Source organism: Ictidomys tridecemlineatus, chromosome X (genome assembly GCF_052094955.1).
Source record: "Ictidomys tridecemlineatus isolate mIctTri1 chromosome X, mIctTri1.hap1, whole genome shotgun sequence".
Classification (NCBI taxonomy): Eukaryota; Metazoa; Chordata; class Mammalia; order Rodentia; family Sciuridae; genus Ictidomys; species Ictidomys tridecemlineatus.
The window spans coordinates 40,870,790-41,014,968 of NC_135493.1; the positions used below are offsets into that span (position 1 = coordinate 40,870,790).

The 144,179-nt window shown below is 35.0% G+C and overlaps 1 protein-coding gene across 3 annotated transcripts; it reads left to right on the top strand.

Moving 5' to 3' along the window:
* The first annotated feature begins 5,033 nt into the window (after positions 1–5,033).
* On the top strand, positions 5,034–79,168 carry Rbm41 (RNA binding motif protein 41). 3 transcript variants are annotated; one of them, XM_078034436.1, is made up of 8 exons: positions 5,034–5,161; positions 9,944–10,060; positions 10,719–10,911; positions 11,210–11,414; positions 13,228–13,299; positions 46,787–47,190; positions 71,887–72,034; positions 73,883–79,168. In XM_078034436.1, exons 1-8 carry the CDS (start codon positions 5,103–5,105, stop codon positions 74,047–74,049), a joined length of 1,365 nt encoding a protein of 454 aa, XP_077890562.1. In that variant the 5' UTR covers positions 5,034–5,102; the 3' UTR covers positions 74,050–79,168. The 3 variants fall into 3 exon arrangements, with proteins under 3 accessions (XP_077890562.1, XP_040139899.2, XP_040139897.2); XM_040283963.2 differs by lacking the exon at positions 5,034–5,161 and adding an exon at positions 5,207–5,387; XM_040283965.2 differs by lacking the exons at positions 5,034–5,161; positions 13,228–13,299 and adding an exon at positions 5,204–5,387.
* Positions 79,169–144,179: the final 65,011 nt, after the last annotated feature.

A 144,179-nucleotide genomic window follows, 5' to 3' on the forward strand; every position in this document is an offset into this window, starting at 1 on the left:
CACTTCTTACCCAGGTAAGTTTTTGTACCACTCAGAATTATAAGTGTAAAAGTAATCCAGAAACTGTTTATTTTGTGAATGATTTATGTAGGTAAATATAACTTTTGAGTAGAATCTTGAATAATATCTAATTTTTGAGTTCATATTATTACTACTATTATCTCCTACATAAAAGACATTTACCACTTGTTTATGGAGATTCAATTCTTATACAGTAACCACAATATAAGTTCTATCAGTAAAGAAAAGATAATGTTTTGAGAAGAAAAATGGTTTTAGTCTTCTCTTTACCCTATTAACTGGACAAATAATTTTTTGTGGGCATTATATTTTGTCTAAAAATGCATTGTCTCATATTGTAATTTTTCCAACTGTTTTTTGAAAATAAAATAGTTTTCAATTCTCCAATGTCTCAACATTCTTTTATGTTTTTTCTCTGCTAGCAGAGTACTTACTGTAAATTTAAGTAAGATAAAATGGAGGCTAAAGTACTGCTTTCACTATCTTGTTACTCTATTTTCTTGGGGAAGTCTAATATTTTTTTCTAGTACATGGAATATGCTGGAGAATGGCAAGTGGCTTCCAGAACAATCCAATAATGCTGTTAAGACTTGCTGGGGAATCTCAATGTACTGTCTGAAATCTAGTTCCTTGGACTAAATCATTTCTAAGGTTCCTTCTGATTCTGGTTCTAACATGTCATTGTTGAATAAATATTAATTTAAAAGATAAGCAATAACTCATTTTCACAGTAATGTTAAAGCAACATTTTTGTTAGGCACAGAAATTGTGAGCCCCTGCTAGCCATTGTTAACCAGCTAAGAGATTAGCTAAACAAGAATTTTAAAATTTGTTATGTTGACACATTCTCAGTCGACATACATTTTTGTCCTTTAAAAAGATTCTATGTTTATTCTTCCTAACAGCATTTATGCTATCTCATTTAGGAAAGTTGAAAGACATGCTCAGTTGTTGGCTCCTTATATTAGATGATAAGTAGATTCAAGAGAAGATTTTTTAGTTTTAACATCTTTCATATTTTGGAGTTATAATTTATGTTTCCCAATGTATTCATCAGAGGTGTGCTGGAAACAAAGCCCTTAAAAACCCTGAAAACATGTCTACATTAAGGAGGAGCTTAATTAAACTAACCTTGTTAAATTGTCAGAAAGACAAATGAGGCATATTTTTCAGTTTGTCATAAATTGTTCTGGGAGGGAATTTGTGAAAATGCTTCATGGTAAGCTCCCTGACCACATATAACATCTGGAGATTTCAAAGCTTTTTATACTTTATCTACTATCCTTTGAAGGTGGGGAGACAGATGCTGTGAGAAACAGAGTAGCTATTATTACATAGTTAAGTTTGGTAGAGGTAGAAATGGCCTGATTTTCCTTCTAGTGCAATTTTCTGAATGTCCCTTGGTACCTACATTTGGTACTGGCTACAGTTATATACAGGTACATAAAGTATTTCTCATGACCATGCTTTCTAGTTGCAATTCCACAGCTCTGTAAGTATGTCTTTTAGCCATTCATTCTCCACTCATCCCACCTAGTGGATTTGCAGTGTATTGTATATCACTTTCGTACCAATGGATTGTATTTTTAATTTTTTTTTAGTTGTTGATAGACATTTATTTTTTTATACACAGGGCTGAGAATTGAACCCACTACCTTTTACATGGCCAGGCAAGTGCGCTACTGCGGAGCCACAGCCTCAGCCTCTAGACTGTATATTTTTATCAGAAGTATACAAGTTTGATGTGATGTTTGTTCTACTTTTTGTCATCTTCCCAGAAGGCCAACACAGTAGCAAGCTTGGCACATTTTCCCATTTCCTCATGGAAAAAGTTGCCAATTGAACAGTTTGGTTGAGCAGCAGAATTCAATTCTACCACCTGACAGGATTTACCTGATGCAGGCTTATGCTGCTACCCACATTTTTTATGCTTACAATCAGCCTCTGATCTGTCTCTAAGCTGCAAAGTGGTACATGGTATGTATACTTGTGTACTCCAAGAGCACAGTCATTTGCATATAATAGAGGTTGGATAAAAGGCACCATACTTTCAGTCTGCTGGAAGTTATCTGGATAGCAAATATAATGGGATGGGGAGTTGTTTCGTTTTGTAGCTTCTCTTTGGTTTTTCTCTTGAGTGTGGCAATGCAAAGGAGTTTGAATAAGTATGAACCTACTGGATAAACTTGGAATATTTACTCATAAATAACCACCCCATCATGGCATGACTTTAAAAGCATACTTTGTGTAATGCTTCACAGTTGCCCTATTATTCTGAGGTATTATCCCTGTTTTACTAAGGAAGCTGTCATTGATCTGTTGAAGAAACTTAGTGAAATTCACATACTTAACAAAGCAAAATTTTAAATCCAGATTGCTTCCAAAACCCTGCTGTACTATTTTGTCAAAAACTGAGAACTGAGATTAAAGCCCAGGAAGTGCAATCCCCCAAGTACACAATGTTTTTTCTTCTTTGATTCCTTATAAAATAAGGAAGCTGCTCTTTAATTGAAAAATATTGACTAGGTAATATAGTCATTGAAAGGAAAGTGAGAAAACCAGAGACAGGCAAGCGAGAAATGAAGGATGGAGACCAGGCAGAGATCCACATGAAAGTTTGTCAAAGCTGACAAAGGTCATCTCACAATAAAGAGAGAGGCCCCAAGATGTTCGGGTGTTCAGCTTTTGTGGGGTAGGTTCTAGAGTTGTAGTTGTGGCGCTATGGGATAGGCTGTGTGTGTGTGTGTGGGGGGGGTTGTGTCAGAGCTAGGTGGCATGAAATAGCATAGAATTTGCTTAGGGTTATGGTACCATGGAATAGGTCACTAATCAGGGTGGGGGGAGTTCCAGTAAGAGGAAGTACAGGAAAGAGAAACTTATAAGATGGCAGTTGACATTTAAGGTGGCTGCTCAGATGTTAAATCAAGACCCTATAGTCATGCGGTTCAAAATTCAAAGGACATGAAAATCCAGACAATGAAGAGTTTTTCCTGCCCTTGTCCTTCAGACATCTAGTTCCTATACCTGTGGGCATTCACTACTACTATGTGTTCTTCCAGAGATGCTTTGTGCATATGAAAGCAAACACATCCACCCTTTTTAAGCAAATAGAAACACACTATGTATTATGCTTAACCTTGCTATTGCACTAAATATATTTTGGAGATTGTTTAGTAGTCCATTAAGGACCTTGCTTCCTTTTATTTTTTGCATAGTTTGATGTTGAATAAATATCATTTCATGGATATCTGTTTCCAGTATTTTGCTATAAACTGTCAGAAAAATAATGCATATGTTTGAAGACATAATATGTTGATATTATAAGTACTGAATTACTGCTTTAAAGGAAATGTGCAAACGTGGAATATATCTTTAAAACATAAAGGGAATGTGCAGTTGAATTTCACTAGTATTATTCAAAGAGGTTTTTACCTACCAGCAATGTATTAGAGTATCTATTTCCCATCAGTCTCAACAAAACGAATATGTTGTCAAAGTTTTGTATCCTTCCCAATCTGGTATGTGCAATACATTATTTTTAATTTACTTTCAAAACATAAACTTTAAGTTTTTAGGACAGTTTTAAATTTGCATAAAAGACACATATTACAGTGTTCCATATGCCTCCACTCAGTTGCCCTTAATGTTAACATCTTACATAACTTTGGTACATTTGTCACTACTACAGAAACTTATTGTTAATAGAGTGCATAGTTTATTTACATCAACTTAGTTTTTATCTAGTGTTCTCTTTTTTAATATTTACTTTTTAGTTGTACACAATACCTTTATTTTGTTTATTTACTTTTATGTGATGCTGAGGATCGAACCCAGGGCCTCGCACGTACTAGGCGAGCACTCTACCGCTAAGCCACAACCCCAGCCCTCTAGTATTATTTCTTTGTTCCAGGATCTTATCCAGGACACCACATTACATTTAGTTAATCATGTCTCCCTGGGTTTCTCGTGGCTGTGACAGACTCAGACTTTCCTTGTTTTTGATGATGACCTTGATGGTTTGGGGATTACTAGTAGTATAGTTTGAAATTTCCATCTCACTTGTAAGTAAATATCTTTTTTTTTTACGTACATGATAATAATGGAATGCCTTACACTCGTTATTACCCATTTACAGCACAATTTTTCGTAACTCTGTATATAAAGTATGTTTACGCCAAAATTATGCCATTATATATGTATTCTTTTTTTGCATTGCAATTCTTAATACACATATATACCACAATTTTTCATATCTCTTTGTATATAAGGTATGTTGACACCAAATTCAAATCTTCATACATATATTTTGTATAATGATGACCATCACGTTCCCCAATCCTTGCTTTTCACATACTTAAGGATGTACATTTCCTTGTGGGGGACTAAGAGTCCATGCTTTTAACCACCATATTATACCTCTTTCTTGATTCATCATAATTACCAATAAAACATTCAAGAGCTTGAATACACAATTTCTGACTTCAAATTGAGAGAACTTAGAATTCCCTCTTACAAATACAAGAGGACAATTAATGCAAGCAATTTTTTCATACTTTACCTTCATGGTTACAATACAGAGGATTGACTAGAGGGTTTGTTGGAAACAGAGGTAGGCCATATAAAACCTTGAAAGGGAAGCATGTTGCCAGCCATGGTGGTGGAAGCCTATGAACCCAGTGGCTTGAGAGGTTGAGGCAGGAGGATGACAAATTCAAAGCCAGCGTCAGCAATTTTGCGAGGCCCTAATCAATTTAGAGAGACCCTGTCTCAAAACAAAAGGGCTGGGGATGTGGCTCAGTGGTTAAACACCCCTGGGTTCAATCCCCTGTACAAAAAAAAAAAAAAGTAATGTTGATAGGGGTTACAGTATCAGTACCACTGGATGAAAGAGTCAAGAAATCCTAGCTGACTCCCACGTTTATGAGATGTATATTTGGGGTGTTATCTTTAACTTAAAATAGACCGGTCACTGGAAACCTACTTTCTGTCTCCATTTCTATAAGGCTCTGTGCTACTACAACTCCCAGAGGCCCACGCTCCACCACAATCCCCTTCGAGTCTGCCGCGCAGAGTTCTGGGACATGAGGTCCCTGACCTATTTGCCCAAGTTAGTAATAAAGGCCTGTGGAAACATGAAGAGGTAAGGGCTTGTCGGAGTTGCCAGAGACAAGCGGAGCTCTTTTCTTTCTTTCTTTCTTTTTTTTTTTTTAAACATTTGCTTTGAAAATGGCTTTTGTTACTTTGTGTCACAATTTTGGGAAGCGGTTTCTTGTGAACGGGAAGACAAAGGTGAAGGGAGGAAGGAAGAAGGGCTGGTTGGGTCAGCTGTGCGAAGTTCGGGAAGGTCCGCGACCACGGCGGTTTCGGTAGGAATGCCTTCCCGGCTTAGGCCCCAGGAGCTGGCTGGGTGCTGCGGAGACTTTCTGTTTCAGACAGACCCACCCAGGCAAAAGGGTGCTGGCTGACAATTCTCAGCGCCAGGGATACCCAAGGCGGCTCCTTCCTGGCCCGCCATACCTCCGCCTCATGAGCCCAGGGGTGCTCAGGGTGGATGCATTTATTTGCACTGTCTGGGTGTTGAAGGATACTTGCTGGAACCACGAAACCATGTAGCATTTTCAAAGGTTACAGTAAGAGATTGATACTTTCTTTCTCCAAATTTGAAAGGAAAGCCAAATGGGCTGGATATGTTACAGGATAAGAAAGTCATTGCTCCTCTCAGTTCCCCCTACTGGTTCTTCAGTAAATGAACCTTGGTGGTCATTGTTGAGAACCTGTGCCTCATTATTTTGACAGAACAAAGACTTTAAAAAGGATCCTTATTAAATTACTTTGATATTGACTGCAAGAGTGATCATGCAGGAACAGTTCTTCTGCACCCTCGGTTTCTTTTTCTTTTTTAAAAATATTTATTTTATTATTATTATTATTATTGTGTGTGTGTGTGTGTGTGTGTGTGTGTTTTACTGGGGTTTGAAGCTAGGGCCTTGAGCATGCTAGGCAAGCACTCTGTCACTGAGCTACATCCCCAGCCCTTCTAATTTTATTCCCAGACATGGTCTGGCTAAATTGCTGAGGCTGGACTGGAACTTGGAATCATTCTGCCTCAGCCTCCCCAAATAGCTGGAATTTCCTTGCATCTTTGAAGAAACTGGTTCTCATTTTCCCTGTCTTTTAAATTATTCAATGATGTATCTCATACGTGCAAAATAATGTTTATTTATTTAAAGAATAACCATAAAGGCTTGTATCAACTATCAGTCTAAGAAATAGGATATTGTTAGTACCTTTGTGTCCCCTTCCTGATTTTTTCTGCCCTCATTCTTTCGTCTCCCATGAGATGACTGATATCCAGAATGTTATATTGATTTATTCCCTTGTTGTTTTTTTAAAGATTTTTCACATATGAATTTAGCCCTAAACAGTTTGTACATAGTACCAGGGGCAAAGCTCTCTTTCTTAGAGACACATCTTCAAAACAAGAAAAAAAGGGAGTAAGATCATCTTCAGGCTACCACAATTCACAGGAATTGTACCATTATAAGAGGCACAATAAAAGTCATTGGCAATTTCTCACATTTTGTTACTAGCCTGAAGCACAACTGCAATTTTCATAGTTTTTGCCCATTTTCAACTTTATACAAATGGAGACATATTGTATTAATTTTTCTGTGACTTGTTTATTTTAACTCAACATTTCTTTTTGAGATTCATGTGTGTTGATGTATTTAGCTATGATTTATTCATTTGAAAAAAAGACCTTTAAACTTAGCAAGAACTTTGGGAATTCTAAATAATCAACAAAAATTGTGATTTTTAAATTGATTTTATTTTTTAAATACAAAACAGTGGAATGCATTACAATTATTATTACACATATAGAGCAAAATATTTCTTATCTCTGTATATAAAGGATGTTCACACAAATTCATGTCTTCATACATGTACTTTGGATAATGATGTCCATCACATTCCACCATCATTGCTAACCCCCTGTCCCCTCTCTTCCCCTCCCACCCCTCTGCCCTGTCTAGAGTTCATCTGTTCCTCCAATGCTACCCCTCCTTCCCCTACTATGAGTCAATCACCTTATATCAGGGAAAAATTCAGCATTTGTTTTTTTGGAATTGGCTAACTTCATTTAGCATTATCTTCTCCAGCTCCATCCATTTACCTGCAAATGCCATGATTTTATTCTCTTTTATTGCTGAGTACTATTCCATTGTGTATATATGCCACTTTTTTTTTTTATTCATTCATCTACTGGAGGGCATCTAGGTTGGTTCCACAGTTTAGCTACTGTGAATTGTGCTGCTATAAACATTGACGTGGCTGTGACAATGTAGTATGCTGTTTTTAAGCCCTTTGGGTATAGACCGAGGAGAGGGATAGCTGTGTCAAAAGGTGATTCCATTCCCAGTTTTCCAAGGAATCGGCATACTTCTCTCCATATTGGCTGCACCAATTTGCAGTCCCACCAGCAATGTATGAGTGTGCCTTTTCCCCCACATCCTCGCCAACACTTATTGTTGTTTATCTTCTTAATAGCTGCCGTTCTGACTGGAGTGAGATGAAGTCTTGGAATAGTTTTGATTTGCATTTCTCTAATTACTAGAGATGATGAGCATTTTTTTCATGTATTTGTTGATTGATTGTAAATCCTCTTCTGAAAAGTGTCTGTTCAGGTCCTTGGCCCATTTAGTGATTGGGTTATTGGTTTTTTGGTGTTTAGTTTTTTGAGTTCTTTATATACCCTAAAGATTAGTGTTCTATCTGATGTGTGAGGAGTAAAAATTTGCTCCCCAGATGTAGGCTCTCTATTCACCTCACAGTTTTTTTTTTTTCTGAGAAGAAACTTTTTAGTTTGAGTCCATCCCATTTATTGATTCTTGGTTTTAATTCTTGCGCTATAAGAGTCTTATTAAGGAAGTTGGGGCCTAATCCCACATGTTGAAGATTAGGACCTAGTTTTTCTTCTATTAGATGAAGAGTCTCTGGTTTTATTCCTAGGTCCTTGATCCACTTTGAGTTGAGTTTTGTGCATGGTAAGAGATAGAGGTTTAATTTCATTTTGTTGCATATAGATTTCCAGTTTTCCCAGCACCATTTGTTGAAGAGACTCTCTTTTCTCCAATGCATGTTTTTGGCTCCTTTGTCTAATATAAGATAATTGTAATTTTGTGGGTTAGTCTCTGGGTCCTCTATTTTGAACCATTGGTCTACCAGTCTGTTTTGGTGCCAATACCATGCTGTTTTTGTTACTGTTGCTCTGTAGTATAGTTTAAGGTCTGATATAGTGATGCCACTTGCTTCACTTTTCCTGCTAAGGATTGCTTTACCTATTCTAGGTCTCTTATTTTTCCAGAAGAATTTCATGATTGCTTTTTCTATTTCTATGTGATTTTTAAAGGATTTTTTAAAAAAGTGTTATATCTAAAAATATTTTAGAATTTTCCAAGATAGGGCCAAGTCTTTCTTGAGCAAGGGATTTTGCTTATAATTATAGGGTTTTCCCCTAGATATTATTATATCTTAACTAGGAAAGGGCAATTTTATAAGAAAGACACTTAAAATTTAAAAATTTATTTTCCTCATGGAGTTAACTCACTTTCTGTGTTCAGTTTTTTATAATCAATTGTTGCATGCTTAAATAGTTCTATTATTTTTTTTTACATTCTAATAAGAGCTTTCACATATTTAAGGTTAGTTAGCTCATGTTAGTCATTATCTAGATGTCTGCATAGTGATGCCTAGGCTATAAAATGTTATGATCCTCTTTGTATTTCTTTTTAAACTTTCTCCTTTAGACATCTTCTCTCATAGCTCATCTTATCCACACAGATGACTCCAGATTTCCATGTTCAACCTTAGAATCTCCTCTATGAAACTTTTCTTTCAGCCAATCACTTATGCTGTTACCTCTACTTCAATGTATTCAGAGCATTCCTGATACTTCATGCTGGTGTTTGAATTATAATAGATAGTTGACTCAACATGATTGCAATAATACTTATTTCCCCAAGTCATTGACTCCATCTGGACCTTCTTTTCTTCATTGATACCATCATTGTGTTTGTTACATGGTTTGAATTTTGGGGATTATCTTTGACATCCTTACCCTTCCCTGCTTCAAAGGCCTCTCTCATCTAACCATTCTATTTCATTTCTACTATTATCACTTTGTTTTGGGTCTTCATCACCTCATACTTCAATGGTTAATTATTTCTTCAGGTTTCTTTCCTTCTAATGTATATGGCATATTATAACCACATTCATATTCCTAAACCATTGCTTGTACTATGTCACCTAATTGCCTAATAAATTACTTTTTAATGCCTACACATTAATGTCCAGGCCATTTAGTTGGTTTTTGTAAGGTCATTCACCGTACAAATTGAAATTGAAATTGAAATTCCAGTTATCCTCCAGTATGCATTTCTGTCTCTTCACACTTGTTTTCTAGTTATCCTTTTCATTACAACCAGTATTTCAAATGCCACTTTAAAAATACCTTTCTGAAGATTTCACTTACCACCCTAGCTTCCAACTAATCTTCTATGATCTCTTAACAATTTGACATACTGTGCTGTATATCATTATTAATTCATATTTTTTTTCTGTTCCCTCAAGCACATGCACACAACACAAACATATATTTCTTCTTCCTAACTAGATTATAAGCTTCTTGATGCTAGATACTGTTATCAATATCTTTGAGTTACATCAATACCTAGCACAATGCCTTCTGTGTGAGTAGGTATTTAGTAAATGTTTGTAGAATGAATGATGAAGTACAATGGTTGATTAAAGAAGTTTCTGAACAAATGGGGTCACTAATTAATGATAGATAATATAGGTATGGAATATATATTCAATTCCCTATCTCTTCTTTTTTCTGTATGTATTGGTATGTCTCCTCCAGGGTAAACAGCTGTGTGAAGAGTGATGAGCATGTCCTGGAGGAACTGGAAACAGAAGGGGAGAGGCAGCTGAAAAGCCTCCTTCAACATCAACTTGATACTTCTGTCTCCATTGAAGAGTAAGTATTGATTTTCCAAACAGGTAGAGTATCCTAGATGCTCACTTCAAAGTGACAGGCCCCTCTTAAAGCCTGAAAGGAACACTGCACTTTCTCTCTCCCACTTTCTTTAGCAGACTTCTATGCATCAATAAATGTTTATATATATATATATTTATATATTCTGATTTATATATATATATATATATATATATAAATCAGAATTAATCTTTTTCTTCCTGAGGGAAGCTTCCATATCCACCAAGTCTGAGCCAGTACCTTTTCTATGCCCTCCTACACCCTGTATTTCTTCCACCATAGCATTTATAACTCGATACTGTCATTGCCTCTTTATTTTCCTATCAGTATTCTTTCACAAAACAGGAGCTATTTTCATGTCTCTCTCTCTCTCTCTCTCTCTCTCGCTATTAAATCCTCAGTACACAGCACACATCTGATGCATAGAAGGACTCAGTAAATGTTCATTAATTTAGTCATTGATTAGTTCTGGATGAAGGGACTATTGATGGAGTTCCATTTTGTTGCAGTTGGGCTTCAGGCTAGTAACAGAATGTGAGAAATTGCCAATGACTTTTATTGTGCCTCTTACAATGGTACAATTCCTGTGAATTGTGGTAGCCTGAAGATGATCTCACTCCCTTTTTTTCTTGTTTTGCAGATGTGTCTCTAAGAAAGAGAGCTTTGCCCCTGGTACTATGTACAAACCTTTTGGAAAGGAAGCAGCTGGAACTATGACTTTGTCCCAGTTTCAGACACTACATGAAAAGGACCAAGAAACTGCTTCTCTCAGGGAACTAGGACTCAATGAAACAGAAATCTTAATCTGGAAGAGCCATGTTTCAGGTGAAAAGGTAAGTGGGTTATTGTTTTTCAGGAGAATAAAAAGCAGGATCAGTTCATTTTGGCATTGGGGAGTTTTGCATTTTTAGTTCCACAAAATTGAGCTTTGTGTCTGAATCTTCTTTGTTTTTTAGGATAGGGACATTGGTGAAAGAGGACCTTTTTTTTTTTTTTTTAACTTCTTAGCTAACACTTTAAATAAACACTTTCAATTTATGTGACCTGATCATCTTTTTCTTACTTGAAGCACCAGATCATCACTTTCAGGTGTGTCCTCTATGATTTGTCATTTCATTTCCCTGGTTTCAGAGGACAAGGCTGAGGGCAACTCCTGAAGCAATACAGAACCGTCTTCAAGATATTGAAGAAAGAATCTCTGAGCGTCAGCGTATTCTTCGCCTGCCACAGAGATTTTCAAAGAGCAAACAGCTGACCCGACGAGAAATGGAAATAGAAAAGTCTTTATTTCAGGGAGCTGATCGTCACTCCTTTCTTAAGGCTCTTTATTATCAAGGTATGTGAGCTTCACTGACTTATGTATAGTCTTTCACTGACAGAAAGATTTAACATCAGTCATTAGATATAAAGAATTAGTGAAGAGAGTAGGGGAAAGGCAGGCTATTACTACTCTTGAATGTATAGTCCCATGAAAGAGACAAATATCTGCAGTTAGTTGCATGACAACATGGAAATTAGGAAATTATTATATAGACTTGAATCAAATTCTGAGGAAACATAGAAAATAGAGCACCTAAGTCCAGGTGGGGGAGTCAGAAGTTGGCACTTGTACTGTCTTGATGGATCAACAGGCATTTTTTAGGTAAAGGGGAAAGAGCGTTATAAGATAGTGAATAGGAACAGGATTGTTGAAGGGACCTGGTATGTCTGGGGAACAATGAAAAGTTCAGTGTGGCAGGGGTACAGGAAGTGGCAGGGAATGACAAGGGATGACACAGAAAAGTGAGGCAAGGCTAGGTAGGGTAGTTAGGCTGAAATATAAATTAATATTATACATATATATGTGTGTGTATTAATCAGAATTAGTTTAATGGATTGATTTTACTAGGCACTGTGGGAGGTGCAGAGAAACTTAAGAAATAATTCTTGACCTTGTGCCAAGTACAATGTGGTTGGAAATATAAATGTATACCATTTAGTAAAAATGCAAGATACAGTTGCTAAGTGCTATGGGAGTTCAGAGTTTTATTGCTGTGAATGAAGAATGCCTTTCAGAGGAGGTAAGATTTAATTTTTTTAATACTACCTATTTAGAAAGGAGAAGGAATGACATTTGATTTGCATGAGTTGATGTGAGCACTATTGACTGGGAGAGTTATAAGAGGCAAAATTGGAAATATAATTAATAATTTTGGGCTTTATTTGGTTGGTAGTTTATAGCTATATAGATTTAATTTTTAGCTAATCTGAATATAGTTAGAAGTTTTCAAGTCAGGAGTAAAATGTTAAAAGCCATGTGGTATCCAGTAATTAGAACTTGATAAGGAAGTACTAGAAGCAGAGAGAATGGTTGGGAGGGATTGTAGTCTTTGAAACATGAAGATTTGGACTAGATTGGTGAGAGCGGAATTGGAAAGACAGGTAGATTTAATTATAAGATACATTACAAAGGGAGAATTCATAGACCTTATTGTCTGAAGATGAAGGAAGAAGGTCAATGGAAGGGAATATGTCAAAGATAACCCAGATGTTTCAAGGCTGTGTGACTTAACAATTGGCAAAACCAAGAATGCTTTTATGGGGAAATTTTGAGGAAAGATGATGAATTTGACTTAAACATGTTGAAATTTTGAGAATGGCAGGATCATTGCTTGCAGATATCAAGGAGACAGAAATAAAGCAGTAAAACTCAGGAAAGAGGTCAGAAGTAGATATGTAGAATTGGGAATCGTTTCTGCTTCAGTCATGTTAAAATCATGAGAATGATTAAATGCTATGTTAGATAGACAGTAGACATGGCAGAGCAGTGAAGAAGGAAGGAATGAAAAATGAACAGTTGCCTTTTGTGGAGAGAGATTATGGCATAATGATTATAAACATAGGCTCTGGAGGCAAACTGCCTGGGAAAATCCTGGCTCCCCCACTTATTAGCTATGAGATGCTAGGCAAGTTACTTCTGTAGGTTTCAGTTTCTTCATCAGTAAAGTGAGAATATTAATAGTAGTTATATTACAGGGTTGTTAGGATTAAGTGAGGTAATACATGTAAATCACTTAGAGTAGTACCTGGATTTGGGTGGGGGTTGGAGGGGAATTTATGAATCTGTTCTGTTTTCTATCTTTGAAACTCCTTGCTTTAAACCTTCACAGCATACCACAAAAAGCCAAGTGCAGACAAGTACATGACCTCAATGAAGAGGAAGATAAAATTAGGCACAAAAGGCAAGTCGAGAGTTTTCTTATAGTGTTAGATTTAGGAATGTAACCTAGGGTCCCAGACTTCTAAGTTGAACACCTATTTAATTCCATATTCAGTATATAACAATGATCAGCATGTAACAATGATCCAGAGAGAACATATTATCCTTATATGAAATATTAAAGAGAAGAATTAGTAGAAGTTGTAAAACTTTTACATGTAGTGCTGTTTTAATCTCTATACCTTTAAGTTATTATAGAAGACATAAATTGACCGTATTACTGATTTTTAGATCCCATTTCACAAATAATTTTGAATATTTTATTAATTAGTAAAGTATGGATATTGATGATGATGATGATGATATAATATTTAATATTTTGTTTTTAAAATGAATTTGCAATAAAATTGCATGGGGCTTTTTTGGTGTATAGTTCTATGAATTGTTAATCATGTAGATTCATGTAACCACCACCACAGTTAGCAGAGAGAACAGCTCCATCACAATGAAAAACTACCTCATACTATTTCTTTCTAGTCACTCCCAACCCCCACCCATAATTCCTGGCAATCACTGATCTGTTCTCCATCACTTTAGGTGTATCTTTTAGAGAGTGTCACATAAATGAAATCATGTAATGTGTAACTGTGAGACTGGCTTCTTTCACTAAGCATAATATCTTTGAGACTCATTCAAGTTGTTGTATGTATTAACAGTTTATTCATTTTGTGGAATCATATTTCACTGTCTGAATATTCCAAAGTTTGTTTGTCCATTCACCCATTGAAGTGAGTTTGGGTTGTTTCCAGGTATGCTGGTTATGAATAATACTGATATAAACACTTTTGTACAGGTTTTTGTGTGAACATAAGTTTTTATTTCTCTAAGGTAAATATCTAGAAGTGGGATTACTGGGTCATATGGTAAGTGTACATTTAACTTTATATGAAATTGCCAAACCATTCTCTAGAGTGGCTATATCATTTTGCATTCCCACCAACAATGTATGAGAGTTCTGGTTGCTCTACATCTTTGTCAGCACTTGGTATTGTCAGTATTTATTTTAGTTGTTCTGAGAGGTGTGAAGTGGTACCTCATTGTTGTTTTAAGTTGCATCTTCTTAATGGCTAATGTTGTTGAACATCTTTTCATGTGCTTATTTGCCATATTTATATCCCATTTGCTAATGTATCTGTTTGAATCTTTGGCCATTTTGTCATTAGGTTGTTTATTTTCTTCCTCATGACTTTTGAGCGTTCTTTGTATATTCTAAGCAATCTTCTATTGGATATGTGATTTATATTTTCTCCCAGTCTATAGCTTGCTTTTTCATTCTCTTAGCAGTGTCTTTTATAGAATGAATTTTTTTTCTTACTGTGATAAAAATATATGTAACAAAGTTTACAATTTTAACCATTTTAAGTGTATAGTTCTGTGGTATTAAATATATTCCCATTTTTCTGTAACTATCACTACCATTTATCTCCAGAACTTTTTAACTCTGTACCCATTAAATACTACCTTCCTTATTTTCCCCTTCCCAGTTTCAGGCAACCTCTATTCTACTTTCTGTCGCTATGAATTTGACTAATTTTGCTACCTCATATAAGTAGAAGCACATAGTATTTGTCCTTTGTGACTGGGTTATTTTACTTAGAATAAGTCTTCAAGTTTTTGTTTTTTTTTATGTTGTAGCATGTGTCAGAATCTCCTTCCTTTTTAAGGCTGAAGAAAATTCCATTGTATGTATGTACCACTTTTTAGAAATCTCTTTAATTGTGAGTGACACTTAGGTTACTTCCATGTTTTAGCTATTGTGAATAATGCTTCTATGAACATGATTATACATGTTTGAGTATTTACTTTTTTTTTTTGTACCTGGGGATGAGCCACATCCACAGCTCTTTTTATTTATTTTTTTATTTTGACAAGGACCTCACCAAATTGCTGAGGCTGACTCTGAATTTGGGATCCTCTGGCCTCAGCCTCCCAAGTTGCTGGGATTACAGGCATGTACCATCATGACTGGCTTCCTTTCTTTTTTATATATACTCAGAAGTGTAATTACAGGATTATATGGTAATTCTACATTTATTTTTTGAGGGAGCATCATATCATTTTCAGTAGACATTGTGACACTTTACATTACTACCAGCAATGCACAAGGGTTTCCATTTCTCTTCACCGTCACTAATATGACTTGTTATTTTCTGTTTTCCTTTTTGGATAATAGTTAATGGGCATGAAGTGGTATCTCATTGTGGTTTTGGTTTTCACTTTCCTAATGATTCATACTGTTGAGCATCTTTTCATATACTCTTTAGCCAACTGTGTATCTTCTTTGAATAAATGTATGTTCAAGTCTCTTGGTTGATTTTAAATGAATTACTTCTTCATTTGTGGATGAAGTTATAGGAGTTCTATGTATATTCTAGTTACTAATTCTTTATCAGATATATGATTTGCAAATATTTTTCCCTGCTTCTTGGGTTGCCTTTTTACTCTATCAATGGTATTCCTTGATGCACAAAGTTTTAAATTTTGATGAAGTCCAATTCATCTATTTTTCTTTCGTTGTCTGTGCTTTTGGTGTTACATATAAGAAATTATTAGCAAATCCAATATCATGAAACTTTCCCTATGTGTTATTTTCTGAGCTTCCACACTTTTAGCTATTTTACTTAGGTCTTTGATTCATTTCAAGGTTTTTTGTTCTTTGGGTATAATGTAAGTATCCAACTTAATTTTTTCTTATCCATATCCTGTTTTCACAGTAACATTTTTTGAAAAGACTATTCTTTTCACACTGAATGAACTTGACACCCTGTTCAAAAATCATTTGACTATATGGATGAGAGTTTATATCTGAGATCTCTATTCCACTGGAATATATTTCTTTGTTATGCCAGTACCACACTATTTTAATTACTGTTGCTTAGTAGTAAGTTTTGAAATCAGGAAGAATGTAACTGCCAATTTTGTTTTTTCTTTTTCAACATTATTTTGGCTTTTTGATAAGATTCCATAAGAACTTTAGGGTAGATTTTATATTATTGCAACAAAAAAAGGGTCATTGAAATTTTGGTAGGAGGTATGAAAGTGTGAATAATTTGGGTTAGTATAAACGTCTTAACTGTATTAAGTCTTCAATAGATTAACATGAGATGTTTTTCTATTATTTGCATCTTCTAATTTCTTTCAGCAACATTTTAGTTTTCAGTGTATAAGTCTTGTACCTCAGAGTAAATTTTTTTAACTCTTATAAAATCTAGTTTGTAGTTTCTTTCATGGATCATGCTGTATGGGTGGATGGGTACGGATGTGTGTGCATGTTAAGAACTCTGCCTCATACCTGTTTATGAAACAGAACTTTTTCTATGTTTTCTTCTAACATTTTTATAGTTCTACATTTTACATTTAGATGTATAGTCCATTTTGATTTAATATTTTAGATGTGAGGTTTTTATAAAATTCACTTATTTGCCTATCATTGTCCATTTGTTTGAGTACCAATTGTTAAAAAGAGTATTCTTTCTCTATTTACCTATCTTTGCATTTTTTCAGAAATTAATTGGTCATATTTGTGTGTTAATATTTAATATAAATACAGGTGAAAAATAATTCCCCTCTGAAGAGCAGAAATGAGACAAGGATGTCTGCTCTTCCACTTTTCTTATTAAAGTTGGTTCTGACAGGTTTTGCCAGTTTTCTGATTGCTTTTTTGTAGGAAATTGTCATGGTCCCTATTCCATCCTCTATTTTCAGTGATATTATCTCTCTTACTGGCATCTGAAGTTGTGATTTGAATGTAGCCTAACTTATTAATTTTTTATGGCTTCTGTTTTGGTTTTGTAATGAAGATTCTTTCTATCCCAGTATCACACAGATGTTTTTCATGTGTTCTGAAAGATTATAGTTTTAACTCATACATTTATGTCTGTGAACCATTTAAAAAATTTTTTAGTTGTAGATGGACACAATAACTTTATTTTATTTATGTGGTACTGAGGATCAATCCCTAGTGCCTCACACATGCTAGGGAAGCCCTCTACCACTGAGCCACAACCCCAGCCCTAATGAACCATTTTAAATTAATTTTTTGCATATAATGTAGGTTAGAGTTACATAAAGTTCTCTCTACATATAATTTTTCTGTGTATAAAATTATGTTGGGGCTGAGGCAATGGCTCAGCAGTAGTGCACTTGCCTGGCATTTGTGAGGCACTGGGTTTGATTCTTATCACAGGGTATAAACAAATAAAGGTCTATCAACAACTAAAAAAAAATTTATGTGTGTAATACATATGTGTGTATAGAGTATATATATACACATACATATATATTATACATGTATGCATATATATGTATAAAATTGTCCTAGTACTTTTATATGAAAAGACTATCCTTTTCCTTTGAATTGTCTTGACACCTTCATGTAAAATCAATTAACCAAGAGTATAAGGCTTTTAAGTTGTTTTTCTTTTTCTTTATTTTCAGCAATTTGATTGTGCCTTGTCTGGATGTAAGTTCTTTATTTCAAAGTTTGGACTTTTATTCTTTCTGCCTGCTACTTTTTAACTTTTCACAGTCTTCAAACATATCAAACATTCTCTTCAAGTTTTATTAGTCTATTCAGTGGGAGAGATAGGGTGAAGTATTTATATTTTATCATACCCAGAAACAGCAGTCATAATAGCTAATATTCATGCCAGTCCTTATTCTAAGCATAACTCCAAATTAATGTGTTTAACTTTACAACAACCCCATGAGATACTGGCAGTATTATACCCATTTTATAGACTAAGAATTTGAACTTCAAAGGAGGATAAGTGACTTTTCAACATCAGTTATTAAGTGACCATGCCGAGAGAAATCCATGACCTTATTACATCTTGACCACAGCACTTGCATATGTAATTTGAAAAGATTTATTGGTTTATTAAATTTGGCTTTAATATATCTTAAAACAGATTTTTTTCAAATTATAGTGTCCCATTTTCTAACTTCAACTCAGTAGAAAAACAAGATATATTTCTCTAGAAATATACTTCTGAAATAAATTCTAGCATATACTTTCAGACCACATTATTTTTCTTATCCTTCTGGGTCTCTGAATTCTCTTACCCCCGTATACCCTCTATTAAATGCTGTTAAAGTCTCCAGTTCCTTGACTCTTTTTATTTTCTCCCAATCTGTCAACCCCAACTTGCTTCCTCTTCCTTTCTAATCTTTCTTAGATTCCATTGTCCATGATTTAACCACATTCTTGGCAATGAATCATTGTCCTTCCTTGACTGTATCATCACCTAGAAAAACTTCAGCCCTGAATCAATGTAACTAATTACCTTCTTTGTTGGTGCACCATACCTTCTGAGCTCTACTAGAGAAAAATCATATAACTTTGTTCTTCAGTGCCTTTACAAGTTCCTCATCTCTGATATTGTCTAGAAATTTCTCTCGTGTTTGGCAGGCTAACTTCTAGACCCTGTCAGCTCTCTTTCATTCCTTATCAATACAGTACTATTTTAGATCTTCATTATTCTTTTTTAAATTTTTTAAAAATTTTTATTTTTTTTATTGGTTGTTCAAAACATTACAAAGCTCATGACATATCATCTTTCATACATTTGATTCAAGTGGGTTATGAACTCCCATTTTTACCCCAAATACAAATTGCAGAATCACATCGGTTACACATCCACATTTTTACATAATGCCATATTAGTGACAGTTGTATTCTGCTACCTTTCCTATCCCTTACTATCCCTCCTCCCCTCCCCTTCCATCTTTCCTCTCTACCCCATCTACTGTTGTTCAATTCTCTCCCTTGTTTTTTATTCCCCCCTTTCCCCTCACAACCTCTTATATGTAATTTTGCGTAACAATGAGGGTCTCCTTCCATTTCCATACAATTTCCCTTTTCTCTCCCTTTCCCTCCCATCTCATGACTCTGTTTAATATTAATCTTTTCTTCCTGCTCTTCCTCCCTGCTCTGTTCATAGTTGCTCTCATTATATCAAAGAAGACATTTGGTATTTGTTTTTTAGGGATTGGCTAGCTTCACTAAGCATAATCTGCTCTAGTGCCATCCATTTCCCTGCAAATTCCATGATTTTGTCATTTTTTAATGCTGCGTAATATTCCATGGTGTATAAATGCCACATTTTTTTTTATCCATTCATCTATTGAAGGGCATCTGGGTTGGTTCCACAGTCTAGCTATTGTGAATTGTGCTGCTATGATCATTGATGTGGCAGTATCCCTATAGTATGCTCTTTTAAGGTCCTCAGGGAATAGTCTGAGAAGGGTGATTGCTGGGTCAAATGGTGGTTCCATTCCCAGCTTTCCCAGGAATCTCCATACTGCTTTCCAAATTGGCCGCACCAATTTGCAGTCCCACCAACAATGTACAAGTGTACACTTTTCCCCACATCCTCGCCAGCACTTATTGTTGTTTGACTTCATAATGGCTGCCAATCTTACTGGAGTGAGATAATATCTTAGGGTGGTTTTGATTTGCATTTCTCTGACTGCTAGAGATGGTGAGCATTTTTTCATGTACTTGTTGATTGATTGTATGTCCTCCTCTGAAAAGTGTCTGTTCAGGTCCTTGGCCCATTTGTTGATTGGGTTATTTGTTATCTTATTGTTTAATTTTTTGAGTTCTTTGTATATTCTGGATATTAGGGCTCTATCTGAAGTGTGAGGAGTAAAAATTTGTTCCCAGGATGTAGGCTCCCTATTTACCTCTCTTATTGTTTCTCTTGCTGAGAAAAAACTTTTTAGTTTGAGTAAGTCTCATTTGTTGATTCTTGTTATTAACTCTTGGGCTATGGGTGTCTTATTAAGGAATTTGGAGCCCGACCCCACAATATGTAGATCGGAGCCAACTTTTTCTTCTATTAGATGCAGAGTCTCTGATTTGATATCAAGCTCTTTGATCCATTTTCAGTTAACTTTTGTGCATGGCGAGAGAAAGGGGTTCAACTTCATTTTGTTGCATATGGATTTCCAGTTTTCCCAGCACCATTTGTTGAAGATGCTATCCTTCCTCTATTGCATGTTTTTAGCCCCTTTATCAAATATAAGAAAGTTGTAATTTTGTGGATTGGTTTCTGTGTCCTCTATTCTGTTCCATTGGTCCACCCACCTGTTTTGGTACCAGTACCATTCTGTTTTCGTTACTATTGCTCTGTAATACAGTTTGAAATCTGGTATCGCTATACCTCCAGATTCACACTTCCTGCTTAGAATTGCTTTTGCTATTCTGGGTCTTTTGTTTTTCCATCTGAATTTCATAATTACTTTATCTATTTCTACAAGAAATGCCATTGGGATTTTGATTGGCATTGCATTAAACCTGTAGAGAACTTTGGGTAATATTGACATTTTGATTATGTTAGTTCTGCCTATCCATGAACAGGGTATATTTTTTCCCTCTTCTAAGATCTTCTTCTATTTCTCTCTTTAGGGTTCTGTAGTTTTCATTGTATAAATCTTTCACCTCTTTTGTTTGGTTGAATCCCAAGTATTTTATTTTTTTTTTAGGATATTGTGAATGGAGTGGTTTTCCTCATTTCTATTTCAGAAGTTTTGTTGCTGATATACAGGAATGCCTTTGATTTATGCGTGTTGATTTTATATCCTGCCACTTTGCTGAATTCATTTATTAGTTCTAGTAGTTTCTTTGTAGACCCTTTTGGGTCTTCTAGGTATAGAATCATATCACCCACAAATAGTGATAATTTAAGTTCTTCTTTTCCTAATTTTATGCCTTTAATTTCTTTTGTCTGTCTAATTGCTCTGGCTAGTATTTCAAGAACTAAATTGAATAGAAGTGGTGAGAGAGGGCATCCCTGTCTTGTTCCAGATTTTAGAGGGAATGCCTTCAGTGTTTCTCCATTTAGAATGATGCTAGCCTGAGGCTTAGCATATATAGTTTTTACAATGTTGAGGTAAGTTCCTGTTATCCCTAGTTTTTCTAGTATTTTGAACATAAAGGGATGCTATACTTTGTCGAATGCTTTTTCTGCATCTATCGAGATGATCATATGGTTCTTATCTTTAAATCTATTGATGTGGTGAATAACATTTATTGATTTCTGTATATTGAACCAGCCTTGCATCCCAGGGATGTATCCTAATTGATCATGGTGCACAATTTTTTTGATATGCTTTTGTATTCGATTCGCCAGGATTTTATTGAGGATTTTTGCATCTAAGTTCATTAGAGATATTGGTCTGTAGTTTTCTTCCTTTGAAGTGTCTTTGTCTGGTTTCGGGATCAGGGTGATGTTGGCCTCATAGAATGAATTTGGAAGAGCTCCTTCTTTTTCTATTTCTTGAAATAGCTTGAAAAGTATTGGTATTAATTCTTCTTTAAAGGTTTTGTAAAACTCCACTGTATACCCATCCGTTCCAGGGCTTTTCTTGGCTGGTAGTCTTTTGATGGCTTCTTCTATTTTTTCCTTTGTTATTGGTCTGTTTATATTGTGTGTGTCTTCCTGACTCAATCTGGGCAGATCATATGACTTAAGAAATTTATCGATATCTTCACTATCTTCTATTTTACTGGAATATAGGGTTTCAAAATACTTTCTAATTATCTTCTGTATTTCTGTAGTGTCCGTTGTGATATTGCCTTTTTCATCCCATATGTTAATAATTTGAGTTTTCTCTCTTCTCTTCGTTAGCATGGCTAAGGGTCTGTCGATCTTATTTATTTTTTCGAAGAACCAACTTTTAGTTTTATCAATTTTTCAATGTTTTTTTTTGTTTCAATTTCGTTGATTTCTGCTCTGATTTTAATTATTTCTTGTCTTCTACTACATTTGCTGTTGTTTTGCTCTTCCTTTTCTAGGGTTTTGAGATGAAGTGTGAGTTCATTTATTTGTTGGTTTTTTCTTTTTTTGAGGAATGAACTCCAGGAAATGAATTTCCCTCTTAAAACTGCTTTCATTGTGTCACATAGATTCTGGTATGTTGTGTCTGTGTTGTCGTTTATCTCTAAGAATTTTTTGATTTCCTCCTTTACGTCTTCTGTAACCGATTGATCATTCAGTAACATATTGTTCATTTTCCAGGTGTTGCAGGATTTTTCCTTCCTTCTTTTATCATTGATTTCCAGTTTCATTCCATTATGATCAGATAAGGTGCATGGTATTATCTCCACACCTTTATATTAACTAAGATTTGCCCTAGGCAAAATGTATGGTCTATCTTTGAGTAAGATCCATGTGCTGCTGAGAAGAACGTGTATCCACTTGATGATGGTTGATATATTCTATATATGTCGGTTGAGTCTAGGTTATTGATTGTGTTATTGAGTTCTATAGTTTCTTTATTCAGCTTTTGTCTGGAGGATCTGTCTAATGGAGAGAGCAGTGTGTTGGAGTCACCCATAATTATTGTGTTGTGGTCTATTTGACTCTTGAACTTGAGGAGAGTTTGTTTTATGAATGTTGCAGCACCATTGTTTGGTACATACATATTGATAATTGTTATATCGTGTTGGTGGATGATTCCTTTTTACAGTATATAGTGGCCTTCTTTATCCCTTTTGATTAACTTAGGTTTGAAGTTGATTTTATTCGATATGAGTATGGCCATTCCTGCTTGCTTCTGAGGGCCATGTGAGTGGTATGATTTTTCCCAACCTTTAACCCTCAGCCTGTGTATGTCTTTTCCTATCATATGAGTCTCCTGAAGGCAGCATATTGTTGGATCTGTTTTTTTTAATCCAGGTTACTAGCCTATGTCACTTGATTGGTGAATTTAACATTTAAGGTTATTATAGAAATATGGTTTGTACTTCCAGTCATGTTTATTTATTTATTTATTTTAGTTTGGCTAGTTTTTCCTCTTTGGTTATTTTTCTCCCCCTTTACTGAGATACCTCCCACTGTTAGTTTTGGGTGATATTTTTCAATTCCTCTTCTTATAGAATTTTGCTCTAAATGCTGTGCAGTGATGGTTTTCTGCCTGTGAATTCTTTTAACTTTTGTTTATTGTGAAATATTTTAATTTCATTGTCAAATCTGAAGCTTAATTTTGCTGGATATAGTATTCTTGATTGGAATCCATTATTTTTCAGCGTTTGAAATACGTTGTTCCAGGATCTTCTCGCTTTCAAAGTCTGTGATGAAAAATCAGCCGTTAACCTAATTGGTTTACCCCTGAATGTAATCTGCCTCCTTTCTCTCATAGCTTTTAATATTCTCTCCTTGTTCTGTATGTTGGATATCTTCATAATTATGTGTCCTGGAGTTGGTCTTTTACAGTTTTGTATGTTTTTGGTCCTGTAGGCTTCCAGGATTTGGCAATCCATTCCATCTTTCATATCTGGGAAGTTTTCTAAGATTATTTCATTCAATAGATTGTTTATTCCTTTGGTTTGATCCTCTATACCTTCTTCCATCCCAACGACTCTCAAGTTTGGTTTTTTTTATGACATCCCATATCTCTTGCATGGATTACTCATGATTTTTTAACATCTTTTCTGCCTTGACTATATTCTTTTCGAGTTGATAAACTTTGTCCTCATTATCTGATGTTCTGACTTCTATTTTATCTAGTCTATTTGTAATATTCTTGTTTGAGTTTTTAATTTGGTTTATGGTTTCCTGCATTTCTAGGATTACTGTTTGATTTTTTTTTTTTTAGTATCTCTATCTCCTGGTAGAGTTCCTTCTTGGCAATTTGAATTTGCTTATGCAATTCGTTTTCAAAGTATTCTTTCATTGTTTCAACTTGCTGTCTCATGACTTCTCTAAGATTCCATTCCATCTGAGTCAGGTATGCCTTGAGTTCTTTCTCTGTCCATTTTTTGATGCCTCTAGGTTCTCCTGTAGATTCAAGTTGTCCTGCATTGTTTGTAATTCTTTTTTCCCTTGTTTTTTCATGTTGTTCACGTTACTTTCCAACTCTGTTTAACTGCTGTGTTTCTGTTTTCTCCTATAAATTTGTTTTGGTTTTGTATATCTCTGTGGTCTTTCCTTTGTGGTGGGATACTATGCCTAGAAATGTTGGGCTTTATTGTACTTTAAAGCTGATTCATTCAATTCATAAAAGGCTTCCAGATTCTGTATATATACAGTGATTTGTTGTTTGTTCTTAGGACTTTATGTTTAGGTTAGTTGCTATGATGGTATGAGGGTTAGTATGTCTTGGCTACTTTGGAAGATTGCTCTACTGAAGGGGGATATTAACAGGAGATTGGATCAGGGTTTTTGGTAGTAGATAGGTATTTAGGAGTCCTATAGACAGCCTCGAAACATTCACCTATTTGCATTTAGACAATTACATGTAATGGAAGACTTAATGCTTGGGATGAAAGTTGGGGGGCAAGGGAAGGAAGGTGCTCTTAAAAAGAAAGAAGGAGAGAGAGATAGATAAATTAGAGGAGAATGGAAAGAACAATAAAACTTGAAATGGGAAAGAAAGAAAGAAGGAAAAGGGAGAAAAGAAAAAAAAGAGAAAAAAGAAAAAAAAAAGAAATTGAAGTCTTAGAGATCCATTTTCTTCTCTTCCAGTAGGCGGAGCTGTGCCCTCCAAGCCGAGCTTCTGCCCTCTATGTGCCTACAGCAATCCTTGTAACGCGGCTCCTGGGAGTCTCTCAATCCTGTTAGTCCAGTGCCGTTTCACTTCTCCGGCCCCTTGCCCCCTTCCTCCTGCCAGCCAGCCAGGTCTTGTTCACTGGAGGCGGTTCCCCAAGGATCTGGTTACACTTGCAGTCCCACCGCGTGCCCTATTTCCTGAACGACTGAGCACTCTCTCTGTCATTCATCTAAGCCCCAGTGCTCTGGAGCGGTGATCTGGGAACCAACAATTTAATTTTTCCGGACCCCTTTGGTGGGCACGCCCCCGGAAACTGGTGGCTAGGACCTTGGGTGTCGCCGCTGGTGGTAAGGGGAGTTGGGGATCGGGAATCCCCTCTGCTTCCCTCAGCCCCTACCTTTACGTTCACTCCGCTGGCGGTAGGAGGAGTTGGGGGTCAGGAGTGCCCTCTGCTTCCCTTGGCCTCTATAGTCACGCCCACTCTGTTGGCCGTCGGGGGAGTTGGGGATCAGGAGTCCCTCGGCCCCTACATTCACACCCCCGGAGAGATTCCTGAGGTTTCCCGGCTGTTTGTATCTGGTGGGGGTGGGAGTCACACACCTGCTAAAGTGGATTCCACTGGGAAGGAATTCCATCGGCCGAACTCTGGTGATGTCACCTCTCTGCTATGGCGGGCCCCAGGCTCCTTGCCGGAGTGTCTGAAGGGAGGGGTGGAACTGGTCTCTCTCTGGTCTGACCCAATCTCGGTTGGTTTCAGTTCCCGTTCACTATTTCATGAATGCTTGGCTAGAGACCTCTTCCTAGAGTCCCTGCGTTGCTCCTGCTGAGCTGCGCCTCGGAGGCTGGTCGCTGGGTCACGCGGGCCGGGGCCGCCCCCTTCATTATTCTTTATTATCCTATTTCATTATTTTTAAACTGTAGCATTCTGTCCAGTTTCTGCTTTGAAAATTTCATCCAGTCCCTGCTCAGTTCTCTGATAACTTCTGCATCCTATCTCTCCCTTTCTTCCCACATATCTCAGAGCTAGGGAAGTCCTCACTGCTTCAAGCTAATTTTTATACTTATTGCTGAATCTTATCCCTCTTATCACCAAGGAACCTCAGTCAGTCCTGCTTCTTTTCCTTCAAGACTTTAACATGATCATTGTATAATTTGCCAGTTTCTGTGGAATATATACTCCTACCATAAGCTATCTAAACATGATAAAAAATGAAAAATATCCTTCAATTGCTTAGGTGCTTGAGCAAACCATATATGTAGATTTTTTTCTTCATACTATATACCATAATAAATAGCAGTTTGTTTAAAAAATGAAGTGTAAAAGGTCAAGTCATAAGAAAGATAGACTTAAGTACATGTTTATATGTAAATTTTAAAATGAAAATTTTAAAACATATGAAAAAGTTGAAATAATTTTATCACCAACACCCATTATATTACCATCTATATTCTACCATCAATATTATTTCTCCTATGACATATCTAATCCATACCTCTATCCATCTATAAATCAAATTTTACTTCATAAATGTAGTTTTTAAAATTTGCTGATGTCGGCACACATCTGAAATTCCAGCTTTTTGGGAGGCTGACGCAGGAAGCTTGCAAATTAAAGCCAAGGCTCAGAATTTTGAGACCCTGTCTCAAATTTTTAAAAAATTTATAAAGGCCTGGTATATACCCAGTGGTAGAGTTTCCTTGTGTTCAGTCTCCAGTATTGCAAAAAAAGTGCATATAATTTCATGGCCCACAAATACTTCAGTATGTATAATGTTACCTAAATATTTATTTATAATTTTCTTATGTTATGAAATTTGCATGTAATTAAATGGACAAATCTTAAGTCTTCATTTGATGACTAGTGATCAGCATATAAATCTGTATGTGATATGTTGGTAAATGTTTAACAACTAGCTCTCCAGCAAAAAAAAAAAAAAAAAAAAAAGACCCTAATATGTTTTGTTTGCCAATTTCCTTTGGTGTAGATATTCCTGCCACAGTACATTTCAAGCTGATAGTTAGTATGTGTCATCACTGAACATGGAATTGAAAACACATGTATACCACTATCAGACCATCTTAACAAACTGATGCATGTGTGTACCCTAATTTCTGTCAACATATGAAAGATTTTGATTGCCCCAGAAAGTTTTCCCATTCTGTCCTCCTAGAAGCAGCTAGTGTTTTGGTATTTTTCCACTATAGTTAGTTTTACCTATTCTAGAACTTCTTATAACTGGAACAATACAGTATGTATTCTTTTTAGAAGCTTTACTTCAACTTAATGTTTTTAGGACTCATTCATATTGTTATATATATCAATAATTTGTCCTCTATAACACAATTTTTGGAAGATTTTTGCATAATCACTGTATTTAATTCTCAGGGCTGCTATAATAAATTACCACAAATCAGGTAGCTTAGAATAATAATAAAAAAAGTTCTCTCTGAAATTCTGAGTGCTAGAAGTCTGAAATAAAGGTGTTAACAGGCCTGTGTTTTCTCTACAGATTCTAGGAGTGTATTCTTCCTTGCCTCTTCTAGCTTTTGGTACTTGCCAGCAATCCTTGGTGTTCTTTGGAATGTAGATGCATTCTAATCTCTGCCTCAGTCATCAAATGACATTCTCCTTGTGTGTCTGCCTTTGTCTTCACATGGCCTTTTATAAAGACATAGTCATTGAATTTAGAGCCTACCTTTATCCAGTATTACCTCATCTTAATTTAACTACATGTGCAAAGAACCTATTTCCAAATAAAGTCACAGACTAAGGCTCCAGGTGGACATGAATTTTGGAGATATACTATTCAACCCAGATCAGTCTGCCAGCTGGACTCAAACAATTGATATCCATCTGGACACATGCAAAATGTATTCACCCTTTTATAACATCCCCCATTAACCCATTCTAGCATCAAGTCTAAGTGCTAGATCTCATTTAAATATCAAGTCAAAAAGCCCCAAGTCTAATTACCTAAATCACCTAAATTAAGTATTTGTGAGGCTGTGGATATGATTGTTTCTACCCAGCCACCAGTGAAACTAGAAAGCAAGTTTTCTGCTTCTAATATATAATGGTGGGACAAGCGTAGGATGGACATCCCCATTCTGAAAGGTTAAGAGGGAAGGAATAAAGGGGTTATTGAGCAAGTTTGTAGTCCAGAAATACAAATTCCATTAGTTTTCAAGATCCAAATGTTATACTCTAAGCTCAATGCTCTATCCTCTGGGCCTGCCCTCTTAGCCCAGTAGTGTAGCCACAATCCCACCTTCTCCAGCCTCTGCATCTGTAGCTTTACATTTGGAGTTATCCTTTATTTTGTTCTATATCTCTCTTTTTCACACCAGGCTGGCACTAAATTATCTAAAATTATCAAAATATTTGTTAATTTCATGCATGTCAAGACATCTACAACATTACATGAAGGTTCTTTATAGATCCTTCCTGTATAATCTTTTCTCTGTTCCTGGCTTCTGCTGTGATAATTGATTGGATCCATAAACCATATTCCTAATCTCTTCAGTGAAAGTTTGTCCAGCCACAACCTTGGCTCCTTTTTCAGAACATGTTTTCTGGGTAGTCTTAGGATTTTTCAGATCGTCAAGTGCTATTTTTTTTTTCCTTTAATAGTTCCTTTTTCAATTTACCTCTTTCTCTTATAATTTTAAGCATCAAGGAGAAACCAACCTGCATTTTCCATGCTTTCCTTAAGAAATATCCTTGACAAAATATCCAAGTCTATCACTTAAAAGTTAGATTTTTTAACCCAACAGCAAAAATTAGTTCAGCCGAGTTTCTACCACTGTATAATAAAAATTGACTTTCATCCAGTGTCTTAACATGTTATCATTTCCTTCTAAGATCTCACCAGAAACACCTTTAATATTCATATTTCTTGCAATATTTTATTCATGATTACACACACATGCACACATGGAAAGATGCTTTCTGTCCTATGCTGTTCATTTCCTTCTTGATCCCTACCAGAATTGCCTTTAAATGTGGACTTTTACTTTCACGAACCTCATAATTTTTCTAGCCTTACCCAGTACTCAATTCCAAAGCCAATTCCACATTTTTATGTTGCAGCAGCATCCCATTTCCCAGTACCAAACAACATATTAGATTTCTAGGGCTGCCATAACAAAACACCACAAACTGGGTGGCATAAAACAACAGAAATTTTTTCTCTCATACTTACGGAAACTAGAAGTATAAAATTAAGATGTTGGCAAGGTTAGTTCCTTCTGGAGGCTATAAAGGAGAATCTGTTCCATGCCTCTTTCCTAACTTCTGGTGTTTGCTGGCAATACTTGTCTTGTAGGTGCATCACGCTAAGCACTGCTTCCATCACACATGCCATTTTCTCTGTGTGATTATGTTTCTGTGTCTTTACATGGCTCTTTTATAAGAATGCCAGTCATTGGACACAGGGCCCACTCTAATCTACTGTGACTTTATCTGTTTGTTTGTTTGTTGTACTAGAGATTGAATTCAGGGATGCTTTACCACTGAGCTATATCTCCAACCCTTTTTATTTTTTATTTTGAGCAGAGTCTTGCTAAGTTGCTTAGGGCCTCCCTAAGTTGCCAAGGCTGTCCTCAAACTTGTACCTTCCAGATCACTGGGATTATAGGTTTGCACCAATGTGCCTAGCCAGTGACTTTATCTTAACTAATTATATCTCATTTCCAAGTAAGGTCTAATTCTGAGGTTCTGGGTAGACAAGAATTTGGGGAGGATGCTAGTCATCCAAGTACATTAATTTATTGCCACTTTATCACCTCTTGTTCACTTTTTTACAAACCATATTTTTAAAAAATAATGATAGGGATCATACTAAAGTGTGATTAAAACATATGTTCAGTTAGATCAAGAAATAGGATATTACTGATATTCTAAAGGGCCCTATGTGCCCCTCCATAATCACAGCCCTCTTCCCATTGGATATAACTAATCTTCTGACTTATGATAATAATTTCCCTACCTTTTCAGGTTTTTATGACCTACATATCCAGCACTAGGCAATATTTAGTTTTGCCTGTGTTTAAGCATTATATCAGCATATTCTATTGGGTCTTCCTTGTCTAATTGTGAGATTCATCTATATTGCTATGTGTTGCTATAGTTCATTTTTATTGAAGTTTGGTATTATAATTATATAATATATATATTATAATTTATTTTTCTATTGTAGTTGAATATTTGGGTTGTTCCCATTTGGGGCATACTATAATTATCAGTCCTGTTACTATGATCCTACTTGTACAGGAATTCTAGGACTTGTATGCAGACGCTTCTCAGGGTATATATAATTTTGCACATCTTCAGCTTCATTCGATATTAACTACTTTCTGAAGGGATTTCCCCAAGTTAACATCCCATCAATCATGCAGAAAGGTTCGGGTTACCCAATAACTTTGTCTACACTGGGTACTTTCAGATTCCAGTTTGATCAGTATTTCCTTATATTTCATTGTGTTCTTTATTCCCTTTATTAATAGTTAATATTTGTTTGTTACTTCTGTTTTTTGTCCTTAATCAAGCATTATTTTCCTCAACCTTTCATTTTGAAAAGTTTAAAATGTGGAGAAATATTAAGAGAACCTTTGTTCACCAGCTGTTGACATTTTGCAATATATGCTTTGCCACTCTTCCTCTACATTGAATATGTGTGTATGTAACTTTTTAATTGTTAAAAGCATTTGAAATACGGTCAGATGTAATTAGGTTTTATTTCTAAATTCTTCCATTATATATTTCTAAGAACAAGCACATTCTCTTATACAATCACAGTATTATGATCACTCTTAAGAAATTTAATGCTATTATTCTAGTTTTAGCTAATAATATGGTTTATAATCAGATTTCTTGCTTTTATCCAGGTTACAATGAGGGATCATACATTGCATTTAGTTTGCTTTAGAACAGTTTTCCTGTGTTGTGTGTGTTTTGCTGTGTTTTAAGGCATTTATGTCTTTCAGAAATCCAAGCCTATATTGTTAGTTTCTTTGTGGTTTTAATTTCATTTTCTTGAAAACTAATGATGTTGGATACTTTCTCATGCATTTATTGACTATTTGGATAGCCTGCTTTGTGAAATGGCTATTCATTTATTTTTCCCATTTAGCAAATGTGAAAATGCCTATTTACTGCCAGAATGTCTTTCCATCTGTTTGTATCCATGTCCAGATGTATTCTTGGTTCAGATTACTTTAGGCATGTATCAAAACTATATATAGCTCAGCTCCAAAAGACCTAGAATAAGACAGATCTCAGCAGTTACCACTTACCTAAGTGTTACTATATAGGGAAGAGGGAACTAGGAACGTTTTAGGGTTATATATCCTGAATATTCTATCTCCAGCTTTCTTCTCTAATCTTGGGTATATTTCTTATAAATTTGTACAAGTTCTTTATTATTATGAGCACTTGCTCTTTTTGGTTATGCTAAAAATGTCTGTTTTTATTCTGTGTCTTATATATAATATCTTTTGATGAACACAAGTTATTCATTTGTATGTAAAAAAAATATAGAAATCTGTCCCAACACTATATATCAGAAATGTTCCAGTACTATTATTGTACCTCTTTCATAGATCAGGTGTTCACATATGGTTGGTTGCTTTTCTGAATTCTGTCTTTTGTTCCTTTGGTATTTTGGACTGTTCTATAATTAATATCACACAGTCTAGCTATATAATATTTTGATATCTGGTACATTAGGATAACAATTTCTTCTACATTTTTCTTGTGTTTTGTCTACTTTTGACACTTTAGCTTTCCATATAAATTTTAGAATCAGTTTATCAAATTACTTGAAGATATATATATATATATATATATATATATATATATATATACATACATATACACACATACACACACACACACGCGCGATTTTGATTGGGATTCTATTGACTACTTAAATCAATTATGGTCAGTTGATATATTTGCATAAATATATCAACATGAGTCTTCAAATCTTCAAAATGTGAGCACAGCATTTTTCTATTAGCTTAATTTTTTTAGTGTCTTGCTGTAAGTACATTTTTAGATTTGTGTTCCTTCTCACATTTTGTGAGACTAAATAATTTGTTTTAAAACAGCTTTGAGTATATAATTCACATATGATGAAATTTATCTGTTAACTATTCAATTCAGTGATTTTTATTAAGTTCATAGAATTTTTTAACCTTTTATTTTTATTTATTTTATTTTTATGTGGTGCTGAGGATCAAACCCAGTGTCTCACAGGTGCGAGGCAAGCGCTCTACCACTGAGCCACAACCCCAGCCCCAAAATTTATAGAATTTTGCTATCATCAACACAATCCCATTTTAGGATATTTCCTTACCCCCACAAATTCCCTTGAACTTATTTGTAATAAATTTATTGTCATGTATACCCCAAGACTCTGTATTTATAAATTTGTACTTTCTAGATATTTCATCTTAAGTACAGTCTTAGAATATGTTGTCTTTTGAATCTGACTTCTTTTAGGTAGAGTTTTATCCATGTTCAAATATGTATTAGCAATTTGTCCATTTTTATCACTTGTTTTCCAGTGTATAGATTCCCCACATGTTTATTACTCTTCACAACTTGATCACATTTGAATTGTTTCTAATTTTTGGCTATAATGAATACTGCTGCTATGAACATTAGCATATATCTTTTTTGTGGGCATGTTTTCATTTCTCTTGAACAAGTAAAATTTTTGGTGCATATAATAACTCCATCTGTAACATTTGAGGAATTGCCAAACTGTTTTCTAATATGATCGCATCATTTTACTTTCTTATCAGTAATAGAGGAGGTTTCCTGTTTCTCTGCATCCTTGCTGATACTTGTTAATTCATGCTGTTTTATTCCAGCCATTTTATTCCATATGTATACTGACACCTCATTATGGTATAAAGTTTCTGTAATAAACCAAATGATCTTGAATTTTATGCACTAATTTGACATTCATATATCTTCTTTGGTGAAATGTCTATTCAAGCTTTTGCCCAGTTTTTGATCAGATTGTTTATTTTCTTTCTATTGAGTGGTGAAAGTTTTGTGTATTCTGATAAGTCATTTTGGGGTTTTTTTGGTAACAGGGATTGAACTGAAGGCATTCAACCACTGAGCCATATCCCCAGCCCTATTGTTTATTATTTTTAAATTTAGAGACAGGGTCTCAATGAGTTGCTTAATGCCTCACTGTTGCTGAGGCTGGCTTTGAACTCTCAATCTTCCTGCCTCAGCCTCCCAAGCTGCTGGGATTACAGGCATGTGCCACCAGGCCTTGCTACCAGCACTTTTTAGAAATTAATTAATTTTTTTTTCTGTCCTGGGGATTGAAACCAGGAACAGTTTACCACTGAGCACATCCCCAAAACCTTTTATTTATTTATTTACTTTTTGAGGTAGGGTCTCATTAAGCTGCGAACCTCACAAAATTGCTGAGGCTGGCCTCAAAGTTTGGATCCAGGCTCAGCCTCCCAAATTGTTGGGATTATAGGTGTGTACTACCACACCCAGCTACAAGTCCTTTATAATGTATATAATTTGCCAATGCTTTCTTCTAGTCTGTAGCTTATCTTTTTATTTTCTTAATAGTCTTTTGAAGCACAAAATTTTTAACTTTAATGAAGTTCCATTTATGAATTTGCTGTTATGACTTGAGCTTTTGGTGTCATATCTAACAAAAATTTGCTGAAATTCAGGTCAGAAAGATATTCTATGTTTCCTTCCAGAATAGTTGCGGTCTTAGCACTTACATTTAAGTCCATTATTCATGTAAGTTAATTTTTGTGTATGAGGTAAAGGTTCTGAGTTCTTATTTTTTGCATATGGATTTCAAATTGTCCCAGCACTATACATTATAAAGACTATCATTTTACCCATTGAATTTTCTTGACACCTTTGTGGAAAAAAAATCAACCATAAATGTAAAAGTTTTTTCCTAGACATACAATTTTGTTCCTTTGTTCTGTATACCTATCCTTATGCTCAAAGTTCCTTTACCTTTCTAGTAAGTTTGGAAATCAGGTAGTGTAACTCTTCCAACTTTGTCCTCATTTTCAAAATTGCCTTTTCTTGCTGGGTACGGTGAGGCATGTCTGTAGTCCCAGTGACTCAAGAGACTAAGGCAGGAGGGCTACAAATTCAAACCAACAAGCAAACGAGGCCCTGTCTCAAAATAAAAAGGACTCGAAATGTAGCTCAGTGATAGAGCACCCCTGCGTTCATCCCCAGTACCATAAAATAAAATAAAATAAAATAAAGTAAAAATAAAATAAACACTTTTTCTATTCTAAGTCTTTCATTTTCCATGCAAATTTTAGATGGAACTTGATTTTTCTACAAAAAAGCCTGCCAGACTTCAATGGGCGTTGAATTGAATCTGTAATTCAGTTTGAGGAAAATTGTCATTTTTAATGAGAAATTATTTTAATCCATGAACATGGAATGTCTCTTCCTTTATTTAGATCTTCTACAATTTATTTCAGCATTGTTTTATAGCTTTGCATTTAATAATCCTATGCTTATTTTGTTTAAACTTATTTAGTTTGCTTAGAAATACTAAGTACTTTATTCATTTTAATACTCTACTGAATATAATTGTTTTCGTATTTCATTTTTCTTATTTTACATGTAATTATATAGGAGTACAGTTGATTTTTATGTATTCATCTTGAGTGTGACTAGTGAACAGAATTGTTTTCTTATTTCACTTTCAGATTTTTGCATGCAAATATATAGAAATACAATTTTTTAGTGTATTGATCTTGAGCCTATGACTAAACTCTTCTATTAGTTGAAATGGTCTTATCATGGCTACCTTAGGATTTTCTACATAGATAATTATGTTTCCTATGAAAAAGTTTTACTTCTTTCTTTCTGATCTGGAAGCCTTTTCCCTGTCCTTGTACTGCCAAAACCTTTAATACAGTGTTAAATAGAAGTAGTTCAACCTAACATCCTTGCCTTATTCGCAGTCTTAGAGAGAAACCATTCTGCTTTTAACATTGAGGCGTAAGTTTAGCTCTAGGTTTTCTGAACATGCTCTTTGGCAGCATATTGCTTTCCTGTGGGTACTATAACAAATTACCATAAATTTCAGGGCTTAAATCAATGCTTATTTCTTATATAAGTCTAGAGATCAAAAGTCCTACTATCAAGATGTTGAAAGGGCAACAACATTACTTGTAGATACTGTAGATATTCTAGGTGAGCTTTTTCCAGCTTCTAGAAGCCACTGGCACTCCTTGACTTGTGGTTCCTTTCTCTTATTACTCCAATATCTACAGTCACATCTCCTATCTCTAACCTTCCTCATTCCTTCTTATAAGCAGTCTCATCATTATATTCGCCTCACCTGCTAAATCCAGGATGAATCCTAATCAATAGCCTTAACTTAATCATATCTACAGCTTCCCTTTTGCTATGTAATTTATATTTTCAAAGATTCCAAGGATTAGGATGTGGACATTCTGAACTACCATTATTCAGCCTACCATAGACATTTCAAAGACATTCCCTTCTATTGATAGTTAATTAAGGTTGATTATATTTTATTATGAATGACTACAGGGTTTTGTTTAAGGCTTTTTCTGCACTTACTATGGTGATCATGTGGTTTAAAGTTTTAATCTGTCAATATGATATATTAATTGATTTTTAGATTTTATATCACTCTTGCATTTATTGCATAAACACCACTTATATGTGTATAATTCATTTAATATGTTGTTAGATTAGTTTGGGTAATATTTTATTTTTAGTATTTTTGCCTCAATTTTCATGAAGAATATTAGTCTATGGTTTTATTCTGGTACCTTTGTTTAGTTTTAGAATCAGTGTAATACTAATAGAATGAATTGGAAAGTATTCCCTCATCCTCTGTTCCTGAAAGTATTTGTATAGGATTGGTATAAGTTCTTTAAATATTTGATGAACTTTCCTATCCCCTACTATCCCCCCTCCCCTTCCCTTACATCTTCTCTCTCTACTTCATCTACTGTAATTCATTTCTCTCCTTGTTTATTTTCCCATTACAACAATTCCTAATAGGGCATTATGTAAAATTGTGGATGTGTAACCGACGTGGTTCTGCAATCTGCATTTGGGGTAAAATTGGGAGTTCATAACCCACTTCAATCTAATGTATGAAATATGATATGTCAAGAGCTTTGTAATGTTGTGAACAACCAATAAATAAATATTTGATAAACTTCACCAATGAAGCCATCTGGACCTGGGTGTTTCTTTGTGGGTATTTTGTGTTGATTACTGAGTCAAACTCTTTTTTTGTTATAGGTTTATTCAGCTGTTCTCTTTGTTCAGTCTGCTTTGATAATTTGTATCTTTCTATGAATTTCTCCATTCATGTAAGTTTTCTAATTTTTTGGCTTAAAGGTATTCATAATATCTCTACATAACCATTTTTCATTTCTGAAGGGTTTGTAGTGATGCATCCTCTTTAATTATTGATTTTAGTCATTCTTGTCTTTCTGCTTATTTTCTTGATTATTTTATTTTGCATTTTGGCTAAACTTTTCAAAAAACCAGTGTTTGATTTCATTGATTTTTCTCTGTATTCTCTCATATTGATTTATACCCTAATTATTTATTTTTATTTCTTGCTTGCTTTGTATTCAGTTTGTTCTTTTTTCTTGGAAAACTGAGAAGCTCAGGTTATGAATTTGAAACCATTTTTCTTTTATGACACAAGCACTATATAGAAACTATAAATTTCTCTCTGAGGATTTTTTTTAGCTGCATTCCTGAATTTTGATATGTTGTTTTCATTTTTGTTCAGTTTAAAATATTTTAATTTGTATTTTTCTATTTATTTTTGGTAATGGATATTGAACCCAGGTGTGTTTTACCACTGAGCCACATCCCTAGCCCATTTTATTTTTCATATTGAGACAGGGTCTCACTGCTGAGGCTGGCCTTGAACTTGTGATCCTCCTTCCTCAGCCTCTTAATTACCTGGGATTACAAGCATGAGCCACCACACCAAGCAGTTCAATATACTTAAAAATTTCCTTTGTGAATTCTTTGACCAATGGACTGTTTAGAATATGCTGTTTAATTTATAAACATTTATGATTTTCTATAGCTCTTAAAATAGTGGCTAACTAACATAGTTATGTTATGGTCATACAAATATATAGTTTGTATGATTTCAGACTTTTTAAATATTTTGAGATACCCCACCTTGGGCCCTTACTTCAGTGTCATATGGATAGATAATCTCACTTTCTTCAGTCTTGACTCAGGTATCACTTTCTCAATAAGATCTATCCATGGGGCTGGGAATGCTTGTCTTTCTGTGCCTCATTTCAACAATATAATGATCTCCAGTTCCATACATGTTGTTGCAGGCAACAGGATTTCACTTTCTATAGCTATATAGTATTCCATTTTATATACATACTACATTTTCTTTATCCACTCATCAGTTGAAGGACAATTAGGTATTTCTGTTTCTTAGCTATTATGAATAATGCTGCAACAAACATGGAAATACAGATGTCTCATTAATATACTAATTTAATTTCCTTTGGACATATACTCTGTACTCTGTAGTGGCTATCTCAATTTATATCCCCATCAAGAGCATGCAAAGGTTTCCTTTTCTCCAGAGTCTCACCAGCACTTGTTATATAGTTAGTCTTTTGAAATTACCATTGTTACTGGAATGAGGTAATATCTCATTATGGTTTTGATTTGCATTTCCCTGATGATTATTGGTGTTGACCATTCTTTCATGTACTTGTTGGTTATTGTATATCTTATTTCAGTTTGTTTTTTAACTATTGAGTTTTTGAAATATTTTACATAGTCTTGATTTCAACTCTTTGTCAGATATATACATTGCAAATATTTTATTCCATCTGTAGATTCTGTCTATACTCTGTTGAGTTTTCCTTTGTTTTGCAGAAGTTTTCAGTTTTATATAATCTATTTTTGCTTTTATTTCCTGTGCTTCTGGGGTCTTATTAAAAAAAAAATCTTACCCACTCCAATGCCCTGAAGAAGAAAACATATAAAACTGTTTTCTTCTAACAGTTTTATAGGTTCAGGTCTTACACTCAAGTGTTTAATCCATTTTGAGTTGATCTTTGTAACTGGGGAAAGTACGGACCTAGCTTCATTCTTCCATATGTGGACATCCAATTTTCCCAAAACTTTTATTGAAAAGAATGTCCTTTTTCCAAAGTTTGTTCTCAGAACATTTTCCATTTTCTTTCTTTCTTTTTCTTTTTCTTTTTTCTTTTTTTTTTTTTTTTTGGTACTAGAGAGTGAATCCAGAGTCACTTAAACAATGAGCCACATCCCCAGCCCTATTTTGTATTTTATTTAGAGATAGTATTTCACTGAGTTACTTATGGCCTTGCTAAATTGCTGAGGCTGGCTTTCAACTCACAATCCTCCTGCCTCAGCCTCCCAAACCCCTGGGATTATAGTCATGCACTACCACACCCAGCTATTCTTAGAATATTTTTTGGAAATAAATTGGCTGTAGTTTTGTGAGTTTTCTTTAGGTTCTCTATTCTGTTCCATTGATCTATGTGTTTGTGTTAGTACCATGCTTTTGTGATTACTATAGCTTTGTAGTTGTTTTGAATTCAAGTAACATAATGTGTCCTACTTTTTATTGGCACATTATAATTATACATAACAGTGGGATTTGTTATAATAAAACATGCACACAATAAAACAGTATAATCAGGTCAATTTCATTTCCCAGTACTTCCCTTTTCCCTCCCCTCCCTCCCCCTTATCCCCTTCTTCTGTTCTACTGATCTCCCTTTTATTTTTTTAAAATTTGTTCTAATTAGTTATATGTGACCATAGAATACATTTTGACCCATTATATACAAATGGACCACACCTTCTTATTCCTCTGGCTGTACATGGTGCAGAGTCACACCAGTAGTGTAATCATACATGTATGTAGGGTAATAATATCTGTCTCATTCTACTATCCTTCCCATCCCCACAACCCCACCCCTCCCCTCACTCTCCTCTGCACAATCCAAAGTAAAGTTCCTTCATTATCCCCTACCCTGCCCGCAACATGGATCAGCATCTGCTTTTCAGAGAAAATGTTTGGCCTTTGATTTTGGGGATTGGCAGCTTCTGCTTTTCAGAGAAAATGTTTGGCCTTTGATTTTTGGGATTGGTTTATTTCATTTAGCATGATATTCTCTAGCACCATCAATAATAATAATAATAATAATAATAATAATAAATACTTTATCCTTTTTTATTTAAAGTGGCTTGGTTATTCAGGGGTTTTTATGGTGTTATATAAATTTTAGAATTGTTGTTTCTAGTTCTTTGAAGACTGTTTTTACTATGTCAAGATACATTCCTTATATGTCTAATTTGTTCAGCATATTTTAACATGAGGGAACATTGAATTTTACCAAATGCCTTTTCTGCAACTATTGAGATGATTGTATAGCTTTTTGCCCTTCTTTCTCTTGCTGCAGTTTGTCACATTTATTGATTTGCATGTATTGAACCATTCTTGCATCTCTGGGATAAATCCCACTTGATCATGTTAAATAACATTTTAAATGTGTTGTTAGAGTCTCTTGACTAGTGTTTTGTTGAGGATTTTTGCACCTGGGTTCATCAAGAATATTGGCCTGTACTTCATTGTTATGTCCTTATTTGGTTTTGGTATCTGGGTCATGCTGATTTACTCTATCAATTTGTTCATTTCCTCTAGATTATCATATTTATCAAAATACAGTTGCTAATAATGAAGTCTAATAATCATGTGTGTTTTTGTAGTGTCAGTTGTTTTCATTTCTAATTTTGAGTCTTCTTAAGTACGCTACATGAAGTTTATTTTATCTTTTTGAAGAATCATTTGTTTCATTGATCTCTTTTTTTTTAGTCTCTATTTATTTCTGTTGTGATTGATGTTATTTCTTCTACTAATTTTGGCTTTAGTGTCTTCTTGCTATTCTAGTTCCTTGAGATGCAGTGTTAAACTTTTTATCTGAGATCTTTCTACTCTACTGACGTTGGCATCAATTGTTATAAACTTTCCTCCTGGTACTGTTTTCACTGTATACAATAGGTTGAGTGTGTTACATCTCCATTTTTCATTGTTTTAGTAATTTTTAAATTTCCTTCTTGATTTCTTCCTTGATCCATTGGTTGTTCAAAAGTAAGTTGTTTAATATCAATGGCTTTATATAATTTGCAAAGTTCTGCATAATGTTGATTTCTCACTTTATTGCATTGTGCTGAGAAAAGATACTCAATGTTATTTCAGTTTTTAAAATTTATTGAGACTTGTTTTGTGGCCTATCATATGATCCATCATCCTGTTTAATGTTCCTTGTGCTGATGAGGAAATATCTAACTGTTAGAGGAATGTTCTATAGATGTCTATTAGGTCCATTTGGTATAGGGTAAATACAACTCTGTTTCTTTGTTGATATTCTGTCTGATGATCTGTCTATTACTGAAAGTGGGGTATTAAAAGTCTTCAGCAATTAATATTGGAATCCATCTCTCCCTTTCACTCTATTAATACCTGCTTTATATATATGGGTACTCTGATGTTGGGTGCATATATTTTTAGAATTATTTCTTCTTTCTGAATCGAAACCGTTTATCATTATATAATGACGTTCCTTGTTTCTTCTTGGTGTATTTGATTTATAGTTGATTTTATCTGATATTAGTATGGGTACTCCTGCCTCTATTCACATGAAATATCTTATTCTAGCCCTTCACTTTCAGTCTATGTATACCTTACAGGTGAAATGAATTTCTTATAAGCAGCATATAGTTGGATCTTGTTTTTCATCCATTCAGTCATTCTATGTCTTTTATAATTTTTAGTCTATTTAGATTCTTAGTAATTATTGATAGATAAGATATTACTGTAGCCATTTGTAATTTGTCTTTTTTATTGATTTTAATTTTTTTTAAATACACGTCAGCAGAATGGATTATGTAACTTGTTTTCTAGTTTTGTTGTAGTTTGTTCTCTTTCCCTCTCATAGTCTTTCTTTACGATTAAATGAATTTATTCTAGTAGTGTGTTTTGATAACTTGCTTATTATTTTTAGTTTGTCTATTACAGATTTTTGTTTTATGATTACCATGAGACTTACAAAAATATCTTTTGATTATAACAAGCTATTTTGAAATAGCAATTTGATATGATCATAAGGATGGTAACAAACAAATGAACAAAAGAACAAGAGAAAGTATACTCATAATAAAACTCTCCAGTCATGTTTTGTTCCTCTTCACATTTTGAATTTTATGTCATTTAACATAATGTACATATTATTTTATTTGTTTTTGGTCTTCATACTTAAGATATTGAATTGTTTTTGCTTCATGCTTATTATATCAGAACATTCTGAATTTGTTTGTATAATTACTCGTACCAATAAGTTTTATGCCTTTCTATATTTCCTCCTTATTCATTAATGTCTGTTTCTTTCAATTTTAAGAACATTCTTTGACATTTCTCAAAGAATAGGCATGGTGGAGTTATTTCCTCTCAGCTTCTGTTTGTCTGGGAAAGCCATTGACTCTTCTCCATATCTAAAGGATAGCTTTGTTGGGTACAGTATTCTTGGCTGAGAATTTTCCCCTTCAATGCATTGAAAATCATATATTTTCAAAAAGCCAGTCTTCAAATTTGCTGATTTTTAAAATTCTGTTTGATATTTCCTGCTGTTGATGCCTTCTATTACATTTTTAATTTTGCTAAGTGCTTTTTTCAGCTCAAGAATTTCTGTTTTTTGGGCATGGTGGTGCATACTTGTAATCCCAGTGACTCAGGAGGCTGAAGCAGGAGGATTACAAGTTTGAGGCCAGCTTCAGCAGAATAGTAAGACAATAAGCAACTTAGAAAGACCCTGTCTCAAAATATAAAATGGATGTGTCTCAATGATTAAGCATTCCTGGGTTCAATCTCCAGCACCAAAAAAAAAAAAAAAAGAATTTCTGTTTTTTGTTTTTTTTTCCCCCTTCAATGCTGGGATCAAACCATCAAACCAGGCTTCATGCAATGCCTAGCAAGCACTCTATTACTGTGCTGCATCCCAGCCCTCTGTTTAATTTTTTTTTAAATTGCTTTCATCTCTCTGTTAAGTTTCTCTGAGAGTATTTATGTCTCTGTGTTTTCTTCAAACTCATTGAGTTTCCTTAAGACAGCTATTTTAATTCTCTATGTGAGATGTTCCCATAGTGATTACTGTCTGGTCAGTTTCTGGCACCTTGTTTTGAGTAGTAGGTGAGGTCATGATTTCCTAAAAGCCTTTGATGCTTGTTGGTATGGCAGTGATGTCTGGGCATTGGAAGGTCACATTTTATTCCATTCTTCCTTATATGGCTTTGTTTATTCCTGTTTTTCCAGAAATCCTAAGCAGCCTGCTTATTTTCTCTGATCCTACAGTCACTTTTACTGCTTCAGCACTAGATGACACCCAGGGCCAGATTTGCCAGGAGTTTGCTCTTTGTGTATTGTCACTATTTCACTATTGGAAGGAAACCCAAGCCTAGGTATCTACCAAATAGACCTAACCCTAAACCTTAACTTGCTGTGTTGTTCAGAAATAAGAGAATACCTACAGAGAGTGATCTGTCCCCATAAGCTTCTTCCTGGAGCCAGTGTAGGCACAGATGCCTCATTCACAGTTAATGGCCTGTGGTCAGTCACTGCAGAATTCTTCCCAGCTCTGGGCAGTGTCGCTGAATGAGCTGCCTTGGGCTCTTATGTCACTCTCGGTACCACCAAAGCCACCAAGCTGTGTCACATCCTAAGCCCACACCCCACCAAGATCAGCACAACACTGAGTTAAGACCCAGGCCTACACTGCTGTCGGCTACTTACTGCTGAAGTAGACTCATGGCCTAAGACTGCTGCAACCAGCCAAAGGCGATGCTTGCTGCAATAGAATTGCAATAGATAGGGACCATGTGTCTTCCTCTGATATTGGAGCTATGTCAAAGACTCCACCCATAGGTTGGATGGGGCCCATTAAGATCTACACTGTGTTAGGTTTCACCAGCCCAGCATTAAGTTCTAAACTGAGTTCTTATCTTTATTGCCCTGTCCTAACCCCAGCAAATGAAGTCTTTCAGCAGGCTATGCTGCCCAAGATTGGAGTAGTATTGGCCAGTCCCTTGGCCACCTGGGCTGATGCTATTGCTAGGTTGTGCCTGAGTCTCACAGCCACATGGACCAGGGTTACACTTAGGCCCATGCTACAGCTGTTGCTGATGCAGGGTGAAACACAAGTATGTCTCACTGGAATTCAGATCTTTGCTTGGTGTTATGGCTTTTACAGAGCTCTGTCTGTGAATATTGGTCTGGAGATAGCTGTGCTGCCTGAGGTTGGGGGATGGGTGGTGGAGACAGTCCCTTTGCCACCAAGGCTGATGCTAAGCTGAGTTGCACCTGAATTTCACTTCTGCAGGGGCCTACAGGGACTTGGAGAGGAGGGTGGTTGTTCCCTAGGCTCACTCCAAGGCTGAAACTGACGCAGGCCAAAACTTGGGTCTGTCCTACAGGCAGGCAGATTTCCATCTGGTGCCAGAGCTGATCTGGAGGCTCTGTGGGCTCTGACTTGTGTGCAAGGCCTTCTGTTTCTGCTGAGTACTGGTCTCACCACAGTGGTCTGGATCTGGGCTTCAAGGCCAAGCCCTGAGCTAACTTTTTTGTCTTGCTCCCTAAGGGTGGGTATAAGCTTCCTCCCTACTCTGACACTTGAGTTTGGAGGAGGGGTTCTGGAAGCATTCTCTTTACCACCTGGCCTAATGCAGTTCTTGAAACTAAGTTCACAGGTTATCAGTCTGGCAGTAGGGGTCATTTGTTTTGCTCAGCACTGGATTTCACCATGGAGGACCTGTGGTATTGGGTTTCAAGTCCTCAACTTAATTATTTCTCTGTTTCCCATGTGGGAAGTGCCTCTCTCCAGGGTGGGCTGCTTAGAGTTTGAAGAGGGGTACAGCAATTCTTCCCTTCCTGCCTTCTTCAATGCATCTTTTCATTTTGTTATACTAAAAGCAGGTGCTATGATCTCTTACCTCAATTGCATATCTCTTGTGCTAGTAGTTTGGTACATGAATAGCTATTCAACTTGGTGGGTGTATCTCTTTGGTGAAATTGCCAGAGGATCTTAATGAGCCACCTTCTTGCTCAGTAGTGCCAGGGATCTTTATTTATTGCTATATTCCCCAAACCCAAAAATAATTCCTGGCATATCATGGTCATTGAACGAGTATTTTTGAGTGTAAACATTGTATATTCATTTAATTCCAGTTGCTCTCTAACCTCAGGGACATGTATCATTGGCATTCTTTTTCAGTTTTTCCAGTGTCTGTTTTCCCTATGTGTTTAATTCCCTTCTAAACTTGAATTTCCCTGAATTATAATATGGTTGAGCACTTTTGCAAACACTTATTAGCTATACATAATTATGAGATACCTCTTCAGTATTTGCTCATTTTCCTAATGGTTGTCTTTATCTTTTTCTTATTGATATGTAGGACATTTTTATTTATCTGGATTCAAGCTTTTAGTTATTTGTGTAGTAAATACCTTTTTAAAATTCTTTGGCTTTTCTGTCTCTTGATGACATTTTTTTGATGAACAAAAGTTCCTAATTTTAACATGGTTGAATTTACTAATTTTTTCTTTAATTGTTAGTGCTTTTTGTGTCCTATTTCTATAAATACTCTTAGGCCTTGCTGGTGGAAATACAGAAGAGTATAACTCCTACAGAGCAAAATCCAATAATATATAGAAAAATTACATGCACATTTATCCTTTGTCTCAGCAATTTTACTTCTTAGAATCTGTTTCAAAGATATTCTATAAAAGTACCAAATCCCATATACACAAGACTATTGTTTCAAGGCATTATTCATAACAGCATAAGACTGGATATAAAACCAATATGTATCAGGGGACCAGTTGAACAAACTATTGTACATCCACACAATGGAATACTGTACAAATACAAGAAGGAAGAAGAGCTCTATACATTAATATGGAATTACTTCTAGGATATATTGTTAAGTGCACAAAAGTTGTAGAACAGTATTTATAATAAGTTACCTTTATGAAGGAGAAGGTATAACTAATGAATTTTATATATGTGTGTATGTTTGTATGTGTGTGTGTGCTTATTTGCTTATATTTTTTAAAAAGAAACAAAGGAGCCATAAGCCAAACTTAATAAGAAATATTATTAATGGGGAAGGAAGGGAATGGGATGAAGGGAACAGAGATGGAAGTGACACATCTGTGAAGGTACTGTATGACAGTTTTCACTTTTGATCCATGTAAATGTTTTGCATAATTTAAAATTTTAATTACAAAAGGACATAGGGCTGGGGGATGTAGCTCCAAGTAGAGTGCTTGCTTAGTGTGCACAAGGTGAGGCCCTGAGTTCAGTCCCCAGTACCACACACACAAAAAGTGGGGAAGGGGATAAATTCATAAAATTCAAAAACAACTTCAAGCAAATAAACCTGATGATAAAGTTGTAACATAACTACACAGAGAAACAATTACTTAAAATGACTTTAATACCTGTATATCCCCAATAAGGTTTAATTTAAAGGCAAAGTAACTGAAAAGAAATATAAAACTGTATTCAGTAGCTTTATTGTTGATAGTGCTATTAGTACTGTATTTGAAATTCTAAAATTCTATAAGTGTATTGTTGTAGGTAGACATTAATAAGTAATTTTGTTATTATTAGAATCCAGTGTCTTAAGCATACAAGATACATGTCTAAAATCAAAAAGTTTAAGGAAAAACCTTGTAATCTTAAATCTGAATTAGAATTACTTATATGAACTTGTGATCTATTTTTTTTAATGTGTTAATTTTGCCCACTAAGTAGGGCTGGAAACAACAACTCAATACCAATGAACACAGGTAGTAACATACCCTGGTTTCTAAATACCACTTCTCACTGAAAGGAACCAGGGGTCAAGTATTTCAGGTTCAGGTTAAGAAATGTGTGAGATAAGCCTGGGCTGTCTTGCTGTGCCAGAAAATCAAGGCAATATAGGAGCTTATTTGGAAGGACACATCTATCTATAAAAGATTCTTGCATAAAATACTGAACATGAACTTCATCAAATATTTAGATCAGCACTGTTCAGTACAATGCTCTGTAATTATATAAATGGACTTTGTCTATTCTGTCTAGTATGGTATACGTTAGCCACATGTAGCTATTGAACATTTGAAACTTTCTAAGTTTCACTGAGTAATCCATACTAAAAACTTAAACAGACACATGTGGCCAGTGGATATTGTATTATATAGCATACCTTTAAATTTAACTGCTCAGAAATAGAGAAGCTTGAGGAACAAGTGAATACTATCAGGAAACAATTCATCCTATTCATTTGTGTATAGAACAAATAATATTTCTCTACTAAATCAATGAAAGGACTAGAAAATAAGTTAGAGGGGTGGAAAGGAAGGGGAACTGTTTTAGAATGAAAGAGATTTAAGAGTTGTAATATCCAAAGACTGATTTAGATCCTGAATTAAATAACCAAGTGCAAAAAAAAATCTTTGAAATAATAAAGGCAATTCATATATGAATTCAGTATTTAATGATAATAAGGAACTATATCAATTTGATTAAGTGTGATAATGCCATACTCATTGTATTTTTCAAACATCCTTATCAATGAGAGGTGCATATACTTGTATGATCCTGAGAGTCCTAGGTGCCTCATTTACCTGGCCATCATTCTGGCCTTGCTTGAGATGCACTATAATAAGATAGTTATATATCAATGTCGTTTGTCACAGGTTGTAAAGACTTTCCCAGCAGAATTGCTAATTGGAGATCCATGATTTAATTTTTATTTGTTAAAGATTGTGCTGGTAGGCTTTGTAGAACTTCCATATCTCTTTGTCTTGATCCAGATGAACCCCCAAAGAAGAACAAAGGTGATCCCATGAACAACCTGGAAAGTTTTTACCAAGAGATGATAATGAAAAAACGTCTTGAAGAGTTCCAACTTATGAGAGGTGAACCCTTTGCTTCCCACTCACTGGTCTCAGCCACATCAGTGGGTGATAGTGACACAGCTGAGAACCCGTCACTACTCCAGGACAAGGGAAAACAGGCAGCACAGGGTAAAGGTCCCAGTCTCCATGTGACAAAAGTTATTGATTTTTCACCTGAGCAGTGTTGGACTGGGCCTAAGAAGCTGACGCAGCCAATAGAATTTGTCCCAGAAGATGAGATCCAGAGAAATCGTTTGTCAGAGGAAGAGATCCGAAAAATTCCTATGTTTTCTTCATATAATCCAGGGGAACCAAACAAGGTATAGGCCAAACCAAGGAAAACAACATGGGTTGTTTTCATTTTTTATTTACTTCTACCAAAAATAATATTTTAAAGTTAGCTTTGATTATACCAAAGATCATGACATAGGCATAGTGATTGTGTTTATCCTTAACCTTGACTATTCGTTCTCTGCATAGTATATAAGTAGCATATTCCCATGATGTTCTTTGTGCTTGTCTTAGGTCCTAAATTACCCTTAAAATTTTAACAAAATCTTGATGACATGCTAGTTCTACCTATTAGAAGCCCTTAATTGAAGGAAAAATAACTTCTAATTTCCTAGACTAGCAATAATCAATTATTATTCATAGGACCACCATAACTGGTAGCCATGATGCTTCTGGAATTAGTCAATAATGATTGACCAACTGGTTGTAAGTAGAGTTAACTGTTGGTTACCATGTGAGTTTTCAGTTCAGAATGTTCTACCTGACTTTCATGTGACATGACTTAAGTTTCTGTAAGCAAAGACACAAAATGAAAACATGAGTCCTCTGAGCTTTGAGAAATTGGCAACAAATTAACATTATGTATTATCCTTGTTTTACAGATCAAATCATTATTTCATGTGCATAATATATGTAACATCTGAAATGGAAAACTCATTACAATGTTATTCAATAAGGCAACATAAGCTCTTAAAGAATTATTATACTGTGTCTAATTTAAAATACAAAACAAAATAATGCCAGTTTCTGACTGTCCCTGAATTTAAAAAAAAAAGCATTATAGATGAGGGACGTTAATTATTTTCCTCTGTGTGACTGATTTCTAATGTTTTTTCTGTTTGTTCAAGGGTAACTTGATTTTTATTTAGTTTACCAAAGGTTATATAAAATATTATAGCACGCCCCTGTGTACCTAGTAGCCATATTTATCAAATCTTAATAGTTTCTGTATTTTGTTAATCAAAAAAACTGTAAAGCATTATAGATACACCTTACCAATCCCATTTGCCTTTCCAGATAATTACTATCCTGAATTTGCTATTCCATTTCTATGAACATTTTTAGGCCTTTGTTATGTATCTATATATAGATGGTTCCTGATTTATGATGGCCCAACTTATGATTTTTGACTTTATGATTGTGTGAAAGCAATGGGCATTCTGTAGAAACTGTACTCTGAATTTTGAATTTTGTTTTTTCCTCTAATCTAATGATATGTAGTATAGTACACTCTTGTGATGCTGGGCAGCCACAGTAAGCCATAGCACCCACTCAGCCATGCAGTCATGAAGGGAAACAACTGATACTCTACAGTGAACATTGTAACTTAATGCATTTCTAAATTAAGATATTTTTAACTTACAATGGGGTTATGGGTACATAACCCCATTGTAAGTCAAGGAACATCTATATTCATAAACAACATAGTTTTCTGTATTTTAAGACTATATAGGTGAAGTCATACACTATATAGTTTTATATAACATGCTTTTTTGACTCAATATATGCAGTGTTTTTTAAATTTATTTCTAATGATACAAAGACTTATTTAGTATTACATTGTAGAAATATTCTATAATTCGTTTATCCATTTTCCTGAACATTTGTCCTTTCCATTAGTTTACTATTACAGATAATTCTGTAATAAACATTGTGTATTTCTCATTGTACATATGCAAGAGTTTATGAATGACGGTGTTTTTCAAACTTTGATTACAATTAGTATAGGTCACAATCAGTTTCTTTTTTTAAATCAAGTGAAAGAGAATAGAAAATACCAAAGTATGTTTCATACAGTTAGAGTAATTGCTCTTTCTTAAAGCTTTTATTTTGTTGTGTGTGCATGTGCTTTAGAGAGAGAGAGAGAGAGAGTGAGAGGAAGCAAGAGGGGAAGAGATGTGTGTGGGCCATAACGTAAAATCTAATTCTTCCTGGAGATCTCAGTCAAAAAAGTTGGAAAAGTGTCACTCTTTTGCAGTGGTTCTTACATTGTTAGTGTTCATCAGAATCACCTGAGGGACTTAATAAAACAGATTGCTGGGCTTCACCCCCAGAATTTTTTACTCAATAGATCTAGAGTAGGGCATGAAAATTTATATTTTCAGCAAGTTCCCAGGAGATACTGATGCTGCAGGTCTGAGAGTGACGTTTTAAGAGTTACTGTTCTTCGTTTGTTACCTAGGAGTGGAATTACTATGATATGGGATTTGCATATCTTCAGGCAGGATTTCAGATTCCCCTTAACATCTTTGCAAAGACTTTATAGCATTAGACTTTTAATTTTGCTAGTCTAGTTGGTTTGAAATGATATCTCATTATTTTAATTTGCATGTTCCTGGTTTCCAGTGAATTTATACTTTTATTCATATATTAGACCTTCATCAACACTCTGAATTAGCTTTTCCATTCCTTTGCCCATCATTTGTTCATTTTTCTATATTTATTTATAGGGATTATTTAAAACTTCTAGACATGAATGATTGATTTAGCAAATGTCTTCTCCCAGTAGATAGCTTACCTTTACCACATTGTTTCTGATATTTTTTGTTGACTTTCATTTTAATGTTATCTAATTATTGTTATTTTTTGGATGATTTGTGCTTTTCTGAGTCATTTTAAGGAAACCTTTCTCTACAAATCAATAAGAAACACACAACCCTATTAAAAATGGGTAGAATATATAAACAGGCAATTCACAGGGGCAAAAATTGAATGGCCAGTAAAAGGCATGACAATGCCAACTATTAGTGAATATGTGGAATAAGAATTCTGAAATACCATTGAGGGAATATAAGTGTGTATACCCGCTTTTAAGAACACCGTGACAGTATATCAGAATACACTCTACTTTTGTGTATACTTAAAAAGAACAACAACAAAAAGAACACCATGACAATATCTAGTAAAACTGAAAATGCTCCAGCACCATCAGTCAGCAGTCATGCATCTAGGCATCTATCCTGGGAAAAATCTTGCACATGCACATTAGATTTCACAAGGGTATTTATAGTATCATTTGCAAACAGTACACATGCTCATCATTAGGAGAATGGATTAAGCATGGTATATTCATAAAATGAATACCATATAATAGAGAGTTAATAAAATAGGATTACAGACATCAATATGGATGAAACCCACAAATATAATTTTGAATAAAAAATGTTGCAGACTCTTCCTTTCAGGTTCAACATCTCAAGTGCTTGGAAGTCATTACTCCTATCTTACAAGAAGAAATAGCTTAATGAACTAAAAATCAATGAATTTTTCTGGGCACATCAGATAATTAGTCACAGGGCAAACTACAACCCTGAAATCTGGAAAGATAGATAATTATAGGAAATCACATCCCAAATCTGCTTATAGGAATAGAAGACACTGGAGCCATAAACTGATAGGAACAGTTAGCAATAACTGACAAATTGGTGGAGGTGGAATGTAGAGTAGTGTAGGAGTGATAAATCCCTGTCAGTTGAAATCTAAACTGACCCCCACATCTTAATGACTTTTACTTCCATTGGCCCTACAGGCTCTAAACAGATTAATAAAATTTGGCTCAGTTCTTATTACTTGATAAGTCACATCTGGCTACAGCCCCACCCCACCCCATTAGAAAGCATGCTCAAAAAAAAAAAAAAAAAACAGACTTGAGGAGATAAAACAAGCATGAGAATAATATTCAAGATGTGACACAAGTTTTTGAATTAGCAGATATAAAATTTAAATATCTATGATTAGTATTATAAGGAGTCTACTAGTAAAATTAGAGAGCATGCAAGAGCAGATGGCTAATGTAAGTACAGAGGTAGAAACTCAAAGAATCAAAAGGGGATGCTAGAAATAAAACACTCCAACTGAAATGAAGAACTATTTGAAAGACTCATGAGTAAGTTGAGTAAGTTGGAAATGAGAAAGGAAATAAACAGAAAGCTTAAAGACATGGCAGTAGAAACTTCCCAAGCTGAAATACAAAGAAAATGAATAGAACAAATGGAACAGAATAACTTAGCACTATGGGACAATTCCAAAAGGAATAACATATACCTTATTGAAATACCAAAAGAAAAAGAAGAGAAAAAGGAGGAGAAAATTTTGGAGTAGTAATGGCTGAAAATTTTCTGAAACTAATGACAGACAACAAACCACACATCCAGGAAGTTGGAAAACATTAGGCAGGATAAATATAAAAAACCACTCCTAAGCATAACTTGTTCAAACTACAGAAAGCCAAAGACAGAAAAAGTTTTAAACCAGCCAGAGAAAATAAAATTTTTACCAATATAGGAACAAAGATTAGAATTTCGTAAGACTGCTCATCAGGTAAGAAGTACTAGTATTGAGGAGAGAAAAACTCACCCACCTAGAATTCTTTATCCAGAAAAATGATCCTTCAAAAGTGAAGGAAGGGTCTGGGGTTGTTGTTCAGTGGTAGAATGCTTGCCTATCATGTGTGAGGCACTGGGTTTGATCCTCATCACAACATAAAAATAAATAAAATAAAAATATTATGTCTGTCTACAATTATTTTTTTAAAAAAGTGAAGGAAAAATAATAAAGAATTTTTCAGACAAAGACATGGAATTTGTCACCAAAAAAAATGTTCTCCAAGGAGAAGGAAAATTATATAAATCAAAACTCAGATCTGCATAAAGAAAGAGCATAAGTGAAGGACACATGAAAGTTAAATAAAATCTTTTTATTTTCTCATTTCAAAATTATCTAACTTTTCAAAGTAATTAAAATAATGTTTTGTATGCTTATAACATGGATAAAGTGAGATGAATAACAATATATGTTTGTGTGTCTGTTTATTATATATACATATATATGTATATATATTGTGTATATATATATATGTATATATACACACACGCATACATACATACGTATGTGATCACTCACACACACAATCCCTGAAATAAGACAGTGTTATTTAAAAGTGGACTTACATTACTTGAAAATGTATGTTGCAAACTCTAAGGCAACCATTACAAAGTTATAGAAGGAAGTAGGCTATGAGAGGGGTGAAAATGGAATCATACAAAATCATACCCATCCTTTACATTCTTTTCCAGAAAATGGAAGCAGAAGGAATACCTCTTACGTCATTTGATGAGATACGCCTTAGCTCAATACCAAAGCCAGATAAAGATATTACAGTAAAGGAAAATTAGAGACAAGTATTCATCATGTGCACTAGAAGGAAATATCCTAAACAGTAAGAAAATCAAAACATTTCTTTGAAATCAAAATCATAATAGAGAATCAAATCCAATAGTATATCAAAATAATTACACACTGTTATCAACTGAAATTTATTTCAGATATCCAAATAATAATCTGGATTATTATTATCTGATATGGTTCAGCACTTGAAAATCAAGTATTGTAATCTAACACATGGATAGACTTAAGAAGAAAAATCATACTCATTTGAGTTGAGGTAGAAAAAATATTTTTAAAAATCGTAGCCTCCATTTATGATTAAATCTTGGCAATCTAGGGTAGAGGAGAACATCCTCAAGTTGATAAAGACAATCTACAATACCCTATAGCTAATATCATCATTAACAATGAGAAACTTGATGTTTTACTTTTGATCAGGAAGAAGGCAAAAATGTTTCCACTCTCCACCTCTTTTTGACATTGTATAGAAAACACTAGCCAGTGAAATAAAACAAGAATTTTGAAAATGTATAGATTGGGAAAGGAAAAATAAAACTGTCTTTGCTTACAGGCAACATCTCTATCTATCTGTAGAAAATCAAAGAATTGACTAAAATCCAGGACTAGTAAGTGAGTATTGGTTGGAAGACACAAGGTTTATATATAAAAGTCAATTGTTTTTCTATATAACAGAACTTAATAATTGGAATTTGAAACTAAAAACAACACTGTTTACAACAGCATCAAAAAGAAAGATTTAGGTATAAATTTAACAGAATATATACATAGGATCTATATGCAGAAAAGTGTAAAACTGATAAAAATTTTAAAAGATCAAAGTAAATGCAGAGGTATTTAACATTCACAGATTAAAAGACCAATATTGTTAAGATATCATTTTTTCCCAAATTAATCTGTAGATTCCATGTAGTCCCAACAAAATTCTGGCAAGATGTTTTGTCGATATTAACAAACTGATTCTAAGTTTCTTTTTATGAAAATACAAAAGATCAAGAATATCCAACCCAATCCTGGAAGAAAGAAAAACCAAGTTGGAGGACAGACACTATCTAACTTCAAGACTTACTGTAATCATTTAGTGTGGTATATGTAATTGGTGGAAAAAGATGCATAGATTACTGGAGCAAAATAGAGATCTGCAAAATTAAACCCACACAAGGGCAGTGAACTGATCTTTGTCAAAGTAATTAAATGGAAAAGGTGTAGTCTTTTCAACAAATGGTGCTATGACAACTGGAAAGTCACGTGCAAAAAATGAATCTAGACACAAACTTTTCATCCTTCATGAAAATTAACTAAAAATGGGCCATAGACTTAAATGTAGAACACAATGCTACAAAACTTCTAGAAGTAAACAGGAGAAAATAGAAATAAATAAATAAAACAGGAGAGAATAGTGATGTTTTGTTTGGTGATCCATTGTTAAGGTGTTGCACCAAAAGCACACTTTATGTAAGAAAAAAAGGTAAATTGCACCAAAAGCACACTTTATGTAAGAAAAAAAGGTAAATTGAACTTGATTCAAATTATAGACTTGTGCTACATGAAAGACACCTAAGAGAATCAAGATGTGACACACTGGATGAAAATATTTGAAAAACACATGTCTGATAAGTGGCTTGTATCTAAAACACAGAGTGAACTCCTAAAATTCAACTGTGATAAAATGAACAATTCAATTTATAAATGGGCAAAAGATAAGGACACTTCATCAAAGAAGATACATATATGGCAAATAGGCCCATGGAAAGAAACTCATCAGCATATCATCAAGAAATTGCAAAAGAATAATAAGATATCATTACACACCTACTATAATGGCTAAAATAGATAGTAAAACTAATGATACCAAATCCTGTTCATTGCTGGTGGGAATGTAAAATTGTGCAATATCTTTGGATTGGCAATTTTGTATAAAACAAATAATTGTTTTATCATATTATCCAGCACTCCTACTCATTTATCCAGTGGATTTGGAAAAAAAAACACACTTATGTGCACAGAAAAACTGGCATGTGAATGTTCCAAGAAGCTTTATTCATTATTGCCAAAAACTGGAAGCAATCCAGATGTCCTCCAATAGGTGAATGAATACAATCACCTTTGGTACATTTGTACAATGAAATATAATTCAGCACTAAAAAGAAACATACTATCAAGACATGTAAAGACATAAAAGAACTTTAGATGCATATTAATAAGTGAAATAAACTAGCATAGAAAGACTATATATTGTATGATTTCATTAAATGATATTCTGGAAAGTATAAAACTCTAGAGGCACCAAAGTGATAACTGATTGCTGAGAGTTTAAGGAAAGAGAGGAAGGAGGGAGTAAATGAAGCAAGGGAGATTTTTAGGGGTGTAAAATTATTCTGCATCATATTCTACAGAGGAAGAAAGACATGCACTTGCCAAAACCTCTAAAACTGTAGAGTATAAAGAGTAATTCTTTTTTTTAATTATTTTTTTAGTTGTAGATGGACACAATATCTTTATTTATTTATTTTTATGTGGTGTGAGGATCGAACCCAGTGCCTCACATGTGCAAGGCAGGCACTCTACCACTGAGCTACAGCCCCAGCCCAAGAGTGATTCTTAATGTGTTCAGATATTTAAAAATTATTTTGGAGAATGAGGGAAGAAAAATACTGACTGTGAGAAGAGAATCTAACTATTATTACATATATGTGAAATGACCTTATTGAAGGCATGGGGGAATGGGTGCTGACCTAAGTATCTTTGGAAATTATGTAGAGTCTGGAAAACTAAAGCCAAATGGAACTGCACATAAGCACTGTAACCTAGTTAATAAGATTGTTTCCAATCAGGGTACTGATTAGCAGTACTGATGCTGCTCTACATGCACAATTGAATGGAACAGTTAAGTAAATGGGTGGGAAATGGTGGGAGCCAGGTTTTCCACTTTGAAATTTACAGATAAGTGAAGGGAGGATGTTAGGGTGATCCATGTGGTAATGATTTTATTGTTTAGGACATCAATATGAACTGTTTAGCTTAATATAGATAGAAGTAGTTATATATAGAAATATTTATATGTATATAGGGAGTAGTATACACACATATTTTTGGCTATGTGAACCAAGCAAGCCCAACAAAGGACCCTACAATGAGCTTTCTCAGAATTAATATTGGGTTTTAATACCATTCTCTAATAAAATAACCAGGGATCCTTGGAGAGATGGCTGCTGCTAGTACTAATGCAGGAAGTACACAAGATGAATCTTGTGCATCTTGTAATGCCAGAAAGTAAAGAAGTACTAAGAAGAACAACAGCATAAAACCATTGTTGGGAGTACATCAAAGGAATGCAAAAGCCTATTAAAAGAATTTCCAGTGATCAAAGCTAGAACTATTTGTACAACAAACTAAATTAATGTTGTATAATAATCCAAAGTATAAAATAAATATTCATGAGTTCAAGTGATAAAAATAAGTGATTGAGGAAATAAATAAATGGAAGTGAAGAGATAAATCTCCCTTGAAAAATAACTTCAGATAATTTATACAAATACTTTACCACTTTACCTCTAGGAGGGGGAGCATAACTTCTCACCACTTAGTTTTGAATTGCTCATAGCAACTTATTTCCAAAGAATACATTATAAAAAGTACTGTATTTTGGAGTAGTAATGGCTACTCCAAGGAAATACCAGGGAGAACTCCATCCTCTATTATTGCTTAGAGATTCTGTTTTTGTTTCCAGGTATGTTTATCTTGTCTTGGAGCCTAGCAGTATCTTTGAAATATTACACACACACACACACACACACAATCAATATATGTCTGCTGTGGCTATATACATATGTGAACACGTGTACATGAGTATTTATTTTTGTATATGTACAATTTTATAGCACAGAGCATGCCTCCAAGCTAGAACTGACAGAACTACATTGACCAGAAGTCTTTTTTGTTTAATGCTCATATCAAAGGGAACAGTCTTAGTATGGATCTTTCCCAATGGGTGAGAAAATTAGAGTATGTTTTCACATACCCCTTTCTATAGTTATTTAATTTGGTGGTGCTTTCCTGATATTTATTTGAAAGCCAATACACAAGTTCACTGGAAATTACTGAAATGAATCACAAATCAGTTATTCTATGGCCTTACCTTTAAGATATAAGCATACATAAATGCTAAATGTTAACATCTAGCTCTTTAAAATTTTGAGACAAAGGTTCTACTGCTTATTACCAGTATTTAATATATTTTTCATACATTTCAGTGGTTACATCATTTGTTTCCATTTTTAGCTATTTGCTTTTACTGTTCCTGTCTGAATTCTTCCTTATTCCTTCAGTCTTTAAAAAGGACATAATTAATGCTAAATATATAAAATCTTTTTTTCTCCTCCATTTTCTTTTTATTGTGTTTAAAGAGTACATTGGACCTACCCTTTTAACAAATTTTAAGTGTCCAATACAGTATTGTTAATTATAAGCACAATGTCATACAGTAAATCTATGAAACATTTTTATCTTGGATTACTGAAACATTGAGCAGCAACCATTTTCCCTCCCAGCTCCTGGCAACCAAGTTTGACTACTTTTGATATTCATATGATTCTACTTATATAAGTAGAATCTGTGATGAGCTTAGATCCCTTAGCATACAGTCCTTAAGGTTTGTCTTTATTATAGAATATGACAGGGTTATCTTATTTTTAAGACTGAATAATACTCCATTGTATGTATATGCCACTTTTTCTTTATTCATTCGTCAGTAGACATTGAGATTATGCCCACCTCTTCTTGGCTATTGTGAATAATGCAGCAGTAAACATTAGAGTGTGTGTATCTGTTTGAGATCCTGATTTCAACTCTTTTGGATAAATCAGCAGAAATTAGTTTGGATTGTATGATAGTTATATTTTTATTTTTCAGAGGAACTTCCTTATTGTTCTCCACTGCAGATGCACTATCTTATATTCCCTTCAACAGTGTGCAAGCGTTCCACTTTCTCTGTATCCTTCCCAGCACTTGCTACTTTCTGAGTTTTTTTCAAATAATGGCCATCTCAATAGGCATAAGGTGATAACCTCATTGTAGTTTTGATTTGCATTTCTCTGGTGATTAATAATATTGAACATCTTTTCATATATCTGTTAGCCACTTGATGTCTTCTTTAGAGAAATATTTGTTTAAGTATTTTGCTCATATTTTATTTGTGTTATTTGGTTTTATGCTATTGAGTTGTAGGAGTTCCTTATATATATTGGATTTTAACTCCTAATTAGATATATGTTTAGCAAATAATCTTTCCTATTCAATAGGTTACTTTTTCACTCGGTTGTTTGCTTTGCAGAACTTTCTCTTTTTTGAAAATATTTTTAGTTGTAGATGAACACAATACCTTTACATTTTTAAATTTTTTTAGTTGTAGTTGGACACAATAACTTTATTTTGTTTATTTATTTTTAGGTGGTGCTGAGGATCAAACCTATCACCTCACATGTGCTAGGCGAGTGCTCTACCGCTGAGCCACAACCCCAGCCTGACACAATACCTTTATTTATTTTTATGTGGTGCTGAGGATCTAACCCAGTGCCTCACACGCGCTAGGAAAACCCTCTACCACTGAGCTATAAACCCAGACCTCTTTTTTAATTTTTTAGTTGTCGATGGACCTTTACTTTTACTTATTTAGTTATTTATACACAGTGCTGAGGATCGAACCCATTGCCTACACATGCCAGGCAAGCGCTCTACTACTGAGCCACAACCCCAGCCCCTTGTAGAACTTTTAGTTTGATATAGTTCTACTTGTCTGTTTTTTCTTTTGCTTCATGTGTCATTGAAATCATTGCCAAGACCAATGTTAAGAAGTTTTTACTTTTTTTCCCCCCTAGGAATTTTATAATTTTCTGGTGTTATATTTATATATTTAATTCATTTTAATTTGATTTCTGTATATGGTATAAGGATCTAATTTTATAATTTTGCACATGACTATCTAGTTTTCTTTATATTTTGTTGAATAAACTATTTTTGGCCCAATTTATGTTCTTGGCATACGTGTTGAATATCAGTTTACTATAGATACAGAAATTTCTAGGCTCTCTATTCTGTTCCATGGAACTATGTATCTGCTTATGACATTACACTGTTTTGATTATTGTAGCTTTGTAATATGTCGTGAGATAAGAAACTATGAGGTCTCTAGATATGTTCTTTCTCAAGATTGTTTAGGCTATTTAGGATCATTTATAGTTCCATATGAGTTTTGGGATTTTTGTTTCTCTTTCTATTTAAAATGCCATTGAAATTTTGATGGAAATTTCTATAGATCACTTTGGTAATATGACGATTTGAAAAATACTGACTTACTTTCCATGAACACATGTCATCTTTTTATTTATTTGTGTCTTCTTTGTTTCTACAATATATTGATATTTTCAGTGTACAATTCTTTCATCTCCTTGATTAATTCTTTTTCGATGCTATTATAAATGTTTTCTTAATTTCTTCTTAATATGTTCATTGTTAGTATATAGAAACACAACTGTAGGTGAGAGTTTAATTCAGTGATACAGTGCTGACCTAGTATGTAAAAGACCCTGGTTTTAATCCACAGCAGTGCAAAAAGGAAAAAAAATGTACAAGAAAAATAAAGAAAAGAAGCATAACTGATTTTCTACATTAATTTTGTGTCCTGTTACTTTACTGAAATTGTTTATTCTAATTTTTTTGTTGAGTCTTTGGTATTTTTTGTGTATGATCACTTCATCTGTGAACAGATATAATTTTCTTTCTTTCTGATTTGGATACATTTATTTTATTCATCTCGAGTCAATCTGGATAGAACTTCCAGTGCTATTTTGGATAAAAGTAGAAAGAGTAGGGATCCTTATCTTGTTTGTTTGTTTTTAACAAATGATTTCTTAAATACCTTTATTTATTTTTATGTGGTACTGAGGATTGAACCCAGATAGAACTTCCAGTGCTATTTTGGATAAAAGTAGAAAGAGTAGGGATCCTTATCTTGTTTGTTTGTTTTTAACAAATGATTTCTTAAATTCCTTTATTTATTTTTATGTGGTACTGAGGATTGAACCCAGTGCCTCACATGTGCTAGGCAAGTGCTCTACCACTGAGTTACAACACTAACCTCTTATCTTGTTCTTGATCTTAGAGGAAAACCCCTCTGTTTCATTATTGAATATGATGTTTGTTATGGGCTTTGCATATATTGCTTTCATTTTGTTGAGGTAATTTCCTTCTATTACTAGTTTGTTGAAAGTGTATCATGAAACAGTTTGTTGAATTTTGACATGATTATCTCAAGATAATCCTTGCAAACCAAGAATATATACCACATGGTCATGGTGTCTGGTCCTTTCAATGTGCTGTTGAATTCGGTTTAGTGGTAATTTGTAGAGGATTTTTGTACCTATGTTCATTGGCCTGAGCTTTTCTTTTCTTTTTACATCATTGATTTGTGTACTTATTTTGTTTTTATTTTGTGGTGCTGGGAATTGAACCCAGGGCCTTGTGTGTGCTAGGCAAGCACTCTACCAATTGAGCTATAAATCCCCAGCCCCGGCCTGTGCTTTATTCACACTGTTGTTTTCTCTGTTGGTATCAGCATGATTCTGATCTCATAGAGTGAGTTTGGAAGTATTCCCTCTGCTTTAGTTTTTTGTAAGCATTCAGAAAGAATTCACATTATTTCTTCTTCAAATATTTGATAAAACTCACCAGTGAAACCATCTGGTCATGGCTTTTCTTTGTTGGGATTTTTTTTTTTATTATTGAGCTAATCTAACTTATTACAGATCTAATCCACTTTCAATTTGTTTATGATACACTCTTGATAGGTTTTTTTTCTTAGGAATATATCCTTCTATGTTATCTAGTTTGTTGATGTGCAGTTGTTCATAGTAGTTTCTTATAAACCCCTTAATTTCTGTGATATTAGTTATAATGTGTTCCCTTTAATTTCTTATTTTATTTGAATTCTTTCTTAGTCTAGTTAAATGATGGTCAGCTTTGTCAGTTTGTTCAAAATGAGTTTTAGCTTATTGATTTTTTTCTCTGTTTCATTTACTTCTGCTCTAAACTATATTATTTCTGTTATTCTGCTTTGTTTAGTCTTGAGTGGTTCTTCCTTTTCTACTTCCTGAAGGTGTAGAATTAGGTTGTTTCTTTGAGATCTTTCTTTAATATAGGTATTTATTGCTATAAAGTTCCAGCTTGGTGATGCTCTTGCTGCATCCTATAAGTTTTGATATATTGTGTTTTCATTTTAATTTATTTCAAGATACTTCCTAATATATCTTTTGATTTCTTGTTGGTTGTTTTAAAATGTGTTTCTTTTCCACATATTTGTAATTTTCCAATTTTCCTCTGCTATTGATTTATAGTTGCATTCCATTGTGATCCAAAAAGATACTTAGTTTCATTTTCAGTCTTTTGAAATTAGTTACAAGACTTGTCTTGTAACCTTACATGTGACCTGTCCTGGTAAATATTTCATGTGCATTTAAGAAGAATATATTCTATTGCAGGTATGTGGAATATTCTGTGTATATCTGTTAGAATCATTTGACCTGTATTGTTGTTCAAATCCTCTGTTTCTTTATTAGTTTTTATGTGTATTTCTGGTGCTGGGGATGGAACCTAATGCCTCATGAAGCCAGGCAACAATTCAACCACTGAGCTATACCCCAGCCCTCTGTTCTCTTTATTGATCTTATGTCTGGGTATTCTATCCCATTATTGAAAGTGGGATATTGAAATCTCCTACTGTTACTGTGATACTGATTTTTCCCCTATAGTTCAGTCATTGCTTCATTTATTTTGGTGCTCTGATTTGGGGTATCTATACATACATACACATATATTGTATTTGTAATTTTTATATCTTCCTGGCGAATTGACCATTATATGATACCCTTCATTGTCTTAGTGACAGTTTTTGATTTAGTCTATTTTGTCATATAAATATGTCCACCACTATTCTCTTTTTGTCACTATTGCATAGAATTTTTGTTTACATCTTTTCATTTTGAACCTATGTGTGTTCTTATATCTAAAATGAGTCTCTTAGCCAGCATAAAGTTGGGTCATGTCAATTTAACCCATTTAAGCACTCTGTCTTTTGGTAATTTTAATCAATTTATACTTAATTATTGATATAGAAAGGCTTGCTGTAGCCAGTTGTTCATTGTTTTCTTCATGTCTTGTAGCTCTTTTGTTTCTCTTTTGTGGTTCTTTTTTTTTTCTTTTTTTTTTTTTTTTTGGTATCAGGGTTTGAACTCAGGGGTACTTGACCACTGAGCCACATCCGCAGCCCAATTTTGTTATTTATTTAGAGACAGAGTCTCACGAGTTGCTTAGTGCCTTGCTTTTGCTGAGACTGGCTTTGAACTTGCCATCCTCCTGCCTCAGCCTCCTAAGCTGCTGGGATTATAGGGGTGTGCCACCAAGCCCAGCTGCGGTTCATTTTTGTTTAGTTTGCTTTGCTTTGGTTTTGTAGACATGATTTGATTCCTTTCTCATTTTCTTCTGTGAATCTTGTATAGGCATTTTCTTGGTGTTTACTATAGACATAACAACCTGCTGCCCCATCCAGCATGGGCATCTGAACCAAAGTCACTTGTGTGAATTTGGGGTAACACAAAATACCATGCAGACATGGAATACCTTTATATAAGCTTCAGAATGGCTTCCCAGGCTCCCAGCCTCAGGCTCCCACAAGGGGGGCAAGAGAAAGTCATGAGAGGCTGGAGAGAGAGAGAGCGAGCGCACGTGCACGTTCTGGAGTTGGCTTTTATTGGGGGATACTGTTTCTTAGAACATTCTATCTGAAAAGAGGGCATTGGGTAGGATTGCAAAGCAACAGGTGAGTATAACTCAACACCACTGGGAAACGCCTACTCCTGGAACCATGCCTCAGTATCCAAGCGGAGGTAAAGCCCAAGTTATTGCGGGGCACAATCATTGTTCAGTATCTCTTGCTCAGGACTTACAGGCATGTATTTTCAGAGTGGATCCCGACATATTCCCCTTTCTTTCTTTGAAAAAGTAGGTGATGAGTCACTATCTCTGGTTCCTGAATTCTTGTTCTGAAGGCAGGACATTCTATGATTACAAGAAAGAATTAATAGCAAAGAGAACAGTCCAATAATATACCAGGTACAATGTTTTAGTATGTTTCCAGGGTTAAAGCCATGAAACGTTCGAAGTATTTGATCAGCTAAAGAGGTAGGATCTGAAAAATCAATCTTACTTTTTTGTATATTTTGAATATGATGATGTAACTCCAGAAGATCCAAGCTGTTATTATTTTTTTGCCAAATACCTAATAAATGGTTTTTAACCTTCTCCCAATCCCATTGGGAAGCATTGTAATTGGAAGCAGTAATACACATATATTTATAATCAGCATGACATTTGAGTCTTTCCTTGAACTTTAAAGCTGAAAGCTCATTACCAATATTTATGACAGTAGCTTCTAAGGCATTTAGCTTAGTTTCAATCCTTTCATCAATATTTATCTGATTATGAAGAACTTTGGAAGTGATCTGAGCCAAATTATTAAGAAAATCTACATGCTGAAAATATTGAGATATGGCCACTGAAGCTGTGACCGTGGAAGCAATAAATGAAACTAAGGCAGCCACTCCAAGTATTATGAGTCCAAGAGCTCACTTAGGTCTAGTCAGCTGGGCATGTATTTGTTGTAAGACTTGAAAACCAGCATCAGCATACCATGGCTCTGAGATATTAGCTGGCAGTAAGACAAAAGAGGGCTGGTGAAGTATCAGTGTTCCCTTCCTTCTATTGTATCTGGTGATAGAATTAGTTAAATTGCATTTATTACAGGCTACAAGATATTTATTATCTTTTCTTTTGACTTTCACATCTCCAGTAATTAAAACGTAAGGAGATTGAACACAGGTTGCAGGCCATAACAAGAACAACTTCTGCCTACAAATTCAGGTAAAGACTTGTCAGTAAAATATAAAAATTCTGAGGCCTCAATCAAATGCCAAACATCTTTCTGAATGCCACATTCGCTGAAGGTCAAGATGTTACTAACAAATCCTCCAGAGGTCATGGCAGCACCCTTGCCTAATTGTGTTTTGTCAATCCTAGGATACCAGTCTAAAATATACCCACTATTTCTCGACACTTATGTTGTATTGGCAAGGTATTTATACAATCCATCCACTTAGGTAATGTGCCAATTTCTATTGCAGAATGGTTAGGACAGTGAGGAATTAGTGGACATTCTGCTAAAATGACTGGCTTGTTATGAGAGAGTCCCATTTTAATAACTATTCTAATATATGGCTTTGATTCCCTGAGGCCAGTACAATTAGCTGGTCTAGGTCCCCCAACTGCTGTCTTTTCCTCAAAGGACATTTTTAGACAGCTAGCATGTTTACTTTGGGACCAACACATAGCTAACTGACCACTATAGCCATAATAATTAAATCCAGTCACATAGATGGGAGTAATATGGGTATCTATATTCTCCAGTCCACACTGCTGGGTGTACTAAAGGTGGATCTGGAAAATATGTCCAATATGTTTCTTTCTGTGTCCTAGTTACCTGGCAGCTCAACAAAGCTAGCGCTGCTATAAACATCATAACTGGACACTTAGTTATTCCTTGCTGCTGGATCATCGCTCAGCCTGCAGCATCAGATTCTTCAACAGCTTCCATGAGGGTAGCTTCACTGTTGGGTCTCTCTGGGCCATCTTCTTTCCCCTCATCCTTCGAAGCTTCCTATTCTTGCTGGGAGTCAGGGCTGACATCTCTGGATCGATCCTCAGTCGTTTGAACTTTGGCTCTTGGTCCTCCATTTCTGATGGCATGTTTAGGTACCCAAGTAGGATGAAATGTACCTTCTGGGAAAATACAAGCGTGATCTCTATCCCACATTATCACTGGATCTGGTCCTTTCCATTGACCTGCTTGTAAATCTTTCCACCAAACTTGGCCTAAAGGACCTGTTGCTTTGGAAGACGTGTATCGCTCAGCTGCAGTGTGACCTTCTGAGTCAGAGTTTAGAAAAAACAAAGCATGATCAAGGTTATTTTGGGGGTCTTATTTCTTCCTTTCTTTTTTTTGTAATTGCTGATTAATGGATAAATGAGTTTGTTCTACAATGGCTTGACCCTGAGGGTTGTAAGGAATACCTGTTTTATGGTCAATATGAAACTGTTGACAGAACTGCTAAAAAGAAGAGCTAATATAAGCTGGTGCATTATGTTTTAATCTGCAAAGGACATCCTAATACTGAAAGGCAGCTAGGCAATGAGAAATAACATGTTATGTTTTTTTTTCTTTTGCATGGGCTATGGCAAAGATAAATCTGGAATAAGTATCTACAATTACACGAACATAACATTGTTTGCCAAATTGAGGAATGTGAGTTACATCCATTTGCCATTTGATGAGCTTGCTCTCTAGTAATATTGTTTTTTATGTAAACTAGAAGCATTTGATGATATAAAGAACGCGAAGCTTGTGCACAGTCATATAAAGACAGTTGCTGACAAACAGCAACCAATTTATCAATTTTATCATTACCTGATGTTAAAGGCCCTGAGGGATTAATATGGGCCCGAATATGGCCTATAAAACATGGAGTTGACACATTTGAACTGTCTTCTGTAAGGTATGAAACAAATTGAATAACTCTTGTGATGGTGTGTACCCAATGGGTGAAGTTTCAATATTTTTTGTAACTCCAACTGCATATAAACTATCAGAATAAATATTAATTGGCTCATTTGCAAAATGACTTAAAGCACAAATGAGAGCCTGCAGTTCTGCTTGTTGTGCAAGAGTATATGGTGTATTACCTCTGTATGAGCATGGCTATAAAAACCTGCTTTACCTGAACTTGACCTATCGATGAACACTGATAGTGCCCCAACTATTGGTTGAGTATGTGCAATTTTTGGAAAAATGAATGTAGTTACTAAGGCAAATTGAATAATTTTATCACAAGGATAATGACTTTCTATCTGACCAGGAAGATTAGCAAAAGCTACTTGCCAGGTATTAGAAGTTTGGAAAAGCCAATCATTCTGTTGAGTAGAATAAGGGATAATAACAACATTAGGTTATGATCCAACTAGCTATAAAACTTGTATTCTGCCTTTAATAACCAACTGAGCAACAAAATCATGAAAAGGAGTCAATGACTTTTGAGGAGAATGAGCTAAGTGGAGCCATTCAATAATTCCCAATGATTGCCATATCACTCCTGTAGGAGCATAAGCAGTGGGAAATATTAATAAATATTATTTATTAATATTTTAATTCTGTGTGTTAATTCTGGTAAGCTGAGCACTTCTAATAGTAAATTCAACCTTCTTTAAGCCGTTCTTGCTTCTATTGTGAGCTGACGGGAAGTCGGAGAACAGTCCTCTAAAATCTGAAACAAAAGACTCAAATCTGTGGTAGTTAAAGATGATCTCATCCAATTAATATCATCTAATAATTTTTGAAAATCATTAAGAGTGTGTAATCCTTTTACTCTTATTTGTAAGTATTGAGGACAAATTGTGTGTCCTTCTATTATATTACCTAGATACTGAAAAGGAGATGTCTTTTGCACCTTTTCAGGTGCTATGCACAAAGCCATTGCAGCAAGTGAATTTTCTAATTAGGCAAAAACTTTTAAAAATACATCTGGACTAGCATGAGCTACAAGTATATCATCCATAAAATGAATACTATACGCATCAGGGAATTTTTGCTTTACAGACGTGATATCCTGTGCCACAAAATCTGACAAAGAGTTGGACTATTACACATACCCTGAGGTAACACCTTCCAGCAATATCTCTTAACTGATTCTTTAAAATTTATTGCTGGAACACTAAAAGCAAATCTTTTTATAATCATCTGGATATAAAGGTATAGTGAAAAAGCAGTCTTTTAGATCTATCACCATTAGATGATAATCTAAAGGAATGGCTGTAAGAGAAGGAAGCCCTAGTTGTAAAGCTCCCTGGGCTCAGTAACATGATTAATTGTCCTGAGATCTTGTAACAACCTCCATTTACCAGACTTTTTCTTAATTACAAAAATTGATGTATTCCATGCACTAAAAGTAGGTTCTATATGGTCAGCCTAAAGTTGTTCCAGGACCAACATATTGGCTTTTTAAAGTTTCCCCTCTGTTAAGGGATACTGACAAACCCAATTTGGCTCTTCTGTAATTCATTTAATCTTTTTTGATGTTTTTTGGGCCAGGAAGAAATTCAGTGCCCTTGCCAAAAATTTTGACTGGGTGAATTAACTAGTCTTTGGTGGAGAGACTGGATTATAGGTGAATACCCTTCATGTGAATTTCCTTCAAATTTCCTAGGAGAAATAAATTTTTGATTAAGTCCCTGAGATGACACAATGGAGTATGGAGTTATCAATAACAAACCCAGGCTGCTTAGAATATCTCGACCCCATAAATTTACTGGCAAATTGTCTAGGACATAGGGTTTAAAGACTCCAGAATTACCATCTTTATCCTCCCATCTAAGATATTGAGCACTCTGTGCAGTTTGAGAAATTGGACCAATCCCTTCTAAGCTGGTAGGTGCAATGTGTAAAGGCCACTTCTTTGGCCAGTACCTGCTAGAAATAACTGACTTGTCTGCTCCTGCATAAAGCACACCTCTGAAATTTTTATAGTTGATTTTAAGATCCAATAGAGGGCGCTCCTGTCTAACCAATTGAGCCAAATAGGCTCGGCCCCGGGACCCAGAACTCAGGTTTTCATCCAGGCTGTTTGTGGAGCGACAAGACAAGAATATTAATTGTGCTACAACATCCCTGGGAGAAAGCTGGATAATGCAAACCATTTGAACTGTAACCCTGATTTCTCCTTCAAAATTTGGATCAATAACACTTGGCAATATTTGAATTCCTCTTTGACTTAAATTGCTTCATCCCAACACTAGGCCTATGGTATTTTGCAACAGCAGCCTGTGAATCCCTGTAGGGATTTGTTGTCTGCCCAATTCAGGAGTTAAAATGAGTCCCATGGCTGGTCAGAGTCCCAAGCTCTCGGCCTCTGGGACGGAAACATCCCAGAAGGATAGTATTACTGGGCGGCTGGGCTAGGCTTGATGACATCTGTGAGCCTTTGGCTCCTCTTCCAGTGTAAATTGAAATACCCCTACTGTTTGGCGGGGCCGGGGCAAGCCCTGCCTCCAGTTTCCCAGTGGTGGTGAAGATGGAAGTGTAGCCACAAATGGCAGCTGGCCACCTCTGCCATGCCTGCCGGAGCCTCCCATGCCACCTCTCCAATGGCACTAGCATTAACCAGGTGGATCTCCTCAGATGCATGGCGATCCACAGTCCCTAGCCATGTGCCCCGTCTTACCACAGTTAAAACATTGCCCCTGAGAGTGTCTTCTCCTAGACTGAGGATGTAAAACTTGCTTTAAAGCCACAGCGATAGTCATACTTTGCAATTGCACTGGACCCACGTCAGAGAAAAGGCGAATAAGTTCAGAAAGAGTTCCTTTTATCTGATGGGGTCGGATAATTTTCTGGCAGACTTTATTGGCATTTTCAAAAGCTAATTGTTTGACCAAAACCTCAGATGCATTGGAATCACCAATGGTCCTATTTGCCACCTGGTAAAGGCATGCTACAAAATCCGAGAATTTCTCCTCTGGTCCCTGCCAGATCTGACTGAAATCCAAAATGTTTTCACCTTAATTTGGTAGTTCTCTCTGGACTCTCTAGCACACATACTAATCTGATCATAAATTGGTAAATCATAATTTAACTATTGTTCTAAATCTGCAAATGGTCCTGTTCCAGTTTACATCTGTATGGGACTATCAATACCATGTCTGCTATTCCTTTTGGCTTGTTCAGCGCAAAAAATCCATCCAGTTTGATCTCCATAATAAAAGTTCACCTCTGGACAGACACACTTTGTCTAGTGTAATCCATCATGAGGTGGTAATGGCTCACTGCAGATTGATTCAATAAAGCTCTGAACAAAAGGCAAACTGGACCATAAGTGCAACAAGCATTTTTCAGTTCCTTCCTAGTTTTAAAAGGAACCACAGGATGAATTTGAACACACTGATTTTGCTTGTCTACCTCAAAAACTGGAAAAAAGCTGGAAACCTGTAATGTCTTCTCTCTCCCAAAGGCCACGTTGGAATGGCTGAATCTCGTTCTCCGGGAGGGGAGTGGCCGTATCCGAATGGCAGAAGCAGGACCACCCAACCACAGATTACTTAAACCCATTCCCAGCTCACTTTCTCCATTGGACTTGGGATCCTCCTCTGAACCCACAGCTCGGCCTCTCTGGAATTTCCCTGTGCGGTTTCCTCTCTCCCATCTTGGATTTTCCCTTCCTGAAATTCGACTTGGGCTGGTTTACTCTCTAGCACAGGCCCCTACCAACAAGTTTTGCTGATATGCTTGTGAATCACTCTCTGCCTTAATCTGCTGTAATTTGAATAATCTTAGGTCTCGCCCCCAAGCCTTTCTGTCTGAGGTTTACAAGCTACAGACTGGGCATGACTTAACTCTGCCCTTAGTCCAGGCAAAGACAGAGAAATTCATCTTGGAATGGCACAAGGCTGTCATGTTCAAAGGTCCTAATTGCATCCTGCAGCCCTTAAAACAATTTCTCGGAGGACCAGTGGTCCTCTTATCGGTTGGCAAAAAGACACATTTTTAAGGCAGTCCAGACTTTCTGAATATTCTTTATTGTACCTCTAGGTAGTTTAGCAGAGAGGCAACCTTTAAACAGCTTTCTACCTACCCTCTCCCAAGTAGGCAAATTAGGCAGTTCTTCCTCACAAAACCATGGACAGACATCATTGACTATTTTTAGGAATGTAGTGAACTGGGTTCTCTTGATTTGTTTTCCCCTATGATGATTAATGTCTCCAGGATCATGAAGTAGATTTCTCTCTTTGAAGATGATGAATTCCCCATATTATGATTAGCGTCCCTTACTTTCCATTTGCAACCTGTTTTCTCTCACAACCCAATCCACGTTACTCCGAATTTTCTAAGCTGCTCAACCAAAGTCAATCTGCCAAATTCACAATGAGTGCCCCTCATTCAGGTGCCAATCTATTGCCCCTATTTAGCACAGGCAACTGAACCAAAGTCACTCATGTGAATTTGGGGTGACACAAAATACCACACAGACACAGAATACATTTTTATAAGCTTCAGGATGGCTTCCCCAGCTCCTGGCCTCAGGTTCCCTCAGGGGGGCAAGAGAAAGTCACAAGAGGCTGGAGAGAGAGGTGGAAGGGAGCACACATTTTGGAGTTGGCCTTTATTGGGAGACACTGTTTCTTAGAACATTCTATCCAAAAAAGGGGCAATGGGTAGGATTACAAAGGAACAGGTGAGTGTAACTCAACCCCACCGGGTAACACTTACTCCTGGAGCCACACCTCATTATCTGAGGGGAGGTAAAGCCCACGTTATTGCCATGCACAATAATTGTTCAGTATTTCTTGCTCAGGTCTTAAGGGCATGTATTTCCAGAGTGGCTCCTGACAACAACCTATTTTAAGCAACTTAAATTCAATCACATAATATAGCTCTTTTATTTGCTTAGATTTTTAAAATAGTATCCCATTCCTAATTGATAGAATATTTTGTATTATTTCTCTGAGGGTATTATAATTTTTGAAGGTTTTTTTCCCCCTCCATGGTGCCTCTTTTCCCCCATTTTCTTCTTTTCATTTTGTTCTGTTATCTTTCCTTCACATTAGAGGTTTTCCCTCAGATGCCTGATAATCCATGGTTATATCTATAAATAAGGACTAAAAAGCTGTTTGGAAGATCCCAGAACATGAATGGCCCATGTGGACTTTGAATTTCATTTTAAGATGTTCTGAGAGACTGGGGGCGTAGTTCAGTCATAGAGTGTTTGGATAGCATTTGCCAAATCCTGGGTTTGGTCCCCAGCTCTGAGAAAAACAATTATCCTGGCTGGTCATTTCTTAGAGAAATTTCCCATCCAAAGTCAACATTTAAAAATCTTTCCTCTTCAAACTTATCAGTTTCCCCAAAGGAATCTATTCCAAATGCTTTCTTTCTTTTTTTTCTAATTTGTTCTTTTTAATACTATTTGACATTAGACTCAATTTTAACATACTTATACACACATGGAGAATATCTTATTTTAAATAGGATCCCAGTCATGTAGATGTACATGATGTGGAAATTAACTGGTGTATTCATATATGTACATAGGAAAGTTATGTCAGATTTATTCCATTGTCTTTCCTATTCTGTTGTCCCTCCCTTCTCTTTATTCCCTTGTCTAATCCACTGAACATGTATTCTCTCCCTACCTCCCTTTGTTGTATGTTAGCATCTACATATTAGAGAGAACATTAAACCTTTGTTTTTGTGGATTGGCTTATTTCACTTAGTGTTAGTCTCCAGATCTATCCATTTACTGGCAAATGCATAAAGTCATTCTTCTTTAAGGCTGAGTAATATTCCATTGTGTAGATATACCACATTTTCTTTATTCATTCATCTGTTAAAAGGCACCTAGGTTGGTTTCATAGCTTAGCTATTGTATATTGAGCTGCTAAAAACATTGATATGGCTGCATCACTGAAGCATGCCAATTTTAAGTCCTTTGGGTATATGCTGAAGAGTGTGATAACTGGGTGAAATGGTGGTTTCATTCCTAGTTTTTTGAGGAATCTCCTATTGCTTTCCATAATGGTTGCACCAATTTGCCATCCCATCAGCAATATATGAGTGTACCTTTTCCCCCACATCCTCACCAACATTTATTGTTACTTGAATTCTTGATAATTGCCATTCTGACGGGAGTGAGATGAGATCTCAGTATAGTTTTAATTTGCATTTCTCTAATCAAATATTTCTTATGTGGTACTTCAAGCATTCTAGGAGCCAAGTGGTGGGCAAAGACCAGGGAGAAACCAGCATTTAGTATGCATTCTTTCTCTTAGTCTCCTTGCTTTCAGAAATAGTATTCATATTCTCAGCTATGTTATGGCATTATCCGTATTCCAACAATGAAACTCCAGTATTCTGCCAGGATCAGCAAATTGCCATTACCCAGTAGCATATTGTAAAGGAGGTATTTAAAGATCTCATTAGTTTTTAAATAGGTTTCAGTGCACCAACTTTATTTTAACCCCATCTCTTAATATCCATTTCCAGAGATAGCAGAAATTATCAATTTCTGAACTGTTTGAGAATTCTTAAGTAGAGATGTGGGTGCTGATTTAATATTTAGATTTATAGTGTGTACTGAGTTGTTTCATAATCATCCAGTTTTTTCCAGTTTCTAGGATATTGTTGCCATTGTCTTCTTTCCTTATTCTTTCTGACCTTCTTAATTTGTGTTTGCTTTTTTAAGTGCCTATAATTTTAGAAAGTTTTCTGGAGAGAATAAAATTAGATGAATGTGTTAAATCCATAATATTGATATGAAACTATTTCTAACCATAATGAAGAATTGTCTTACCTACCTCATGTGATATTTCTATTGATCCTCAATTTACATTAGGTGTTATACCTGAAGAATCTTAGCCCCCGAGTGAGTGAAAGAGATCTTGTGTCATTATTTGCTCGGTTCCAAGAGAAAAAGGGACCTCCGATTCAATTCCAAATGATGACTGGACGAATGAGGGGACAGGCTTTCATCACATTTCCCAGTAAGTAACTTCATCTAGATAATTACTGTTGTAGTGTCAGTTCACTAGAGATATACAACCTCTCTAGATATAGTCCTTTTATTTCTTTGGATATAGCCCTTTGATTTCTCAACTGCACATGAGAATTAAGGAAAATGTTTTTAGTGCTCCTCTGTCCCCCTTTCTGTTCTTCCTCTCCTCTTTTGGCAGTGTGTAACCACCATATGTATGTCTCAATTTTCGCAATGTTGGAATTTCATTCTTACCCTACCAAAATTTATTTCCTTTTGCTAACAATGATATTTCTAGTCTGTTATAATTATTCACTGAATAATATATTGATATTCTGATCAGAACACATGTATTTGCCTTATTCCCTATTCCTTTAGGACTAAGTGACTGCAAGATAATATACTAATTCATTACTAAATTATAATTAGTACTGAAGTGTGCATTCTTCTAAATATTACTTGCATGTTAATACATGGTTTCAGTGTTCTAATCCAGATGCCAGAACAATATAGGAATTTCATGTCTTTTGGGGGAGATGCTAGGTAGAATGTGTACCTTTAATTATCACTGAACTGTCATCATTTATAAATAGTCTGCTATCCTTTTTATAAGCAAGTAGTTTTACACATGAAGACTGCCAACTCCTCTCCATTGTTTTCATGCAGTTTTTGGTTTTGCTTTTGGTACTGGGACACTTTACCACTGAGTTACATCCCCAACCCCATTGATTGATTGATTGATTGATTGATTGATTGATTTGAGACAAGATCTCACTAAGTTGTTGAGGCTGGCCTTGAACCTGCAGTTCTCCCACTGCAGCCTTCCAAGTTGTTGGGATTATAAGCATGTTTCACTGTGCCCAGCTTCTTTTCACATAGTCCTATGTCATCTTTCCTATCTCACTGAAAGTTTATAGATCTTCTGTACCAGTGTTTTTCAGTTTTTTTCAAATTAAAAAAAAATATGACCCACTAATTAAGAAATATGTAATAAAAAGGGCTTACAAACTAAGTACTTTTAATGCATGGCTATTTTACTAATAATAGCAGCAGATATACTACACATTTGAAAATTTGTAGTACATACATCTGAGACAAAAATTGGTTCAGTCTAGTGGGCTGGGGTTGTGGCTCAGTGGTAGAGCACTTGCCCAGAATGTGTAAGGCACTGGGTTCGATCCTCAGCACCACATATAAATAAAATAAAGGTATTATGTTCATCTACAACTAATTTTTTAAATTGGTTCAGTCTAATAACATTGTCTACATATGATTACACAACTCCTGGCCATAATCCATACCTCCTTATTTCTCACATCCAAGTCCCATTAATTGAATATTTGTACTGTACAATATATATTCTCTTACCTGAAGCTTCTATATGCCTACAAAAGTTCTTAAACTTATTTATCCCAATAATATTCCCATAACCACTCCCCCCACTGAAAGAAAAATATAGCAAAGCTTCCTTTTATTTGTGTTGCCACTTTGAAAAAGTTTTGGTTTTCATAATACCTATAATTTGTATCAAAGATAGAGGATAATGTGTAATTAGTATAGTCTACTACTTTAGCACACTGCTCGTATCCTTGTTTCTTTACCTATGTTTTTGAATTAGAATACACCCACAAACATCAATTTGAAAAAAAAAAATCTATTTGAGCTTTGTTGTCATTATTGTGAGATATTTAGTCTTCCTGGTTTATACAAATTTGAAATTATAGTAAAAATGATCAAATCAAATGATATGACCTTACAGCCAACAGTTAACATTGAAGAAAAGCAATGTAAACTAGACTTGGAATAAAATTGAATTATTAAGTTCTATGTAAATTGATTTGTTTTCTTTTTCTTTTAGATGAGGAGATAGCACAGCGAGCATTGCATCTAGTAAATGGATATAAACTGCATGGGAAAATATTGGTGATAGAGTTTGGAAAGAATAAAAAACAACAGTCAGATCTCCAGGCTGCTTCTTCCATATCATCTACTACACATAGTAGTACAGAAATCAGTGGTAGCTAGGGAAATACATATACACACACACACACACACACACACACACACACATATACACATACACATATACATACATATACATATACACACACACATACACATACATATACACATACACATATACATACATATACATATACACACACACATACACATACATATACATTCACACACACACACACAGTGGGCCCTAGGTAATCTTTCTTACATTAGACTCTTGGAGTAAAGATTTGCATATACATAGAAATTTGTTTGGAGTTGAAGAGGATAAATTAACTGAGAGAGAAAAACATTAATTAGGACAATGCTTTTCAGCTTTCTGAGAGAATTAGTAGAAAACATTTTTTATAATCAAAGACTCTCTAGGACCGAAAATATCCTGAGTATTAAGGGTGATATACAAAGAGTATTATTTTTTAGGATAAATTACATAGAATTTTTCCTGAGGATTTTTATAAAACCTTTATCATTTTCTGGTGTTTTTAATATTTACCCCTAGAGATAACATTCTTTCCAGGACTGTCTCCTTTATACAAAACTTTAAAATGGATTAAACATTGAAATACTTATTTATTAGAGTCCATGTCTCAAACTTTTATCTACCTAGTAAGTAATAGAACAGGCCCTCAGGCCTAAGATCAACAAACACTGTAATGTCAGAATTGTCAGCAGTAATAGTAGGTAGTTTCATAAGTCAATTATCATATTTAATGAATTCTTCCTAAGTTCTTAGAGTCTTCCAAAAGCTATATATTTTTTCTAATGAAATCTTTTTAAACAAAAATATTGGTGTTCTCATGGCCATTTAAACTAGATACAGTTGAGCAATCCTTCACTTCATCACAATAAACACTGAGTGTCTAATATATGTTAAATATAAGGTATATGAATTTTACAAGAGGAACATACTAGCAAAGAATTCTAAAGGGATATGGAAAGAAAGAGTTCTCCAGAAGAGAAATAACCTGTCTCAAATCCCCTAGTTGTTTGTTTATTGTTGCAGAATAATAGAAAGACAGTATGGCATTGAGGAAGTAGTACTAACTTAGGGATCAAACCTGTGCACCTCACAGCCACATTTACCACCCTGGACTTGACAAGTCACTTAATGAGCCTCAGTTTTCTCATCTATAAAGTGAGGATAATAGTACTACTTATCTCCTTTGGGTTGTGAGGATTAGGTGAGATAATTCTGTCTAGGGTGAAGAACAGAAATAAAAGAGAACTGATAAAATTGAAGAGTATAGAACTCAACACCATTAAGCACTCCAGTGTGGAAGTAATGGTCGTGCTAGAAGAAAAAGAGAACGAAAGGGGGAGGAAAAAAGCATTCCAAAAAATAATGTATGTAAGTACTTCAAATTTGTTGAGAAACATTAATTTATGTATTGCAGAACCTCAGCAAACCCTAAATAGGACAAACAAAAGGAAAACTACAAACAAACACATCCTAATAAGTACTAAAATCCAGAGACATAAAATCTTGACAGCAGCACAAATAAAATGAACTATCACTTATTAGGGAACCCCAGTAAGATTAACAACTGACTTCTCAGCAGAAGCCATGCTGGTAGCAATTAGATAACATATTCAAAGTACACAAAGGAAATTAACTCTTGACCAGAATCGTATATACAAAAAACCTATTTTTTCAAAAATGGAAGTGAAATAAGACATTTGCATGTAACAACAACCAGAGAATTTTTTGCGAACAAACCTCATAGAAAATATTAAAGGAAGTTCTTCAGGTTGAAAGCAAGTATCCTTAGACTTTTATATGAATATACACACAAAAGTTCATCAACGAAGGTAAATATGTAATTATAGAAGGCATTCTGCATTCATTTTCCTTTATTAATTTTAAAAACTGTTGTATAAAGCAGTATGTGTATAGTTGCATTGTTTTGTCTTTAGCATAAAACATGTTTGCCAATAATAGAACAAACAAGGTAGATGGAAATAACACTGTGTTATTAAAGAAAAGACTCTAGATCATAGCTCAAATCTACAGGAACAAATTTTTAAAAATAAGAGAGAAAAGAAGGGTAATGTAAAAAAAAACTATAAATACAGACTTTCTTTTCTTCTCTTCATTAAAACATAGAATTATATTAAGTAATGATTATAATTATGTATTATCAGGTTTATAATGAGAAAACAATATGTATGACAGTCATACCACAAAATGGGGGAAAGAAATGGGTTTATATAGAACTAATATTTCTATATATCACTGACATTAACTTAATATATATCTTTAGCTGATCCAGTTTAGTTAAGGTGTGTATGATAAGCCCTGGAACAACCACTGAGAAAATAACTTTTTAAAAAAATGAAATATTATTACATTTACATGTCACATTAGAAAATAATACAAAAAGCAAAAAGAGGAAAGGAGAAACAAAAGGTTGAGACAGATAGGAAAAAAAACAACCAGTAAAATGGATTTTGTAAATCCACCCACCAATAGTAATAATAAATGTGAATGGATTAAACAGTCTAATCAAGAAATGAAGATTGTCAGACTAGGGAAAAAACAAGATTCAAAACTTTGCTGTTTATTATAAGAGATACACTTTATAAAAGTTTGCACAGAAAATTGTGTGAGTCACAAATTTTTTTAAATGAAGGAGAAAATATAACTACTGAGCTTTTAGAAATAATCCATGTACCTAAAAACAGAACATGAAATAAATGGGAGAAATAGACATTTATTTAAAAAGTTGGAATGTTTACTACCCCCATTTTCAATAATAGAAGAACTAGACAGATGATCAATAAGGAAATAGAAGACTTGAACAATATGATAAGCCAAATAGAACTAAAAGACATTTACAGAACATTCCACACAACAGCATCAGAATACATGGTCTTTTCAAGTGCATATGAAACATTTCCAGATAGATCATAAACAAAACCATAAAACAAGCCTTAATAAATATAAGTGGACTGAAATCATGTAAAGTATGTCTCTGACCACATGGAATAGAGTTAGAAACTAGTAACAGAAACTGCAATTTACAAATATGTGAAAATTAGGCACACTTTTAAGTGACCAATAGGTAAAAGAAGAAATCACAAGGGAAATTTTAGAAAATTCTTTAAGATAAATGGAAATGAAGACAACATACCAAAACTTATAGGATGCAGCTAAAGCAAAGCTTAGAGGGAAAAATATTAGATAAAAAGTAAACCACATGAAGGACAGAAAACTGTAGATAAAAATCAATGAAACCAAACCAAAAGTTAGTTCAATAAAAAAGATTAACAAAACAAACCTTTTGCTAGATGTATCAGGAAATAAAGGAGACTCAAATTACTAGAATCAAAATTGAAGGAAAAATATTACTACTGACTTTGTAGAAATAAAAATTATGAAGAAATTCTATGAACAAATGCATGTGAATAAGTTAGCCTGGATGAAATGAACAAATTTATAGAAAAACCCTAACTACCAAAAATAACTCAAAAAAGAAAATCTGAACTACCCTAATAACAAGTAAATAGGTTAAATTGAGTAAGGAAAAAATACCCTCAATGAAAAGCCCAGACCCACATGACTTTTTAGGTGAATGCTGCCAAGACTTTAAAGAAAAATTAATACAGTTTCCTCATTAAACTCATCCAAAAGGTAGAAGAGCAGGGAACACTTCTGACACATACTATTAACATGGAAGAACCCTGAGGATGTGCTCAGTAAAGGAAGCCAGTAAAAAATGACTACATATTATATGATTCCATTTATATGAAGTGTCCAGAATTGGCAAATATTTAGTAACAGAGGATTAATTGTGTTTTTGAGTCAAGGTGGGAGGGTAAGGAATGGAAAAGGCTAGGTTTAGAGCTGAAGTATATGAGGTTTCTTTAGAGGTTCATTAAAATGTTCCAAAATTGTGTCGATTATAGCACAACATTATGAATTATACTAAAAACTATGAACCATATAATGTGGGTTAATTATATTATGTATGAATTCTATATCAATACAACTGTCACAAAAATGTGAAGTGTGATATTACTCAAATGTTCATCAGTAGGTAAATGTGTAAATAACATCTGGCACATCCATTTAATGGAATACTATGCAGCCATTTAAATATTGGACTATATCTATGAATATATTCTGACTCATATCCAGGGTTTTGTATTAAGTTAAAACGTTATATGAAAAAATATGACTAGTGTTATTAAATTTTTAAGTAAAAGCATTTATATATATGGTATATGTATATAGATATTTCAAAATTAATTTAGGAAAAGGCTGGGAAATATGTATACCAAATTATAAACCTTTTGAAGGTAGAATTGGACAGAGTGAAAGTAGGTTTCAGTTTCTAAAATGTTTGAAATGATGTGATTTGGAGTGATTTTTACTTTTTTCAGTATTTTTTAAATTAAAAAAAATTAAATACTCTTGCATTTACTTGGCTTCCAGCATATTTGTCAGACCTATTCTAACAATATCATCTGACTATACTCAGGACAAACTTCTATTCCTCTGATAGACTGTTCACTTAGAATTAACTCTCCAATTTTAAATATAGTTTAAGGAATAGGTAATAAGTTATCCAGGTATAGCCTGTTACACATGTTACCCAGGAACATACTTCTCAGCTGAACTTTCCAAAAGGAACTGCTTCCTGTTGGGTGGAAAATCTCACCTCTGCTCATTACTAGACCTACAGTCCATTAACAATGGAGGAAAGTAAATATGGAGGATATATTTCAACTGGTGCATTGCTACAGAAACTGATACATCCAGACTAAGAAATTCTATGTGGCAATAAAAACTAATGAACCATATATGCAACAACTTGAATGAAACTTCAATGCATTTTGCTAAGTAGAAGAATCCAAACTCAAAAGGCTACTACTGTTTGATTTCATTTGTAAATTTTATGGAAAAGGTAAAACAAATAGGGATAGTGGAAAAATAACAATGGATATCAGGGGACAAAGATAGTATTCCTTGACTACAAAGTGGTAACACAATAATGGAGATTTTTTTTTCTATCTTGATTGTTGTTGAATGTGTGCATTTGTCAAAATTCAGAATTGTATGCCAAAAGAATGAGTTTTGCCATATGTAAATTTTTAAATAAATGTAATTATAATGAAGGAAAAACTTTGGAGAAACAGTCATTTCTATTAATTAGTATACCTATTTTGTTGTCTGTACTGTTGAAAAGCTAAAGCCACTTTGCTACTATTTCTTTTTTTCTGTCCACAGGTGAGCAGAAATCATTATGTAAAAACATCTGTATATACATGCATACACAAATCCACCATTAAAAGAATCAAAATGAAAACTGTAATATACCAGTTACCACAAGGTGCTCATATCTTTAACATACAATGTATAATTTTTTTAGTACATTAATCACCACTTATTGGCTAATACATTCCAAGACCCCTGGTGAATGTATGAAACTGGATAGTTTCAAACCCTGTATGTACTGTTTTTTTCCTGTATGCCCTACAGCGTTGTCACACAGTACCAGAGTTAAATCTTTCCTTCTGTTTTAGGCCCTGGTGCCTCTGTTGCATCACCACTTCTGTACTTTGGGTCATTATTAAGTTTAGTTGTGGTGAATATTTTAGTGTTTACATATGTACATAAAATCATCAATTTGTATACCCTAAACATATACAATTTTTAATTATCAACTTTACCTCAATAAAGCTGGAAAAAATGTATAAAAAATTGTTACAAGATACAATGACATTATACATTGATGAAATAATAAATCCAGCAAGATACAAAATTATAAACATGTATGCATCTAACAACCAAACCCCAAAATATATGAAGAAAAAATTAACATAATTGGATTTTTTAGGGAGGCAGAACAAGATTATAAGTGAATAGGGTCTTCAAGTGAATATTCTTGCACAGGAATACCAAGTTGAACAGCTATTCACACACCAGACTACCTTTGGAAGAGCTAAGGAAGCCACATGAGAGAACAGAGTACCCAATTTTGGTATGATGATAATAAGAAAAGACGCTGGGCTGGGGATGTGGCTCAAGCAGTAGTGCACTCACCTGGCATGCGTGCAGCCCGGGTTCGATTCTCAGCACCACATACAAACAAAGATGTTGTGTCCGCCGATAACTAAAAAATAAATATTAAAATTCTCAAAAAAAAAAAGACACATCCAAAAAGACAGAAAGGATTGCCCACTTCACCCTAACTCCAAGCCATGTGGACAAATATACCTCTTATTTGGGGGAGAGAGAAGGAATAAGTCCAGGCTTAGACTTGAAAGCCAATACCAGGCCCCCCATGATGAAACCCAGAGCCAGTTTACAAAGCCTGTGATCCCTACCCCAGGACTATACCAACAGACTCAGCTGCTGAGTCTATTAGCGAAGCAGCCAAAGACCACCTCTACCATCCCTGCCCCAACCTTGGGCAGTAGAGAAGGAAGCAAAACTCTGCCTGCTAGGGAGGAAGGCACAAATACTAGTGCAGGACTTTGCTTTGGAGTTCAGTGCCATGCTGGCTGTGTTGAGAGTACCAGAGAGAAAATGATGGCCCCTACATACAGGCCAGAGCTCACAGATGGAGCCTCTAGACCTGCCCCAGTATGGAGTAGAGACATGTATATTGATGAGACAGACTAGAGGTTTGGCCTGCATCATTGCCACATGTGAAATAGGCCTGGGGCACATCCCCCAGATTGTAAAGGTACCTGTGTCTGAAAGACAAGTGCAACCTAGCTTTGCACCATACTGTCAGCACAACCCCTTCTCCAGCCTTAGGGAGCACAGCTATTCCCAGAACACTGCTTACACATGGAGTTCTAGACCTGCCCATAGTATAAGGAAGAGACCAGCACCCTGTGGTTTAGCTTTGTGTTTTGGTGTACGTCACTGTCAATGGTGGCACAGACCTGGGTACACCCCCTGAGACTGCATAGGTTCTTACAGCTGTGAGATTCAGGAGCTGTAAGAACCTATGTTACCCAGTTTAACATTAGCCTTGGTGGCCAAAGGACTGCCTTTACCAACATTACCCCAAGCTTGGGCAGCATAGTGTGGAGCAAGACCGAATTCACCAAGCCCAGGACTTTGGCTTGGAACTTAGTGCTGGGCTGATGAAACCTAATACTGGGAAAATCCTAATGGCCCTCAGCCCCAGGCCAGTACCCATGGATGGAATGTCTGGAACAGCCCCAATGTCAGGTGGGGACATATTGCCTTAGTCTATCAGACTTCTGGCCAGTATTATGTGTGACTGTAGTGGTGTTGGGATATGAGTCCACCTCAGCAGTCAGCAGCCCATAGTAGTGCAGACGTCATTCGTACTTTGTATAGAGCTAGTACTAGTGGACTGTGGACTCAGTTTGACAACGTGTTGGGATGTTCATGGTCACAGTTGAGACAGGAGACCAGGGCTAGACCCTCCACAGTAATTGTGCCCAGACCCAGGTGGAATTCCACAATTCCTGACCACAACCAATTACTGTGGACAAGGTAGGTGTTTGAACCTACCCAGTTCCCAGGAGAGGTTTGTGAGGAACTACACTTTTTAGGTGCTCCAACAAATTGATGCTGAACAACACCAACTGTGGGTTGGAAACAAACCTGGGCTTTCATCACCCTCTAGTGCTGAAAGAAATAACACACCAACAGTGGACTTGAGGCAAAACTGGAGTTAGTATGACATCTAGTGCTGATATAGTGGAAGTGACTTCAGATACAGAGAAAATAAGCAGACTTCTTGAATTTCTGGAAAGACAGCCAGAAAGCAAGCCAGATTATGAAGACTAGAATAAACACCTAATCCTTCAATATCCAGATGATGTCACACAACAAGAAGCATCAAGAACTTTTAGTGAACCATGACTTCACCTAACAATAAAAAAAGGTACTAGAAACTGACCAGAAAGTAAGCAGTATGGAGAAGTTCTTGGATAGCAAATTTAAAACAGCTGTTTTAAAATAAGTTGATTAGCTTCAAGAGAACACACAGAAATGATTCAATACTCTTAACAGAGAAACGAGAGTTTAATAAAGAGATTGAAGCAATTAAAAGAATTATCTAGTAATCCTTAAGCTAAAAAATAGACTAAGGGAAACTAAACAGGCATCAGTGGTGGAATTGATCAGCCAGAAGAGATAATCAGTGAGCTCAAAGACTATTTGTTAGTACAAGAAAAGAAAATACACAGTTGGAGGAGAAAAAAGAATTAATAGACAGAATTTCACAATAGCGCTGAAAGAGCAAATATTTGGGATATTGGAGTTCAAGAAGGACTTGAAAATGCCCCAGGAATAGAAAGCTTATTCAAAGAAATAATGACACAAAATTTCCCAAACCTAGAGAAGGGCACAAATAGGTTTAGGAAGGTAAAAGGCCACCACTCACATTTAACTCTACTGGCCAGGAAGGAATAGGTGAGATTTTCAAAATACTGAACACAAAAAAAGTCATTCCTTAAAAAAAAGTGATTGGATGTGTCTCTACCATGGGAAGTTATACAACTTACTGGTAGGAGGAAATATACACACAAAATCAAAATGCTGTAATTTTGTCAGCATGGTGTATAAACATCATGTCTTTAGTATGAAGACTAAAAAATTTTAAATAATCATAGCCAACATTAATGTGTTGAGAGGCAATATAGAAAGGTGTAAAATGGAATATCAGAAATTTAAATTGAGGAGTGGAATGGAGTTTAAGCATTCATTGCAGCACTTCACATAATAGCCAAGATATGGAGTCAACTGAGATGTCCATTAACTGATGATTGGATAAAGAAAATGTCACATATATAGAGTGAAATATTAGTCATCCATAAAAAAGGATGAAATCCTGTCATTTACAGCAATATGGGTAGAACTGGAGGGCATTATGGTAAGTGAAATAAGTCAAGCACAGAAATATAAATTTTTCATTTTCTCAATCACATATAGAAGCTAAAAAAGTTGACTTCATATAAGTAGAGAGTAGAATAGTAATCACTGAAAGGTAAGAAGGGTAAGAGAAGGGGAATAGATGCAGGTTGGATAATGGGCATCAAAATATGGTTATTACATAAGTTCTAATAAAAGGAATAAGTACTAATGTTTTACAGCACAGTAGGATATTTGTAGTTCATAGCATATTTCTTAAGAACTTGAAGAAAGGAGTTTGATGTTTTCCGGCATAAGAAAATGACACATGATTCAGGATATGGAAATACTATTTACTATTTGATCATTACACATTGTACACATATATTGAATTATCACACTGTACTTAAATATATATATTTAAATAAATATGTATACTTAAATATAAATGAAAATGTGCTTAGGTTTAACCAAATTAATGCTGAGGATGACAGGTATGTACCACCTAGTCCAGCAATTTTCAGAATTTTTATAAATTTTAGGTGCCTTATGTTTGTGTTACTATTGCAAAAGTTTCCTTTTTCTTTTTTAATTCTGTTGGTTAATATATAGAAACCAGTTGAGTTTTAGATGTTCAGTTGACATGATTTTATATCCAACCAATGACATTTCTAAACCCTATTATTTGTTATGTTTGTATGTCCATAATAAGGAAACTGTTTCTTCCTTTCTATTCCTATATCTTTTATTTATTGTTTTATTGTACTGTTCCTATTCAGTACTGAATAGAAGTGTTGAGAATGGACATTCTCATGTTAATCCCAATCCCAGAGGGAGAGCTTTCAACACTTTACTGTTAAGTATAATGTTCATTGTAGATTTTTTTGTGTTATCAGAATAAGAAAACTCCCTCCTATTCTTAGTTTGTAGAACTTCTTGAACAGGTACTGCTGTTGTCCATGGAAAAGAACCTTCATGGCTGAACTCTTAAATCCAGAAAGAAGAAAATCTGCAAATTCTATAGTTAATCATGTGTGTCGGGTGATTTCAGCATTTCTTTTTTGCCTGGAAACTCTCAGGTAGAAAAAAATCAGAAATTGTGGGTATGCATTATTAGAGGTATTATTGTGATTGGGAATGTGGGTCCCAGAATCCTTTGGGAAAAAACAGTTGAAAGAATTCATTGCCAGCAAAACTGCAATATGAGCCATAGTATTTCCTTCACGTTGAAGGAAAATGATATTATATTGAAGAATAGAACTGTGGGAAGGAATGAAGAATATCAGAAAGGACATACTGTGGACAAAGATAAAAGATACTTCTTTAAAGTTACAATAATAACAAGGCATTAGCATTGTAGGGTTATGTGTATAAGCAAGTACAATTTCATTTAGTTGTCATGGCTTCTAGGGTCTGCTCTCATCTTTTCCTTGTGTTTCATGACCTTGATGATAGAAGTGAAGTGTCCTCTTTAGGTTGTATTGAGAGTACATGGTATCAACATGACTTATCACTACATCCTTAATTTATTTCAGTTTACCTTAAATTTGTACTTTACCACTTCATAATTATTGTAAACTTTATGACAGTAAAAGTTTAATTATCTTCCCTTATCCTTTTTGTTATTATATTTCATTTCTATGATGTTTTTATAACCCTCAAACTCCTATCTAATCATGATAAAAAAAATAGCTGATAAACACAAATTGAGGGGCATTCTACCAAAGACCTCATCTGTACTCAAAACAGCTTTTGTATGAATGAAAATTTTTGCCAAAAATTGTGGGGGGAAAGGACAAAAGAAAGGATGAATCAGGAAAAAAGAAGGAAACAATAAATAATAAGGTTAAAAACTAAATTAAATATTTTCCACCCCAGATTTTCTGTGTACACAATTCCAAGCTTTTCTATGCATCTAGGCATATTCAAACATACATTATTTTACAGAGAAGTAATAATATATGTCTTATACCTTGATTTTTTTATTTGTCATACAATTGCTATATTTTCATTAATTTACACAGTCAGAAAATATATAGTGCCTGATAAGTATTCAGGAGGGAAGAGCATGAGAATGTTATCTTACTAACATTCCTTTTTTAAACTTTTTAATTTTTATTTGTTCTTTTTAGATAAACATGACAGTAGAGTATATTTTGGCATATTATACATATATAGTGTATAACTTATTCTAATCAAGATCCCATTCTTGTTGTACATGATGTGAAATTACACTGGTCTTATATTCAAATACAAGGTAGGAAAGTCATATCCAATTAATTCTACTATCCTTTGTATTCCTCTCCCCTTCCCTTCCCTTCATTCCCCTTTGTCTAATCCAATATACTTCTATTCTTCCCCTCACCACCCTCCTTTGTTGTGGGTTAACCTAGGGATAAAGAAAATATGGTATTTATACACAATGGAATATTACCCAGCCACAAAGAATAATGAAATTATGGCATTTGCTAGTAAATGGATGGAACTGTTGAAAACAATTTACCTCTTGTGAACCATAAGCCATGAAGAACTGAAGGTATTCTCAGACAGTCCTATACCAGCAAAAGGGAAGAAGCATATAAACTAATAACTGGGACATGCTACTGAGATGCAGCAAGGGTGGCAAATACCACATATAAGAATAACAAAGACAATCATGAAACAATCTAAAATAATTCAGGTTCTCCAGGGAAGCAAAGCTTCAGTTAGAAAGACCAAATGTCTGAAAACTCATGTGTTGAGAACCACAGCCGAAGGGGCCCCAGCAAACATCCAGCTGCCAGCTGATGATCGGCTCACAGCGGCCCCAGCAAACTTCTAGCTGCCAACTGATTGGCTCCTCTGTGGTGATGCTCATTGGGCTGCTTCCCTGCCATTTCAGACCACAGAACTGCTCATTGGGGGACCTTTTTTTGGCTCCGCCCACACGACCCAGCCAATGGGCCTCAAGAGCAGGAGGAGTGGGGGAGGTTGAGAGGCTTGTGGGAAGCCGGTGGTGGCAGTTGGGCTCTGAGGGAATTCCTGAAGAGCTGTGTGGTGCGGTGTGTTCTAAAAATAAAGTTCGTTTCTTTTGACAAGTGGCTCCTGAATTGTGCCCAGCCAGACTGCGGCATTTGGTGGCCTGCAAGGGGTACGACTGAGGGTAAGTGATAAGGTAAACTGCTCGCCGCTGAGGGCAGGGTGAGAGGATGGATAGCCATTTTAAGATTCTTCTTTTGTTTTGCTTCACTTTTGTTTTAAGTTGCCTGTCCCTGGAGATGAGGGAGATGGAAGAAAAACCACTCACATCTGAGGGAAAACTATTTGCATCTGAGGAATAGATAGAGAGAAAAGACGGATGGACATTTCAGGAGGATAGAAAGGCTGATATAATGATTCTTTGTTTTTCCATTTTTGTTTCATTCTGTTTCAGTTTTGTTTGGCATCATCTTGTTGGGTTGTATTATAGTAGAAATATGGGATCAGAAATGAGTAAAAAGCAAACCAAAAGAGTGTTAAGTAAATTGTAAAATCAAGTAAAATCCCAGTACAATCAAGAGCAGTCAGGGCATACGTTGATACTATACAAAAATGTAGCCCATGGCTTTTTAAGGAGGAGTTGTTAAATATATCACAATGGGACCATCATGGTGAAGATTTAAGGGAAAAGGAAAAGAAAAACCCAGGAACTCTGCCAGTTGGCACATTGACATTATGGGCATTGGTATCTTGGTTACTTAGTCTAAAGCCTTCAGTTCAGACAATGGTAGAGGAAGGAGAAGACATATTGATTCAAGTAAAAGAGAAGGTCTCTCGAGCTAGTCAGAGAAAAAAATTCAAGTAAAAAAGAAGGTCTCTCGAACTAGTCAGACAGAGGAAAAAATTCAAGTAAAAGAGAAGGTCTCTCGAACTAGTCAGACAGAGGAAGAAAGTTAAGAGCAGCAAAAGCCATCAGAGGAAAAGTTACAACAGGAGACTGCTACTAACACCTTTCTATCACCAGAGGATGTAAGTGTCCAACCAACAGCGCCACCTCCATATGCTGGGAGGCCCCCAACCCCCGCAGTTGATAGATGGGAACCTGAGACAAAACATTAAATATTAACATGCCCTGTATTTGAGCAGGCAGGAGGGCAGCGAATTCACCATGCTTTAAATTTCAAAACAGTGAAGCAGCTAAAAGAGGCTGTAATAACTTATGGTCCTCAAGCACTCTTCACTGTAAGCATGATCGAATCCATTACCAACTTGAACATGACGCCAGCAGATTGGGCTAATATGTGTAAAGCTGTGCTAAATGGAGGACAATACCTGTTATGGAAGGTTGCCAATGAAGAATTTTGCAAGGAGATGGCTAGGCAAATTGCAGCAGCTGGTTATCCTCAGAGAAATCTAGATATGTTGTTAGGAAAGGGACCTTATGAGGATCAGCAGCAACAAATTGCATATGATCCTGGCGTATACTCACAAATTGCTGCAGATGCGGTTAGGGCATGGAAGACTTTACAAGGACATGAAGGTTTACAAGGTCAATTATCTAAGGTAATACAAGGAGCTAATGAACCTTACACTGAATTTGTAGATAGGCTTATTCAAACAGCTACCAGAGTTTTTGGGAATACAGAACAAGCAATGCCATTAATAAAACAACTGGCTTATGAGCAAGCGAATCGTTGGTGCAGAGAAGTCATTAGACCATGGAAACATGAAGATTTAAACACATATATTAAATTATGTAGAGACATTAATGAACAAGGGCAAGTCATGGCAGCTGCAGTACAACAGGTTTTAGATGCCAGGCCAAAAACATGCTACAATTGTTAACAAACAGGACATTTTAAAAGGAATTGCCCCATAGGAGGAGGGCTTAACAAAACTAGGTATCAAAGGAGTAGAATACTGGGTATTTGCCCACGATGCCATAGAGGGAGACATTGGGCTAATGAATGCCGTTCTCAAACCACCATAGAGGGTACTCCATTATCAAAAAACGAACAAGGACCAGATGTTTATCCATGATATCATGGAGAAAGGCATCGGGCTCCATTGCCAAAAAATGGACAGGGGGGCCCAATGCTCTGGGGCCCAAGACCACAAATATATGGAGCACTGGAGGAACCCACCAACCCCATCAGGGTAGTGCCCAGGACACATTGTCCATTAAATCCCTCACTAGACAAACCAGAGGAAGTGCAGGATTGGACATCTGCACCTCCGCCAGAACAGTACTAACTCCAGAGATGGGAGTTTAAATCATTCCCACAGGGGTAAAAGGACCTCTTCCCAAAGGAACAATAGGCTTATTATTAGGATGCAGTTCTTCTACGCTAAAAGTCCTGGGGTAATTGATCCTGATTATGAAGGTGAAATAAAGATTATAGCCAGTTCTCTAAAGGGTATATCAGTAATTTCACCAGGAGATAGAATAGCACAGTTACTAATAATACCCAGCCTACATGATAAATTTTCCAGTCGTACTGTAGAAAGAGGTTCCAGGGGATTAGGCTCCACAGGTGTAGATTGGGCTATGCTTTCTTTAAATTTAGATTCTCGCCCCATGCTAAAACTAAATATTCAAGGACATGAATTTAATGGGCTACTGGATACAGGTGCAGACCTTAGCATCATCTCTTGTCAAGAATGGCCAAAACATTGGCCATTACAACAAGCCACTCAAACGCTTCAAGGCCTAGGAGTGGTGACTAATCCCCATAGAAATGCAATGGTATTAGATTGGAAGGATCCTGAAGGATGTGAAGGAACTATACAGCCATATGTATTGGATCATCTTCCCATAAATTTATGGGGACGAGATGTCCTAGATCAATTAGGACTAACATTAACAAATAACATCAATCCAAATGTACCCACTATTATGGCCAGACAAAGTTTTAGGAAAGGAAAAAGATTAGAAGAACAAGAACAAGGTATAGCAGCACCAATACAAATAGATCAAGGAATGGACAGACATGGGTTGGATTTTCAGAAGGGGGCACTGAGACAATAAAAATTACTTGGAAATCAGAAAGATCAGTATGGGTTCCTCAGTGGCCCCTGACTAAAGAAAAGATACAAGCAGCCCATGACCTGGTCAAACAACAATTAGCGGAAGGACATATACAACCTTCTGCATCTCCCCATAATACTCCCATTTTTGTCATCAAAAAAGAAATCTGGTAAATGGAGATTATTGCAAGATTTAAGAGCCATTAATAATGAAATGGTTATTATGGGACCTGATCAATTAGGGATTCCTCAATTGTCTGCTTTGCCCAAAACCTGGTATGTTTTAATTATAGATATTAAAGATTGTTTTTTTTTCAATTCCATTTCATCCTGAGGATAGTCCACATTTTGCATTTACTATCCCTGCACTGAATCATGAAGGTCCTGATCAGAGATATGAATGGAAAGTACTCCCTCAAGGGATGGCTAACATCCCAACTATGTGTCAAATTTATGTTAACAAAATAATCCAGCCACTTAGAAATCAAAATCCTGAACTACAAATATTTCACTATATGGATGATGTATTATTAGCACACAAAGCTAAAAACACATTGCTAGAATGTTATGCCACACTTACAAACTTATTAAAAAAATTATAATCTAGAGATAGCAATAGATAAAGTACAATTAAATTTTCCAATTAATTATTTAGGAGTTCTATTATCCTCAACCATGGTCCGTCCACCAAAAATTCAAATACGAGTAGATCAACTCAAATCACTTAACAACTTTCAAAAGTTATTAGGAGACATAAATTGTCTAAGGCCTTATCTGGGTATACCAACAGGAGAGTTGGGACCTTTATTTGATATCCTAAAAGGTCCATCAGATCCAAATTCACCCCGAATGTTAATGCCTGAAGCAAGAAAGGCATTAAAAATCATTGAAACATATATGGAAAATATGCATTTGAATAGAATTGATATAAATTTGCCTTTATTATTTATTGTACTACCAACAAAAAATATTCCTACAGGAGTATTTTGGCAAGAAGGTCCATTATTATGGATACATTTATCTTATTCTCCTAACACTATTCTTACTAGGTATCCTGATGCTGTAGGACAATTAATACTCAAAGGGATAAAAGCAGCAAAGAGAGTGTTTGGAATTTCTCCCAATAAAATTATTATTCCATATACTATGGATCAAATTGATGAGTTAACTAATGAGTTAAATACTTGGGCAATAATCATGTGCAAATCTAATGTTTCATTTGATAACCACTTACCATCTAATCCTTTATTGTCTTTTTGGTCATCGCATCCTGTAATTTTTCCCAAAATGACAAGAAAAACACCTATCATGAATGCTCCAAATATATTCACTGATGGGTCAAATAGTGGTACAGCAGCAATAGTTACACCTGATCAAACTTTTACATTTTTAGTACCCAAACAATCAGCTCAAAAGGTAGAGTTAATGCAGTATTACAAGCTTTTGTGATGTTTAAAGATTCTGTATTTAATTTACTTTCCGATAGTCAGTATATAGTTAATGCTATAGTATTCCTTGAAGATACTGGTAGGATTTCCCCTTCCTCTACTGTTTTCTCTTTGCTTTCCACTATACAAAGTCTAATCTGGGACAGAAAAGATCCATTCTTTATAGGATGTATCAGGGCACATACAGGATTGCCTGGAGCCCTTAGTTTGGGCAATGATTTAGCAGATAAAACTACACATGACATACATATTTTCTCTACACTAGAAGAAGCTACAAATTTTCATAAAAGGTTCCATGTCAATGCTAATACTTTACAAAAGCGTTTTAAAATAACTAAGGAACAAGCTAGACAAATAATAAAACAATGTCAAAATTGTGTGATCTTTTTACCACAAGTTAATCTTGGAGTCAATCCTAGAGGACTGATACCTAACCATATTTGGCAGATGGACGTCACACACTTGCCAGAATTTGGAAAATTAAAATATTTGCATGTTACAGTTGATACTTCTTCCAGTTTTTTGATGGACTCCCTTCATGCCGGAAAAGAAACTAAAGATATTATAGCTCATTGCTTACAAAGTTTTGCCACTGTGGGCGTTCCAAAACAGTTAAAAACAGATAATGCCCCCTGTTATACTTCTACCTCTTTTAAACAATTTTGCTCATCATTTGGCATTACTCATATAACAGGAATCCCATACAATCCACAGGGACGAGGCATAGTTGAAAGAGCTCATCAAACTATTAAAATGTACTTATTAAAGCAAAAAGAGGGAATTTGGAAGGGGTATATATTCCCCAAATATAAGCTTAAAATAATTCTTTTTACTCTAAACTTTTTAAATTTTGGTTCATCAGGGCTTAGTGCTGCAGAAAGGCATATGTGTCCAAAAAATGTACATAAGCCCAAGGTACTTTGGAAGGATATTCTAACAGGACAATGGAAAGGTCCTGACCCAGTAATTGTCTGGAGTCAGGGGTCTGTTTGTGTGTTTCCACAGGGAGAACAGCAGCCGATTTGGATTCCAGAGAGATTAACTAAAGCGATTTCTACAGACCAAAAAGAAGATGATTTGGCTCAAATCCATAACAGATGATATCCAAAACTCCAGTTTGGCTATCCTTACATCTGTGACAGAACCAGGATGCTTTTTTCAATATCTATTTTATTATTACCCTTTCCCACATCATGAAGTTCTATTTTGTTTTTTCAGCTCATACAGACCTAGGTTAATGTTATGCTGATCAGTTCTATTTTTTGACTATAGAGTTTTTAAACATTGCAATGGAGATTTCACCTGTAAAAAGTTATAAGGCCTTTACTATTATGTTATGTGTTGTATGTATGTGTGCACACTTGTCTTTTATGTTGTATGTTTGTATGTACGTATGTCCATATCTCATATATGATGAGCACTAGTGAAAAAATGGATCCAAATATTTTTTTTTTATTCACATGATTTAAATGGTTTAATTTAAATTGGGTAAACAGCTGTTGAGGATTGTTTTAATATGTGAACAAAAAAGGAGGTTAAAAGATCCGTTTGTTTACTTTCACCTTTCCTTTTCATTATATTTAATAATTCTGTTCAAGATAATGTAAATTGTTAAGAAAATTGTTTTTTTATGCCTTCTGGAATGTTACATAATTTTTTTCTTTAGCCATTATTGCCAGAATTCCTATCTTCATCCCAGTGCCAGTGAAGACAAAGATAAAACCAATCTACAGCTTCTGCAATAGCCATCACTGAACTGCTTGCAGAACTTGCCTGGACTATGTATCACTTGTATGCATTGTGAACTCACTTGTATGCATTGTGAACTATCTGTTGGTGCAGGGACTTGTGGTAGTGTTGAGGTATTTTTGCTGATGGTGTCTTTGGTAGTACAATTTTTTCAAAAGGAGCCGTCAATTGGCTTGGTGTATCTTCCTCCCTTCTGCTTTTGATAATCGTTCAGCTATAATTTGGGGGCCAACAGAGGTGAGGCAAAGAACCTCACCTCCCCGCTGGTACAAAGACCTATCCACATGTGTGGCTGTATGCTGGACCGGTAGTCAATGACAGGTAAGATCCAATTGCAATGGTACCAACCTAAGATAGGAGGCTGATGCCTTGAGGTCAGCTCATTCGATGACGGGTAAGGATCATATGTAGTATTGGACAACCTAAGGCAGGCATGGTCCCTAAGCCACATGCTTGTTGTTTAAACAGAGAGGGGGAGATGTTGAGAGCCACAGCCCAGCCGAAGGGGCCCCAGCAAACTTCCAGCTGCCAGCTGATGATTGGCTCACAGTGGCCCCAGCAAACTTCTAGCTGCCAATTGATTGGCTCCTCTGCAGTGATGCTCATTGGACTGTTTCCCTGCCTTTTCAGACCATGGAGCTGCTCATTGGGGGACTTTTTTTGGCTCCACCCACACGACCCAGCAAATCGGCCTCAAGAGCAGGAGGAGTGGGGGAGGTTGAGAGGCTTGTGGGAAGCTGGTGGTGGCAGTTGGGCTCTGAGGGAATTCCTGAAGAGCTGTGTGGTGCAGTGTGTGTGTGTTCTAAAAAATAAAGTTCGTTTCTTTTGACAAGTGGCTCCTGAATTGTGCCCAGCCAGACTGCGGCACTCATGAGTTGGCATTTGGGAGTGTTGAGAGCCACACTCCTTTCTACTTACAGAGTATGGGGAAATGCATCTACTTATCGTTTAAGGCTGGAAATACTTATTGAAAACAGTCAAAAACAAACAGAGCAATTGATAAAGAAAATCAGGACAACCTAAAGCCAGCTTTATCCTGAGAGAACTACAACTAAAGCTTCAGTTTTCCATCTAAGGACAGACACTTTGCTCTTTCCCTTGTTGCACATGATATGCTCAGAGAAGGAAAAAATGTTAGCTAAAGTCCTAAACCAGTAAGAAGAGGAATTCTGGACCACCTGAAATTATAATAGGGACTGGAGCAAATAAGTAAAACTCCAAGGGAAAAGAAGATATGTAATCTTTTAATCCCTCAAAAGGAAAACCACTGGATAAAGGATTACAAGGATGCCACAAAATTTGCTGGTCTGTAAAAGTTTTACTTTTTAAGAAACTGCTAAACAGTTTTCTGATGTAGTTTTACCTTTCTACCAGGGATGTGTGAGATATCCACTTTTTCTGCATCCTCACCAACAGTATTCTAATTCCTTTTCATTTTAGCTGTCCTAGTGGGCTTGCAATGGTACCTCACTGTCTTTTAATTTGTATTTCCGAAATGACTAATTATGTTGAGCATCTTATGCTTATTTTCTAATCTGAATATTTTCTTTTTTTATTGAGATAATGTGCATGCTTCAAAATTTACCCCTTTAAAGTGTAAAATATAGATTTTTCTAGTATAAATGCAAGATTGTATAACCACTACCACCAATTCCAAAACTATTATCTTCTGCTCAAATTATTTGCCCATTTTTAAATTACTTTTCCCTATTATTACATTGTAAGAATTCTTTTTTATGTAATTTTTAATTTATACACAACAGTGTAATGCATTACAATTCTTATTACATATATAGAGCACAATTTTTCATATCTCTGGTTGTATATAAAGTGTGTTGACACCAATTTGTGTCTTCATACATGTACTTTGGAAAATAATAATCATCACATTCCACCATCATTTCTAGCCCCATGCCCCTTTCCTTCCCCTCCCACCCCTCTGCCCTATCTAGAGTTCGTCTATTCCTCCCATGCTCCCTCTCCCTATCCCACTATGAACCAGCCTCCTTATATCAGGGAAAACATTCAGCATTTGGTTTTTGGGGATTGGCTAACTTCACTTAGCATTATCTTCTCTAATGCCATCCATTTACCTGCAAATGCCATGATTTTCTTCTCTTTTATTGCTGAGTACTATTCCATTGTGTATATATGCCACATGTTTTAAATCCATTCATCCACTGAAGGGCATCTCAGTTGCTTCCAAAATTTAGCTATTGTGAATTGTGCTGCTATAAACATTGATGTGGCTGTGTCCCTGTAGTATGCTGTTTTAAAGTCCTTTGGGTATAGACTGAGGAGAGGGACAGCTGGGTCAAATGGTAGTTCCATTCCCAGATTTCCAAGGAATCTCCACACTAATTTTCATATTGGCTGCACCAATTTGCAGCCCCACCATCAATGTATGAGTGTGCCTTTTCCCCGACATCCTCACCAATATTTATTGTTGTCTTCATAATAGCTGCCATTCTGACTGGAGTGAGATGATATCTTAGAGTAGTTTTGATTTGAATTTCTCTAATTGCTAGTGATGATGAACATTTTTTTTCACATATTTGTTGATTGTACATCATCTTCTGAGAATTCTTTATATATTCTACAAGGAATTCCTTTAGTGGTGATATGCTTTCCAAATAGTTTGTTCCAGTAGTGACCTACTTCTCATTTCATAAAAGTGTATTTTCCATGTTTTACATTTTACATATGGTAAAATTCACACTTTTTTGGTGTGCAGTTCTACAGGTTTAGAAAAATGCATGCAACTCATGTGACCACCATTACAATCAAGATACAAAGAAACTCCAACTCAAAAACTCCTTCATGCTGCTCTCACTATTCAACACCTACCTCCACCCACCATGACCTTCAATCAGTATATTTTTCTTCATATAATTTGCCTTTCTATATTTGATATAAATGGACTTGCATAGTATGTAATCTTTAAAAAATAATTCCTATGATTCATTTTGTTTTCATTTTCCTTTATCTTATTTTTAAGTGATTATACAGTTAAATCAACTTTTTTGGTGTACCTACTATGCATTATAACACATATGTAATCTATGTAACCACCACCACAATCAGTTACAGAATAGTTCTATCACCCCCTCCCATTATCTTGTGCCATTTTTCTTTTTGTAGTCAAACCACATCACCACTCATAACCACTGTTCTCAATCACTAAAGTTTTTTTCCAAAATGTAATATGAATAGAATCATAAAGTGTGAAAACTTACTGGCTTCTTTCATTTAGCATAATGCTTTTGAGATTTATCCAAATTTTTGTGTCAGTATTTTGTCCCTTTTTATTGCTGAGTAGTATTCAGTTGTGTGAATTCAAAGTTTATTTATCCATTTAGTCACTTAAAGGACTGTGTGTCGTTTGCAGTTTTGGAGTTTTGTTATGGTTTTTTGGCAATTCAAACTAGAGGTACTGTAAGCATTCACTTAAAAGTTTTATAGTAAACATAATTTTTCATTTCTCTAGAGTAAATATCTGGGAATGAGATTGTTGGGTCATATTTTAAGTGTATTTTCCATTTATAAGAAAATGCTAGACTGTTTTCCAGAGTAGCCATATCATTTTGCCAAAAATGCATAAGAATTCCAACTATTTCAAATCCTTGTCAACATTTGATATTATTAGGGTTTTTATTTGCCTGTTTTGTTTAGTAGTATCTCAGTCTCATGATGATTAGGATTTTAATTTTTATTCTCCTAACTGCTGGTGTTATTGAGCATTTTTTTCATGTACTTAGTTATTGTACATTATAGCCTCTTTGGTGGGGTGTTTGTTCAAGATTTTTGTCCATGGGCTGGGGCTGTCGCTCAGTGGTAGAGTGCTTACTTAGCATGCATGAGGCATTGGGTTCAATCCTCAGCACCACATAAAAATAAGTAAATAAAGTAAAGGTTTTGTGTCTATCTAAAACTAAAAATATTTTTTAAAAAATATTTTTGTCCATTAATAGATTGTATTGTTGGTTTGCTTTCTGTAATGGTTTTTATCTTATTTTTATTTTTAATATTTTAAAAGGATTTTAAAGTTTAAACAATATTTAGATTTATGGAAAAATACAAAAAGAATGCAGAGCTTGTAAATACCCCACACCTAGTTTTCTCTATTATTAACATCTTAAATTAATTTGGTACACTTTCTACAATTAATGAACTGATATTGAACATTAAGTTAATACTTTACTTAGATTTCTTCAGTTTTTACCTAATGCCCTTTTGTATTCCAGGATTATATCCATAATATCACTTTACATTTTTTGTCATGTTTCCTTTATGTGCTCTTGGTTGTTACTTTTTATTCATGTCCTTGGTTTTTGATGACTGTGGCAGTTTTGAGGAGTGCTGGTAAGGTATTTTGTAAAATGTCCCCTATGCTTTTTTTTTTCCTTTGATGTTCTTCTCATGATTAAAATGGAAATTGGGAAAAGAAGACCGCAAAACTTGAATGCCATTCCATCATGTCACATCATGACACCTGCTTGACTCATCAGTGTTGATACCAATCTTGATCACCTTGTTATTGGGGGTTTTTTCCCCTAACTTTAAAAAAAATATTTTTTAGTTGTGAATGGACCTTTATTTTATTTTTATGTGGTGCTGAGGATTGAGCCCAGCACCTCACACATGCTAGGCAAGCACTCTGCCACTGAGCTACAACCCCAGCCCTTGTTATTGGGTTTTTGACAACATTTTTCTGTTCTCTGTATAAGTCCTCTGTCAGTTATATACTTTTCAAAAATCTTTGCTAGTGCGTAGTTCATCTGTGTATTTTCTTAAATATTGTCTTTAATTTTGAAGAAGTATAATGTACCAATATTTTCTCTTGGGTGTTTTACTTTCACTTTCATGTATAAGAACTTTTTGTCCAACCCAAAGTTGTGAAGTCTACCAGAGTTCCTTCTAAAGTTTTACGGTTTTATATTTTACATTAAGATCCATGATTCGTTTTGAGTTAAATTTTGTATAGTGTGAATGAAGCTGTTATGGGTTTTAGCATATATATCCTGTGAGTGTGTGTGTGTGTGTGTGTGTGTATTTAGATTTAACACCCAATTATTTATTTATTTTGGTTCATTGTAAATAATATATTATTTTTTATTTCTCATAATTTATTGATATTATATAGAAATAAACTTGATTTTTGAATAATGGCTTTGCATCATGGAGCTTGATAAACTTGTTAGTTCTAGGATATTTTTTGTAGATTCCTTGAGATTTTCTATTTAGATCATGCTGTCTGCAAAGAAAAATTGTTTTATGTCTTCATTTCCACTCTTTGCACTTGTTATTTCTTTTGCTATCTTTATTGTACTGGGTAGGACCTCTAGAGCAATGAGAAGTAGACATCCTTTTCTTTTCCCCCCATGTTAGGGGAAAAGCATTCAGTCTTTTATCAGGAAGATCCCTTCTATTTCTATTTTGATTAGGATTTTATGAAAATGGATGTTGGATTTTGTCAAATGCTTTTTCTATATCTAGTGAGATTGTCACAAGGGTTTTCTTTTTTAATCCAGTAATATAGTGAATTAAATGACTGATTTTAAAATTTTTTTATTTTTATTTTTTCAGTACTGGGGATTGAACCCAGGGCACTCTACCACTGAGCTATATCCCTGGCCTTTTTTCTATTTCATTTTGAGGCAGGGTGTCATTAAGTTTTGGAGGCTGGCCTTGAACTTCCTATCCTCCTGCCTCCGCCTCTCAAATCATTGAGATTATAGGCATGCACCACCATACTTAGCTCTTTTATTATCCTTTTAATCTATAGTCATGCCCCCTCTGTGATTTTTCTTCTCTCATTTCTGATATTTATCATTTTTTACTTCTGTCTTTTCTCCTGATCATTCTGACTGGAGTTTTATAAATTTTATCTTTTTAAAGAATCAGCCTCCATTTTAATTAATTAATTTAATTTTCTATTTAGTTATTTCTGTCCTTACCTTTATTATTTCTGATTTGGATATTATAGTGAATTTAATTTACTCTTTTTTCTAGTTTCTTAGAATGGAATTTAGAGTATTGACACTTTTCTTGTTTTCTAACATAGGCATATAATGCTACAATCTTTCCTCTTAGCACTTTTTTTTTAGGTCATCTCACTAATTTGGTATGTTGTCTTTTTGTTTTCATTGAGTTCAAAATGGTGTCTAATTTCCCTTCTAATTCTTCTCATACAGTTTTTTTAAGTGTCTTGTTTGTTTTTCAAATATTTGAGAATTTTCAATGGTATCTGTTGATTTTTATTTTAATTCTATTACATAGAGCATACTTTCTGTATTTGCAATACTTATTAACTTATAAATTTTTAAAAGTTGAATTTGTGTTAATTGACACTTTATGACTCATATTTTGATTAATGTTCTGTGTGCACTTGAAAAGAAAGGGTATTCTGCTGTGTTTGGGTGCAAGCTTTTATAAATGTCAATTAGGTCAAGGAGCTTGATAGTTTTATTCATGTCTTCTATATCCTTATTGACTTTTTCTACCTATTGCATCATTTATTGAGAGAATGGCATTGAAATTTCTGACTATAATTGTGAAGCTATCTATTTTTCCTTTCAGTTCTATCAGGTTTTGCTTCATTAACTTTGAGGATTCATTGTTAAGTAAATAAACCTAACAATGGATTGTGCATCCTCTTAATGAATTGTCTCCTTTTCCATTATGAGGTGATCCTCTTTATTCATGGTAGTATTGGTTGAGCTGAAACTTATTTTGTATGATAATAATACAATTAATCTAGTTTCCTTTGGCTATTAATAAAATAGAATATGTTTTGCTATTATTAAAATAGAATATCTTTTGTGCATTCTCATGATTTTAACCTATATTTTTATTTTTATTTTTAAGTGGTTTCTAATAGATGGGTCTCTCTTTTTCTCTATTATAACAATGTCTGCTTTTAAATAGGATGTCAAACACATTTTTTAAACATGATTGTGGATATGCTTGGGTTTAGCTGTATCATTTCATTCTGTTTTCTATATGTACCACCTGTTTTTTGTGGTCTTTTTCTTATTTTCTACCTTCTTTTGGACTAATTAATTTTGTTATTTTATTTTGCTATTTATTATAACTTTTTATTTTAGTATTTTATTTTCACTTGATGGCTTATGTATATGTATATGACTTATCACAATGTATCTTCCTATGAATATTGTATTATCTGATGTTCACAACATGTATATTTCTTTTCTATTTCTTTTCTTCCAGCCTTTGTTAATTTTTGGCATATATTATACTTCTAAAAATGTTATAAAGCCCATAATTTATTATGATTATTATTATTTTGCTGGTTCTGCTGATGGAACTCAGAGCCTTGTGCACACTATTCAAGTGTCCTACCACTGAGCCAAACTCTCAGTCCTAATTCTTATTAATTCTTCTTGAAAATATATGACTTTGGGGGCTATATATTTTCCATTTCTATATAATTCATTTCTTTATGTATATTCAAAATTATAAAAAGGTTTTACTTTTTATAAGGGTATAGTTCAATTATTGTGTCATTTTAACCATTAAGTTTATAATTCTGTGGTATTAGTTACATTTACAAAGTTGTACATCCATTACCACTATTTTCAAGATTTTTCACCATTTCAAAAATATATACTGCACACATAAGTAGTGACTCTACATTTCCTTTTTCCACCAGAACTTTGCCTAGCATATATATTTCATGTAAGTGAAATCAAACAATATTTTTTCTTTCATGTCTGACCATAGTGAATTCTTACAATTTGATGTTGCTTTGACATCCAGTTTGAATATAAGTTGGATTTACCCATACTAAAAGCAGGGTTTATTCACCCTTAACATAGATTTCAGTTCTCTGGCTTCTCCCAGTTCTTTAATGTTCTCAATCCACATATGTACCTTATACAACCACCTCCAGGCAACAGCCTCCATATGTTACAACTAGATACAACCTACTTGAGCCCCACTGACCTCACACCTCACATGGACTGCACAGATATGCTTCAGTTACAACCTTTCAATCACAGTTTGAGTTCCTGTTATGATTTGGATCTAGAATATCCCCCAAAGTGTAATTTTGAAAGTGTGGTTTCCAATACAACAGGTTCAGAGGTAGTTCAAGGTTTAAGTTTAGGTAATGACTGGATCATGAAGGTTCTGACCTTATAATCAATGTTTTGATTAATGCTGAAAGGACTACTGGATTGTGGGATCTACTTGGAGAAAGCAGGTCACTAGAAGAGTATATCTTCTCCCTAGCCCCTTCTCTTTCTATCTCTGTCTCTTGGCTGCCATGACTTGAAAAGATCTCTTCTTTCATACCCTTTCACCATGATGTTCTGCCTCCTCTTAGGCCCCCCAAAATGGAGCCAGCTGACCATAGACTCAAATCTCTGAAACCATGAATCAAAATAAATCTGTCTTCCTCTAAGTTGTTCTTGTCACGTATTTTTGTCACAGTGATGAAAAGGCAACTGAAGCACTCCCCAAAACTCATTCCTGCTTGCTCTAAATTCTGCAATTAGAATTCCCTATGAGAAACCTATTTGGGCAATGTCCTGAGCTTCAATAAAGGTTTTGGTCCACAGGTCCCTGACTCTCTCTCTCTCTCTCTCTCTCTCTCTCTCTCTCTCTCTCTCTCTCTCTCTCTCTCTCTCTCTCTTGTTTTCCAATGGCTGGTTGAGCATGTATGTCCCAGATTTGACCCACTTCCTATTGGCCCTACAAACCATGATGCCCTCTTTCCTCTGGAATCTAAGTAATAAATGGCTTCTGCCTCCTCTGTGTCTCATCTCATCAATACACTTGAATCTAACTTCTTTTCCTGTCAGAGTTCTCCTAGAGAATGGCTATCTTGGCAAGAATTAACTGGACACAGGTCAAGCAAGAACTCCTCCAGGGGCAAATGCCAGTATGAACAAGTTTCCTCAGAAAGGGACACCTGGTCATGGGTCAAACATCTAGATCATCTGCAAGGATAAACAAATATCTTACAAAAGGCATGTTGTAAAAACCAAATCCTTGGAACCCCTTCAGGGTAGGGCTAGAGTTTATAGCCCATTTGTGAGAGAGACCTCAAGACCAAATTTCAAAATAAAAATTACACTAGCTTATTTCACTTAGCAAAATGTTTTAAAGTTTTATTCTTGTTTTAGCATGTATCAGAACTTTATTTGATATATGCAAGTATACAAACATACATATCAGGAGTGGATTTGTTGAATTATTGCCAAATTCAAAGTCATGCATATTTACTTCTATGGTTTGTTCTAAGAGTTTTATAATTTTAGCTCTTAAACTTAGGCCTTTGGTCCATTTTAAGTTAATTTTTACATATGATGTAAGGAACGGTTCCAACTTCATTCTTTTGCATGTGGAGGTCCAGTTTTACAATTTGTTGAGAAAATTGTTCTATTCTCATTTGAATGGTGTTGGCATCGTGTCAAAAGTCATTTTACCATATATGTTAGGTACTATTTCTGAATTGTTTTTCATTTGTTTATATGTCCATCCTTATACCACTGCCACATGGTTTTGATTACTGAAGCTTTGTGATAGGTTTTTCATTTAGGAAGTGTGAGACTTTAACTTTGCTTTTTTTTTTCTAAGATTCTTTGATTATTTTAAGTTCCTTGAAATTCCATAAGAATTTTAAGATTATTTTTCACTTCTGAAAATACTGCCATTAAAGCTATATGTCAATTTAGGTATTATTGTCTCATTGACAATATTAAGTTGTGTAATCCGTGAGCACAAGATGTCTTTCCATTTATTTATATATTTTATTGTCTCACCATTTGCTGCCTAGTGTCACCTCAAGTTTCTGTTCCATGCATTGCAGCCCAGCCCTCCTTGGCCACCCCCGCTGTGCATCAAATAGGCTCAGGTGTGGTTAGGTCCCCTTACCCAAAGAGCACAAGCTGTGAACCTCACTGTTTACCATGTGGTCCCAACTCTGTAGGCATAGACTGTATAAGCTGTGAAGGGATGGATTTCTCCACCTAGATTTCAAAGAGTGCTTTACTCTTTTTGACCTTCTGCTATGTGAGGACATAGTAATCCTCCCTTTGAAAGATGGAGCAACAAGGCACAATTTTGGAAGCAGAGACCTGGCCCATAACTAGACACCAAACCTTACAGCACCTTGATTTTGGACACATCAGCCTATAAAACTGAGAGAAATAAATTTCTGATTTTTTTCTAATGAATTGCCCAGTCTATGCAATGCAAAGAGACTAATACAAAGCGCAATGTCTTTGCTTCCTTGGGGACAGTTTCTATTAATTATTTTCTTTCTAACTTTTGACTATGCCATATTTTCCTGTTTCTTTGCATGTTCTGTGATTTTTTTTGTTGAAAAGTAGACATTCAAATATCATAATGTGGCCTGTAATCCCAGCAGCTTGAGAGGCTGAGGCAGGAAGATTGTGAATTCAAAGCCAGCCTCAGCAAAAGTGAGGTGCTAAGCAACTCAGTGAGACTCTGTCTCTAAATAAAATATAAAATAGGGCTGGGGATGTGGCTCAGTGGTCAAGTACCTTTGAGTTCAATCCCTGGAGATCTATCTATGTACGAAATATATATATATATATATATATATGAAGTACATACATATATATGAAATATATATATATATATTATGGTAACTCTGGAAATCAGATTCTCTTTCATTTCCTTAAGGTTTGTATTTCTTGATTGTTGAAGGCTTAGCTTTTCTTCTACCAGTGTTTTGATTGAGATTTCCTTGAATGCCAAGAACTTCAAAAATAAGAATAAATACTTCCCAGTCATAATAGATTTTCTCTGTGTGACCAAAAAAAAATGGATTTGTAGAATATTTAGCTAGGCCATTTACAGTTCTTCCTCAGCCTTCATTTCTAACTTGCACTCAGCCTATAGGTCAGCCAGTAGTGAAAACAGGATCTTTTCAGGTCCTTTCTGGCATAGTTCCATCCTTGGCATGTGCATGATTTTTCAATTTCCACAGTATATGAATGCTTCTGTCGTAATTCCCAAAGAAACTTGTTCGTGACCTCAGATGGTCTATTACATGTCTCAACCATAATATTTTGCCCTACATGGCTTCAGGGGTTTTGATCACTTGCAATGTTTTCAAGCAATGCCCATTATTTTTTCACCCTGAGCAGGTTTCAATTTAAGCAAAAAAAAAAAAAAAAGAGATGAGTCCCTCTGTTAATCCCCAGATATTTAGAATAGACAGATATAATAATTTATGAATATGATTTGCTGTGCTTCCTCTGGAATTAAGGACCAGTGTTCTATACTGAGAATATGGCTTTTTTCTTTAAGATTTACTATTAAGCTGGGAAGAGGGTGGGGCAAGGGTAAGTAAAAACACTGAAAGGGTTTCTTAGAATTTTAACGTTACTTTTTTTTTTTTGATTAATTGTTCAGGTTGTTATTAACATTTGACAACTTCCCAGAGGTTGTTTATTTTAACATTTCTATGGAATTAGGTATTTTGAAGCTACTTCCTCTGCCATTTCATTCACATTTGAAAGATTCCCTTTAATATTTATTGAATCACTGGTTGACTGGTTATATATTTTTTGAGCTGCTGTATGTGTGAAAATTATTTTATTTCATTCTCACAATGAAAGATATTTTATGTAGGTAAAAGTTGACAGTGTGTGTCTACCAGTACTTTAAATATGTTGCTCCTCTCTACTTTGCATTATTTTCAGTGAGAAATCTACTGTCATCCTTATCTTTTTCCTTTTATAAGTAATGTTTCTCTGCATATAATGTGCTTTCTGGCTGCTTTTAAGACTTACCATTTATCACTGTTTTTAAGCTGTTTAGGATATGCTTTGGTGTATTTTTCTTCATATTTCATGTGCTTGAGATTCACTGAGCTTTTGAGAGTTGTGGATTTATAGATTTAATCATCATATAGTTTCTGTTATTGTTTCTTCAAACATTTTTTGTTCTCTTGATCTCTACACATATATTAGGCTGCCTTGAGTCGTTTCACAGAACTAAATGGTACTCTATTCACACTTTCAGGTTTTTTTCCTTTGTATTTCAGTAAGGTTTTTTTCTTCTGGTATGTCTTCAAATCCATGCTTGGGTCTTTCTCTCTATATTTATCTCTATCTGTATCTCTCCCTCCCTCCCCGCTTCTACCCTTTTCCTCTTCCTCCTCCTCCTCCTCCTCTTTTTCCTGTCCACCCCCATCTCTCTCTCTCCCTCTTATTTGACTCTCTTATTTCCATTACTGTACCTTTCAAACCCTAGGTATCTTGATCTCCTTAAATTTTCTGAATCTTCAACTTGGGGATACCACTAGGCAATAAGCTGATGAAATATATAGCTCAACTCTTTTCTCCCTTTCTCTTACAGATAAATTACCCTGCACTGACTACTACTCTATGTCTGAAAACTATTCTTTAGTATTTCTTGTTCTGTTTTATAGTTGTTTACAGTGGAAGGATAAATCTAGCCAGAAGCCCACCACCTGATCTTTTATCTATTTTTGTTTAGGTTTTACATTAAAAATTTGTTTAACTTGGCCCCCCCAAAATCTGTGGCAGATTTTGGCTAAGTTGTTTCCACTTTTAAAATACCAACCTTGTAAACTAATATATGAAACTATGTATCAGTTTCTATGCTTTAGGAGGCAATGTGTTAGTTTGCTAGGACTTTTATAACAAAGTACCATGGATTGGGTGACTTAAACAACAAAAACTTATTTTCTAACAGTTCTGGAAGTTAGAAATCTGAGATCAAGGTGTCAGTGGGACTAATGCTAATTTCTTCTTAGGCCTCTCTCTTTGGCCTGTAGATGATCATCTTCTCCCTGAGTCTTCACAGGGGCTTCTCTCTATACTTTGTGTGTAAATTCCTCTTTGTATAAGGATACCAGTCATATTGGATTAGGGTCCACCTAATGACCTCATACTAAAAGAGCCCCAGTATCTGTAGTGTGTTTACAGTTATGTTTCAAATAACCCCTGCTTATTATCCTAGTTTCTACATATTTGTGGCTGCAATTCCACCTGACACACACACAACACTTTAATGAAGGATCAATTAAATTAAAAGACTGCATAGATTTTATTATTGCTAAAGTAAATGGGAACTGTCACATTGGCTGTAGCTAGTATAAAGAGTTCTTCATCTAACCTCCACCATCCTCATATTATTATCCATTTACTTCCATTCATAACCTATGAGATGGTTTTAATTTTTTTAATTCTGAAAAGTGGGACCAAGAGAGATGAATAAAGAAGATAAAAGTAATGATACTGGATGTATCCCCAGCCCTGTGGGCTGAGTGACATCTTGTAGTGAAGGATGAGAACCAGAAGTTGCAGGGAACATCTAAGAAAGGTTCTGAAACTCTGAGCACAAGCAGATTAGCTTTTTTATTCCAGAAAACAAAGTCTAACAGAACAGGGAAGCCCTTCCTGTGCCTCTTTATGGGAGTCCTAATAGATACTTCAGTGAACGGTCACTTTCAAGGCAAGCAAAGTCAGCTTAGTTGATACTATAAGTGGTGTCAGTGGTGATGCTTTTCTGAGTAGCTTGACAGGTGGCAGATGTAAACAAACTGGATCCAAAAATGGAATAAAGAACATAGTGAATACTTACTAGTAACTACAGCTGATTGATTAGTTTGTAATCACATGTGGGGTGTCCCTTTGATACAGTTTCCCAGCAGGCATTTTTATTATATTCATATACATGGACACACATAGTCATGGAAAAATATCTAATACTATACCCTTATCTGGAGTTTTGCTTTTTAAGATTTCAGTTAACTGCATTCAACCACATTTTGAAAATATTAAATGAAAATTTCTGGAAGTAAGCAATTTATAAGTTTTAAGTTGTATACCATTCTGGGTATCATGATGAAATCATATGTTGTGCTGCTCCATCCTGTCCAAGATGTGAATCAGACGTTTGTCCATTGTGTTCTCACTCTCTTTGCTACCTATCCATTTGCAAGTTAGTAGACAACTCAGTTATCAGATCAACTGCTCCAGTACTGCGGCGCTTGTGCTCAACTATCCCTTTCTTTACTTAATAGTGGCCCCAGAATACAAGAGTTGATATGCTGCCAATTCAAATATGCCAAAGAGAAGCTGAAAAAATGCTTCATTTAAGTGAAAAGGTAAAAATTATCAATAAGAAAAGGGGAAAAATTGTATGCAGAGTTTGCTAGGAGTACAATAAGATATTTTGAAAGAATACATTCACATAATGTATTATAGTATATTGTTATAATCGCTCTAATTTATTAGTAGTTATAATTGGTAATCTCTTACTTTGCCCAATTTATAAATTAAACTTCATCATAAGTATGTATGGTATATATTATACATGTAAAGTTTAGTACTATTCACAGTTTCAGGCACCAACTGAGGTTCTTGGAACATAACATCCCTGTATAAGGTAAGGGGACTATTGTACTGATTGCATAAATGTATATGTAAAATAACACAATTATTTACAGTTAAGTATTGTCATAAATAAGTGAATTTGGCAATTTCACTGGAGAAAAAGTCAATATGCAAAAATAAATTTTATTTCAGTATACTAGCAATAAGCAATATAAATGAAAAATTTTAAACTATACCATTTATAATAACATATCTACTAATTTAACAAAATCTCTATAAAAAACTATAAACAGAGAGAAGATGAAATAAATATAAACAAATGGGAGAATTTACTAAATTCATGAATGGAAGGACTGGACATTGTAAAGATGTCGGTTCTATTCAAATTAATTTGTAGATGTAATACAATCCAATCAAAATATCAGCACATTCTTCTTTTTGATTGAAATGTATAAGCTGACTCTAACATGTATAAATAATGCAAAGAGGTAACAATATCCAAGACAATCATAAAGTAGAAAAACAAATGGGCAAATAAAGCTATCAGATAGCAACATTTGTACAACTACATTAGTAAAGACATTGTGGTCTTTTTCAAAAGAATAGACAAATAGACCAATAGAACAGAATAAAGAAATATGTCAACATGCATGTGAATATTTGATTTATGATGAAGTGGATACTGCAGAGCAGTGGGAAAGGGAATCCTTTGAAATTAATTGTGCTAGGTCAAAGGAAAGAATGAAAGAACAAATGAAACTTGGCCACAAATTCGTACCTATACAAATATCATTTCAAGGTGGATTGTAGATCAAAATGTGAAAGGTAAAATAATACACCTCCTAGAAAATAACATAATAGAAGATTATGACTTGGAGTAGCAAATATTTCCTAAATGGGACACAAAATACCTCTAATCATTAAAAGAATTAATAGAGTGAAAAGGCAAGCCACAGAGAGGAGCAAATGTTTGCAAAATATATAATGATAAAAGACTCATATGCAAAAATAAATAAATAATTCCTACACATCAGTAGGAAAATAGACAAAAACTATAGAAAAATGGGCAAATTTTTGAGGCACTTAATAAAAGTAGATAATTAACATATTGAAGGGTATGCAATGTTATCAGTTGTCAGGGAAGTTCCAATTAAAGCCACAATGATAAACCTCTATACAGGCAACAATGCCAAAATTAAAAACTAACCATAGCAAATGAAGATTTGAAACAAGAGTTCTTATATATTGTGGTTAAACATATAAATTGGTACAGCCATTTTGGAAAATATTTTGGTAATCTCTACTAAAATATGTGGATTTATAATGATGTAAAAGGCTTATCTCTCAGTAACATTTCAACAAAATTATGTATAAGATACATGGGATAAAATACCTTGAAAAGACAATAGGATAAGGGAAAGAATCTCTTGAAGTATGGCTTTTAAGTGTAGATTGTTGTTTGCTGACTGACCACTTTTGACTAGCCTTTCTTTTGCAAAATGGAATGGCAAGATAAAAGTAGTATTAGATATTTGTGAATAATGGGGAAAATATTGGAAAATAGGTTCCGTGAAAAAACAGAAGAGAGAAAAGATTATTAATGACCAAAAATTCTTCACTGAACAGCAAAGATGTTTGATAACTGTCTTTATGAGATTTCACAATGATGAATGATATAAACTCTTTCCTGGCTTTAATTTATTTGAGGGATTCACAGGTATACCTGGAACAAGAACAAGGACTGCCCATGGGAATCACTTCATAAGCTGGTAGTGATGGCTCCTATGCCAGGCATATTTTCACAGGTATTATACCCTCATTATTACTGAAAGAAATGGACCTATAGCTCGAAAATGGCCTTTTGCCTTTAGAGGTCATATCTTTGAAGTTGTCTTGGGAAGTTATCATACTATCTATCCTTCTACTTCCCAGCTGCTGGCCCTGAAAGCAGTTGTTGAAGATCAAAGAAATTCAGGAACAATCAAGGCTTACAAATCACGAAGAACAACTTTCAGAAAGAATGTGTTGCTCAGGGACATACAGAGGCTAAAAATGTAACCAAGGAGGATTTTAAGTACAAGATTAATGATACAAACCATTTGGCATTAAACACATGGGAAAGAAATGAAAGAAAGAAAGAAAGGAAGGAAGGAAGGAAGGAAGGAAGGAAGGAAGGAAGGAAGGAAGGAAGGAAGGAAGGAAGGAAGGAAGGAAGGAAGAGAAAAGAAAAGAAAAAAAAAAGAAAAGAAAAGAAAGAAACCCAAGCTATTTGACAATAGTAACTCACGATATGCTTGAAATGTAGCTAAGAGGAACTCAAGGGGAACAATTCTGGGTCCAATGTTGTTTTAAGGTGTTATTATAACATAGTATGTGGAAAGATTAGAGGAAGGTTACAGAGTAAGATAATGAAGTGAAGGAAAGGGAGAGTACAAAGGCAAAAAACACAGCAATGCCCACTAAGAAAAGGTGCCTGTTAACCTAATAATTTTCTAAAGTCACAAGCCTGTAGAATGAACGTTTATATGTTCATGTTCCAAATAGATCAAATTAATCCACATACCCAGTATTGTCTAATCAATGTTTTTTTAAGTAGGCTATCAAAGACTTGTTCACATTAATACTGAAGGAACAAACAGGATGATAAAGTGGATTCAAGGGAGGATATGAGAGATTGAACTTAAAATGGTGAAATAAAAATATGCTGAAATAAAATTCTAAGTTAGACATAAAACTGGTTGGTGTCTTTACAAGCAATAAAACAATAAACTGGGGTTGTATTTTCCTCTGGACATTATTACTTTGCATTTGCAACAAAAGATGTTGCAACTGAATCTTCAGTAATTAACATCTAACTCTGCAGAATCTGGACCATAATTAATAATAAACAGTAAATAATAGATCAAAGTTACAATTTCCTAGAGCATAAGATGAATCTTAGGAAGGTTTTTTTAGGAAATACTCTAGAATAAGTGTCAGCAGACAGTGGCACATTGTAAATATTACATTACATTATTTTGCATGTGAATATTTAATTGTGCCAGCACCATTTGTTTAAAAAGACTATTCTTTCTTCACTGTATTCTCATGGCATCCTTGTCAAAAGTCAATTGACCATATCTATAAGGATTATTTCTAGTTCTCAGTTCTATTCTACTGATTTATATGTCTATCCTTATGCCAATTCCATACTGTCTTCATTACTATAGAAGTGCAAGTCCTTAAGCTTTGTTCTTTTTCAAGAGTATTTAGGCTGTCCTGCATCCCTTGCATTTCTGTATGAATTTTAGGGTCACTTTGTTAACTTTGGCAGAACACTAGATGGAATTTTGACAAGGATTGTATTGAATCTATAGATCAATTTAGGGAGACTTGCTATCTTAACAATATTAAGTCTTCATTTTTGATTTGCTAACTGCTAATGTATAGAAATACAATTTACTTCTGAAACTTACATACTGCTAACTTATTGAACTTGTTTTTTTCTTAAAATTGCTTTTTAAATTATTACACAGAATTTTCTATTTACATGACCCTTTTATATGCAAATAGATAAAGTCTTATTTCTTCCTTTCCAATCTAGACAGCATTTATTTCTTATTCTTGACTTATTTCCTTGGCCAGAACATCCAGCCCAATGTTGAATGAAAATGGTAAGAACAGACTTCTGAATTTTCCCTGACCTATGGGTAGAACTTAAATTTTTTTACCAAAACTTATGATGTTAGCTACGGATTTTTCATAAATATCCTATATAAGATTGAGGAAATGATCTTCTATTTCACCATTGCTGCGTACTTTTATCATGAAAGAGTGATTTTTCAAATATTTTTTCTGAATATATTAAGATTAACATGTGCCTTTATTCTATTTGTGTGAGGCTGAATTTAAAGATGATGGACTAATTAATCTGGCAGATAGAATATCAAGGAAGAATAGCATTTAGGCAATGATCTGGGTATAGCTGGAAAGTTTTAGCAATATTTTCTGTGAGAACTGCAAGAGAGAAAGCAGTGGAGGAAAAATGTGATAAACTTGCAGTTTAGACATGTAAAATTTGATCCAGGGAAGTTTCATTGCTGAAAAGATTGCCTCCACTAAAGAGCAGTTTAGTACTTTGCACTGAGATAATAGGAAAGAGGCCTTAAGGGTATCTCAGGAATGAGCCAGATGAAACCATGGCAGGCTCAAAGGTACAAATGTGAGAACTTGTTTAAGATACCACGGGGGCACCCCCACTTGCACAGGGTTACCTATAAAGTTGTTTCCCCAGGATTTGTTTCAGCATGACTCATCACCCAGGAACACAGAGGTTGCTACAGCTGTGGTCCAAGGAGGGCTCACTAATATGTCAGTTAGCAGCAGACCTTAGTGTTGCCCACATGGTGCTGGTTCTCTAGGAATGCAGCTTCAGGAGCTAAGGGGTCATGAAACCTTCTACAGAAACTTCAAAGGAAAACCTGGGAGATTAGGCAATGTGTAGCAAAATCTGAATCCCAACAGGCTGTTCGTTAGTGTAGATAACTAGATAGAAATTAGCAAGAGGATGGCATTGGAAAAATAGGACTCCATTTGGAGTGACTAAATACCACTGCACCTTGAATGACAGAAAACCCCACCCATGAATCACAAAACCTCCACTCTTGTGCATTTTGCTTAGGTACTGATGACAAAAAAAATTAAGAATGTTTTTTATTAGTAGCCAAATGCAGTGGCACATGCCTGTAATCCCAGCAACATGCGAGGCTGAGACAGTAGGATTGCAAGTTTGAGGCCAACTTCAGCAATTTAGTAAGTCTCTAAGCAACTCAGCAAGACCCTGTTGCAAAATAAAAAATAAAAATGGTGGAGATGTAGCTCAGTGTTAAAGTATTTTTTGGTTCAGTCTCCAGTACAAAGAAAATTTTTATTAATTAATTTACATATGATATCTGGGTTCATTTTGATATAATTATATAATGATGGAATAAAATTTTCTCTAATTCAGTCCCCAGAATTTCCCCTTTCCCTTTCCTCCTCCCTGCCCCTATTCCATTTCATCTATTTACTGGTCTTCTTTATATTTATCTGTAGTTTTTTTTTAAATTAGTGTTTATATATATGTATGTGTGTGTGTATATATATATATACATATATATATATGAAATTTAATGTGATATATTCATATATGTGCATAGGATGGTTCAGTCACTTTCAGTCCACTATTTCTGCTTTTTCCAATCCTTCTTCCTACCCCCTTAATTCCCTTCCTCTACAATTTCTCTTCTATTTTCATAGGATTCCCCCCCTCCATGCTTTTCTGCCTTATTTTGATCTATCTTCCATATATGATAGAAAACATTCAACCCTTGACTTTTCGAGTCTCACTAATTTCACGAAGCATGAAGTTCTCCAGTTCATCCATTCACCAGCAAATGCCATAATTTCGTTCTTTTCTGTGGCTGAGTAAAACTCCGTGTGTGTGTGTGTGTGTGTGTGTGTGTGTGTGTGTGTGTGTGTGTGGTGTATATCACATTTTATTTATCCATTCATCTGTTTACAGGCATCTGGAGTGGTTTATAACTTGGGTATTGTGACTTGTGCTGTTAAAAAAAATGGTTCTGGATGTATTCCTATAGTATGCTGAATTTAGATCTTTTACATATATGCCAAGGTGTGAATAGCTAATAGCTGGGTCTTCTGGTGATTCTATTCTAGTTTTTTCAGTAATCTCCATACTTCTTTCCAGAGAGGTTGTACTAAATTGTAGCCCCACCAAAAATGTATGAGTATATCTTTTCCCCACATCCTTACCAGCATTTATTATTATTTGTATTCTTGATAATTGCCAGTCTGCCTGGACTGAGATTAAATCTCAATGTAGTTTTGATTTCCATTGCTGTGATAGCTAAGGATGTTGAATATTTTTCATGTATTCATTAGCTGTTTGTATTTCTTTTGAGAGGAATGTGTTTAGTTCTTTTGCCAATTTATTAATCAGGTTATCTCTTGTTGTTTTTGTGGTTGTTTTGGTGTTAAATTTTTTAAGTTCTTTACATATTCTGGATATCAATCCTCTGTCAGCGGAGCAGGTCCCATTCTGTAGGCTCTTTCTTCATGCTCTTTACTTTTCTCTTTGCTGTGGAAGAGTATTTTAATTTGATGTCATCCCACGTATTAATTCTTGGTTTTATTTTTTGCACTTATTAAGGAAGTTTGTGCCTGTGCCCATAAGTTAGAGTGTTGATCTTATGTTTTCTTCTAGAAATAGCAAGGTTTCTGTTCTAATTCCTAGGTCTTTGATCCACTTTGACTTGATATTTGTACAAGGTAAAAGACAGGAATCTAGCTTCATTTTTCTACATATGGATATTCAGTTTTCCTAATACCATTTGTTTTCCTAATACCATTTGTTAAAGAGGCTGTCTTTTCTCCAACATAAGTTTTTGGCATCTCTGTCAATTATCAGATGACTGTAAGTATGTGGATTTGTCTTTGTGTCTTCTGTTCTATGCCATTGGTCTCTATGTTTGTTTTGGTGCCAATATGCTGTTTTTGTTACTATAGCTCTATAGTATAAATTGAAGTCTGCTATTGTGATGCCTCCAGAACATTGCTCTTCTTGTTCAGGACTACTTTGGGTATTCTTGTTTTCTTATTCTTCAAAATTAATTTTTGAACTGTTTTTTCTATTTCTGTGAAGAATGCCTTTAGAATTTCAATAATAACTTTGAATCGGTATAATAATTTGATAGTATGGCCAGTTTGATAATATTCTGCCTATTCAAGAACATAGAATGTCTTTCCATTTTCTATGATCTTCAATTTTCTTCTTCTGTGTTCTACAGTTTCATTGTGGAGGTTTTCACCTCCTTGCTTAGGTTTATTCCAAAGTATTTTATTTTACTCTTTGGATCTATTGTAAATGGGATAGCTTTCCTGGTTTCTTTTATGGAAAATTCATTATTGGAGTATAGGAAAATGATTGATTTAAATATGTTTGCCTTGTATACTGCTATTTGCTAAATTTGCTTATCAGTTCTAGACGTCTTCTGGTAGAGATTTTGGGGTATTCTAAATATAGGTTCAGGTCATCAGCAGAGATAATTTGACTTCTTCTATTGCTATTTGTATCCCTTTAATTTCTTTCTCTTGCTTTGTTGCTCTGGATAGAGTTTTAAGGACTATGTTAAATAGGAGTGGTAAGAGTGGGCATCCTTATATTGTTCCTGATTTTAGAGGAAATATTTTCAGGTTTTTTCTATTCAGTATGATTTGGCCTTGTGTTTGTTGTACATAGCCTTTACAATATTAAGGTAATTTCCTTCTATCCCTAGTTTCTCTAGTGTTTTAAACATGAATAGGTACTAGACTGGACCGTGTCAAATGCTTTTGCTGATCTATTGAGATAATCAAGTGATTCTTGTCCTTAACTTATGTGGTGAATGACTTTTATTGATTTCTGTACGTTGAAACAACCTTGCATCCCTGGGAATGAAACCCACTTGATCATGGTGCACTATTTACTTGATGTGTTTTTTTGAAGTGCTTTACCACTGAGACATAACTCCAGCCCTCTTGATGTGATTTTACTCTGGTTTGCCAATATTTTAAAGGACTTTTGCATCTATATTCATCAGGGATATTTTTCTAAAATTTTCTTTCCTTGATGTGTCTGTCTAGTTTTGGTATTGGGGTGATACCAGAGTCATAGAATAAATTTGGCAGTGTTTACTCATTTTCTAATCCATGGACTAATTTGAGGATAATTGGCATTAGTCCTTCTTTAAAGGTCTGTTAGAACCCAGCTGAGAATCCATCTGGTCCTGGGTTTTGTTGGAAATTTTAAAATGCTGCTTCAATTTCATTACTTGATATTGATCTAAGTTTTTTAAATCCTCACAGTTCAATTTGTATAGGTCTAGAAATATGCCAATATCTTTAAGATTTTCTATTAAATTTTCCAAATAGTTTCTAATGATCCTTTGGATTTCAGAAATGTATGTGGTGATATCTACTTTTTTCTCTGTAAATTTTTGGATTTGGGTCTTCTCTTTCTTTTGGTTAGTTTGGCTGAGAGTTTATCAATCTTGTTTATCTTTTTCAAAGAACCAGTTTTTTTTTGGTACCAGGGATTGAACCCAGAGGCATTTAACCACTGAACCATATCCTCAGATCTTTCTATTTTTAAATTTTGAGACAGGGTCTCACTAGGTTGCTTACAGTCTTGCTAAGTTGCAGAGACTGACTTCAAACCTGCAATCCTCCTACCTCAGCCTCCCAAGCCACTAGGATTACAGGCAATCCCTCACATTGTTTATTTATTCTCAACTTCATTAATTTTGGCTCTGATCTTATTTATTTCCTGTCTTCTGCTGATTTTGGAATTAGTTTATTCTTTTTTCCCCTATGGGCTTTGAGATATAACATTATATTATTTGTTTGATATCTTTATATTTATTTTCTCTATTTTTTAAATGTAAGAACTCAGTTCTTAGAACTGCCTTCATTCTATCCCAGGGATTTTATAGTTGGTTTATGGAGCCACATTAAACATATTTATGTTGTCCTGTGGATCCACATTAAACATACTTAAGAATATACACATACCTATTCTAGTCCAGATACCTTATTCAGTTTCTTTTTTTTATTGATTTAAAAATAAATAAATAAATAACAGTGGAATGCATTACAATTCTTATTACACATATACAGCACAATTTTTCATATCTCTGGTTGTATATAAAGTGTGTTGACACCAATTTGTGTCTTCATACATGTACTTTGGATAATAATGATCATCACATTCCACCATCTTTCTAAACCCATGCCCCCTCCCTTCCCCTCCAACCCCTCTGCCCTATCTAGAGTTTGTCTGTTCCTTTCATGCTCCCCCTCCCTACTCCACTATGGATCAGCCTCCTTATATCAGAGAAAACATTCGGCATTTGTTTTTTTTTTTTTTTTTTTTTTTTTTTTTTTTTTAGGATTGGCTAACTTCACATAGAAGGAAGTCTCCAAAAAGTTCTATACAGCAAGTGAAAGAAAAATAATGGTTCATTGTCATTCCTCAATGGTAATACTGAAATTGGTGGTGTCTTCCTGCAGAGTTCAGCTGTATACAACCAGAGTTTAGTTTGAAAGAGATATATCTAAGATATGTTCTGTGCTGAAAGAGAATAATCCATGTGGTTCATAAGTACTATGCACATCTTCCTGAAGAATTTTTCTCAGAAAGACCTAGATCAAGTATGACTGATCTTAAACATTTTGCTTAGGTAGTTACTACTGGCTACCTCCCTTTACAAATTTCTGAGAGTGAAGTCAGGCAGGTGGCACACACCTGTAATCTCAGTGACTCAGGAGTCTGAGGCAAGAGAATCACAAGTTCAAAGACAGCCTCAGCAATTTAGTGAAGCCCTAAGCAATTTAACAAGACCCTCTTTCAAAATAAAAAAATAAAAAAGGGTTGGGCATATGGCTCAGTGGTTGAGTGGCCTGAGTTCAATCCCTGGTGACAAAACACACACACACACACACACACACACACACACACTCACACACACAAAGCAAAACCCAAAAACTCTGAGAGATTTCTATCTTATACCACATTCTGTAACTCCAGTCCAATGGTAGGTGGATATATATGTGGCAAAGCAGATATTCCCTCTTGTACTAGTCACAATGTATTTGGATACTTTTTTAATGTGTATGTTATGGTTTGGATGTGAGGTAATCCCCAAAAGCTCATTTGTGACATAATACAAGAAAGTTTAGAGGAGAAATGATTGGGTTATAAGATTCTTGAACCAATCAGTGAATTAATCCCATGTTGGGATTTACTGTGTGGTAACTGAAGGTAGGTAGGGTGTGGGTGGAGGAGTTGGGTCCCTGGGGGCATGCCTTTGGGGTTTATATTTTGTATCTAGCAAGTGAATTCTCTCTGTTTCCTGATCATCATTGAAGCTGCTTCTCTCCACCCACACTCTTCTGCTATGATGTTCAGCATTACCTTGAGCCCCAAGGAATGAAGCCAGTTATGTTGCCTGAGATTCCTGAAACCATGAGCCCCCCAAATAAGCTTTTGCTCCTCTAAAATTTTTCTTGTTGGGTATTTTAGTCACAGAAGCATAAAAGCTGATGGAAAGAATGTTTGTAAATGACAAACTTAGATATTGATAAATAACAATCGAAGGAGAAGTACTTTGAGCCATTATAAAGTGATTAGAATCACTTAATTATAGGATATTCATTATTTGGTAATTCAATCTCATCCACACATTTACACTGAGTAACATGTTTCCAAAATAAAATATTTAGAAGATGTAAGTCAACTGATAGGTTCATATTAAAGTACACATGGTAGAAATCAGTCACCTTAGAGTCCATCTGATAGGTGAAGACAAACCCTCTCCAAGTGAAGACAACAGATTTATCAAATCATAAATACAATGAAATTAATTTAATTGAGTTTTAAGTTCAAAAATTGAGTTCATGGAGCAATATCTTTTTTAAAAAAAATTTTAAATTCAACTGAAGTTTATTTTGTTAATTTTTACTTAGCATTTCTCCATACTAAACATAATTTTAAATATATCTAATGACTTTTATCAAGTCAGAAAAAATCAATCTTGTCTTTCTGAAGCCCTGAATTTATATAAAGTAGGGTCAGTCTCACTAGCCAGTTTGCAAATGGAATAGTCCTTTCAGATGAGTCTTAATATTCACATACCTACTTTCTGTTTAGCTATTTCGTACTACTGCTCACTGAAATTTATTAAAATCCAAGTGTTGCTGTTGATCTAGGCTCCCTTCTTCATCAAAATTCGCCCTTGAATTGTCTGTTACCACCATAGGGGAGTCTTGGGTTTACAGCAGGATCAGGAGAAATTTCTATGGGAGTCATATTGTACAGTTGTACGTTGTTCGACTCAAAAGGAAGGAAAAATAGACCAGACTAGAGCTTTTACAGTAATAAAAGAGGGAAAACTCAGAACTGTGAGCTACACTAAAATAAACAGTTCCTCTGTTGCTATGGCTTTATAATTTATCAAACAACATCTAGAAAAACAGCAACATGTTATAAAAATGTTTAGAATTTTTTGTAAAAACATTAGTCACAAGAAAGATTTTGTTGCATTGCTCAGACCAATGATTTATGTTATCTTTATGCTTTTAGAGATTATCCTTAAAGTTGGTACGCCTTCTTATATGATTTTGAGTTCTAATATAAGTGTTTTCCCCTTTCTCTGTGATCATGACTAAAGCCAGTGGAGCATGATGGATACAGTCATGCATGAAAATTAAGGAATCAAGAGACTGTGAGTCTCCACCCTGATAATACCGAAGAGTTCTGCCAGCATTTAGATTTTCTCATCTAGTTTTTAGAGAAGTTTTTCAACTACCAGGGTATTCTTTTAAAGGCTCAAATGTTAATCATACATACAAATTGGAGAGTCCTGCTAAGTAAGTTAAACAGCTTGTTCCAAGTACAATTTCAGAGGGCATGTGATTCATTCAAAGGAACTGAAGTATCTAAAACCTGGCTAGGTGATAGAGATGTAATGATCAATGAAACAGAATTCCTGGCTCACAAGTCATTAAGACTATTTGGAGAGACAAAGTATGCACCTAGTTTTAATGGAGCATGATAATTACTAAAACAGTGATGAGAATAAAGGCACTGGGAATCTTCTTAGGATTGCCTATAGATGAGCTATATGGGATTCATCTCCCCTCACTGAAAGGGACTACACCTGATCTTAACTTCTTCCAAGGCCTTTTGGTACTTGAGAAACTGGCATTACCAGCAACTCCCAGGAAAACTTACATTATGTTCATAATAAATGGTGTCAAAACTTGGGCTCTTTTGGCAACGTTGCTCTGTCACTTGCTCTATGTAAATGGGGAGCAACATTGATCTAGTTCCATCTCCTGGAACATAGACTCTAAGTGTCCAACTGTATCTAACCAATGTACAGCTGTCCCTAAGATATCAGTAGAAAAGAGAACTGTGTATATAGTCCCAGTGTCCACTTGAGCACATTTGCAGATTCTATGGGAACATGTAGAAGAGGGCTTGATTCTGTTGAGATCACAGAATGCTTCACAGAGGCAGTGGCATTTAAACTAAAAATGTCAGGATGAAGAAAGATTAATTTAATGAGGAAGAGGGAAGGCAAGGTGAGAAAAATTCCAAATAGAAAGGCTCAGAGGCTTGGAAATTAGCAAAAGTTAGTGTGATAGGAAAATGAGACTAGTTCAGTCATGTCAAAACATCCCAGGAAAGAAAAAAATGGAGAAAAATGTAAGAATTAAGCACAGAATAAACATGAATGGTAATATGGGTGGGTCTAGAATATATACCCTGTCATGTCTACAGAGTTGCTGTGTGGCTTTGCACATCTGACATGATGATGTGTCCTCAGTAAAAATGGGTATGATACCTGGGGCATATGCATCCTGAAGACAAAAGAACTTTATTTCTTAGACTTGTCCAGTAATCAAATCTTCCCCAGGGGCTAGGGCTGTGGTTCAGTGTGGAGTGCTTGCCTGCCATGTGTGAGGCACTGGGTTTGATCCTCAGCACAATAAATAAATAAATAAATAAATAAATAAATAATAAAGTTCCATCAACAACAAAAACAAATCTTCCCCAGGTATATGTGGACTATTTCTATTTAACACTTAATGAAAGAAGTCAGGAGGAGGGGATGACACTCTGAAATTTTTGTGTCTCCATTTTTAAAAACAGAAAAAAAACTGGTAGAATTAACTTTTAAGGAAATATGGGATCTAAAAAAATACCTTCAGTGATATGAAAAGCATTTTTCAACAACTACAACTGAATCTTGAGTAAGAACAGCAAGCTCCTGGTGTTTTAACATATTCTAGTTCCATCTTCCGCCTTTCAGCCAGATTAGACTTGAACATAACAGTCTCAATTCTGGGTATACAAGAAAGCAGAATAGACTGCATACACAAAGAATTATCCTGATTTTACCTGTCTAGTGATTCCCTGTAAGACCCATTCAACAGACTTTCCTTTATTTTATCTGTTAGAATTAACCCAGTGCTAAAATCACTAGAAGGAATTTGTCAAAGACAATTATAGGCAAATGTTTTAGTCACCACTTCTTGGAGCAATGGAAAATAATTGAAACAGACAGTAGAACAAACAAAAATCTTGGGAAGAAATGCTGAGAAGTTAGCTATACACTAGTTTGTTTTTTTAAGGCAAATTACTGCATTTTTTTTCCTTTGGTGCTGGGGCTCAAATCCAGGGCCTTGTGCTTGCGAGGCAAGTACTCTACCACTGGGCCACAACCCCAGCCCTACATTAAGTCTTTAATTAGCTTCAACATAGACTTCAGCATCTAGAAGACCATGAACACAATACCCAGGGCTGTGTGCATGCCCAGGAGCTACCTGAGAAAGTCCTATGCTCTTACACATGGTTGACCTTGAGGCTATGCAAAGTCACAGCATACACAAAGAATTTCTGTACAAATACTAGAAGATTTTTTTGGTTGCAGGCATTTAACGAAATCGCTGTCCAATCATTAGCTGACTACTAAGTTAATGGATTGGAGGCTTCAGTGGTCACATGTTAGAGTGAATATAGATACTACATAAGTAGTTCAGAAAAGACACAAGTCAAAGGAACAACAAATCCAGGGGAGGGTAGAATATCTGATTCCCAAAGTTGACACAATGCAATGTGTAGCTTTTGCCAAAAACAATTATGAAACATACAAAGAAATAAGAAAGCATATCCCATACATAATGAACAACAAGAAAAAAATCAATAAAAATTATTCCAGAGGAAGCCCAGATGTTGGGCTTACTAGATAAGGACTTTAAAAAAACTATTTTAAATATTTCCAAATAGTTAATGGAAACCATGTCTAAAGAACTAAAGGAAAACATGAAAATGGTACTATGCCAAAAATATCAATAAATAGAAAGTATTTAAAGGAACAGCATAGAAACTCTGGATTTGAAAAGAACAATAATTAGAAAAGAAAAATCAATACAGGGAGGCTGAGACAAGAGGATTGCAAGTTCAAAGCCAATCTCAGCAACTTATCAAGGCCTTGTATTTAAATAAAATAGAAAAAATGGCTAGAGATGTGGTTCGGTGGTTAAGCACCCCTGGGTTAAAGCCCCAGTACAAAAAAAAAAAATGACCATAGATCTCAAAGGCAGATTTAAGCATGCAAAAGAAATAACTGGTAAGCTTGAAGACAGATCAATTGAGATTATCTAGATTTAGAAAGAGAAAAAAAATTGTTTTTAAAAATCAATGGAATCTCAGAGAAATATGGGAAACCATCAAAAACATCAAAATATGCGCAGGAGAAGTCCCAGAAAGAGAGTACAAAGACAAAAGATAAAAACAAATATTTGAAAAACTAGTGACTGAAAATTCCCCAAATATGCTGAAAAACTCAACTTAAGAAGTTTAGCAAAACCCAGGAGTGGATAAACTCAGAGACACACATCTAAATACATTATAATCAAACTATTAAATGTGAAGAGCAAAGAATCTTTAGATTAGCAAGACATAAGTAACTCATCATGTACAAACATTCATCAGTGAGATTAATGGTTCATTTTTCATCAAAAACCATGGAGGCCGAAAGACAGTGGACTGACATATTCAAAGAGTTAAAGGAAAAAATATGTCAACCAAGAATTCCATCTCCAGCAAAAGTATTACTCAAGACATTGCCAAATAAATAGAAACTGAGAGAGTTGAGTCATCACAGGTCTTTCAACAGGAATTCTTTGGACTGAAATGAAAAGACACTAGAGAGTAACTGAAATCCACATAAAATTTTTTAAAAAATGGTAAAATATTCGACCTCAAAGGTGGCAAGAAAAAAATCCCTGAAACAGCTCAAGAAGCAGGCCAGAGATATGGATGAGGAAGATGAGGCTTTTAAGCAGAAACAGAGGAACAGAAGAAACTTGAGGAGCTAAAAGAAAAGGCTGCACAGAAGGGCCCTCTGGCCACAGGTGGAATTAAGAAATCTGGCAAAAAGGAAGCTGTTCCTTGTGCCTGAGATGAGGGTGACTTTGATTCCATTCCTATTTAAACACCAGGATCCCTGCTGTAACATCTTTTGTCACCTATAGCTAGAATGAAGTGTTGTCTTGGAGTCTATTGTATATTTAAAACAATTTTTTTTTTGAAAAAGCACAGGGATAAAACAAACTACATAATAAATATAAAAGACACTATGAAAAATTATTTTTTAAACTATTTTAAAAAATACAATTTAGGGCAGGGGCTTTAGCTCAATTGTAGAGTTCTTGCCTTGCATGCACAAGACCCTGGGTTCAATCCCCAGCACCACACACACACACACACACACACACAAAAAAAAATTAAAACACAACTGCACATGGGCCAGGGGGGTTTTGGCTCAGCAGCAGAGCACTCACCTAGCATATGCAAGACCCTGGGTTTGATCCTCAGCACCACATAAAAACAAATAAATAAATTAAAGATATTTTGTCCAACTGCAACTAAGAAATAAAAAATATGAAATTAAAAATAGAAATAATTATTATTGCACAAAGCAATAATTATAAATCTAGGTCAATAGACTCACAATATATCAAGATACTAATACTCATATAAAATGATAATAGCATAAAAGGAGAAACAAAATGATAAAGAATCCAAGTTTTTATAGTCTTAAAAATAAGTTATTAATGTGAACTGCATTTTTATAAATTGTTAATTGTAATCCACACGGTAACTACTAAGAAATTAACTTTAAAGTATTTATAGTAAAAATAAAAACAAGGTAATTAAAATAGTACACTATAAGATACACTTTTAACAAAGCTGTGTTAAAGGAAGAATTGCAGAACAGAAAACATACAAGACATAATAAGAAGCAAATAGCAAAATGGCAGAAGTCAGTCCCTTGTTAATATAATCACCAGTTACATTAAATAAAGGAATTTAAGCTCTACAATTAAAAGTGAGAGATGAGTAGGGTAAATTTTTAAGCCCATTATCTAATTATATGCTGATTTATAAAATACTAATTTTATATTCAAAGACATGAGTATTGAAAGTAAAATATGAAAAAACATATTCTATGTAACAGTGGGGGTAGACATAACAATTTATGACAATATACACTTCAAGGCAACACTTATTACTAGAAGCAAAAAGGGTAGTCTATAATGATAAAATGTTCATACATCAAGAAGATATAACAATTATAAACATATATATACACCTAAGAATGGAGACCAACAACACTTGGAGGAAAAACTGACAGAATTGAAGGGACAAAAAGGCAATTTAGCAATAACAGTTGAAGACTTCAATACCTTACTTTCAATAATGGATTGAACAGGTAGTCAGAAGATCAACAAGGAAATATAAGGCACTTAACCAACTAGACCTGAGAGGCATCTATAGAACATTTCATGAAACAACAGCAGAATACACATTCTTCTCAAGAACACATGGAACATTCTGAAACACAGTCCATATGCTTGACCATAAAACAAGCCTAAGTAAATTTAAAAGTCTTGAAATTATATAAAGTATGTTCTCCTACCACAATGGAATGAAACAACCTCAGTAACAGAAAAAAAATTGGAAAATCACAAATATGTGGAAACTAAACAACACATTCCTAAGGACAAATGGATTGACAAAGAAATCATAAGAAAAATGGAAATAATTTTAGATGAATGATACCAATATCAACATATCCATACTTATGGGATACAGTAAAAAAATGATGTTTAGAGGAAAATGTATAGAATTTATATTTTAAAAGAAAAAAAATCAAATCGATAATGTTATCTTTCATCTTAAAGACCACAAAATTAAGAGTTAAATGAACTCAAATAAAGCATAAGAAGAAAAAATAAAGAATAGAAAAAGAAACAGTGGGGGGGAGAAAATTAATAATGGTTTTATGAAAAAATCAACAAAATTGACAAATTATTAATTAGGCTAGCCAAGAAAAAACTAAAATTACCAATGTCACTAATGAAAAAGAGGACTTTACTAATGACTTTATAGAAATAAAAAGTATTATAAAATAATACTATGAAAAAGTGTAAGCTAACAAACTGTATAACCTAGATGAAATGGGCAGATTTTTGGAAACATAAACTACCAAAACTAACTGAGGAAGAAATAGGTAATATGAGTAGATGTGAAACAAGTAAAGAGATTAAATTAAGTAATAACAAATCTTCAGACAAAGAAAAGCTGAGAAACACAACCATATGACTTCATTGATGAATCAAAAATTTAAAAAATAACTGTACCAATCTTTCACAAAATCTTGCAAAAAAATAGAAGAGGAAAGAGCACTTCATCACTATTCTATGAGACTAGCATTACCCTAATAACATAGCCAGAAAATGACATTACACGAAAACTACATACCAGTATCCCTTCTGAATATAGATGCAAAAATACTTAATGATATGCTATCAAACAAAACCCAGTACTTAATAGAAGGATTATATACCACAGTCAAGCAGGATTTATCCCAGGTATGCAAGGTTAGTTCAACATATGAATCCCAATCAATGTAATATACCATGTTAATATAAGAACAAAAAACCAACATGATCATTTTAGTAGACACAGAGGAAGCATTTGACATAATCCAATCCATTTTATGACAAAACACACAACAGATTAAGAATAGTGGAAATTTCCTCAACGTAATGAAAGGCATCTTTGAAAACCCAATAGCTTACATCATATTCAATGGCCAAATACTGAAGTCTCCTTCCTAAGGTCAGTATTGCTCTTAATACTTCTATTCAATATATACTGGAGATTCTAGACAGGACAAATATATGAGAATAAAAAGAGATTAAGGACATTTTATTGGAAAAGAAGGAGTACAACTATCTCTAAGTGCATGTATCATGATATTGTATACAAAAATCCTGAAAACTAAAAACTATTAGACTTTCTGAACCAAGAAATTATGAAACTTATATACTGAAGAGTACAGAACTCTGTTGAAAGATATTAAAGAAGCCCTAAATGAATGGAAAGGTATCATGGGTCAAAAGATCTAATATTATTAACAAACAATGCTTCCCAAATTGTCTATAAGATTTAGTACTATCACTACCAAGTTTCCAACTACCCTTTTTTTCCCCAAAATGGGAAAATCTGATCCTAAATACAAGGACCATGAATAGCAAACAGTATTGAAAGGGAGAAAAAGGTATCATTTTAGTCAGCTTTTTCACTGCTGTGACCAAAGACCTGACAAGAATAATTTTAGAAGAGGAAAAGTTTGTTTGGTGCTCATAGTTTCAGAGGTCTCAGTCTATAGATTACCAACTCTGTTTCTCTGGTTTCTCAGAGGTGAGGAAGAACATCACTGGCAGAGGAAAGCAGCTCAGAACATCACACCAGGAAGCAGAGAGACTCTGCATACCAGAAACAAAACCTCTGGCAACACCCTACCTGCCTATATTTACCACTCAGTTAATCCCTATCAGGGGTTTACTGCACTATACTGATTAGTTTAAGACTCTAGTCACCAACCATTTTACCTGCATTGTCTCACACATGAGTTTTTGAGGGACACCTTATATCTAAATCATAAGAGATGGATTACATCCATTTCCCAGTTTCAAAATATATTATGAATCTATAGTAATCAAAACAATGTGATACTGTCATAAGGATAGACATAAATAGGATCAAATTGAGATTTTAAAAATAAATCCATGCATCTATGCTTAATTGATTTTTGCTAATAATCCCAAAGCCATTCAATAAGAGAAAGAATAATCTGTTCAACAATTGACACTTGGATAATTGTACAAGTAAAAAATGAATTTGGACTCTCACTTCACAAGATTATAAAATTAAGTGAAAATGCACAAAACACATAAACGTAAGAGATAAGTCAATAAACTCTTAGAAGAAAACATAGGTGTAAGTCTTCAAGATATTGTATTAGACAATGGATTGGTGTAAGTATTTGTTATCTTGGATTAGCCAATGGGTTCTTAAATATGGTGCCAAAAGCAAAAGTTACATAAGAAAAAAAATAGGTCAATCAGAGTTTGTCCAAATTTAAAACTTTTGTCCTGCAAAGGACACTATATCTGGGTCATGAGGTAACTGTTTAAATTTACAGGAATTGCCAAATGCTTTAAGCAGTGGCTACACTATTTTACATCTCTGCCAGGAATGTATGAGGTTTCCAATTTCTCTGCATACTCACCAACACTTGTTATTTTCTGATTTTAATTTTTTTTTGTTACAGCCATCTACTAGATGCGAAGTAGCATCGCATAGTGGTTTGATATGCACTTCCATGATGATTAAAATCATGGAATAGGATTAAATTTCCATGGAATAGAATAAAGTATTTACAAGTTATACATCTGACAAGGGTGTATTATCTAGAATATATAAATAACTTTTAAAAGTCAACAATGAGCTGGGTGTCACCCTTACACACCTGTAATCCCAGCAGCTCAGGAGGCTGAGATAGGAAGATTGTGGATTCAAAGCCAGCCTCAGCAATAGTGAGGTGCTAAGCAACTCAGCAAGACCCTGTCTCTAAATAAAAGACAAAATAGGGCTGGGGATGTGGCTCAGTGGTTGAGATTCCCTAGGTTCAATCCCCTGTTCTATCATGGAAATGCATAGTTACAGCATATAAAAACCACAATGCCATACTAGATGGGTGTAACAAAAAATAAAATCAGAAAATAACAAGAGTTGGTGAGTATGCAGAGAAATTGGGAACCTCATACATTTGTGGTAGAAATGTAAAATAGTGCAGCCACTACTTAAAGCACTTGGTAATTCCTCAAATTTAAACATAGTTACTTTGTGACATAGCAATTCCATTCCTGGGTTAATATTCAGTAAAGCAGAAAATGGGTGTTCATTTACAAAAATTTGTAAACAAATGCTAATAGCAGCATTATATATAGTAGTTAAAAAGTGGACACAATCCAAATATTCATCAACCAAAAAATGGAAAAATGAAAGTGGTACCTCTGTCCAAAGGAGTATTATTCAGATATAAAAAGGAAAGAAGGTCAGGCACAGTGGTACACACCTGTAATCCCAGTGGCTCAGGAGGCTGAGGCAGGAGGATTGGGAGTTCAAAGCCAGCCTCAGCAAAAGTGAAGTGCTAAGCAACTCAGTGAGACCCTGTCTCTAAATAAAATACAAAATAGGGCTGGGGATGTGGCTCAGTGGTTGAGTATCCCTGAGTTCAATCCCTGGTACCAAAAAAGAAAAAAAGAATGAAATATGACATAGGCTATGACATGGATGAACTTTGCATATATTATACTATGTGAAAGAAGCCAGACACACAAAGCTAGTTATTATATCATTCCATTTATATAAAATGGCAAGAGTAGACAAATCCATAGGGATGGATAGAAAATAGAGTAGTGGTTTCCAAGGAATGAGGGAAGAGGGAATCGGGAGTGACTGCTAATGGGTAAGGGGTTTCTCTTTGAGGTAATGGAAATGTTCTGGAATTAGTGGCAATGGTGACACAACCTTGTGAGTATACCAGCAACTTTATAGGCATTAAGATTGTAAGATTTAAGTTATTTGAATCTCAATTTAAAAGCTTGAAGAGATCCACAATTTCTATATGCTCCTACTAAATTTAGCTTTATGGTATGATCTTCAGAATTCCTATTAAAGTTGTAGTAATTAAGTACATTGTGAGAGAAAGTGACTAAGACATGAATGTGGAAGAGGAGGTGACCATTGTCTAGGAAAGCCTGTTTGGGCCACAGATTTACTGCCATCATGGGCTGTTTTCACTGGAGACTCAAGGTCAATTTTAGAAATTTTAAAAACATTGAACATGTGTATTCAAGGAGCGGGAAAAAGCCAGTCTGTTTCATACTTTGTTAAGGAATAGCTAATATCTTGAATTCTATGAACACAAGATCCTGATAAACAATAATGATAGAAAATGACCTGTAATTAGATGCATGTAAGTGAATGAATTCTAAGTAGATTTCTGGTACTGTAAAGGACAGAGGAAGGAAGAAGTTGACAGTTTTGATCTGTAAGTATTCTTAAGCAGCTATAGTTATGCATGAGCATATATGATACACCATCAGCTCTGAGCATTATTTACATTTCAGACTCTAGGAAATGTGTTTTGCCTTTTGGTACATATGAATAAGTATTACTATTGTTCTTATACTTTGAGACCCTGTCTAAAAGAGATCAAGAAGAACCAGGATTGGAATACAAAGCCCCCATTCCCAACCTCTTCCCCAAACTATCCCCATGGGTGACGAGTTCCATCAACCTATCATTAACATTAGATTGGATTGCTAATATTTGTTGGAATTCAGGCACTGAATGAAGACAATTCCTCTGGGAAGGAATTTGGCTGTACTCCCTTCAGATGTGGTGCACAGCTGTGCTGGCCTTCAGAGCAGAGCCAATTCCCATGTCAAGGTCAGTTTGTTTTGTGAGTGGAAGGCAAGTGGAGGCAGAGCCTTACAAAGGCATGGTGGAGCAGGGCCCAACGGCACATGCCTGTAATCCCAGTTCCTCAGGAGGATGAGGCAGGAGGATTACAAGTTTAGTCCAGTTTGGGCAATTGAGCAAGAACCCTGTCTCAAAATAGAAAAATAAAATAAAATAGAAAATGGGTTGGGGATTTAGCTTAGTGACAAAGCACCAACCTAATATGTGTGAGGCACTGGGTTCAATGCCCAGCACTGGAAAAAAAAAAAAAAAGGCATGGCGGGTCAGATCGGTAATACACTGCTAAGGAAGTGATGTAGGGCAAGGTACTATGCTGGAATTAAGAACATATTTGAATCTGAAATAGTTATAGGGAATGCAAGAGCAGAATAACTAAGCTCTATACTTCAGGTCTCAACCGAAAAGATTAGGATTTGAATCATGACATCACATGTATCCTGAAAGCTGGTCACTTTTCTTCCACAACTAGTTTGCCCACACTTTGGTTTTTAGGTTCCAATCAATTCATACTCAAAGAGACCATGTACTCCACATTTCAAGTATTGAGTCTTCTGGTCATATACCCTAAGGAGTCCATTTCACCCTTCAATTTACTTTTTCCAAAGGCACTCAGCAAATATAAGCCAGTAAACAGAATTTAAAATGCCATCCACCTAAATTAACAGTTTCAGAAATGAAATCTCCAAATTTTATCTCCCCCTTCACCTGAAGTCACAGCTACAGCTACACTATGGCTCACCTACTCTCAACATGCTGCTGCAAATTCCTGCCACAGAATGAATCTTTTTTGTTACCTTCTCAGTAGTTCCCATATCAGATGAGATAGAGTTCTGCATGACTAAATCTTTTCATTGTTTTTTTTTTTTTTGCTTTTGTATTTTTGTTACTGGGGATGTAACCCAGGGGTACTCTAACACTGAGATACATCCCCAGTGGCCCTTATTTATATTTTGTTGTTTTGAGACAGGGCTTTGATAATTTTCTTAGGCTGCCCTTGAACTTGTAATCTTCTTGTCTCAGCCTCCAAGTCACTGTGATTACAGGCATGTTTCACCATGCCTGACCTATATATTTTAACCATATAAAAGTTTGAGCACATTTAAGTAGGTGAATTGTATAGTATTTTAACTATATTTTAATAAAGTCATTATATTTTTAAAAGGTTTGAGTACAAGTTTCAATAATATAGTGGCTGTAGGTACTCAACCCAGTAATTTTGGACATCAATGGCATACAGAAAAAAACAGCTAAAATTAATGAAATCATCCCATTTATTCATGTGCTTTTAAAAAAGCAAGTGAAGGAGAAATCAGGATGAATAACTTGCAAAATAGCCAAAACTGTCCAACTGGTGTCATAGGAACAGACAAATAATAGAAGTATATCATCATTGGCACCTGAACATATTTAGGTTATGCTGATTAGAAATGAAAGCTACTAGAACTTTAAGTCCTGAGGTTAGTTGGTGATGACCAGTGTCTCCCAACTGATCAACAGGGTTAGGTTGACTACAGTAGATAGCTAGAAAGGAGTCCCATTTCTCCATCAGGAGCTCTACATGTGCCTCCTTAAACTGCATATTTTGTTGGAAAGTATACTTTCTCAAAATAAAAGTGCCATTCTTCCCCAAGGAATCCCATGTCAGCTCCCAGAAATAAGACCCAAATACATTTCCTATAATACTTCCCATGGTCACCATATACACTTAATAGAATAATTATACAATGAAACAATTTTCTGGAATACAAAACAGAGATTATAGTATTGTTAAATCTTGTGCCCCTCAGTATGGAAACCCTTTGTGTGAATTTCCTCATAATGAGAAGGAATGAAAACCCCTCAAGCTAACAGATTTCAGGGGAAAAAAAATCCTCCACACTCACACTTGGATAAGTGTAGAGAACAATAAGGCTATAAATAGGCTTATTTTAAATAGGGAAGGCTTTAATGGATGGGAGGTAATATGCATGCTCATTAAGTGTGTGAAATAGCTGGAGTTACAAAACTTGAGCAGAATCACTTTCTCCAACACTTCCCACTATGTGACCCTGAGCATAAATTGATTAATCTAACTCATTTTTTCATCTGTAATATGTAATCTGTAATATCCTTCTTGGATATGCCAAGGGCACCTTATACTACCTTTATCATAATATTGATCACACTGAATTGTAATTGAATTTTATATATCTTACTATATTATAAGCCTCTGTGGCTTTTTTACAGTTGCATCCTCATCATCTAGCAGAGTTCTTGCTATGGAGTAGGAAATCAGTAAATTTAGCATTGATTGATTGGTATATAAAACCCTCAGTAATTCCAATTAAAAGAAGTAGATTGTGTAAAAGTGATATAAATATACATATTGGTTGACACCTAGAACCCTGAAGTGCAGGAATGAAGAAGAAATTCATCCTAGTACATAAAGAAGAATAAATAAGGTACAACAGAGGGGCAAGTTGAAATATATCCTTGCTCATTCAATATAATCTTATTACTAAATAGAATATAGTATTTTAAATTTAAAAAGATATTATAATTGTGAAACATCCAAATTATACAAAAAACCAATATAATAGACATGTTTCAGTAACCAAGATTAAATATATTAACATTTTGCTAAACATAATTTACATTTCTTTTTCTCAACAAAATATTACAGATACAGTTAAAGTCCCATTACCTTTCCACCCTCCCCAGAGGTAGGTATCATCCTGAAGTTGGTGTGTATCCTTCCCATGTGTAGCTCTATACTCTTACTATAATTACATCCATTAATATGCTCTGTTGTTTTGTGTATTTTTAAATTTTCTTAAATGGTATCATACTTTTCATATCCTTTTTCAATTTTCTTTCTACACTCAATATAGTGTTTGGGGAATTCGTTAATTATGATACTTTTATATCTAGTTCATCCACTTTTACTCTAGTATGATTCAATATATCAAAAAGTATTTGCACAGATTCTTGGTAGTGGTTAGTTAATGGATATTTGCATTCTCTCCCCATTTTTCCTATTAAAATCGATGCTGAAATGGACATTCTTAAGGATTTTATTCAGAGATTATATATTCTGGAGATTATATTCTCTATGGCATTCACCTACAGGTGTAACTACTAAACCACAGGGAGTGCTTATCCCTAGAAGTGTAATTATGAGCCTTAGAAAGTGCTTATCAGGTGTTTCCAAATGGCTCTCAAAGCGATTGAACTAATTTATGCTCCCACCAGTAGTATGTGAGTTCCTACTTTCTAACATTGTTATGACACTTTATATAATTAGACATGGATTTTTTTCAATTAGATGATTAAAATGAGCAATCATTTTAATATGCATTTACCTGATTAGTAGTGAGGCTGAGTATTTTTCATTGCTCCTTGTATGACTTTGTGTCTTCCTCTGTGAAGTATTAAGTTATATCCTTGGTGCATTTTTCCATAGCAATGGCTGTCATTCATTATATAATTTGTGTATAAATCTATTCTATGTTTATGTAAATCTTCAAATGTATCCATTGCCTCTTCACTTCTTATGTGTATTTTGAATCATTTACAATTGTTATTTATAAATCAGTATTCTGTTTGAGCATTGTTTCATAAGAATTTTAAAAATTGAATAATAAAAGGTATAAAAGTGGGTTACAAGGAATTAAAGTTTAGAAGCACTAGGAAAATTCTTCTCTTTCTTTGTGGTAATGGAGATTGAAACCAGGGCCTTGTGCATGCTAGACATGTGTTCTACCATTGAGCTATACCCACAAGGAATATTTTTATCTTTTCTTCCCTGAGTGTTGGGAGACTGAGAATAACTTCAAAGAAAAAATGCATTTATCTTGAATGAAATTGAATAGAAAGCCCAAAGTTAAACTTCCACATATACGGTCAATGGATTTTCAACAAAAGTTCCAAGAGTACACTTCAACATATGGTCCTAGGAAAACTGGATATCCACATCAGAAGAATGAAAATTAGACCCTTCCCTTATACCACATGCAAACATCAACTTCAGTAGATTATAGATCTAAACATAAGACCCAAAACTATAACATTCTTCAGGAAAACTTAGGGGAAAATCTTCATGACATTAGTATAAGCAATAATTTCTCAGATATGACATCAAAACACAATCAATGAAATCTAAAATATACAAGTAGGACTACATCACACTAAAATTTTCTGCAAAAAAAAAAAGAGGAAAAATACAACAGAATGAAAAGGCAAGTTGTGTGTGGTGGTGCATGCCTAAATCTCAGCAACTTGGGAGATGGAAGCAGGAAGATCACAAGTTCAAAACCAGCCTCAGAACTTAGTGAAGCCCTAAGCAACTTAGCAAGACCCTGTCTAAAAATAAAAACTAAAAGGGCTGGGATGTGGCTCAGTCATTAAACAACCATGGTACCAAAAACAAACAAAGACAGACAAGGTAATCTATGCAATGGGAGAAAATATTTGCAAACCATATGTCTGATAAGAAGTTAGTATTCAAAATATGTAAAATACTCCTACAACTCAGTAGTAAAAAAAAAAGAACATGTAATGCAATTAAAAATATGGACACCAGCCTTGCATAGACATTTCCACAAAGATACCTAAGTGGCCAACAAGTATATTAAAAATGTTCAGCATCACTAATCATCATTGAAATGCAAATCAAAATGAGATATCACCTCATCCCAGTAAAAATTATTATTATCAAAAATACTAAAGATAACAATTGATGGTGAGGAGGTAGACAAAAAGAAACCCTGGTAAATATTGGTGGAAATGTAAAATGCTACAGCTGCTATGAAAAAAGACCCTCAAAAAGGTAAAAATAGAGCTGTCAGAGCTGGGTGCAGTGGCACATGCCTGTACTCCCAGCAGCTTAGGAGGTTGAGACAGGAGGATCACAAGTTCAAGGCTAGACTCAGCTACTTAGCAAGGCCCTAAGCAACTCAGTAAGACTTGTTTCTAATTAAAATATAAGAAAGGGCTGGCATGTTGCTCAGTGGTTAAGGCCCCTGGGTTAAATCTGTGGTACCAAAAGAAAAAAAAATAGAACTATCATAAGTGTCAGCAATCCACTTCTGGATATATATTCAAAAGAGTTGAACTCAGGATCTTACCTGTAATCCTAGTAACTCACAGGCTGAGGCAGGAGGATAGCAAATTAATGAGATCTTGTCTCAAATAAAAAATAAAAAATTGGGCTGGGGATGTAGCTCAGTTGTAGAGCACTGTTGAGTTCAATTCCTGTACTGGAAAACAAAAGAAAAAAATTGAAATCAAGATTTCAAGAGATATCTGGATTTCTGTATTTACTGAAGCATTATTCACAATAGGCAAAATAGGGAAACAACCCTAAATGTTCACTGATGGGTGAGTAGATAGTGAAACTATAGTATATACTTACAATAGAATATTATTCAGCCTTAACAAAGAAGAAAATCCTGCCATATGGGACAACATGGATAAACCTGAAGAACATTGTTCTAAGTGAAATAAGCTGTTCACAAAAAGACAAGTGCTTTATTATTCCATTTACATAACATACTTAGAGTAGTCAGAATCATAACAGAAAGTAGAATCATGGATGCCAAGGGGCTAGGTTAGAGGGTAATGTTGTTTCATGGGTATAAAATTTCTATTTTACAAGATGAAAAGAGTAATGGAGATGGATTTTTTTTAAAAGAGAGAGAGAGAATTTTTTAATTATTTATTTATTTTTTAGTTTTCGGCGGACACAACATCTCTGTTTGTATGTGGTGCTGAGGATCGAACCTGGGCCGCACGCATGCCAGGCGAGCGCGCTACCACTTGAGCCACATCCCCAGCCCTGGAGATGGATTTTGGTGATGATTGTGTAACAGTACAAATGTGTTTAAACTACTTTACTGTACACTTAAAATGGTAAAGATGGTTAATTTCATTAGGCACATTTTATCACAATAAAAACATGAAGAAAATAATGTGCACAGATTCTTTCACACTCTTCCCATTGAGAGTCAGGGTCATTTATATATGTTCTCCTGGGCTTGGTTACTCATTTATTTGTTTTATTTCAGTTTACATGGAGATACCCTTTTATTCTTCATTTAAGTTGATAGGAAAGGAGGCTTTATTTAATGATCTTTCAAAAAATTAGCTAACCTGACAGTGGAATTTAATACATCAGTGGTCTCTAAACCCTTGGCATATGACATATATAAATTTATCTGTAACTTTTATTACAGTTTTTAAACTTTGAAAATTTAAGTCAAATATTTATGAATATATGTACTTCCACTATACCTTTTTTGTCTTATAAAGGTACCAAAAATTACCATAGGTTGGGTAATTTAAGTAACATAAATTTATTTCTTACAGTTCCAGAGGCTAGAAGTCCAAGATCAATGTGCTGTCAGTGTTTGTTTCTGGTGAGGACTCTATTCCTGGCTTGTAGATGGCTGCTTTCTCATGGTGGGCTCACAAGGTCTTTCCTCTATGCATATATGGAGAGAGAGAGAAAAAGAGGAGTGATTTGGCATGTCTTCATCTTCTTATAAGGACATTAGTTCATATAATTAAGGCCCTACCCTTATAACCTCATCTAACCTTTATTACTTCCTTATAGACTCTATCTCCAAATGTAGTCACATTGCAGGTTTGGGTTCTAACATGAGTTGGAGGAAGACACATTTTAGTTCATTACAATACCCTAGAGTTCTCTGAAACATGTTGGGGCAAAAAAAATTGATCTAATCCATTCAGTCTGCTTCTTTATCTATGAGGAAGTAGGTTCAGAAAAGTACTGTGGCTTTCCTGAGTTACTGCTGTACTGTAACACAGGTCTTCCAACTCTGTGGTGTCTTTCCTGGTACAACAAATGAGATGCTTTTCTTATTTATGTCCTTAAAAGGTTCCAATCATCTTCCGCAGCTTCTCATCTAGAAGTCATTTTTAAGCAAAATGTTTGAAAACATCTATTTATTTCCCCCAAGCATCTGACAAAGAATGGAGATCTGAATGCTAGCTCACCCTGGGTTCAGCAGAAGCCTGTCACTCTCCACACCATAGCACACAGCTATTTCTGGCAAGTCATAGCCTACTAGGCCTCAGCTTCACTGATAAAATGGTGCTGGCTATGCTTTACCTGCCAAATGAATGGGCTGGTGGAATGAAGCCCAAGACTCCACTGATCTAGGTTGAACAGAAAACTAAGATCTCTCCTTCTGTGACAGGTCCTACTTTGCCCTTCCTTCATTGAATTCTATCTTTTATGCTCTCATAATAGTAAATGACTAGTAGAAATACATTTTCAAAGATGTCCCTATCCTCTTCCAGAAGCTTTTCCCATTCCTGTGTTGGTGGAGGTAATAGTGGTATTCAAAGGGCAGAATGAGTTGCTAGCAAGCCATGGTCTTTAAGGCCCTGACTTCACATAGGACATTCCAGGAAATTCTGTACTTAATAAGGGTTTTTCCTGTATACTTGTTTTGTTGTTTATTGAGACATAGTCCACATAACATAAAATTTGTCTTTTTTAATAAAAGGTTGCAATTTAGTGTTTTTAATATATTTGCAGAGTTGTACGTCTATTTCCACAATTTAAAATTTTTTTCATTAGCATTCGCCTCCCCCAACCCTATGTCTAAACAACCACTATATTTCTATCTTTATAGATTTACTTATAATGGATGGTTCATATGAGTGGCATCATAAAAATATGTAGTTTTATGTCTTTTTTTTAATTGAGCATTTTTTTTATTTTTATTTTTTTATTGGTTGTTCACAACATTACAAAGCTCTTGACATATCATATTTCATACATTAGATTGAAGTGGGTTATGAACTCTCAATTTTACCCCAAATGCAGATTGCAGAATCACGTCGGTAACACATCCACAATTTTACATAATGCCCAATTAGTAATTGTTGTATTCTGCTACCTTTCCTATCCCCTACTATCCCCCCTCCCCTCCCCTCCCATCTTCTCTCTCTACCCCATCTACTGTAATTCATTTCCCTCCTTGTTTATCATCCCATTCCCCTCACAACCTCTTATATGAAATTTTGTATAGCAATGAGGGTCTCCCTTCAGTTTTATGTCTTTTGTCTTTGGTTTCTTCAACTTAAAAGAACAGCTTCATTCTTGTTACATATATCAGTACTTCATTTCTTTTAACAGCTGAATAGTATTCCATCATATGGATATTACATATTTTGTTCATATTTGGATGTTTGAGTTTACCACTTTGGCTATGGTAAAAATTCTGCTATGAACATTCATATGTAGGTTTTGGTGTGGACAAATATCTTTATTTCTCTTGGGTACACATTCCTAGGAATGAAATTGCTGGGTCATATGGCAACTCTATAGTTAATATTGTAAGAAACTGAAAAAAATGTTTTACACAGTAGATGTAATGTTTTCTATTCTGACCAGCAGTATGTGAATGTTTCACTTTCTTCACATCCTCACCAAAACCTATTATCTTTTTCATTATAGCCATCCTCATGGGTATAAAGTAGCATCATACTGTGGTTGTGACTTCCATTTCCCTGGTGACTCTTTAGGGATGAATAATTGAGCATCATCTCATGTGCTTATTGTCTGTTTGTGTATCTTCTTTGGAGAAATGTTTATTCAAATCTTTTGCTCATTTTTAAATTAGATTATTCCATTTTTTAAGTTTTAAGAGTTCTTTTAATATTCTGAATACTAGATTTTTATCAGGTATATAGCTTTCAAATTTATTCTCCTAGTCCGTGAAGACTTTTCACTTTCTTGATAATGTCCTTTGTCCTGGACATACATCTTTAATTTATAACAATCTTATTTGGTTTAATACATGTTAAATTTCAATAGTTAACAAAAACTTTACTCCTATAATGCTCCAGTGTGTCTCTCTCTCTCTCCTTTGTCTTGTTATTGTCATACAGATTACTTTTATATTTTGCATTCTTATCAACACAGATTTATATGTATTGGTTTATGTAGATATCTTTTAAATAAGATAGGTGAAAATAGTTTAAAAATAAGTCTATACATGTTGTTATGTAGTTAACATTGCCAATGCTTCTTAAATTTTTCATGCTGACTCAAATTAATGTTTAGTGTCAGTGTCTTCTCATTTTCACCCAGAAGGACTTCCTTTAGCATTTTTTTGTACCATGGACTGAACACAGCGACACTTAACCACCAAGTCACATCCCTAGCCATTTAAAAATTTTTAATTTGTTTTAATTAGTTATACATAACTGTTGAATCTACTTTGATACATCATATATAATGGCTATACGTGATGTACATGATGTAAAATCATACCAGTCATATAATTATATATGTACATAGCATAATAATGTCTGATTCATTCTAGTATCCTTCCTACTGCCATAACCATTATGGAAAGTGGTATGGAGACTCCTCAGAACACTTGGAATGGAACCACCATTTGACCCAGCTATCTGCCTTCTCTGTTTAAACCCAAAGGACTTAAAATAAGCATATTACAGTGATGCAGCCACATAAATGTTTATCATAACTCAATTCACAACAGCTAAACAATGGAACCAACCTAGGTGCCCTTCAACAGATGAATGGATAAAAAATGTGATATATATAATGGAATATTACTCAGCCTTAAATAAGAATGAAATTATGGCATTTACTGGTAAATGGATGGAGCTGGAGAATATCATGCGAAATAAAACAACTCCAGCCATTTTTATATTTTATTTAGAGACAGGGCCTTGCTAAGTTGCTGAGGCTGGCTTTGAACTAGCAATCCTCCTGCCTCAGCCTCCCAAGCCACTGGGATTACAAGTGTGTACCACTACACCCAGCTCCCTTTAGCATTTATTTTTTTTAATTTTTTTTTAAAGAGAGAGTGAGAGAGGAGAGAGAGGGAGATAGAGAATTTTTTAATATTTGTTTTTTAGTTCTCAGCGGACACAACATCTTTGTTGGTATGTGGTGCTGAGGATCGAACCTGGGCCGCACACATGCCAGGCGAGCGCGCTACCACTTGAGCCACATCCCCAGCCCTAGCATTTATTTATATTTTTAAATTTTTTTAGTTGTTGATGCACCTTTATTTTATTTATTTATATGTGGTGTTGAGAATTGAACCTAGTGTTTCACATATGCCAGGCAAATACTTTACCACTGAGCCAGAGGTTCTGCCATCACACAAGAACTGAAAGCCACACAGTCCTGCCACCCAGAGGGTGAGCACTCAGGAAGATCCCAGGGCCCTGCTGTCCTCATGACACAACACAGGGCAAAAGGGCACACGCTCAAGCTGTTGTCAGTGCTGTCTTGGCCATGTACTGGAAGAGCTTTCTAACCTAATTCTCAACAGTTCTATTGTACAAAATATTATAACTGTCACCATAAAGGTGACCTATGTTCTTAACATTGCCAATGCTTCTTAAATTTTTCATGCTGATTCAAATTAATGTTTAGTGTCTTCTCAATTCACCCCAGCCCCTTTTAGCATTTCTTATAGGGCAGCTCTGCTAATAAAAAAAAATTCTTTCAGTTTTTCTTATGTGATGATATTAATTTCTTTTTTGTACTTGGTAGAGAAATATTAATTTCAGTCTTTTTCTATTGGTGTTTTGACATGTTATTGCATTGCCTTCAGGCTGATTTCTGATGAGAAATTGGCTGTTCATCTTACAGAGGCCCTCTTGTATGTGATGCATTGCTATTCTCTGTCAAGATTCTCCTTTGGCTTTGGCTTTTGACAGTTTGGTTATGATATGTGGATACCATTAAATTTATCCTACCTGGAGTTTTTTGAGTTTCTTGGATATCTAGATAAAGGTTTTCCATCACATTTCGGAAATTATGCACACTATTTTTTATGTGTTTTTTTTTTCCTGTCTCTCTCTCCTCTTTTTTGGACTTGCATTGTATATGTATTGATGTGCTTAATGATCACCCACATTTCCTTGAGGCTTTGGTCATTTCTTTTCTTTTTATTCCTTATCCTCACACAGGATAAACAATTGATCTATATTTAAGTTCACTAAATTTCTTATGTTTGCTCAAATCCACTTCAAGTTCTTCTATTGATTTCTAAAATTTCAGCAAAAATTTTCAACTCTGCAATTTTATTTGGTTCTTCTATAATTTCTTTATTGACATTCTCTATCAAATGAAACATCATTCTTATAATTCTCTCTAGTACTTTTAAAAAAATTAGTTGTAGATGTACACAATATCTTTACTTATTTTTATGTGGTGCTGAGGATGGAACCCAGTGCCTCACAATGTCAGGCATGTGCTCTACTACTGAGCCCCAGCCCCAGCCCCTCTAGTATTTTCTCTTTTTCTTTCTTACTTTCTTTTTTTTTTTTTGGTACCAGGGACTGAACTCAGGGGCACTTAACTACTGAGCCACATCCCCAATGTGAAGATACAATATAATTTGTAAATAACATAATATTTTATAATATTTTATTTAGAGACAGGGTCTCACTAAGTTGCTTAGGGCCTCACTAAATTGCTGAGGCTGGCTTTGAACTTGCAATCTTGCTGCCTAGCCTCCCAGGCTGCTGGTATTACAGACATGCCCCACTCTACCAGCTTCTCTGTAGTTCTTTAAACATAGTTCCTTGAGTTTCTTGAATATTTGTCAATGATGTTTGAGATTCCTCAAGGTTAGCTTCTCTTCACTGCTTATTACCCTATGTATTGGTCATCATTTCTTAGATTATGTTTTTATGCCTCACATTTTTTGTTGAAAGCTGAATGTTTTTAATAATATAACAACTCTGAAATAATATAATCTGGCAAGCTCCGTAGGTTTGTTGTTTTTGCTATCTTTTGTTTGTCGAGTGACTTTTCTGACCTAATTCTATGTCTGTACTCTCTTTTGTGTGGCCACTGAAGGATATGCTCAGTTAACTCAATAGCCACGTAGTTGTTAGAGAATGGTTTTCTTAAATTCCCAGAACCAATAATTCCCCTAGGCCCTGCTAAAGGGCTCTGTGTGGATGTAGGAACATGCCTTTGACACTTAGCAAGACAATTGGCACTTCCTATTTATACAGAGTTTCAAAATCAAATGGAGGTGAGAACTTAGGGCTCTCTCAAATCTTTCCTGGACATATACATGATTCCGCACATGTGAATGGCTATCTATGTCCTAAGAAATATGTTGACATTTTCAAAGGACCCTTTGAACACCTCCTTCTCCAGCTTTTCCTTTAAAATTTTTAAATTTCATTGAGATATCAAAACTGTGAGTTTTCTAATTTACTGTGGTTCTGAGGAGAGGGGAATGGGAATGAAGCAAGTGCAAATGTTACAAAGCTCACTATTCTTAATGAAATTAAACTATTTTGTGAATAAATGCTCCCTGGATTATTACAAACCTTTGATTAATTTCGAGAGTTCGAAAAATGTTTATTTTGGCCTTTTTTTGATAGTGTCCTCATTGCTTTTATGGAAAAAAAAAATCCAAAGGTCCTTACTCTGCCATTCCCACTGAGATCACCACTCAGTTTAAAACTCAGCAGCAAGCCCACTAGTGGTATGGCAGACAGCACAAGCTGAGCTGGAGTTCCTGGTAATTGTTCAAATTTGCTATATTTGCCTATATATAAACTTTAAATTTAATCTATACAGGTTGGTACTTGAAATTATATAATTAGAAACATTGGTTTACAAGTAAAATAGGTTGTAATTGAAATAATTGGGTTTTTTGTAAATTAATTCCTATAAGAAGTAGGCAACAATTCAATCTAATGTATGAAATATGATATGTCAAGAGCTTTGTAATGTTGTGAACAACCAATTAAAAAAAAAGAAGTAGGCAACATTGTAGAATTATATAGACCTATGAACTTTTACCATGTATCTTAACTTATCTTCTAAGTTAAGATAAAGATTGTAATTGTTCTCTAGTGCTTTTATATATTAATATTTTATGTTGTAATGTCATTGTTTTTGTTTAAAAATATTGACACATCGCTTCTCGGCCTTTTGGCTAATATCAAGTGTAATATTGACACTGTGACATTACAATAATCCAAAAATGATTTTTAGGACTTGGAATAAAATAAGAATGTAATTAATGCCCATATATGTTTAAACAACTATGAAATTTAGTATTTAAAATAAAGATGCCTGGTATAAAAAGTTGAAGAAAAGGATAATCCTTGTGTGGACTCTACATATTTTCATCTAAATGTAAACTACATCAGCTTTTCTAAAGCTCCAGATAAAATAATAAATAACTAATATATTGTGACTATGACTAGTATCTATAATTTTAAAATACATTAGTTTATATTAAATAACATTAACATTTAAGTGTTAGGAAAATCTACATATAGTGTAGAATATTAAAGTTAATAAAATGTTGTAGATGAAAGAAAAAAGCACAATAAATCATGAAAATTGAAAAGCTTTCTCAAAAAGATAAGAAAAATAATACTATTTTCCCCTATTTGATTCATAATCAGTTCTCTTTGTTTCTTTCATACCATCTTTTTCCCCATCAAATCTTCATTTACCTTATCCCATTATCTTCAGTCCCAGCTACTGACTTTGCTTTCTATTTCATTAAGAAAACAAACATTCAGAAGACAGCTCTCAGTGTGATAGTCAGCTTTTTATTGCTGTGACCAAAATACCTGACAAGAATAACCTAGAGGAGGAAGTTTATTTTGAGTTCACAGTTTCAGAGATTTACTTCATGGTGGTCCAATCCCATCACTCTGGGCCAAGGTGAGGCAGAAAGAGCATCATGGCCAAAGGACAAGGTGGAGGACAGCTGCTCACTTCATGTCAACAAGGAAGGAGAGAGAGAGAGAGAGAGAGAGAGAGAGAAAGAGAGAGAGAGAGAGAGAGAGAGAGAGAGAGAGAGAGAGAGAGAGAGAGAAGAAAAGGGAAGGGGCCTGTAAGAAGCTGACTTATTTTAGGGCATACCCCCAGTGACCCCCTCCAGCCACACCACACTTGCTTACAGTTACCACCCAATTAGCCCATTCAAACAAGGCTATATTAATTAGCTCTCACAATCCAATCATTTCACCTTCTGCATTAACACAGGGCTTTTGGGGGACACCTTTTATCTAAACCTTAGCAACCAGTTAAAAGAACATTTATAAAACTATACCCTATGTAATGACCACCTCAGACAAGTAATAAAACAACATAATAATCCACACCCACTCATTCCTCTGCCCTATTGATGACATTCATTCCCCTAATGTAGGGGTAACTCCTCTCCTATTATGATTATCAATTATTTATCTTTCTTTATAGGCTTATTTTCCATATAAGCATCTCTAAAAAACAAAGTATGTCTTACAGATATTTGAACTTCATATACCTGTAATTGTATGTTTTATATTGTGATTATATTCTTTCATTCCATGTTTCTTGAGAGATTTATTCACATCCTTGTAGACAGCTGTAGTTAGTTCATTTGTATTGCTATGCAGTATGCCAGGCATGGTGGTGCATGCCTATAATCCCAGCATCTAGGGAGGCTGAGGTAGGAGGATTGCAGGTTCAAAGCTAGCTTCAGCAAATTAGTGAGGCCCTAAGCAATTTAGCAAGACCCTGTCTCTAAATAAAATATTAAAAAGGGCTGGGGATGTGGCTCAGTGGTTAAGTGCTCAATCCCTATTGCCAAAAATAAAAGTGTATTGCTGTGTGGTATTCCATTATATGAATATACCACCATGTGTCCATTTATGGACATTCATTTGATGGACATTTAATGGACAATCTGTGTCTAGTGTTTGACAGTTATAAAACAGTGATACCATGAATATTCTTGTACATCTCTTCTAGTGTATATAAGCACTTAAAGTTTTCTGACTGAATTGATGGTAGGTCAACAGTTTTCTGGAGGCAGATAGAACTATGAACTTTATATTCTGTTTCAGTCAGCTTTTTCGCTGCTGTGACTACAAGAATTGACCAGAACAATTGTAGAGGAGTAAAGTTTATTTGAGGGCTCACAGTTTTGAAGGTCTTAGTACATAGATAGCTGATTCCATTCCTCAAGGCTCAAGATCAGGCAGAACATCCTGATGGAAGAATATGGTGGAGAGAAGCAGCTCAGATGATAATCAGAAAGCAGAGGGGGACTCCACTCACCAGATACAAAATATATACCCCAAAATCATGCTCCCAGGTACCTACCTTCAGCCACACCCTACTCACCTTCAGTTACCACTCAGTTAATTCCATCAGGGAAATTAATTCACTGATTAGGTTAAGAATTTTATAACACAATCATTTCTCCTCTAAACCTTCTTGCATTGTCTCACACATGAGATTTTGGGGGACACCTCACAGTCAAACCATAATATTCTGCCCCTGACCCTGTAAAACTCATGACCATTTCACAATGTAAAATACATTTACTTCATTTCCAAGAGTCCTCATGGTCTCAACTGTTCCAAGACTGCCCAAAAGTTCAAGTCCAAAGTTTTCTCTGAGACTCAGGGAAAGCTTGCATCATGAGCTCATATAAAAATCCAAAGTGATTTACAAGTATCCAATATATAAATGTATGGAGTAAATATTTCTATTCATAAAAATAGAGGCATAGAAAAAAAGGGATGGGACCAAAGCAAGACTGAAATCCAGCTGGGCAAACAAGTCCTGTAGCTCCACATCTAACACCTGGGGCAGATGGCATGGTGATTTTCTATCCAAAGGGCTTGTGTAGCTCCATCCCTGTGGCCTTTTAGGTTGCAACCCTATTGGCTTGTCCTAGCTCGAGACCTGCAACCTTTCTTAGTGGACATTGCACGGTACTGGCATTTCATAATCTTTGGGGTCTCCACTGCACCTTTGGCTTCTTCCTCATATTTCCATGCATCACCTTCTCAGGGGTTTCCCACAGGGACTCCAATCCTGCTACACTTTGCCTTGTCTTCCAGGCCTTCCTTTGAAATCTTGGTGGAAACCTCCATGACCGCCTAACTTTAGCATCCCGCATTCCTGCAGAACCAGCACCACATAGTTGATGCCAAGGTCTGCTGCCATCTGAGTAGTAGCCAAGCCTCCAGGGACCCTGGCTGCAGCAGCCTCTGAGTGCCTGGGTAGCTGAGCAAGTTGAAAAAAAAAAATCCTAGGTCCCCTTGTGTACTGGTCTCAAGAGAATTTTTACTTTTACTTCCTTGAATCTGAGATGGATATGATCTTGCCAACTCCTGAGATGTCCTCAAGCCATTTTTCTTATTGTCTCTGAGCAAAGTTTTTAACATTTCTTTAGAGGCAGTAATGTCTTTAACCACTGCAACTTTCTTAATCCTAGTTTCAG

What these genes read in the sequence shown, in the direction of transcription:
- Rbm41 (XM_040283963.2), top strand. Translation starts at nt 5,248, where the DNA reads ATGGCTTTTGTTACTTTGTGTCACAATTTTGGGAAGCGGTTTCTTGTG. An exon ending in GCCATGTTTCAGGTGAAAAG is followed by an intron (nt 10,912 to 11,209) that starts GTAAGTGGGTTA and finishes CCCTGGTTTCAG; the next exon opens with AGGACAAGGCTGAGGGCAAC. An exon ending in TAAGGCTCTTTATTATCAAG is followed by an intron (nt 11,415 to 13,227) that starts GTATGTGAGCTT and finishes AAACCTTCACAG; the next exon opens with CATACCACAAAAAGCCAAGT.